A 144,179-nucleotide genomic window follows, 5' to 3' on the forward strand; every position below is an offset into this window, starting at 1 on the left:
AACTCAAACCTGAAAGTAGCACTCTGACAGTCTTCCACATAATCCAACCTTTTGAAGACAAAAGTTCAACTTTGATGAAGAGAGTCTTTTGTTCTTCATGACAATGAGTTGCTGAAAAGAGGAAGCAAAAGAGGACTTAGAGAGCCAATTCACTACTAACTTTAGATAAACAATTGCTATTGCCTATATAAAAAGTTCTAAAAAATAAAATGATCATTGGACTTGGCAGTTAACCAACATTCATATAACCATGAACCTCCACGCTACTTTTTTCCACACCACCATTTTTTTTGGGGGGTGATTGTGATGGAATTTTAAAAGAAGAAAAATTATCCAATATGATACATATTACACCACACTGAAAGAAGTACAAATTAGGAGACAGACACACATCCATTCTCCCTGGTAGCAGCTCATGGGTTAAGAAGAGAACCCCACTGAGATTAAGCATAAAGCAAAATCCTGGAAAATGCCATAATAGTATTACATCATTATCAAGAAAAGTATGTCTGAGTGGTAGTAGCTGGAGACAACAAAGGGGAGTAGCACATTTGGGAAACCACGGACTAAGTATGGATTTGATAACCTATGTTACAATAGTCTTAGCATGGAGGTGTTAAGATCAATAAAGGATGATGCCATTTGTTTCAAGAACCCTTTTAGCTCAGAATATGGAAAACAAAACAAACAAAACTTTCTTCTATATCTTGAACAAAATCAGACGGGATTCTCATACTGTTGTCTTTCCTAGTCGAGGAGTTGAAACTGAATCAAGCTTTCTGCTGATCCCTGCAAATGCTCCAGGGGCCCCACTCAGCCTAGAGGAAGAAAAATTGCTGATTCGGCTGGCATTCCGCAGGCAGCAGTTCAAGAGCCACTAATGAACTGATCAGCACCCCCTATAATTAGCCATTTGCTCTGAATTGCAGGCCACCAATAAGCTTTCCAGCAGCCCTTGGGAAGGCAGAAGGGCCCTTAGAAACATGACCCCGTCAGAGAATTAAAAGTATCTGAATGGATGTGCACACATTACTTGAAGGAAGACATAAATTAGTCATGCCATTTATTGAAGGACAAAAGAATCCCCAATTATCTTCTATAATCAAATATCTGGTTTGGACAATTGGAGGAACTGGATATGACAATGAGTCAGTAATGTTCACACTGCTGAGTGGCCCTCCTGGTGAGTTTGTTGTGTTGAAAGTTTGCAAAAAGCGATTGAGGTGGATGATGTCACCAGTTGTTTCTCCAGAAGAGCTGGGGTCTTTGGCTAAGAGAAGAAAATACTTGACTGTGATTTTGTATGTCACTAGTAGTTTGAAAGCATGTGTGATTTAGTCAACACGTATTTTCCTCTTTCTCAACCCCATGACTTTTCTGATCCTTAGGCAAACAGGTCTATTGTCATTTTAAGTTCGAAATGAAGTGTGTTTGGCCCAAGATCTCTTAATTGGATTTAATTCAAATATTCTCTTCTTCCTCAGCTCCGTCTTCCTCAGGCTGGCAGCTTGCAGGGAGGAAAGGGTGGCTGCTACTCCTTCTTTATTTCCCTTCCTTGAGCTTTTCCTTCTCTCCCTCCTCAGCTTGCTGGCTTCCTACATCTCTAGGGTAGGAGTCAGGGGAAGGAAGAAAAGTGAGGAGTGAGGAAGGTTCTCAAGTGTGATGCTGGTTGTGTAAGCTGGCTTTGCATTCCATGGGTGTGCATTCCAAAGCTTGGACCTTTCTGGGTATTTCCAGAAAGTATTTCCAGGCTCTGCCCTCCTTTCCTCTTCTTCCCGTGCCAGGCTGATGAGTCTAGAGCACAGCTGGGAGGTACAGCTGTGGGCCACATCCAGCATGCGACCTGTTTTTGTTAATAAAGTTCTAGCGGGACAGAGCCCTACAAACTTGTTTACGGCTTATTTATAGCTGTTTTCATGCTACACAGAGTTGAGTAGTCGTGACACACATCATGCAGCCCTAAAAACCTACATCGTTTACTATCTAACCTTTTCCAAAACATATTTGCTGACTGCCTTTTCTAGTTTTGGGTAGTCATTTTCAACTCCTTCTAGAATAGTAGACAACCAACTTTCTCATCCAACTTGTTGCTGTTTTCTTCCAGCACTCTGGAAAGTCCTATTGCTGACCTTACTTTGGCTTTCTCCCATGGTCCACATCTGTTTAAGGGAAACACTCGTCCATCCCTTGCTTTTCACTGTAGAAGAACAAGTGACCTGTTCCCAGACTTTTTCAGGCTTAAGGCAGAGTCTTGTGGGTAGAGGAGGGGCTAGGGACTCATGGGTTATCAATAGCTCTCTAACTTCTGCGTCAGTCTTTTACCTTTGCATATCTTTAACCTAGCCGAGCATCTAAACTTTTTATATACGGATTTATATTTTTTTAATTTGGTTTTAGATACAACTTTAGGGGCACCTGGATGGCTCAGTCAGTAAGCATCTGCCTTTGGCTTGGGTCATGATCTCAGGGTGCTGGGGTCAAGCCCCATGCTGGGTCCCTACTCAGTGGGGAGTCTGCTTCTCCCTCTCCCTCTGCTCCTCACTCTCCCTCTGCTCCTCCCTCCCCACTTGTGCTCTCTCTCTGCACTGTCTCAAATAAATAAATCTTAATAAAAATTTCCTTTATAAATTCTGTACACTTACAGTGTGTCAACATCCTATATCTGTAATATGGGTACTTTAGTGAGACTTTAGTTAACATCCTAAAAAATATAATAATCTGTATAGATTGGCAGGTAGACATTTACCTACATAGTTAGATTAAAAGACTTTAATAAAAGGGATTCACTGTCCCAAATTATTTCCCTATTATGGGTTGGATGCTCTACAACTTGGGAATCATTTCTTTGGGTTCTTATTCCAATACAGCAAGCTTTAAAGAATATATGCTTCATATGACATGAATTTATACAAAAGCAGAATTAGCAAAATGTTTCCAAGTTCCAGACCATTTTCGAATGAATTCAAAACCTTAAACACTTCCTTTAAAAAGTTCTCCATGTAGCATATGATAAAAAAGTAATTTTCTGAAAGAAAATCATCTTAAATATATTTTTGAAGTTAATTTTAAATGTCATAATGCTCAACTATGTAAAGATAAATTTTATTTTTCAAATTTAATAAATAAAAATGATAAAAGCTATTTAACTATTATTTTTAAAGATTTATTTCAGAGAGTGAAAGAGCACGTGCACACAAGTTAGGGATGGGGCAGAGGGAGAGAGACTATCCTCAAGCAGACTCTCTGCTGAGCACAGAGCCCAACTCAGGGCTCATCCTGGGATCCTGAGATCATGACCTGAGCTGAAATCAAGAGTGAGATGGACACTCAGTTAATTGAGCCACCCAGGTGCCCCTAATTTTCTTTAAATAAAAGTATAATATGTTAAAATATATTTTAATGTGACATTTTGTTCGAGGAGCAAACTTTTTAAAATGTAGATTGAAACTTAAAATTATGACATGAAAATAGATGAAAAAAAATTTTTTCAAAACCTGATGCTCACATTCTTAACATTTGAGCCACAAAAATTAACTGGTAAATGTTTAAATGAATTTATTTTCTCACCTTAATTATCTGACAGGACAGAAAGTGTTAGGCTATTATTTTTAAGCACATATCTGCAAATAGAATATTTCAGTGTACAAGTCTCTATTCCCATTAAATTTAAAGTCAAATAGGGGTGTGAAAGTTGTTTTTTTAACATTGATTTTTTTAAAAAAATGCTAAAAACATCTTGATGCAGTATGTAACATTTTGATCAGATGCACATGACCTCTAAACCTGATGAAAAGAACCATGTGATGAATTTGCTGAATGTAATTCAAAGTTATGGCTCCACATTGATTTTAGTTTCAATGCTTTTTTTCTTTAACCAATGGTCCATTATGGATAAGAAATAAGTGACAAAAAAATAAACACACTGTAAAACTGTATAGTGGTCAAATCCACCACTGTGGTGAGGGCTAGTCACCCTACCGTCTGCTGACAAAACAGCTTGAGTGAGCCTTGAGCTCACGTATCTGATCTGAAAAAGCAGATAAATGAAAACTTACTTAATTTGCATTTAGAGGTTTTCAGCTGTTTTATTAAAGATAAAAAAATCAATGAATTATTTTATTGATCTATGTTTTTAGAAGTTTCATGAGCCCCAATTTGAAAGTTCCCATTCTGACAAGGGGGTGATTGTTGGCAGGCTGGGTTGGGGGAGCCTGGGGGAAACTGGTAGAGGAAGAGGATGGAAGTATTGATGGCCTTGATGTGACAGGTGTACATGAGTCCCTGGAGGTGTGGTTGGGAGTCTGGAGAATAAGAAGTCTTATAATGGTAGAGCAAGTATTTCTGAAACATTATTTTTACCTGGAGGAAAAATACCAGATTCTTTATTAAAACAAATACAAATAGGGGCACCTGAGTGGCTGAGTCAGTTAAGCATCTGACTCTAGATTTCAGCTCGGGTCATGATCTCAGGGTTGTGAGATTGAGTCCTGCATCAGGCTCTATGCTGGGCATGGAGCCTGCTTGAGATTCTTTTTCTCCCTCTGTCCCTGCCCCCGACTTGTGCATACTCTCTTTCAAAAACTTGTATTTTGAAATTTGCATTCAAAAACAAATATACAAATATATATTTCAAAATACAAATATATTATGGAACAGAAAGCAACATTTCTATAGAATTTCAAGGTGAAACATATCATCCCAGGTCTCCTAGAAGTTCCTGTTCAGTTCAGAGCCCTTTTAGTGCAAAAGGGAGACTCTCTGAGGATTTTGGAGGAGGAGTAAATCTGGATCCAAATTGCCTTCATGTTACTTACTAGCCAAATTACCTGACCCAAGTAGACCTCATATTCCTCATTCGTGAATGAGGATAACTTAATTTTTCCCCCAGGATATCCTTCCCACGCCACTCCAGCCTAACTTTAGATTTAAAGGGTAGAGTCTATAAGGCCAGGGGGCAGACTAGGAAAGTTTTTCCCTTGACTATGGGATGATGACAGATAGAGCTCTGGGCTGAGAATGAGTGAGGAGACCTTGTCCTAAAGGGTAAGAGAGAAGGAAGTGCATTGAAATGGAGGGATCCAGAGCCAGAGCACTGCTCCAGAACCAGAAGTGCATAAAAACACAAAGCCAGAGCATGGGCTGTAAATATGAAGGGTTGGGCACCACTGCCTAGAACCAGCTCATCCTGCAGCTCTTACTCTAGGTCTCTGGGAAGCAGTAGGTGATGGGGTGGACTGTGCCTGAAGTAGATGATGCAAAATGGTGGCTCCAGCCCATATATATATATATGTTTTGTTCAGCCCACAGAGCTTTGTCTGTTTTTTTTTTTTTTTAACCGAATCACTTGGCTATATTAAAAAATTTCAAGTATTGGCATGAAAATCAGACTTTGTCATAGTCACTGCCATTGCCCTCTGTCTCTTCTCTCCCAAGAAGTCACCGGTTTTAGTTGTGTTTCTACTCTTTCACCTTGTTCATTTCGTCTATTTACCTTACTTACTTGTCTGGCCTCCAAGGCATTTGATTCGACCCTCAGTTTAAAAGGACAGGGAAAGAATGGACCGGGCAAATACTCCCCTCGGTCTGCTGTAGAGACTGCTTAGGAGAACATACAACATGCCTGAGCAGAGCCTGGCAAGTGTGAAGTGGTCAGTAAACAAGGGACACCACCTTGCCTCAGGTGTATTTGGGGGCTGTCAGGAAGTCACAGGCCTGGGGGGAGAGGAGAGATTTCTGTCTGAAGCATACACCACTTGGCATTTTACAGGCGAGATAGGCGATGTCCTTGGCTGCCAGCACGAGCTGCTGGATTCACAAGGATTCAATGCTTGCTGGTGGCGGGTCAGGGTCCCCATGACTGGGGGTGTAATGCCCAGTGGGGTGTGTTTATGCCAGATAAGCTGTTCAAGCGAAACTGTATGGAGTCCCGCAGTCACCTTGAGGTTGTCCATGTTCAGGGGCAATAGAAGGACAAATGTTAAGGGGAAGCTCAAACTGTTCAGTGCCACAATGTTCTTTCTGGTTCTGTCATTGGATCTCGCACTTCGCCTGAACCAGAGGAATGAGGGAGAGATCACCCTGGGCTCTGTGTTTACTCTCAGATGTGAAATGGGCCTGTCGCTGGATCTGTCAGAGGCGTTCCCTTTGAAGAAACAAAGAACCTGCCATACCAGTCCCCCACCAAGGCACTCCAGGGACAAAGGAGCCCAGGGATGAGTCTCAACAGGTGGGGGACTTTCAGCCTTTCAGTTTGAACTGTGGTGAAGGGGAGTTTATAAAATCAAGTAGAAAAAGTGCCCATCTATTGAATATTTTCAATATTTTCTGGGAATATTTTTATTCCTCTAGATATTTTTTTCCTCCTCCGGATTATGGTCTCGTCTCTTAGTAATCAAGTTGTATTGGTCAGCATGATGACTGAGCATTTCCTGCCTCAATTTACAAAGTCTGAAAGAGCAAAAACTCCCTCTAACTTATTCTGATCCCTAGATAATTCCTGCCTACTTTAAGGACAAGACGCAGGACTTCCTTTTGCATGCCAAGTTTTGTTGTGATTTGTAAGAACTATCTAAAAACCTGGTAAAAATAAAATAAATAAAATAATAATAAAATAAAATAAAATAATAAAATAAAATAAAATAAAATAAAATAAAATAAAATAAAATAAAATAAAATAAAATAAAATCCTGGTAAAGCTAGCGTTGAAAGCCTCAATGTAATTTGGACACACGCTACCCGGTGGCCCTAGCACGTATTTGCAGTACACTGGTTCTCACACTGTGCTGTGCAAAAGGATCCCCTGGAGGCAGCGACCTGAGGTTAAGTGTTCAACCCTCAATGGTCTGGGAGAGAGAGAGGGGAGGGGGGGGGGGGGAAGCCCGGAATTACAGCATTTGCAGGTTTTCCTGGTGAAAATACTTTTCCCAAGGCAAATTTCAATCTGTCAAGGTGGCATCAATTGCCTCACAAATTCTTAAAATTCCTGAGATTTAACACTGTGCTATTGGAAGTTGGTACTTACCAGCCCCAGTATATCACTGCGTGGAGGACTTGGGAAAACTGATATTTTTGGACTCCATCTCCAAAGATTCAGATTCAGCAAATCTGAGGTGGGACACCTGGGGGGGCTCAGCAGTTGAGCGCCTGCCTTTGGCTCAGGTCGTGATCCCAGGGTCCCGGGATCCAGTCCCACGTTGGGCTCCCTGCATGGAGCCTGCTTCTCCCTCTGCCTGTGTCTCTGCCTCTCTCTCTGGGTCTCTCATGAATAAATAAGTAAAATCTTAAAAAAAAAAAAAAAAGAATTTTCCTTTTGAAGGAAGGCAAATTCTTCCAAGTGGAAGTGGAATTCTTCTACTGCATCTACCAAGTGGAAGGTGATGCTGAGAGCAGCATTTCCTCCAGAGGTTTCGTGGAGCCCTGGTTTGGAAAATGATACTAAATGTGTCAGAGGGACAAAAATAGACTTCGGTGCTTAAATGCTGAGAAATACCAAGGTAAGCAAAGGTTTTCTCCGGTGCAGGGCGTGCAAGGTGCTACATCAACAAGAGGGTACTGAGTACAGTACTAATGTATTTGATCCTAGAACCGTTTTCCCAGGCATGCTGTTCTGGGTGATAATAGTAGTATAGATGCTTCCATTTATGGAACTAGCCTGAGCTCTCAGAGTCACGGGATGCTGTAAATAATTTTGTTTTCACAATACCCGGCCTGAGGTTGCGCTGCAGACTTTTCAGAGGGAAGCTGAGACTCAGTGGGTAGCAGGTGGGAAGTCCTTCATCTAAACAGAACCTTTGCCACCTGGTTCAGCGCCAGATTGAGGCGAGGGAGCAGAGCCAGAGCGCTTTAGCCTTCCTGATGCTCGTGGCCGAGAGGAATTTGAATTATTCAGTCCCCCAATTTCAGAGCTAGAAGAGGCCTCCGAGAGCACAGGCGGAGCAGGTCAGAGCTGGAGGGGCCTGGAGAGCTCACCTGCTCAAATCCTCATTTTCTGGCCTACGAGGAGGTAAAAGCCCCCCAGGGGCACTAGGCACCTCTGCCTGGGTGGAGGCTGGGCCTGTCTGACGCCAGCTGCTGCTCTTTTATATTGAAATCTCTTCTCTTAATGGGGAAAATTAACAAGGCAGGAAACAACAAATGTTGGAGAGGATGCAGAGAAAAGGGAACCCTCTTACACTGTTGGTGGGAATGTGAACTGGTGCAGCCACTCTGGAAAACTGTGTGGAGGTTCCTCAAAGAGTTAAAAATAGACCTGCCCTACGACCCAACAATTGCACTGCTGGGGAATTACCCCAAAGATACAGATGCAATGAAACGCCGGGACACCTGCACCCCGATGTTTATAGCAGCAATGTCCACAATAGCCAAACTGTGGAAGGAGCCTCGGTGTCCAACGAAAGATGAATGGATAAAGAAGATGTGGTTCATGTATACAATGGAATATTACTCAGCTATTAGAAATGAGAAATACCCACCATTTGCTTCAACGTGGATGGAACTGGAGGGTATTATGCTGAGTGAAGTAAGTCAGTCGGAGAAGGACAAACATTATATGTTCTCATTCATTTGGGGAATATAAATAATAGTGAAAGGGAAAATAAGGGAAGGGAGAAGAAATGTGTGGGAAATATCAGAAAGGGAGACAGAACGTAAAGACTGCTAACTCTGGGAAACGAACTAGGGGTGGTGGAAGGGGAGGAGGGCGGGGGGTGGGAGTGAACGGGTGACGGGCACTGGGTGTTATTCTGTATGTTAGTAAATTGAACACCAATAAAAAAAAAAAAAAAGAAAAAAGAAATCTCTTCTCTTTCCTGGAGAAAGTTCGAGATCCCAGCCGCCTCTGATGCTTATTTGGGAGGAACAGTTAGGGGGCCCAGCGTCCACACGTCCTGAGCTGTTTTGGAATAATCCCCTTGAATTAAACTGGTTAGCTGCAGCCTTTGAAACCCTGATGAGGGCAGCCTGGGGGACTCAGCGGTTTAGTGCCACATTCGGCCCAGAGTGTGATCCTGGGGACCCGGGATCGAGTCCCACATCGGGCTCCCTGCATGGAGCCTGCTTCTCCCTCTGCCTGTGTCTCTGCCTCTCTCTCCCTCTCTCTATGTATTTCATGAATAAATAAATAATCTAAAAAAAATAAAGAAAGAAACCCTGATGAGTCAGGGGTGTTCGATTCCAATAACCTATGAGGGAGGAAGGTGCCAGAAGTCAAGCCATCAGGGTCACAGCAGCTCCCGAGGCACAGGCCCCACTGGCCAGGCCAGCCCCCAAGGGCAAGGGTGTTTTCTGATGTTTTCTGATCTTACTCAGAGGGACATATGGATATCGAACAACACACCTGCGATGTGTGGCCGTGGAATGTTCCAGATCTGAGTTACCCAAGACAGTACGTCCCTCTGTACCCATCAAAACAACACGGTCCGCTCTGCATTTTGTGGTCCTCGTGCTATCGAAACCCAACGACAGGGATGCGGCGGGGGTCACAACACAGAATTATTAGTCCCTTGTCCCCTGTCGATACCCCCCTGCCCCTTGCCTGTCCTCGCACAGTAGCCGTCAGCGACTCAGGAGGCACAGGGGTCGGGAAGCAGGGGATACACCTAAGATCCCCGCGCCCCGCTCTTGGGCCTTAGTGGTGGGACCCGTCGGGGGAGCTCACGTGCCAGGTGTGTGAGCCGGGACATGGGGGCAAGACACCCGCCCTCGTGAAGCGAGCTGTCCGTGCAGGACACGGTGTCGGACAGAACAGAATCATCTACGTAAAATTACCATTTGTGATAAAGGCTTTGAGAGGAAGGAGCTTGGTACCGCGAGTGTGTGGGGAAAAGCATCATGGTCTAGACCAGCCTTCTTGATCCCTGCAGGCCGGAGGGCGGCTCCCCTCTATCCCGTCATGGACCCAAAGCGGTGGCACTTGGTGTCATAAGCGACTCACCACACGACTTAGGGAACGCTTGGCCTGGTCTTTATCCTCTTCAGCGGGATCAGTCCAGCGATCGCGTGCTTGGACCCCACAGTAACAGGAAAATTCTAGAGAAGCTTCTAGGTGCTTCTCAAGTTGTGCATTTATTTCATTGCAGAGAGCTCGTGGACTGGCACTGCACTGTGGCCTGCGCTTGGACTAGCCCTGACCTAGACTCTCAAACCAAGGAAGGCTTCCCGGAGGAGAGGAGTCTTGCACGGGGATCTGGAGAAGGGGGGGAGGGGGCAACGAGGATGAGCAAGCTGGAAAATGCCATGCCAGGCCTGTGCCATCTTCCTGGCTTCTTCCTGGCAAAGGGCGGCTCTGGAAAGATTTTAAACAGGGTGCTGCACTGCGGGTGGCACAGGAGGGGGCAAAGGGTCAGAGTAGGGACACTGGTTAATAGACCAGTCAGCTGGAGTCAGGGTGGGGGCAGAGGATGCAGGGGGTGTGGGACGTTGAGAAGGAGAGTAGGGTTCGGTGGTGGAGTGGGTGGTGCTGAAGGACAGGGACGCTGGGAGATGGCTCTCCCAGGAGCTCACCCATCGTCCCAATTCCTCACTCCGATGCAGACCAGGACCACCGCGTCCTTTCTGTTCAGGACCCAAGGAGCCCCTGCATCCCCATGGCGGCTTCCCGGCAGGGAATGGAAGCCAGTTCCCCCGTGCTGAGGCCCGGTGTCAATATTTTTAGATGCGCTTCACAGCTGCCATTCCGTCTCCTTTTGACTTTCCAGGTATGGCACGAGTTGGGTTCTTCCTCCCTGTATATGTTCTCCGCTGTATGTTCCCTTGGGTTTTCCCTTGAAGCATTAGTTCTAGAAAATATTAATGGGTACTGGATGTAAAAGGAATCCCACCAAAGAATCCATCTGGAAAACCCTGCTAGGCAGAGTCAGAAGATTTTTTTTTTTCAATGCAGGACTTCTCAGAGCATTTAATACACTAATATACATCTTCAGTTTCTAGGAGGAGAAACAAAAATATAGCATTTCCAGCTACAGTGTCCCAAAGATAGTGTTTCCTTATTTAGTGATGGGGTCCTTTGCGCCAGGAGCATCCGTTAGGCTAGTGTGCTTTGGTATATTCTTTGGGAAAGAAGGCTTCACAGGGACTAGAGAAGCCTTATCCTCGGTCCTGGAAGATCAGTTCTGCTTCACACGTTTTGAGGCAAGAGGAGGTTTTTGTTCTGTTTTGTGTCACCATCGAGGCCCATTTCATAAGGTGCTTTTACTGAAATGCTAAGTGAGTCTTTGGGACGGGGACCAGCCCTGCCCCGGATCCGACTAAGCTTGTAGTTGCCGCTCCGTGGCGAGGACTGCCCTGCCACCTCTAAGTGTCCATCGGGGGTGATACATCTGGATCAGGGCCTCTCAGACTTGAAGGTGCAAGGGACCTCCGGGGATTGCATTAGGGACACGGGTCCAGGTGCAGCCAGTCTTCGTGAGGTCTGAGATGCCAGGTGAGGCCGGGGCTGCAGTGAGCGGAGCGCCCCTGGGGCAGCAGCGCTAGGTTTCCTCGGTTCTCAAAGGTCAGTGCGGCCGAAAAGGCCCCGGCCCACTTTCTACAAATGCCTGTGTCTGGGCTTCACTTTTGGGATTCCCATTTTGTAGGTCTGGATTTTTTTTTACCTTGTCCCTTCACTCCCATACACTTCAGTGGGCGTTTCTGAAAAATAAGATTACCCTCTTCCTAATCACAGTACAAGGACCCAAACCGGCCTGTTGACCTTGTTGTAATAGTGTCATTTAATCGACAAATGGCAGTCACAGCTTTCGGCTTGTCCCAGTAATTTTATTACCGTGTACGCTACCACCGCCTTCTGCACCCCCACCCCTGCAAGAGAAAGCTCTGGCCCAAGCTGACAGGGCCTGGTGCTTAACATCAAAGTAGCCGAGGCCTAAGACCACAGGAGGCAACAGGCTATGGTGGGAATGGGGGGGTCTCCAGGGCGATTGCCGGGCCTGAGGCATTTTAATTAGAATGTCTTCGAACCACAGTGGTGGACTAAGTCACCCGTGGCCCCAGGTCCACACCAGCTACCGAGTCCTTGGAGCATCAGACACCCACCCCCACCCCAAGCATGTGGTTTCCCATACGTGTCCTGTCGCAGCCACTGGGCTTTGCCACAAAACACATCCACGGTCCCCGATGATGCCCAAAGGGGAACCCGTCATCCGTCCAGGTGAGCAGGTAAGTGCTGGTTATAAAGGGCAGGTGACCTTGTGAGCGTTTAGGCTTGTACAACGCGAGACAAAACAGTGCTTTTATAAGTACCTGGTTGGCGCTGCGGCGTGGCAAGGATCACGCCCGGAACACTAGGCCGCGGCCCGTCTGCTGCTGGGGACGAGCGAGGCCAGCCTGGGACCCAGGGGACCCTAGGAAAGGAAACATGAGCTGATGTCAACAGACGTCTGCCCGGTCTGGTCAGAGGGGTCTGGGCCATCCCAGGCACTGTGTGCGCAAACAAGGACCTTTGTGGGTCCTGGCCCGACACCTGGGCACGAGGCGCCTGCCTCTCGGTGCAGCCAGGTGGCAGGCCCATGGCTCTTACCTGAAACCCTGGTGGCCGGATGCGGAATCCAGATGTTTCCAGATTTCAGAAAAGCAATACGGACCACATACCACGCGTGATGCGCTACCAGCAGAGTCGGGGGCGTGCCTCGTTTCGCCAAATACGTGAACAAGTCTGCAGCAAAACTGTGAGTAGTCACAGTCAAGTGCAATAAATAAAGGCTGCATCAGTTTCCTCACGAGTCCCTGTGAGGGTGCCCAGCGCGTGATTTAGGTCAGCTCAGATTTCACTTCCAAAGAACCTGTGAAGAGTTTCCAAATTTTGAAGACTTTCTGTGTCTTGGAATTGCAGGGAAGGCCTTATGGAGCCGCTCAAGGATCTGTTACTATAGATTTTGGTCTGTGGAGCTCCATGACCCAGATTTTTTTTTTTTTTAAAGAGTGGCAATTATGAAAATCAGGAAAACCAGATGAAAGCCGGGGAGCACGATAAGATACAGAACACTGGCTTTCTGTGCGTTACGACAAGTAGCACCAGGCGGGTGCCTTGTCAGGAATCATGTTGGGTGCTTTCCGTTGATTATATCGTGTATTACACTTAAGAACTTTCCGAGGATAGTACTATTTTTTTTTTGAATCAATGAGAAAACTGAGGATCAGAGAGGTTAAGTAACTTGCCCAAGGTCAGCGGGCCAATAAACAATAGAGCTGAGAGTAGAACCCGTGCCGCCCTGACTTCAGCGAACCGTAGGCACTGCACCCAGGCCAAGGCGGAGGGCAGGGCTTTTTGTTTAATTGTACTTGAGTGGGTAGTGGAAATGTCATCAGCTGTGCTGAAAAATAATCAGATAATTTCTGCGCTCCTACTTCAATTTTCAACATTTCGGTCGATTCATTGATCCAAGGCCTATCATCCCCATTACATATTATTACCACATCGAAACAACATGTGTTGAGCTTATGGAAGTGATTCACTGTGTGTGTGTGTGTGTGTGTGTGTGTGTGTTTTAACATTTATTTGTTTACTTTGAGAGAGGGAAAGAAAGAGAAAGGGCATGAATGGGGAGGAGAGGAAGACAAGGAAGAGGACGAGAATCCCAAGCAGACACCGCACCCAGCATAGAGCCTGACAAGGGGCTCGATCCCATGACCCTGAGATCACCACCTGAGCCAAAATCAAGAGTCAGACGCTTAAACAATTGAGCCACCCAGGCGCCCCTACTGTGTTATTTACACTTAAGAGTAGATGTGGATTTAAAAATTTTTTAAAAATCGATATACTGAGGGCTCCTGAAGAAGCAAGCAGCTGCTGCCCAAATATAACCCAAGTTCAATTTAAATGAGGTCGTTATCGAGCTCCCATTTTGTGCCCTGTGGTTCGCTCACACTGGAGTCACAAAAATGAGTGAGGCTCTTGGCCTAAAGTCATTCATAATTGAGGGGAAGACAGACCAGTAGACAGATAGTCACATAATTATGTGCGAAGAGCCACCCGGGGGACATGAAGCAAGGAGCCGCGTGGGGAAGAGCCGTAGTTGTGTCAGCAGGCGGGCGCGACGTAGGCCAGCACACAGCCGTGCCCTCGGTGGGCTGCTGCGGGTTTGGGTTGTTCCGTTAAAAAGTAGTAACTGCACACTTTCTGAATGCATGTGCGTGCGTGTGCGTGTGGCAAAACCCAGCCTTGATGGTGAAATGAGGAAAATTATCAGCGCATTTTAAATTTTATGTATTTATTCATGAGAAAGAGAGAGAGAGAGAGAGGCAGAGACACAGGCAGAGGGAGAAGCAGGCTTCACGTAGGGAGGCCGATGTAGGATTCGAACCCGGGACTCGAGTCACACCCTGGGCCAAAGGCAGCGCTAAACCGCTGAGCCACCCGGGGATCCCCTATCAGCGCATTTTAAATTCTGGGTTATGTTTACATTTCCCAACGCCCAGCTTGATCAAATTCCTCCTCCCACCCTTAGGTCTGCGACATAACCTTCTCCCCTCCCCACCCCCACTCCTGACCAGCCACATGGGTGTTCCTCACACACTCTCGCCCCGGGCCCTTTGCACTTGCTGTACTTGGCTGCAGTAGGCTTCTCCGGCGGCCTTCTTCAAGGTCTACCTCAGGGAGCCTCACCCCCATCACTTTCGCCACCTGCCATTCTGGTGTTTCTTCCTTGTGGGGTTTTTATTTTATTTATTATTTTTGCGCTGTGCTCATCACAGTGGGGACGCATTCTGTACTTCAGTTCTGTGCCTATTTCCTGGTTCTGTTTATGCGACCATAAAGAACAGCTCCCCCAGGGCGAAAGTTTTGGTTTAATTCAGTGCGCACCCCTGGCTTGGGGACAGCATCCGGCGGCAGCAGGTGCATACGGGCTATTTGCTGAATGAGGGACTACATTCCCACGGTCAGCCGGGCCGTGGCTACTCAACTTGGTGTCGGCCGGGGGTTCACTGGAGCTGTCATCCTGTGTCAATAAGAAAGAAGGCCCAGAGGATGCGAGCCTTCCCCAATCCTTTAGCCTCTGCCCCTAGGAAAGCGCCGCCGTCGGTACCGTCGCGGAGGGCGTTGTCTCAGTGCATGGCCTTTATGGACGCTGGAGAACAGCTGGCTTCACCACGAGGTAAGACTCAGGACCATGTGAACTGGACACCGAATAAGGAAGCCATGCGTTCCAGGAGCTAGCTCACAGCCTCACGGAGAGGTCTTCCCAGGTGGAAGTACTGGGGAAGACACCTCGACCCAGCACATGACCCCCTCTCTGCCTTACGGGGTGGGAACCTCAGTCTTGTGACTGTCCTAGAGCTCAGGAGGCTGGCACAGGCCAGTGCACGTTCCCAAACTCGGAAGGCATTGAAGAATATGCCAGATGCAGGGTTCAGAATGAGAAATGCATGTCACATGGAGCAGAACTCTCCCCCGTGGGCCTTCAGCAGCTCCTTCTCTCCCTGTGGGCAGACGCAGGAGCTCACAGGACCTTGGAGGTCCTGTTGGTCAGGATGGACTCTGATGACGTGACTGCCCAGGCGCTTCAGGGTTCAATAGGCGAGGGTCCAGTCCCTCACTGGGGCTTGCTCTGCTGCAGACCCAGGCCCAGGGGCCCCCTTTCTCTGCTACATTACCCTAGCAAGCCTCTGGCACTCTCTCCAGCTCTCCCTGGATGCCCAGCTGCCAGCAAACGCTGTTTTTCTTTTGATGCATCAGCCCCTTCCAACAACACAGAACCAAGTCTTGCTCTGGCCTGTGAGCGGCTTTGGTGTGTTAAGGTAACTGCGAATCCCTAAGGCCTCTGTGGAGTTGACAATTAAAAGAAATGTTTTTAAAGGTTTTATTTATTTATCCATGAGGGACAGAATGAGAGAGAGAGGCAGAGACCCAGGCAGAGGGAGAAGCAGGCTCCATGCAGGGACCCCGACATGGGACTCGATCCCGGTTCTCCAGGATCCCACCCTGGGCGGAAGGCGGTGCTAAACCACTAAGCCACCTGGGCTGCCCGGAGTTGACAATTTAGCTCTGAGACAGCAACCTTGTTCTTAATTTCTTGGAGAGGACTTCCCCTCTGGCTTCCAAGTACCCTCTGTGATTTCCAAATTAACCCCAAATTAAATTAATCGTCACTGTCCTCTTTGCTTCCCTCATGTCTTAATACCAGAAAATGCTTCTGGAAAACAAACGCCTTCTATCAGGATCACATGTGTGGCAGCACAAAGGTGGCTTCTAGGATGTATCCACATGAAGGCAAGTTGGTAATTTAAAGCTGGGACCAAAAAAATAAAAATAAATAAAAATAAAAATAAAAATAAAAATAATAAAAATAAAAAAAATAAAAATAAATAAAGCTGAGACCTTTCCGTGTGAAGGTTTCTGGGGAAACCCACTTGGTGCCAGGGCGCTGAGGGTTCCAGAACTTTGTTGAAGAGACATCTAGTGGGGCCGAAGGAGAAAACTGTCACTGAATTCTCAGTCCCGAGGCCTGGAAGATTCAGTGCCAACAGGGACCTCTAGTGTTCTGCAAAAAAGGCCAACTCCATCATGCTGAAGGTTCTTTAGATGCGGGTTCCTAGTGTGCAGCTGTCAAACAGGAGTGTGTTTACTCACACTTTGCTGTTCTATCCATGACATACAGAGGCAAAGCCTATCCGGGATTTCTAGCTCGGTATTTTTAAGTGGATGAATTTAAATAGCTTCTCTGTTCTGGAAATGTTTTCCATGGAGCGCCAGGATACACCGTCCCCACCACCCTGTAATGCCGCGGATTCACCGAGGACTCAGTGTGGGCCCTGCGCGGGCCTGGCTCAGCACCACTGGGGCATGGCTGCTTTTAAGCCTTAACTGCACTATTATTTTTCTTCCTGTTTTTCACATGAAGAATCAGAGACCTCGGGAGGTTAGGTAACCAAGCTTAGGTAACAATTAAGTGGCAGGGCCTGACCTTGACCTCTCATCTGAGTCCGAAGCCTGTGCTCGCTCTTTTTTTCTTTCTTAATCAAAATATTTTTTTCAAAAATATTTTTTCTTAAGCAGCCTATTTTTTATAAATAGGTTTTATTTATTGATTTTTATTTTAAAGATTTTATTTATTTATTCATGAGAGACAGAGAGAGAGAGAGAGAGAGAGAGGCAGAGATACAGGCAGAGAGAGAAGCAGGCTCCTTGCAGGGAGCCGGACGTGGGACTTGATCCCGGGTCTCCAGGATCAGGCCCTGGGCTGAAGGCGGGGCCTAAACCGCTGAGCCACCCGGGCTGCCCTCTTAAACAGCCTGATTGAGATTTATTTACTTTTTATTTTTTTATTTTATTTTATTTTATTTATTAACTTATTATTTATTTATTTATATTATTTTTTTGATTGAGATTTAAGCCACATATAATTCATCTATTTAAAGTGTCCAATTCAGTGATTTATTATATTTATGGAGTTGTGCAACCATCACTGTGATCTCTTTTATAACCTTTTTATCACCCCAAAAAGGAACCCTGAGCCCCTGAGCTATCACTAAGGTGATCAGTTTTTTTAAAAACCACTTGGTTGAGGTATGATTGATATATATATAAAAAAAAAATCAAAAACCAAACTGTACATACTGAATGTGTACCAGGTGATGAGTTGGAGGGTAAGTACACAAACGTGAGACCATCCCCACCATCGGGGCCACAGACATTCTCCGTCGCCTCCCCAACTTTCTCCCTGCCCCCTTTATTACTATCACCGTCGCCGTCATCATTACTATTACTGTGGTAAAACCCCCTCACATAAGACGTACCCACCTAGCAAATTCTAAGTACTGTTGGCTCTGAGGCACTATGCTGGGTAGGCAGCCCGTAGCCAGAATTTATTCACTGTGCAAAACAAAAAATGTATACCCTTGACCATCCCCTCTCCACTTCCCGCTGACCCCCCAGCCCCTCTGCTTCTATGAGTTTGACTATTATTTTGACTATTTCATTATTTGGCTATTTTATTACTTGACTATTTTAATATTTGACTATTTTATTATTTGACTATTTTATTACTTGACTATTTTATTATTTGACCACTTTATTATTATGTGAGTGAGATCGTCATAGTATTTGTCTTCCTGTTTCTGGTCAAAGTCTGTATTCTTGAGCATTCCACTTTCACGTACATCTGGAGTAGATAAAAGGTCACTTTTCTCCCACTGTCTCTCTCCTTCTTCATTCATTCGTCCCCTGCTACCCCCACTTCTTTCACTCTTTCCAGCCAAATGCATCCATTTCCCATCAAAAGCTTGGTGACATTTGCAATGGGAGTGGATTTGTTTTTTTCAGGGTTGTGCTTCTAATGGCATTTTTTTTTTTGACAGCCCATGGGAGTTGGCATGTTTTGTCTTGACACTGCTAAATACCCTCCTGCATGAAATCAAAGCAGATCTTTCATGTGTCACTGCTGGATAATGGCTTTTCTTGGGTGGTGTCCAATCCAGAGAATTGATGCTATTTTATTCCCCTGATGAAAACTGTTATTTGGCTTCTTCCAGCTTTTAAATTATCCTGTCTTAGCATCTCCATCTCGGCCGAAGAGGTAAATCTGTTGTAAGGAACAGGTACTTTTTTACTGAAGCCGAGGCATCAAGGTTGAGCAAGTACTTGTTAGAAGCTGAGCATTCGAAGCCTTCCATCCTAGTATGGTGCCTGGAAAGTCATGGCTTTTCCAACCTCAAATAGTTTTTGTCTTGTTTTGTTTTGCTTTGCTTTGTTTTGCACGAGACCTAGGAGGAAATTTTTCAGGCCTTTCAGGAAAAAAAAAAAAAAGATTAGGTCATATGTGGGGAGGTTGTGGACAGGATGGCAGAGGAGATGCTCCACACAGATCTTACTCTTAGTATGTAGGCAACTCTTCTTTCTGTTGGGAAATTCCCCTTCTAGAGACTTTTGTTGGTCTGTCCGTCACACAGAGATTTTCCTGAGGGTTGGGCATCTGAGCCAGACCAGACAAGCATACCCCATCTCTCGAACTCACTAATGTGTCTTGAGGTGGACATCTCATCCAGCAGAGCCATTCAGAGCCGTGGTAGGGCCTAACAGAAGTTCGCTCCCTCTAGAGATGGCAAAAGCAAAGAGCCGTTTAAGTCTGTAGCTACTGAATAATCTGTGCTGCCAAGTAGCGAAAACCTGCTTAAGGAGGAATGGAGCAGAGCTTAAAGGCGGAGATGCAGCAACTGCATCTTCAGGACACAATGTGATGTCCTGGATCCAGCCATGCCTGAACTCCAACCTGGTCCTCCTCATCGTTTCAACTGTGAGAATGAATAAATGGACATTAGGGCCAAACGGATTTGAATTGGATACGTGTCATTTGAAATTGACCAGTGTGCTAATACAACATATGCAGGAATTTCTGGTCAAATAGAAAGTGAACAAATAGGATTCACTTACCCTCCATACCAGTCCTCTTCCAGGGAGGATCTCATGAGGGCCGGTGAATTGTCTCTTGGCACCAACCAGGAACAAATGAAGCCTCTGCTTTGTTCCTGCTTTTCTCCATCCACATGGAGCAGCTGAATGTTTTACTCAGTCTCCCGATTCTTCTTCTACCTCGTGTAGGCCACACCCGCATAACTGAGGACGCCGTTGTTCTGACCACAGTTTTTGCTAAAAGTAAATACTAGTGACGTCTCATTCTTCACAACTGAGTTGCACTACGCTGGCTCTCGAAGCACTGGGCACCGAGAACATCTCTTCTTTTTCTTCTTGCATGTGACCAATTCTGCTTACCAAAGCATCATCCTAAATAATGACGGGTTTGTTTTCGCTGTACGGAATAAATATATGAAAAGCCACGAATCAGAACAACTTGTCGTTGGCTAAAAGCAGCACTTCTACACCAGACTGATACAACCCCTGCTGGGGCAGCAGCTTGGGGGGTAATGGGATAGCTCAGGATTTTTGCAATGCTGCGTATATCGTAAATCTAGCATAAGCACCGCGTGAAAAATGTCAGCATGTACACCCGCAAATCTTTATTTAATTTTTTTTTATCTGCAAATCTTTAACTTTGGAGACTCCTCCCTAAGAACACCGGTGTCCTAAGTGCTGGCCCTGGGTGAGCCCTCGGGAGCTCCCGGCTCCATTTCCTTCCTCCTTCCCTCCACCAACGTTCAGCGACTGCTTATCAACCAGGATTCCTGGAGATGTGAAGCTGAAGGAGACATGTCCCTGCTCACAAGGACTTTGCAGCTTGCTTGACAAGCGATGCAACTACTGTGACTCTGGGGCCACCAAATGCTGCAGTAGATTCGCGTGTGTCTGACATGTCCGATCACCTAGGATTCCGCGAGAATGTGGCCGTAGCCTCCGGCACCTGCAGTTCTCAGTTCCTTGAGGTCTGGCGACAGTGGAGACAACAGTGCATGGTGGCCACCGTGCAGGTGCCCGGGGCCTGCGCAGCCGATAGCAGGGTGATGATGGTGAGCCTGGGGCACCTGGAGGCTCGGGGAGGCGTGGCTCCATATGGGCTGGGTGCCAAGCCACCGAAGGTAATCACGTTGGACTTTGGGGACGGTGCCCCACTCGGATGCCCGCAGCCCGCCACCAAGCTGGGTGGGCCTTCCTGAGTTGCAGGGGACACTGAGAATCCCTGTCCACCGGCCACGTCCTGTCCTCCTTTTTGCAGCGTGGCCCTGTGGGGAGGAAGGCCTGGGACAGGCAGCGCAGGAGGCCACCCCGCTTCACCCTGGGCAGGGTCAGGGAGGCCTTCCCGGAGGAGGTGGTGGCTACGCTGACTTTCGGAGAGCATTTAGAAAGGCAGAGGGAGGGGAAGGGGTGGTCCCGGTGGGGGAAGCCTCAGGCTCAGGAGGGCGGGCTCCTGGAGCCAGGAGAATAGCGAAAAAGACTTGGAGAATGCGACACAAGGTTGTATGTAGGTGTGCATGGGGAGAGGCCGATGGAGCGATGCCAAGGGAGTAAGGCCAGAGCCGTGCTTAGGTTACTGTGACATCGGTGGGGAGGAAGGACGGGGTGTGAGTGTACGTGAGTGGAGAGATCTGGGAAGCAGCAGTGAGAGCATTAGGAGGCCAGAGACAACAGCAGTCCCGTGGGCACACAGGAGCCCACGGTGCGGCCCAAGGGACCAGCAGTGGGGACGGAGGAGAGGTTTGGAGGCAGCCTCAGAGAGCGGATCTGGGGTTCAGGGCCCTGGGGGAGTGAGGAGGATCGCAAGGGCGGCTTTTCCAGAAGAGCACTGTGGAACCAGCCTCTCGGATGGCGTGAAAGAGAAAGCATTCAGCTACTTGTTAAAGACCAAAGGGGGGCCCCTGGAGGGTCAGCGGTTGAGCACCTGCCTTCAGCCCAGGGTGTGATCCTGGGACCTCAGGATCGAGTCCCATCGGGCTCCCTGCAGGGAGCCTGCTTCTCCCTCTGCCCGTGTCTCTGCCTCTCTCTCTGTGTCTCATGAATAAATAAATGCATCTTAAAAAAAAAAAAAAAAAAAAAAGAAGACCAAAAGGAAGACTCTATCCAGAGAAACTACTGCAACAGGTGCCTCCCAGTGGGGTGGATGGGGATTGAGCAGGATTTCAGATACCACAAGGAAAAGTGGAAATGCACAGCCACGGAGCAGAGAGAAACCATCCAGCCTGGGGCCCTGGCTAAGGCTGTGTCCCAGGACTCGACGGGAGGCAGGCCGGTGCAGGGAGCACACATGGGGGGGATTGGCTCAGATGTCGGGGGTCGCTCAGATACCAAGGGTGAGGGATTCTTGCTGAACTGACACAGCAGGTTCTTGTCCAAACCCGACTAAGTGAGCTCAGGACCGAGGGGGGCACTTAGAAGAGCCCCCCAAGTTCGGGCAAAGGAGAGCCTCATCAACGACGGTTCCTGAGCGGGAGCAGAAGAGATCCCCGGAGCCCTTGGGGTTCCCGAGGCTGAAGTACCTCACCTGCTGGTCAGTTCAGCCCTGGGCAGCCTTACGTCACCGCTCACCTGAGAGGGTACCAGAGGCCGGAAGGACGCAGGGAGGCCACTCCGGTCTCCCTTAGCTGGTCACCATTGGCCTTGGGAAGAGCCGCTGGGGGAGCGTGGGGAGCAAGGGTGCAAGGTAGGGGTGAGGACCCCTGGAGGCACCCGAGGGAAGAGGCCAGGTGCATATTCTTTACACCCCTCTGCAGGGACCAGGATGCAACAGTTCGACGCACCATCACTGTCAGGACTTTCTAATCACTGTCACTTAGCATAATACCCTCTAGTTCTTTTTTTTTTTTTTTAAAGTTCTTAAAAAAAAATCACCATCAGGGTCATAGAAAACTTAGGAGAACTAATACCCCACTGGGCACTGTGCGATGCGTAGCCAGGTTCCCTGACTAGTGCCTCTCAGATCTTGAAAATACACCGAGTGCAGAGGACATCACCTCCGGAGGAGAAGGGTGGACACGAGGAAGAGCTCGACTCCCACCCCCCAAAGTCATGTCTTGGTCCAAGTCACGCAGACTTCCAGGCCCATAGGTTCACTCCTTCCATTGCCACCCCAAAAGCTCACGGGAACGTTTGCTCCGTACATAAAGGGATCGTGCTCTGGCAGCTGCATCCCGAACAATCACCTTAGAGCCAGAGCCACTCACCCAGCTGTAACGGCTGGACTTGCGTGTCACCAGCGGCCTCCCTAATGATTAGAACAGTTTGGCAATGGCACCAGCTGCGGGCTACGTAGTGGTGCTGCACTGTCTTCCTTTAGCAAGGGAGATTTCTGCATCCCAAGCGAGATGACACTTACTTAATCCAGATACGGTCTCTCGGGATGTTCCCCAATTCCAACTCCTGGATCACCCCAACCATCGGTATTCAAAGAAAGATGGCTTGGGGCCCCATCACATGCACATACAGGGAAAGCCAGCATGCATTTCTAGACACTGTGCAAATCCTCAGGGGCTGGGCTGATTCTTCTAGGCTTTCTGCTCCTACTAAATTCTCAATCTTACTTCTCTCTTGCTTCATGGGGTTCTTTTCATCCCAATCGTGAGCACAGTTGCTTTTTCCTTTGATGTCATTCGTGTGTAGCCCATTTTTACAGAGTTCGAGACAGTGGGGATTGTATTGCCTCGGAGCACGGCCAGTTCTTTAAAACTAAATGTGAGAGATCTCTTGATTTCTAGACTGACACATTCCCAGCTTTTTCTACCAGTGTGAGAATTTCTCTTGAGCTCTCTTCTCCTGGACCCTCCAGATTTCATTTTCCTGGACTCTCTCCCTCCTCCCTTGTGTCTCCACCTACCTCTCTATCAGCTTATTCTGTCCCCGCCATTTCAATCTGCCCTTGGAAACCTATTTTTTCTTCTATTATTAGGCAGAGAAATAGATCTTTCTTTGGCTTAATGGTCTTCCTTTGAACAATATTTCCAGAGCCTACTTTTCCACAACCAAGTGGCTCAAGACATTTTGCTAAGCAAAAGATGCTTTCTCCTTAAGAGAAATTTCATCAACAGCTTTAAAAATAAAACTTTATTTCCTTGCTATATTAAAATATGTCATACCCAGATTTTAGTAACTAGCTTATCAGCATTACTTTTATAGTATTGCCAAAATAAAGCTATAATTTGAAAATCACTGAGTAAGGAGAGAGAAGACTTCAGGATGGCCGGATTTTATGTTCCTGTTTTTCCATCTTCTTTGCTCATTTCTACATATTGCCTCCTAAGGCTGAGATCCTTTCCCATAAACAGCCTTGTCATCATTTTCTTCAGATTTTTTTTTTGTAAGATAAGCCTTTATTTCCAGGACACAGTTAGTTGGTGGTGGATATTAAAATTAAAACAATAGACCTGAGGTTCCATCTGATATGTGCAAAAAAGAGTTGGAAAGAGGTAGAGTGCTTGCTTACTTATTATTTTTGTTACAGCCAGAAATTCACACCCAGAACCAAAATCCAGGAACACAGTCCAAGATGAAGTGGTTTCTGGGTTTGTATCGTAAAGGTTCTTTCTTGGTCTCCCATTTATCCCTTGAGACGTAAACGCTCTTCCTTCAGATCCTCTTTGAGACGTGAATTGGTCAATATCCACAGCTTCACTGTTGACAGCAATTCCATAAATTACTTGAAAGCAGTTTGCATTTTCTACTTGATCATGTAGTCCTGCCTCACATCGCATCTTGGAGAGAGGTTGTTTTTTTTTTTTTTTTTCCTTGTTTGCACAGTTTGCTAAGAAGTTCCCAAGTCAGTATTGGAACATCTTATCATCATGGAGGCCTCCCACTGGCTATACTTCTAGTCTTTCAAAATAGGCATGATCTGAAAATGATTTTATGGGGTTGATGAGCCAGACAAGTCAGCTCCATCACTAGGCATCCCCCGGATCACGTGTGACTTCACATAGTGACATCATCAGACAGCAGGGGTACCTGGGGAGGGGGGGCGCACCCTGGACCAAGCCAGCAGTGAACTTCCCCAACCTGACTCCCCAGCCCTCAGCTGTGGGGCCATGCCTGAGGTGTACATCTATCTGCTTAGCATCACATTTCCTATCCAGATGTCTCCTGGTTTCACCAGCTCAAGTCTTATAAATATCGTAAAATCTCCGGATTCCTCTATCTGCATAAGTACGGACTCAGTATCCTTGAAATTGTTCCTAGTCACCCTGCAAGTTTCCCATGGGGGTTTTACAGGTGCCACAGAGCAGTCACCTGGTGGCCTCCCATGCTCATCCTCTCTCATATGCCCTTATTCCAGCCCCCATCATCATTGACCTGTCGGTTGTGTTAGCATAATAAAACCAGTAAACATAGCAGAGTCACTTCCACGTGGCAGGAATGTTCCCAAAGCCATATGCATATTATGCCGTGTAATCTTACAGCCCTACTATGAGGTAGGCCCCGTTGTCCCCATTTTACAGAGGAGGAAACTGAAGTTCACACAAGGATCAGCGAGGAAGAACCCAGAGTCTTTGCCTTTAACCACTTAGTTCTTTGCCTGTTGTAGTCAGGTTAGGTGTTGACTTTAAACTCTGTGGATGAGAACACAAGCCACGCAAGACATGAGTCAGACCTGGGTTTGAATCCCAGCTCAGCCACTAACTTATTGTGTCATCTGTAAGTTATGTGACTTCTTTGGTCCACAGCATCCTTATCTCTCAATGCGGATACTACTACTACTTTCCTCACGAGGTGTCGATGGACATTGACTAGAATAGTGCATTATAGCAACATGAAGTGGAATCCTTGGTGTGTTGTAAGCACGCGATGAATATGAGCTTTGAATGTAGTAACATTAATCCCCCTTTGTGCTAATATTCTTTTTATAGATGAGCAAACTGAGACTTGGGAAAGTAGAAAACTTGTCCAAGATTAAAGAGCTTTAAAGAGGCTATCATGGGGCACCTGGGGGGGCTCACCTGATTAAGCATCTGTCCTCAGCTCAGATCATGATCTCGGGGTTCTGGGATTGAGCCCTACATTGGACTCCCTGCTCAGTGGGGAGCCTGCCTCTCCCCTCCCCTCCCTGCTTGTGTGCTCTGCTCTCTCACATAAATAAATAAAATCTTAAAAAAAAAAAAAAAAAAAAAAGAAACCATTGAGGCTTGAAACACAGCTCCAGGACACCAAAGTCTGTGTGCTTTCCACCCATACCTTATCTAGCTACATGGGATTGCTGCCCATCAGCTCCATAGGTGCTAAAGCCCATGTGGAAAATGCTCTGCAGGATGTGGTCTTGATCAAGAAGCAGGCTCTGCCCTGATCTTACGTACCATTACCTGCGATAAGAGCCATATGTGAGAAGTTCCAAATGAGTAGAACAAATGACGTGTGACTAGAGTGTTGAGTGGAGTGGGGCCATGTGACTGTGAGCTCAGTCGTTCCTGGGTAGTCTCAAACCTTTGGCCGAGCGCCTGGCTCTTCGTTTCACCTCTTGCTGCTGAACTCGTGTTTTTCTTTAAACCCAAGGGTCCAGCTCCACGTGTAACATAATATCATGTAAATGAGGGTAATCTTGGAAGGCAGGCTGCTTGTCATACTATAGTTGCTTTGTTGCTCTAACGAAAACCACATGCTTCATGGTATTTTTAGACTAGTTAATATCAGCAGGTCAGCAGCATTTTTATTTAGATACTGCTGTTCCAGCTGTGCTTCTTCTAGACGCTTCAAGAAAATTCAGAATTTCTACTAGACCATAAGCTTTCAGGAGAGTAGAAAATCGAGAGAAAGTGACCAGCACTTTCCTCTGGGCTCTCCTGGTTTCCATGTGGAATTTGTATTGGCTTCCCTGAGTGTGAAAGGAAGATATGGCTGACCAAGGGGCTCGCTTTCAAAGAATGGTGGAACCAATAATAAGGTGGGATATGTGATGAGAAATGACTTAAGTCTGTCCTGAAGGAAAGAGAGTAGAAAAGGGGGAAGGGGAAGGAAGGGGGATGTCCAATGCCTGGCTGAGTTCTTGATGTTTACTGGCATTACTGGCATGGTGTGGGCTTTTGGTTGTGGTTTGTTTGCTTTTGTTTTATTGTTTTGAGAAAAGGAAGATCATTCCAGTCCATTCGTGAGCCCTCTTGGAAGTCATTTGGAGTTTCTAAATTTGCTTCTTTCAGAGAAAGTTTTCATGTCTTGGGAAAGGTCCTTAAATTACTTTTCTCCCCAACTAAATCATACCTCTCTTTCCCCATCCCAAATTAAATACCCAATATCTTTGTAGCCAGAAAAATAAACATGCTGCATCTCTTTCCCTAGAGAGAAATTGAGACAGGGCTTTGATTTCGAATCTAATGATGTCAGTAGGATCAGTGCTTTCTGTCCTTGGGGTAGGTGTTTGTGGATTCAAGGAGTGGTTGAAGGGCATACTGTCCTCTGCCCAGCAGGTTAGAGGAAAAAAGGGTAAAAGAAAGGAAGGATCTAGGTCCTTCATAACAATCTTAAGGAGAAAGACCTTTTTGCCAAGGATCAGGTCAATTTATGACAAGCCCAGGCGAGCAATAGCTCAGAACCGTCTGGTGGGAGAAGGCATGACTGATGAGATTTTTGCTTGACATATGTTTTGTTTTGTCCTATTTTAACTGATGTCTTGTGAATGCACTGGGTCCAACACCTACACACAGGAAACTGCCAAATTTCCCCCACTATGACCACCTTGAAAATGTACGCTGCTGCATTTTCTTCTCTTGTCCCCTTCTGTAGCCTGGTCATTTTTATATGAAAGAACAAAAAACAAACCCCAAGTCTTACTTTGATAATTGTGACTCTTTGAGTATTAAAAGACTCAGTGGAGTCTAAATCAAATCTTTGATCTCAGATCCAATTTAAAACTTCTCTCATTTCCATAGCATGGAGCTGACCCTTGGCTGGGGGTCCTGAAATGGGGAAGGAGGGTTGATCTTGGGCTCTGCTTGGGCAATGTTCTTTCTGACTCACTCTTCCTCCTCAATTTGCTTTGCTGCCTAGGGCTTCTCCAGGGTTAGGGAGTGGGGCAAAAGGGAAAGAAGGGCAAATAGTCTTTTCATGTAGTTGGTGCTCTTTTGGATTCTCTCTTGGCTGGCACTGCCACGGTATTAGGCCCTTTGATACCCCTTTGCACAATGTGCATCTGTGGCTCCTCCATTTTGGGACTTTGTACTGGTTCCTGATATGGCTGATGCCTTCTTCAGCTGACCTCTTGTGACCCACTTTCCTCCGTCCATCTCAAATCCCATCCCAGTGGTCCTATCTCTAGCCTCTTACTATGGGGGTTTCATTGCTCTTGCAGACCACTCTGTAAGGTGGGGTCCTTTTACAATGTTTCAATACATCTTCTATGGTGTCCACAAGGCTCACAAGGACTCATGCAGTCATGCTCCACCATGCTGAAAGCATACTCCCTTGCTGCTTCTGTCTTCAACTGCCCTATTGGGCAGCTTGAGGCAGGCTCCTGCCTTCAGAAATGGTCTGTCCATGAGGCAGGCTTTGGTCTCTGTTCAACTACGTTCAACTACTATGTCCTCAAGCCTTCGAGGGCATGTGTCACACTCTCCTGTGATGAGAATAACTGAATGATCTTTAGTCTTGGGGATTCCCTTCAGTGAGCTCCCTTTGGGAATTTCAAGATTTAAGCACCCAGATCAAGAAGCAGAATATTATCAGAACTCAAAGCACCTCTCATCTTCCTTTCTAGTCTCTCTAGACTAGATTAGTCTCCATTTATATAGTCTATATATATAGTCTAGTTGGGCTACCTTTTAGTGAGTTTTGGTATCCAACAGGTCCCTATAGGATTGAGGAGTTGAGGAGGGAGGTGCATGCTACTTATTACCTTCCCTTTAGGGGCTTCAGCCAAAATGCAGACAGCAGGAAAAGTTCCATTTGCACCTAATGGGCATCTGTAAGTTGAAAGTTCATAAGGAGTGAACTTTCTGTACTGGATCCATTTTGAGACTTCCTCACGAGTCATTCAGAAAAATATTTCCAGATTGCACTATCTCTGGGAATTAGTGTTTGTTCTCAGAAAATGCTTATGAGTATATTTATGTCTGCTTCAACAATTACTTGCTAGACAAACAGAAAAGGTAATAGACATGTCTATATCAGTGGGGAACTATATATATATATGGCTGTAGATAAAATGTATTGAGTACATCTTCCTTGCTGAGCTCTGTTCTGTAAGTGTTTTCACTCTTTAAAGCCTCAGTCCTTGTATAGCCTCACTGTTATTACCACCATATCACAAATAATTGGCTGAGGCACAGAGAGGTTAAGAAACATGACCAAGGTCACACAGCTGGGAAAATTAGAGCTGTATTCAAGCCTTTGTCACCTGGATCTAGAGATCCAGCTTGTAGTCGCATAGCTCTTTTACTTTGGGGTCCAGACTTCACTGAGATCAGGGTGTTCCCCCATTGCCAAGGAGTGCTCCTGAGTTTCCTTAGGCTGAATAACCCAGACTTAGAGAAATGTAGCACTGGGAAGGTGATGGCTTCTGGGTCAGGAGCAGGTCTTTTGGGTAGTGAGTTAGATTTTCACTTTGATGTCATTTTTCTGCCGAGTGGGAAGGATAAGGTATTTGAGAAGTGAGAGCCTCTTTGGGAATGGGTTTGTACCCTGATGGAAACTGCACGAGAAAAGTCTACTTTTTTGATATTCTTCCTTAGGCCATAGGAAGATTCATGGGCAGTGTGCAGATTTAAGTTAAGAGGAAAATATGTTGTTTGTTTCTTGAATTACCCTAGTTGTTTAGACAAGACCGAAACATCTCTACCCCTTTGTGTTGACACAATGTAGAATGAAAGGTCCAGGCACTTGACAGGGATGTGGTCAGCCCCGCATCAACCTCTTGTCTGAATCCATGAGAGGGGAGAAGAACTGATTAATGGGGGTTGACTGGGAGTTCCCAGTGATGACCAGTGAGGAAGAGTGGGAGCCTATGGCAGAATGGGAAGGAGAATAGGGCACTAAGAAGCGAGTTCCAAGGAGAAAAGTGATGTGAGGTAGATTTCCCCCTTCTAGTATGTTCTTAGAAAATCTGACCTATGGGAGAGGAAGAAAGGACAATACTTGGGTTAGATCTTTCTTCATTAAAGATCAATAGGACTGTTACTTGGTCACATAGTTTCAAAGATAGCAAGTCAGAGCGAATCTTGTGTAACCCTTCGCATGGGACTGGGCAGAAATGGGATCGAAGGACATGCTAGATCAGCAAGGGCAGGAGATTGGGCCTCAAGCTTTGTTGAAGGTCCTGGCTGGAGTGCCATAGGTGGGCGGCACTCACAGGAAATAGAAGGTGTGCACAAGGAAAGCCAGCAGTCTCAGCTTCAAAGGAAGGTGGAGTCTGAGCTCAAGGGGGTGGTCTGGCCCTGGGGACTACTGCAAATATTAGGCGCTGCAACATGGAAAAATACCCCGGAGTATGCTCTAAGAGTGTGACTTCTCACGCACTAACTTTCATCTCAGGATCATACAAAGAGCAACACAATAATATTTGCCAGTCTTCGTTCACTTATTTTTTTCATTCACTTTGCAAATATATATATTGGATGCTTCATGTGTGTCTTGTCTTGCACTAAGCCCTGGAGATACTGCTCCATTAGAAGGACAGGATTTCTGCTTGCACAGAGCTCACAGTCCATGGGGATGATCTGATAAAATCAACAGGGTAGCATTTTAGGTGCTTTGATGGGATAAGCACAAGTGCTCTGGGCTCATAGGACACACAAACTAAACTTTAACTGGGGTGGGGGTGGGGTGTTAAAGATGACGACGTCCTGGAGGAAGTGGCATCCATAGGGACGTCTGGAGGATGAATGGCTATCAGCCTGGAAAATTGGGGTGGGGGAGATTGTTTCAAGCAGATGAATCTTGACTCGAATAAGAATGAGAGACAAGGGCACCTGGGTGGCTCAGTGGTTGAGCATCTGCCTTCAGCTCAGGTCATGATCCCGGAGTCCCGGGATCAAGTCCCACATTGGGCTCCCCTGTAGGGAGCCTGCTTCTCCTTCTGCCTGTGTCTCTGCCTCTCTCTCTGTGTCTCTCGTGAATGAATAAATAAAATCTTTTTTTTTTTTAATAACAAGAGACAAAAAGGGAGCCCTGAGAGGCCCGATATGCCTAACGAGGGCTGTGCTGGCAGGAAATGGCTAGAAGGCAGAGGCAGGAGTCAGGGACAGAGTTTGATGGGCTTTATAATCCACCTATAAGGCAGGTCCCACTGCTGTCTTACAGGTGAGGCCAGTGAGCTCAGGGGGTTAAGTGATGTGCCCGGGATCACACAGAGTGGGTAGCAGAGTGGGAATTGGATCTAATATCTGCCTCACCCCAAAGAACTCTCTCTACATTATACTCCTAGGCATCTTTTTTTTTTTTAATATGGGAAAAAGTCTAATTAAAATCTGTACCCAGATAAACAATGTCTCCGTCTCCAATAGACCCTTCTGCTTCATTTTCACCCAAAGTCATTGCATCCTCTCAGGGTTAAACAGATTGAAATGCATTAAGGAATATTCTTCTCTGATCCTGATGGAGGCAGCAAATCACTGAGAACTCAGCTCAGGCTTAAAGTCCTTTCAGCAAAGAGCCAGGCCACATTTGTATTCCAAGTGAGAGAGTCCAGGGTCCAGAGAGAAAAACGCACAGCAGTTTCTTTCATAGAATTTTTAAAAGGACTAGTCTGTTCATGACCTTGGTTGATTAGGGTCAGAAACTTGACATGATAATGCTGAATATGTCAGAAAAATCTATGTTTGTTCACTGGCCCATGTTCCTAACTGGGCTTCTAACTTTTCTGGATTTAACCCTTGGGAAATGCATGTTGGTTTGAAGGTTGTGTGTGTGTGTGTGTGTGTGTGTGTGTGTGTGTGTGTGTGTGTTTGCTTTCTGCTTCTCTTCCTACTTTGGGACAAAATCCAGCATAATTGTAGCATTTAACTACCATTAAGTGAAAAGTAAAGTTCACTGAAAACAATAAGTGTTGTCATATCTCAGAAGCACCCACAGAACTTCCATCCAGGTGCCTCCTTCTCAGGCAAACATCTGACGATGACAGTCTTCCCATTTCATCACCGGACTTTGGACTTCAGTTATTCTCCATCTCACTCCTGAGGCCCTGCAGCCACCAGCCTGTCTTGGACAAAATTGAGAGATGGGCAAAGCATACCCTGAAGACTGTCAACCTTCTTTTCCTCCTCTCTACATGGGGCTTTGCACTCAGTGGCTTATTTGCCCAGCACCACACTGTATGTCCATCCTCTTCCACCAAAACGATGACCAAGAAAGAATCTCAAATTTAATTACTGGAAGAATGGTGGAGTAATTATGATGTTGATAACAGCTTACACTTAGATAGTGCATACTATGTGCAAGGCACATGGTGCTCAGAGTTTTGTGAACGTTAACTCAATGAGTTGACTCCAATAATTCGCTGCACTAGAGAATAGAGTTATCCCTCTGGGTTACAGAGAAGTTAGTTTACTTATCCAAGGTCATGTCATTAGAATGTGGTAGATCACGGTTTAGATCCAGGAAGTCTGGTTTTGTTCATGCTCTTGATTGTTATATTAGGAGAATGGGACAGATTCGTTGACCAGGACGTTGAAGGCACTGTGCTAGACACCATAGGCAGTATTTTACTTAATGCTCCTAATTAGCTTTTGAACTCAGATTCTATAACCCCGATTTGCAAAAAGGAAGACCAGAGGATAAGTGACTTGCCGAGATTTCATCACAAGCAAGTGGTGGACCAGGAATTAGAGCCATGGTCTGAGTGATTACAAATGCCATGTTTGTAGTTGCTCCATCACATTCTGGGATTCAGGCCATCTATCATCGATGGCCAGTCTCTTCAGATTTTTCACTTTAAATATATATTCAATATCAGAGTATTAAGTTAGATTATTGCAGCTGTGGTCATTTGGGGTGGGACTTTGGGTAGCAACGGGGAGGCAGGAGAATCATTGTATTTGGGTGTTGGGGGAGTGGGCACTGAGCCACTCTTGGATGTTGAAGTTACATTTTGCAGGATGGTGACCACTTGGCCATCCTAGCACACCAGCCTCATCTCTAGAAGCCTTTTCTTTAAAGTTCTAGCCCACAGTATTTGCCTATCTTCATCCCAGTAGTTCACAGCCCCCTGCCTAAGTGGCCTAAATTCACCTTCTTTACATTGTCACTCTGGTTTAATAATGTCACCTGAGCTAGAAATGTCCCTTCTCCTTCACCTGTCACATGTCGTCAGTCCCCGAGTTCTATGCATCTTGCCTTTTGCAGACCTTTCTGATCTATTCTCTCATTTTTTTAAAAATCTATTCTCTTACACCTCATTACTCATCCTGCCTTCGCTGGGTCATTCATCATCAATCGCCTACAGGATCATAGTTATCTCCGAAGTGAACTCCTCATTCCTGGTTTCTCTTTCCTCTCGTGTGCCATCATTGCTGCCCCTGGTGTATAATTGCCCTGATAGGGAAATCCGATTACCTCACTTTCTTGTTCAAAATCTGTCAGCAGCGGGCCCCAAGCACTTATGTAATATCTCCTCAAATATCAGGCTATGGTCTTTGGCCTTGTCCTCTTGCGGCTGATGGGGTCTCTTAGACGTTTGTAAAAATCCTTTTTTAATTTTAAGAACATTTAAAATTTAAATAGATGCATCTTCTGGGTCATTTGATGGACTCTTGTGACCAGGAGCCAAGCAGCCTTATTTTTATTGTCCTGGGCTATTGAGAAAATAAATGAAAGGGACACCTAGGTAAGGGATGTGATGGCTATGTGACATCACCACAGTCTCTTTGGATGGCAGTTTCATGCTAGTTTGATTTGAAAGAAGGATTGGATGAGTTGAGTCATTACTTAGCGCATGGTCATTTAGGCATATTGAATTTAAAATAATGTACGTACACGCTTTCTGTGAGTGCACAGTCACATGCCAGGAGCCATTTGGTTTCAGTTAAACAGTAACATCCATTGCATTAAGTGAATTTTGTTAATTTGCATTAGATTGGGTTTTACCTTATATAAATTTGTTTTGGTTTTATTATTGTACAAGGATTGTAAATGTTGGGATTATATTACCTGGTTTATGTTGTAATAAAAACAAGTTGTCAATACTAACGATATTTAATAAATTCTTTCTAATAAAATTGACCCAGACAGTTTTCCACCCCAAGTTCAGGAAATACTGACCTGTGGGATCACATGCAAACTCCTTAGAACAGCACACAAGGTCCTTTGTGTCTTGTCTCTACCACACTTCAGCCTCATTCCTGCACCTTCCCACTTGACTAGAGCTCCTTGACAGTAGAGATGATCTCTTATTCATATTTGTACCCATCTGTGGAACAATGAATGAATGTTTATAGGACCATCAATGAAGAAATGAGTGAATGAACATGTGATGGAAGACAAAAGGAAAAGGAAGGCCATTCCCCAGAACTGGTGGCCAACTTCTAACATTATTCTAAATAATAAGGTTCCTTGTTTGACTCCAGGCTAGGACACATTCCAGCCTCTCTTATCTCGTCAGCCCCAAGTTTCTTACTGAGTAAGTCATTTACAGGCTGGGCGAGGGCGAGGGAAGGAGTGAGGGAGGGGAAGGGGGAGGGGCAAGGGGAGGGGTAGAGAGAAAAAGAGATAGAGAGAGAGTCAAAACTAACACTCACAGGACAAGGTCAGATGCAGCCCATATCCCAAGGGAAGGAATCATCTCACATGGTGTTTTCAACTTGGAAATTCTCAGAGGATCAAAGCTGTTCATAGCTGCTAGTCCCAGAGCATATCAACTGTTCCTTTCCCTCCCCTTTTTAGCTTCCAAAAGAAGAATGATTCATTTAAACAGACTTTTATGTGTACTTTATTTTTAGTCCAGGAAGTATTTGCTTTAAATGTTGGTGTACGGAATGTGAGTTCAGATCAGCTGATTGTCAGGAACAGACAAGCAGCTGCAGAGGAGCCTAAGTAACCAGCAACAAAGCTTCGTGGCTCTTCATGACCTCTAGGGTCTCTGTTACTTCCAAAATTCTATTTAGTCAGTTCCTATATACTGAGTTGCAGGCAGCTGTACTGGGCTTCTGCCCTAATGCTATTCTCATAAGGAGGGTTTTGGTGTACCGGGTAGCCAATCTCATTCCCTAAAACAGAAGAACTCTCTTCTTTCCACCGTTCAAGAATTACCTTGTGCACCAGGCACCATGCTAAGCCTGTCTGACACAACAAAATTATAAATTATAAAATAGGTTCTTCTTGTATCTGCATAAAATTTTATACAGAGAGAATCTGGTTGGGACAAAAGAGACTGTCAGTCTTGTTTCATTCCCTAGAAATTTGCCTTTGGATACTGCATGTGGGGATGAGGAGACTGAGTCCTCCATGACCTAGAGCAAGTCATTCACCTCTTTTGAACTCAGATTTTTCCTCTGTAAAATGATGATGGAAAAATACCTGCTCTTTTTTTTACATGAAGGGCACTGATGAGGACTAAAAGGAACACAAGATGGTCTATGTGAAAGCGATCAACTGTATCAAATACCAACATATGGGGGGGTTATTGTTCTCAGCATACCCTTCCCCCACTCCTCTCATTAGGACATCTTCTATAAATGAAGTGATTAATAAAGAAGGCATTAGCTCCATACTGTTCAATAGTGAATGTCCTCCCTCATTCTACCAGAAAAAGGTCCTTAGAGAGAATGAGGCTGGAGCACGGCCCCCTCTGGGCAGGGCCAGGCTACCACCACTCCTGGAAGCCCAGATCCGAGGTACACACAGTGGGCAGAGGGGACATGATGGGAAGGCCTGTTTCTCTTTCGTCTTCTGAGCGGTGTGGATAGATGGAAAACAACCAAATGAGAGCTGTCTAAGCTTGCTGGTGTCCCTTCCCTGAGCACCTGCCCATGGGCAGCAGCTGTTCAAGAGAATGAAACAAGTTCCTGGGGATTTTTTAAATTATATTTTGTCACTGTACCCAAATAGTAAGACAAAGCCATCCTCTGCCTTCTGGGAGCTGTATGTAAACAATCTCCTCTACATCACAGTGATAACTTGGTTAGTTTGTTAGTTCTGTCCTGCCTACTGGCCCCGGCCCACCCCAGCTTCACAGCTGCCTTCTGGTGTGTCCACCCACATGCACACATGCATATTGGGGAGGAAATGTTAGTGCTTCAGTATGGAAATAAAGGCTTTCCCTGTGATGTAAACACCACTTTGTACTCTGGTCCTTACCTTCAGGAAATGCACATTTCCTTTTCAAGGGAAGAGACCTATCCTGTTGGTAATGGAAAGTACTTTCCCATTGCTATCTTGAACCTCATATGCAGGCTATTCCATTCATTCATTCACTTATTCATTTATAAATCGAGGGCCTACTAGGTACCACTGTTCTAAGTGCTTGAAATAAAGTAGTGAACAAAAGAGAGAGTCCCTTCCTTCATGGAGCTTATATAGGCAGTGAGAGGACACAGTAAATAGAACAAACAAGAATGTGTACAGAACAGCTTCAGACAGCGAATGACATAGGGTGACTTGGCAGAGAATGGCCACAAAGTGAGGGGAGAGATATCTAGGAAGGCCTCTCTGAGGAAGTGCATTTGAGCTGAGACCCGAAGACAAGGGGATCTGGGACAGAGCATTCCGTGTGAGGGGAAGCATCAAGTGTGAGGGTGGAGAAGGCCCATCTCGCTTGCTGAGGAGCCAATGTTTGCTTTGCTGACACTCAGAACAGCTGGGTGTCCAGATTCCCAGGCCAGTTTTCTGCTCCCTAAACCATGTCACTAGTGGGTGCCCACAGGCTTAAGAATATAGGCTATCTGCTTCTCTGCTGATTTTCCCCCTTATTGCTGGCTCTTTCTAGCAAAGAGTGCTAGTTCAGATTACTCCCTTTCCTCAATTACCCCTATTTCTAGGTAGGCCCCCTAAACCTTGGCAGAGATCTCCTTCTATAATGCTGACTGAAGCCAGAATTGGTACACAATTATTCCTAACTCCTCCTCCACCTTCTCCTCTGCTAGAAATTCTGATCCTTAATCTTCAGACACAGTCGTCAGTCTGCGAACTTATAATGGGTTGTAAGAATCCCCATTTAGGGCACCTATGTGGCTCAGTCAGTTGAGTGTCTGACTCTTGGTTCTGGCTCAGGTTATGGTCTCAAAGTCATGAGATCGAGCCCTCCGTAGGGCTGCATGCTCAGTGCAGAGTCTGATTGTCCCTCTCTCCCTGCTCCTCCCCGTGCTCATGCTCACTCTCAAATAAATAAATAAATGCTTAAAAAATAAAAAGAATGCCCATTTAAGAAAGGGCACCTGTGAATAGACCAGTCTCCTGGTTTGTACCACTAAGAAGAATGGGGAGTGGAACAACTCCCTTTATAAATCAATGATGTAGGAGAAAGAGAAGCAGCCCTCAGAGAGGAAAAGCACTTACTAGATGTTAAGGACTATTTTACGTGCAAGGTAACACCCCATGAGAGCATTTTACACAAGTCTCCCCAGATGCCTAGAAGAAATTGCCTGGTGACGTGGCTCCTCTCCACCCTTTTTCTGTTTATGTGCCCATCAGTCCTGGGAGTATTTGAAATGCATAGCAACCACTTTTCCCCACATAATTAAATTAAAAGGTATAAGGAACCAAAGAAAATATTCTACAACTCATATCAAAGTGGGTATAGCAAGCATACAAGATTTCTAGGCCATTTCAACTCCAGAGTCTCATTCTTCTCATCAACAAGGAATGTCAGAGTTCTTCCTGCCTCCTTGTTTAAAACTTGTCCCTGAATGGATATGATGTAGTGTGTGTGTGTGTGTGTGTGTGTGTGTGTGTGTGTGTATGCACACACACACAGAATATTAGCCATCAAAAAGGATGAGATCTTACCATTTAAATTGACATGGGCGGAACTGGAGGGTATTATGCTGAGTGAAATAAGTCAGAGAAAGACAGTGATATGGTTTCACTCATACGGGGAATATAAGAAACAACACAGAGGATCATAGGGGAAGGAAGGGAAAACTGGGAAGAAATCTGAGAGAGAGACAAACCATGAGACTCTTAATTACAGGAAACAAACTGAGGGTTGGAAGAGGGGAGGAGGTGGTGAGTGGGGTAACTAGGTGATGGGCATTAAGGAGGGCACATGATGTATTAGACACTGGGTGTTATATGCAACTGGTGAATAGCAGACCTCTACATCTGCAGCTAATGATGTGCTATATGTTGGCTAATTGAATTTAAATCAATAGAAACAACGTGTCCCTGAAGTCCACCCAAGGGGCTGACTTCAATCTCCAAGTTCTGTGTTGTGCTCCTCTTCGTGAGGATGTGTTGGTCACCCCTGCCTCAGGACAGGGCTTTTGGCACACGTCATTCACTGATTTGTACTTATTAAGCATTTACTATGAGCCTGCGGTGTGGAGGGCTTGGAGGCTACCAGCCTCTTCCCCATTGTGGATAAGTAAACATGGCTTCTGCCCACAGGAAGCTTGAAGTTCACTAAGGAGCATAGACAAATAGGCAAGAGTGACATGGGGCGACGAGTACTCTGGAGGAATAAAACAGGAGGTATGGGGACCACAGAGGAGAGAAGGGAAGGATGCTAGTGTTTTGAAGAGGGGCAGAAAAATCTCTCTCTGCTTTTGCCAGTCTCTTCTTCTAGGTACTTCCATTGCCTTTTCTTCTTCCTACCTGGCTCTGTAGAGCGACAGGCTGCAAGTCATCACTGCCCAACTGGTTGACTCTCAGCCACACAGCTAGCCTGAAGACATCATCTTTTTACCTTTCCTGTCTGGCAAGTCCCTTCTCTGCATCATTTTTGCCAAACCAAGCTTCCCTCCTAGCCTCCTCTGGCCACCCCACAACAAATGACCAGCGGTTTCCTGTTCCTAGGAACACGGGACTACTGTCTCAGTGAGACAAGGATTTAGGGTTGTTTTCCCAGGACTTATGATGCCTCATGCTCCTTCTGACATATCTAGGTTAAGGGCTTAGGAGAAGGGTTTTGTGGCTATGGGGAAAATTCTCTCTCTGAAGCTAACAAGCCTGTATGGGAATAAAATCAGCTCCTGAGGCTTCATTAGACCTGATCTCTAACCAGATGATACAGGGTAGAACTAACAATAATAAATCAGCTGTTAAAATGAGGAGATTTGCATGCATTTGCAAGCCCAGGACCTGGTGTACTTGCTAGAATTTTAATAATATAAGCTGTGACCTTTAGCATTCTTTCTACATATCGACTGACTATACACTAAATAGAAAAAAGTGCATCAATAAAGTCTATTAGATACTTCGAGGAGAGAGATCTTTCAAGATGAACAGTGTAGATTTCTGTGCCAATTACTACAGCTGTTCTCTTATTCCTTGTGATTCTTACCCAGCCCATGTCAAAGGCAATGAACCAGGAGTTCATACCTTTGCTGTATTCCAGGGACCCTCTTCCTTTTATAGAATCATTATGTTGCTAAGTCACCCATTGGTCACCCATTGGCTTGAGACTAAATATTCATTAGGTTTTGGTGTTATTTCTTTCTTCACACAGACTTTAGGGGCAAACTCCCCCTCTCAGGCCTCATCCGATAAGCGAACACAATAGAGGTAGTTGAGCAGCAATCCCAGATGAGGTCCTGAGTCATCTTAGATACTAAGGCTCCAGAGGGGCAGGGGTCTGGTCTGGGTGCCTCTTCTTCCAGAGAAGTACTAAGTGCCCTCGGAGAGCTCCTGGCTTCAAAAGTCTCCCATTGATCTTCTCCAGAGCTCAGAATTGTTTATTTTATATGTAATGATAACTAGGGATTTTTTTTTTGTATTACCCAAATAATATTATGTTCTTTATAGGACAGTAAAAAATAAATCCAAACCAAAAGTATAAAATTAGAGAAATTCTTAATTCCCGCCTTCTCAGATTATAAGCATGCATGTTGACATATATTCTATTGAACTCTTCGGTATGCTTTCTACATGCATTTGTGCACACAATTTCAGTGTCAGTCTATGATACGTGTTGTTTATTTTCCCCCCACTAATTCCTTATTATGGACTCTTTCTAAAATATCATTACATGTTGTTCTGTGTCATTTTAATGGATGCATAATAATTCATTCTGAAGAGAGGCTTAATTAAACCACTCCATGTGGGATAGAGTTTCCAATTTTGCACAAGTCTATAATAAACATTTCTCACAGTAAAAATCTTTGCAAGGAGTCTCTAGATATTTATCTTTAGGAACACTTCTCTGAGTCAAGGCAGTTTGGATGTTTTAGCTCATTTTGGCTGCTGTAACAAATACCACAGTCTGGGTGGCTTATAAACAACAAATTTATTTCTCATAGTTCAAGATCAGAGTACCAGCGTGGCTGAGTTCTGGTGAAAACCCTTTTCCGGGTTGCAGCCTATCTACTTCCCATGGCATACTCACATGGAAGAGGGCAGAGAGCAGTAACTCTTGTGACTCTAACAAGGGCCCTGATCCCATTCATGAGGGCTCTGCTCTCATGACCTCATCTAATTACTTCCCCAAGACCTCTACCTCCTAATATCCTCCCACTGTGGAGTAGGGTTTGAACATATGAATTCTGGGGTGACTCAAACTCCCAGTCCCTACCCTGAGTAATCTATGACAAGAGACAGATTCATAGCATCAGAGATTCTCTTCAAGAAGAAACTTAGTGATGCTTTTTTTTTTTTTCTGAAATGTGAAATGATGATGGTGGTGATGATGATATGACCTAATTCAAATTTTCCTTCCTTTCTCAGCTACGCCTGTCAATTTATTAATGCTTGAACAGCTTCAGGGTTAGGTATTCACTATATTTATAAAGCTCCTTATGACGCACAAAGAGTCTCACCTACAGTATCTTATTTTAGTCTCAGAATAACCTATAGAATAGAACAGATATTTTGATTATCGTTTTTTTTTTCAGATGAGAAGGCTGAGCTTAGAAAGGATGAGTGACTCCTCTAGTTTCTGCCGCTGGTACATGGTGGAGTCTTGGTTTCTGAATCCAGATATGTGGAGGGTGGGGTGGAGGTGGAGGTGGGGGCAGAGGTCTTTTTGCAAAACCCTGCTGCCTGTCAGGTATGTCACGCTGAGTCCAAGTCCTCCATCTTGCATCATTGCTCTCTCCATTGTTCCATTTCTTCCCTGGTGGCTAGATGAAGCAAATCTATCCTTCCATTCATCAGCTGGCCCTCCCTGGATGCCTTTGAGGAGGTGAGTTTTGAACTGGGAGAGAGGGAGTATGAGTGGAGGCCAGGGTAGTTAGAGCAGGAAGAAATGGCCCTGGGGCAGGGGAGGGGGGGCTAGCTTAGTGTGAGGCCAAGGTGTCTTAGTGGGAGGGGGGAAATGCCAATGAGAGTGAAGGGTCTCCTGAAATACCCCCCGCCCTGCCCATTGTCCCTGTTTTGTTGGGGCCATGGCTGTCTCTGACTTTGGGCTAGACACGGGTAACTGTGATAAGCGTACTTTCCTTTTATCATATTCCTACCGTTAGAGCATCAAGAAGTGAACACCCAAAGGCCAATCACTACAGAGAAAAGTTACTCTAGATGTATTTGGGGACTTTTTTCCCTTTTATTTTTAATGTTTTGCTTGATTTCCCCTCCTTTGAAGTTGCTTCTCTGATGTCGCAGAGAGCGCATCTGCCTACTGATCTCAGCCAGAAGGCAGTCAGGACACAGAGCACTGGCTCTCAGGGGCACCCTGCAGGGGGCACAGAGCTGCCACCGCGGGGAATGCAGGCCACTGGGCTCCGAGGCACAGTGGCGAGCGCGCCCTCTCGTGGAACTCTGCTCATCGTCTCATCTGCCTGGCAACAGGCTCTCTGTAGCCCTAAACCAATAGCTACTTTCTCTCCGTGAAATGTGTGGGAGGGTATTCTCAGCATATTCGGAGTACAGCTCCTGGCTGCTTTCAGTGTCCACCAAGACAATAACCACCAAGGACTGATCATCTCAAATCAGTGTGCAATTCAAAAGGTTGTTTTTTGAGAATCAGATGACCTGAATCGTCTCCCCAGCTTGCATATTGGGCAGTTATTTCCATATTTTCATGCAAAGCCTTACAAAATATGGTTTTGCAGTTAGATTTTTTTTTTTTAAACCACCTCTCCCACCTGGGTAGGATTTAAGCAAAGCTCAGGCAGTTTGGGGCTATTTTTAGTCCTGCTTAATTATTAGGCCACGCTAATTCCAAGTTTAGCAGCTTATTTGAAGGAGACATGACAGCTGGCTGTCAGGGCAGCCTCTGGTCAAAGCCAACATCTTTATGACAGAACGGTGCTCTCCCCACTTCCAGGGAGAGCGCAGGGGTGGTGCTTTCTGTGAAAACTAGTGTCAGCTTTGCCAGCCTGGAGCCAGTGAGTGGAGGGGAAACTGCTGATTCAAGGCCCGCAGACATGGCTGATCTCACTGCAGTGAAAATAGGTCACTAATAACACAAGGCAATAAGCCAGAAAACCCCAGCCAGGAGCTTTGAACCGTCCACTGGTGGCAAGATCCATTTTACTGGAACTCCAGAAAGCAAGCAATCTGCTTGAATTTGTTTAGAGCCACCATAAGATTACAAAACTCACATGCTCCGATTGTGACCTCATTCCCTCTTCCTTTATTTTCCGAAGCATTCAAGTTGCTTATTTTATTGTTTCAATTTACCCTGTGTCTATTCCCATGCTCTGAAATAACTCTGAAGCTCCTGGTTGGTCAGTTGGTCGGTTGGTTGGTTGGCTGGTTGGTTGGTTTGAATAGCCAAGCTGATAGTTTCTTTAAAACACATTTTAAAAGTGAAATTTAAATAAATAAAAAAAAATCTTCCCCACCCTCAAGTGGCAGGGAGCGGAATGGAGACAAGGATGACATCACCCCCTCGGATTCCTTGTCTGTCGACACTGAAATGACTCTGGCCCGTCCAGTCCGTGCCACACTGATATTCATGAAGCTCTCCATCCCTGTGATTCTAGCTAGAAGGGTCTGGGGTTGCCATTTCATGATAACTTAGCGTTTACTTCATTTTGGAGGAGTATCCTTCTGGATTGGTGTTTTCTAGGATCAGCAGGAGTTTGCTAAGAAGGGGAGTTGTGGAGAGGAAGGCTGGGAAAGGCTAATGGATCCTCCACCATGGCCTGGTAGGACTCAATCTCATACCAGACTTTCCCAAACAAAAATGAGCTTTGGCATCATCTGCAGGGTCTGCTGACACCCAGATGGCTGGGCCCCATCCCCTGAATTCTGATTCAGTAGATCTGGAAAAGGGGCCCAAGGTTGTGTAGAGGCTGCTTTTAGGCACACAGGCTTGAGTGATGGGATGTAGAAGGGGCCCACAGCGCCCCCCTGGCTGGATACAGACAGGCCTGTCAGGGGACCCACCTCCAAATATCCAGAGGCCCTAACTGACCAATGGGCTTCTTACAACCAGGCACAGTTGCCAAAAAAGGGAAGATTCCATGTGTTCTCATACCTCCTCACCTTCCCCTTGAAATATAGCCTCTACCCACTGGCTCCCTCCAGGTCCTACCAGCAGCTCCCTTGGAGTTTATTCAGTCAACTTCGATCTCCTTTGTTCTGTCTTGAGTAAATTTTTCACCTCCCACACCACTGGCTTCCATCTGATCATTGCCCATATTTGGGGCCCCCCCATCTGATCGGGAGAGACACCACATTTAGACACCACAGGTTGTGCTTTTCTAGGCAGTTCCCAGGTGACATTTCAAGAAGCACCGGCTTCTGTAGGTCAACTATGGCCTCAACACTGCCTGCATGGAGCAACTTCCATATCCTAGAGCTTCTTCCACTAGGCTGTGAGCAGTGTGGGGACCATGCCTCATTCATTTTCGAATCACCAGACTCCAGCTTCGTGTCTGGCACAAAGTACTCATTAAACGGTTGTTGAATTAATTAATGACTGAATCCTATCAGCTGATCCTAAAACAGAAGGTTTTCTAAAGGCCTGGGATTACCTTAAATGGGTTGCATTGACTGTAAATTTTCCTGAAATGTATATTAAAAACACAATCGAGTAAGGAGAAATTAGGGCGTACGCTCTTCCCAGGTCTGCCCAGGTCAAACAAGAAGAGCTGGGTTTTAGGAAGACACTGAGCAAAGATGCATCCATCACACTTGATAAGGTGTTTTACCCATAACTTGCAGTAAGGGGCAGCTCCCCTATGGAGCTCCCCTCCTCCATGTACTGAATCTCATGGGGCAGTATATGAAATGGTTCTTATATCAGAGAAGAGTTTTTAGTATATTTTGTGTCTCAGGGATTCTTGTCTATGCCGGGAACGAATGTGTAACCCCTGGAGATCAGATCCTGGGACTCCTTGAATCTGTGTGCTCATTCATTTAGATGAGAACCAAAGGGAAAATGGAGTTTGAGTCTGGTTTGGTCAGAGCCCCCTATCCCCGCCCCCCATGACCTTACTCTAGCTGCCTCAACTTGTTCTCTCCTCTCACCCTACCTCACATGTTGCTTCCTATCAACACCACTGTGCTGGGAGTTTTCTGGCATAGTCCATGTTGCCCTTCTGCTTCCACCCTCTAATGAGCCCCAGTCTGGGTAATTCAGACTTATCATTTATGGCTTCCCCTAACAGCCACCTCTTCCAGAAAGTCTCTTTTGGTGTATCTCCTCTGCATTCTCATAATACCCTGTGAATTCCTCCATCACGCATTCAATTATCTTTTGAGTTCCTGTTATGTGCTCATCATTAAAGACACAAAAGGGGACATGGCATGGCTCTTGTCCCTAACTTGCTCATTAAGGGTGTACAGATATGTAAACAAGTCCCTATAATACAAAATGCCAAGTCCTAGGATATGAGCGTATGGATGTACATAGAAAAGGTACCAAACCCTGACAAGACGCACTAAGGAGAGTTTTCCAGATGAAGTAATACCTTGTCAAGATCTAAAGAGTTGAATAGAATTGGGCCAAACAAAGATATGGGAGAAGAACATTATCAGGGAGAGAGAAGAAAAGAGTTTGCAAAGGTCATTGTCTGCTGATGTGATTAGCTGTAGACCATAGACTTTGGAGGCGGAGGCTACGTTTTGTTCAATAGTCCAATCCCAACTCAAAGCACAGGACCTGGTACATAATAGACATCTAGGAAAATGTTTCTTGAAGAATGAGTGAGTGAATGAATGACTTAAACCTCTGATGAGATGTCACAGAAAGTGAGGATTCTTAGAAAGCAAACATTTGCTGGCTTGATGGTTCTCTAGTCTAGTCTTGTATGTTCCTGCCTGTGTGCTTATCAATAGGTTAGCAGACATTATTAAAATTGCATGGGCTCTATGTGCAGGTGCAGTTCATGTCCTGAGGATGATTGTTGATATGGTTTCCACATAGCAGCAAAATGCTCCAACCCAGTGCTTTGAAAGCAAATGTGCAATTTCTGTAAAGAAGATTAATGCAAACAAGGTTAGAACTGATTATGTATTTTAACACTGCCTGAAATCTAGAGAAATCAAAATGTGTTTTCAAAGACAGGTCTCTTTAGTTTACCATAACTGGACAGAAACTGATTTTTATTGTGGTTGGCACCGTCAGCTACCTCTCAGGGTGTAATTCTGCTGTTAATGGAATGGTGAGGTGTGTCTCTGGGCCCACACACCTGCTCACTCACTGTTGGTGAGCTCTGGATTTCTGAATCACCTTGGGAAAATGGAAAATGATTAATTCAAAGCAAAAAGGTGATTTACATTTTCTGAATGAATAATAGTGATTGAAGTGCTAACTGCTTCGAAATTTGCAGAGGAGTTCATGAAAGAGGCAGAGAGCACCCTTGTGTTCTCAGAAGTCATTTAAATGACAGAAGCGCCCCTTTGAAGAGTGGGAAAGGCAAAAAAAAAAAAAAAAAAAAAGGCAAAAAGCAGTGAGTGGGAGAATTTGATCAACTTGGAGAGTCCTTGTGCTACTTCTCTGTGCTGTGATTGCACGGGCTGACACCGGGATACAAACAGATGCTCAGCAAAGGCTCGTGGCTAACCATGGCTCCCGGTGGTTCTTCACAACTCTGGGTGCACATTTGCAGGGTTTCAAAAAATACTGATGCTAGTGTTTCATACTAAGAGTTCGATTTAATTGATGTGGGATAGAACCCAGCAGTAGTTTTTTTTTTTTTTAATTCCCCAGGTAATTGTATTTGAAAGCTAGGACTGGGACTAACTGGTCATAGTAGGTTAGGAGAGCCTCATGCCAGCAAGGGAGTGGCTCCTTGATTGCGAGTCATGCCCCTCCACGATCCCTCTGTAGGCACACTGGCATGGAAGACAGAGAAAGCAAAAAGGAGTAATTAAGAGTTTAATAAACCCCAGGCTGGAGAGGCTTTAGAAAAAACAGGTTATGTACCCTTTGGTTGGTATTGCTACCCTTGGAATCAAAAGAAGAATATGGAAAATGAAGAGTTAGCTAACCATTTGTAAATAATGGAACAGTAGGTTTCTGGCAAGATATTTCCAGGAGGTCTTGAAAGAGGTCAGGCAAGAAACTCACTGATCAGGTGAAGGCACCTCTAAAGTGAAAGTTTATGGGAATCAAAGGTAAATGCTGAGGGCAGAGCTAGAGACCAAGAATCAATGGCTCTAACTTTATCTGAAAAGAGAGAGAGAGAGAGAGAGAGAGACCCCTATTGTGACTCCCAGGAGAAAACAGGAAAGAATTCTGGGGATAATACTCATAGCAATAAAATTTTTAAGATTTTGGAGAACTGAATGTAATTTTAAATTTTATTATTTTAAGTATCATCAAAAGTTTCAGGGTAGGACTTCTAAGTGGAACACTCATCAGAGTTCTGCTCCCTCGTTAAAGATTTCCACAGGTGTAAAGCTTTCCAACTTTCAAATATTCCATTCAAAGCTCTGTCAGTCTTTCAGAACCAAACTGCAAGACTCTTGGGGGAAAAAGTGTCTTCACGGGGGACATTCCAGTACTCATTTTAATGATATACTATTAAACAATTGTGATTTCTACTACTCTCAATGCCAAATTCAAATTCACTTATAGAAAACTGGTCTAGGGATCCCTGGGTGGCACAGTGGTTTGGCGCCTGCCTTTGGCCCAGGGCGCTATCCTGGAGACCCGGAATCGAATCCCACGTCGGGCTCCCAGTGCATGGAGCCTGCTTCTCCCTCTGCCTATGTCTCTGCCTGTGTGTGTGTGTGTGTGTGTGTGTGTGTGTGACTATCATAAATAAATAAAAATTTATATAAAATTCATATAAAATCTAGTCCAACAGGACTGGGTCTCTCTTTCCTTGGCCATCAGCTATTCTGAGTTCCCTTGGTCCCTCCCTGATGGAGTAGTTAGATTCAGCAGAGCCCCAGTGGTGAGAATCACCAGTGGGCAGTGACCCCAACTTGGAAAGCCCTAGCCTTTCTGGCATAAAGAATACCGCATCTCTCTAGAGCCTGGGGATCTCCTAGGACTCTGATGCCTTCAAGAGATGTGGCATCTTGTGGGTGAAACTGCAAGAGAACATCAGCCCTAAAAACAGTCAACCAAGACTACCACCCCTATTGCTCTGTCAGATATTGCTTGGCCTTGGCGTGCCCAGAGGTGAGGGGGTTTTGTTGACCATCCCCATACCTCACATGCACACTTCCTAGAACCTGTATCTCACTGCCTAACGTCGAGCCAAAAGTTGTGATTTGCTAACAGGATATTGGATCTCACATGGTCCAAGCTTCTGGAGCAAAATTCAGCCTTGTTCCCAGCCTCTTCCTGCTGTAGCACAGCTCTGATGCCCTCCATAGAGGTGTGTATCTAAGGGATTTAAAACCAGGTTGTGAACAACTAATACGTGTATAAGAACCTGGTTGAAACAGGTCACTAAGGCTTTGAGCATCCTTTTACAGTTTTTCCTTACCAGTTTACAAAAGGTTCGACAAGATAGAGGACCCTGGCTTCTCTTTTTCCATGGATGCCTCTTCTGGCCCGTTTTCTTTTTAGCTCTGGCCTGATATGCCTGGGTCAGGTCAGAGAAAGGGTTTGTCCTAATGGATGGTTATCCTCAAATCTCCTATAATATCCCCTAAGCCTATGGGTCTTTGATTCTCTAAGATTTGTGGGAAATGGTCAATGAAAGCTAGGAAAGATCTATTTTGGATACGCCCCTCCCTTGTTCCGATACTATACATCTAGTGGAACTTGTATTTGAAAATGAAGAACGTCAACCCTGAGCCTTCCAGGCAATTCTGAATTTTGAGGATCAGAATTCCTGTGCCTCTGAGGCCTTGTAAAATACAGTTTTATTATCTAAAGAAATTAGTACCTCCACATATTTCATATCAACAATCATTCTTTCTATCAGCTACCGGAAAGTACCAGGAGGGCCCAAGATGTCTTGTGCACATTGCTGAAAACTGAGAGAACCCACCATGCAGCAAAATTGTCTTCTCCTTGTCCTTGGTGGCAACTGGGTCTGATACTATTTGCTCCTAAAAACTGGCTCTAAAAAATGTCTCTGGAAAGCAGTGTTGGGCCTTCCGAACCTAGGTTTTGGGTTTGGGTCTCTTTTGGTGTCTATTTAGAAAGCAGTAGTCTATCCAAATCTAAGTTTTATCTGAAAAAAATTTTTTAAAGATTTTATTTATTTATTCATGAGACACACAGAGAGAGAGAGAGAGAGAGAAGCAGGCTCCATGCAGGGAGCCCGACGTGGACTTGATACCCGGTCTCCAGGATCACATCCTGGACTGAAGGCAGCGCTAAACCACTGAGCCACTGGGGCTGCCCTTTATCTGAATTTTTATTCTTCGCAATGCACATGCTATGAGGCTTAAAGATAGTAGCTCCAATCTCTTAAATGGTTATTCACAGGAAGTACAATTCACATAGACTTTCCCTAAATGGTCAGGACTTTCACATGTCTACTCTAGGTTGCTCTCAGCCCATAAACAGAGAACACCGCACTTAGAAGTTCAGTTGACTTGACCTTGAACATCCTTCTTAGACTTATCTGCATCTCCTCAGGTACAAAACTGGAACTTTCCACCTCTGAGGGATCTGTTTGGGACATTCTTGAGAGAGGAAATGGGACAAGCCAGTGCTTGAATATTTTCTGTTCGTGTAGCTTTCTGCACATGGTGCATACTCAAGGCTCGATACCCATACTAACTGCCCAAATATGCTGCATATACGCCTGGACATGCACAGTAAGCATGCCAGAGCTGGCCCTATGCACCCATCTCCCTCTTGCAAACCTCTTGGGTTTGCCCTGTACTTCTTCAACTCCCACCACCCACTCCCACTTCCTCCCTGCCTCTCACACGTACAAGTGCTGGGAGGCTTCCACACTGTGGCCACAGGGAAGCCAGATGATGGTGCAGGTTCTGGCTCTCGAGTATCATTAAAGACTCTCTAACTAGCAACACTGAGCTCCCAATCTCTCCTCTCTTCGCAGCTTCTGCTGGGCCTTTTCAGATCCCGGAGAGGGAGGGCTAGAGGTTTTCTCTAGCAAGAACCTGCTCCTGGAAGGCTGGAAACAATGCAAATCCTTGGCCAATTTACCATTTTCTTTTTATTTAAGATTTTATTTATTTATTCATGAGAGACAGAGAGACACACACACAGGCAGAGAGAGAAGCAGGCTCCATGCAGGGAGCTGTCATGGGACGCGATCCTGGGACTCCAGGATCACGCCCTGAGCTGAAGGCGGTGCTAAACCGTTGAGCCACCATTTTCCAACCTTCTCCAAGAGGCCTAACCCTGGAATACTGAAGAGGGGTTCTCTTTCAACTATAGATTTTTGTTGGTTCCCTTCCTTTCCACAGCAATTGAATGTTAATGGGATGGTCTTTTACTTTCTTCAGGTCCTGTCTTCCTCCCATGCCCACATTTCAATGTTAGCAGTGGGATCCTTAAAGCCTTGCCAGAGCCATTGCACTGCATGCTCCAAAGTGTGTAGATCTGGTGTAGGGGGAGCCATCAGCACCCCCTCCCCCACCTCCAATGGGGCCTTGGAGTTCTTGTATGTTCTGGTCCTTCTTTTCCTAGCTTCATTAATTGAAAGAAATGTGGGGCTATCTCTACCAGCCAGTTTCTGCTGCAGCTTGCTCTTCAGAAATTACTAAAGACCTGCCTTATATATTTTTTGCTGTCTTTCTACTCTTTTTTTAAAAAAAGAATTTTATTTATTTATTCATGAGACACACACACACAGAGGCAGAGATACAGGCAGAGGAAGAAGGAAGAAAACAGGCTCCCTTCTGGGGAGCCCGATGCAGGACTTGATCCCAGGACCCAGGATCATGACCTGAGCCAAAGGTAGACACTCAACCACTGAGCCACCCAGGTGCCCCTTTTCTGCTGCCTTCTAAAACAAAATTTCTACATTCAACTTATGAGCAGAGGATATTCTCTTTCCTCAATATCTGGTTAGGAAACTGACCTGCATGGCCTATAGCTGCTCTCCCAGAGGCTGCCTGGAGAGTTTTCCCCATTCTGCCCCTGAGCAGAGGCAGGGTTTGCCTTGAGGCCATAAGTGACCTCAAACAGGCACTCAAGGCTTTCTACCAGCTGCCTCCTCCCCACCCCACCTGGCTCCTGCCCGTTTTCATTCTTGCATCATGTTAGAGGTGTGTTCCTGCCACCTTTGGAAATTGTCCTCCCAACCCTCTCCAAACCCTCCACTTGACCTTACTCTACCCCTACACCAGGTGCTGGAGCAGTGCTTCCTGAAATAGTTTCAGTTTGTACTAAGTAACAAGTAGCTTTAGCAAATGAGTGACCTGCATCTCTAATTGATGGTTTTCAGGAAATTTTGCATACAGTAAACATGTAAATATGCAGCTTGATGAATTTTCAAAAGCTGAATATTCCTGCATAACCAGCACACAGATCAAAGAGCATAATGCTATCGGAAGCGCAGAGCACCACTCATGTTCTTTTCTAGTCTCTCCAGACTCACTAGCGTAATGGATTAGTTTTACCTGTTAGGTCTACATAGGTGTGGAAATGCTAAGTCACGGGTATGTGTTTACTATATGCTACTCAACAGTTTTTCAACATGTGTGAGAATTCTTTCCTTCCCAATCTTGCCACATTTGGCATTTTCTGTATGCTTATTTTAGCCATAGTGGTGGGGGTGTGATGGTATCTCACTGTGGTTTTAACTTGCATTTCACCTTGCCTGGCTTTGTGGCAGCATCAGGTATGAAGTTCGGGCATTTAATGAAAGAAGCCACCATAGACATGTGCCTGTTCTAACTTTCCAGAGATGCAATCTTTTACCCCCCACTTTAGAAACAATTTGTTTTTAGAGGTGAGCTTGAAAATCCAGAGTCCTTCAGGCAGCTACATCCTGAGGAAATATGTTATTGTTAACAGACACATTCCAAATTATTGTGTAAGTGACACTGGCTGGTACAACACTCCTCTGTTCATTCACCTTCAATCAATCATGGAGTCCTATGTACATCAGGCACTGTTCTAGGTATTGAGAGAAATTAAAGAACAAAAGAACCAAACTTCTTAGGAAGTTCCTATTCTAGGATGGGGAGGTAGACAACAAACAAAAAGTAAAATGTCTCATTGGGATTGCCTCACCAAGTTGACATTTGAGCAAAGGGCTCATACTAACTCCAAAACAAGCAATATAGGTCCTGGGGGGGGGGGGGGAAACCTTTCAGGGAGATCAGCACATGCAAATGCTTCAAAGTGGGAGCAATGTTTAAGGAATAGCAAAGAGGCTGCTGGGAACAAGGTGAACAAGAGATAGTGGGGTGCAGAGAAGGAGAATGTTGTGTTGGGCCTTGGGGATATTTCTCAGGACTTTGGTTTTCCCTCAGCTCTGAATGAAATGTCCTCAACTCTCTTCTGGCCCCACCTCTATGAAGCCTCCCAGTATCACATCTTCCTCTCAACTATGACCATTTGGCTTTCCCCCCACAACCTGAGATGAATCAGGTTATTACCCCTTCCCTCTCACATCTTTCCCAGCTATTTAGAGGTTATGTGGCTGATGTAAAAGGAAGGAGAGAGGCCAGATGGAATTCAAAGACATTAATTTTCCTGCGATACAGTGAACACTAGGGTTCAAACATTCCTGAGGGAATCCACAAGCTATAATCCCATCTAGACCTCAGCAGCATGAGTACTGACAGGCATAGTAACAGTTAAAATCGAAAGCCTGTGGGATCTATATTTCCCACCTGTATTTAAAAATCCAAACCCCATTTTCAAAGTCCTCATCCTGACCAAGTATCTCATGGGATAACTCTAACAGGGAATCCAATATGTATAGGCAAACATGGCTGTGACTCTTCTGAAAGGAAATAGGAAAGTAGGGGTTTTGGTATCAGAACAGATCAAGCAGGAGAGAAAAATCTAGAAAAATAAAGTAATAGTAAATGATAAAGGGAGAAATAATTAATAAGTGGTGTTGGAAAAACTTACCTAACCATTGGGGAAACAGTAGACTCTTTGCTCTATAGCTAATAGCAAAATTAATTTCCATAAAAATACTAGAAGAAAAAAAATTTTTTTTTACAACATGGATAATGGGGAAAGACTTTTTGTATCATCCAAAAAATAACCCATCATAAATATCTGACACTGGGTCAAACACAATTCTAGTGCTTTACCCGTATTAAGTAATTTAATCCCCACAACTTTATAGGTTCTTATATTCAAATACCTCTCCCATTTTCTGGAGATAAAATTCTAAGTAATTTTCCTAGGGTCCCCACAAGCGATGGTGCCAGGATTCAAAGCAAACAAATATGACTTCAGGATTCATATTCTAGATTACTTAACTGCAAAGGAAAATAATGAGAGATTTCAATACATGAACTGAATGCTGTATGGAAAAAAGTAGAGTAAAAGACAAATGGTAATGGGGAAAAATCATGCTACATATGTAACATATAAAGTATTAATATCCTTTATAGAATATTTTCTCAAATGTTATTGCCCAGAACTCTCACATCCTGAATGATGCTAGAGGGTGCTCTTTGTGGGGGGAGGGGGGTGGGGGGGAGAAAGAAAGAAAAGAAACAAAGGAAGAAAAGAAATAAAGCAAAAAAGGTTTGATGGTCAATTAAGCTTAGGAAATGATGTGTTAAATCTGACCATGGAAATCTTTTCCTCCCTTCAACACACCTATTAATATCTCAAAGTGTAATAAAGTTCCCTGAATGACAGTCTAGAAAATGTCACTTAAGTGTAATGAGTTCCTGCAATCAGGAAAGAAACGATTAATACCTCAATAGAAAAATGAGCACAAGAGAACAGACAATGCAAAAAAGAAAAGAAAGTACCAATAGTTATTAGCATATGAATACATAATCAACCTTGTTAAGAATAAACAAAACAAACAGAGCATAGGGAAGATGGCAGTATAGGAGGACCCTAAAATCACCTTGTCCTATGGATGCAATTTATATAATACCCACATCAGTGTAAATAATCCAGAAAACAACCCAAACACTCTCAGAACAGATTCTCCATGGCAAAATGTAGAGAAGAGGCCACATCAAAGAGGGTAGGAAGAATGGAGATTCAGTTGAAAGCTAAACGGATCTGTGGGACTGTCTGCTGGAGAGAGGAATGCTGGGGTGGGGCGGGGGGGCGGGGAGAAGGGAGAGGAGCAGACCCCAGGCACCGGGAACCTGCATGGGGAAAATGAATCCCCCTAACATGTGGCAATCAAAACCAGAGGGTTGCTTAACTTGAGTTCTTATAATTAGTGTGACTTAACACCTGGAACTTTGAAAATGAGCAGGCTTGGCTCTGGGAGACTAGGGAGGGTGAGAGGAAACTGAGTCTCTGCCCTTACAAAGATGGCACAACAAACAGCCCCATGGAGATACTGCTTGGAAGAAGCAGTTTGAAAACACCTGGGGTGTATGGGAGAGAGATTTGCTTACTAGACTAAGAGCTGGTGCTGGAGGAGCAGGGATCCTTGGAAGACCTAAGAACAAAGGAGCTGGAGGGTGCCATTTCCCTCTCAAACCTAGATATACAGACACTTGTGGGAACCAGTTTAGCACAAACCCTCTCCACCTAGAGCATGCCCTGCCCCTGTGTTCTCCTGCAGACTGGCCCCCTCCATCTCAGCCTCAGCAGTTTTCCTGGGTGACTGCAGAACCTCTCTCACAACAGACCAGCATGAATCTTGCTGGCACCACATACCCTGCCCCCAGCTTTTTCCTTCCAAATGCCCTTGGCAGGAATCTATCCAAAGTGGTGCTACAAGCCTGGCAGTGTGTAAGCAGCCTTGACAGGAATCACCACCAACTTGGAGGGGAGAGGGGAAGATAACCACACATACCAGTCCAACTGTGTCCCCAATGATGGCCTGGGGGCAGACATCTGGACTGACCACAGGCCATGCCCACCAATGAAAGCTTCTCAGGCAACAACATGGGGAAAGTGCCTAGCGCTGGCAAATGCCTGGTCTGATTTAACTCAAGCCCGAGACAGCCCCATCCTGGCCCACTGACACAGGGACCAAACTCTGCCCACAATAGGCAAAGAGTCACTGCAGACAATTAGACTGAAGGCAAACACAGCTCAGCTGTATGTATACTACATGCAGTAGAGTACATGCAACACACATAGGAGACACCCCTGAAGTGCCAGGTTCTGGTGAACAGGGGACATTGTGCTGCAAGGCGCTACAGGACCTCTTCTTCATAAGGCCACACACTACTTCCAAGAGCAGGAGATGTAGCTGACTTTCCTAACACATAGAAACAGACATAGAGGGCAGACCGGGTAGCTCAGTGATTTAGTGCCACTTTCAGCCTAGGGTGTGATCCTGGGGGCCTGGGAATCAAGTCCCAAGTTGGGCTCCCTGCATGGAGCCAGCTTCTCCCTCTGCTTGTGTCTCTTCCTCTCTCTCTTTCTCTCTCTCTCTCTCTCTCTCTCTCTGAGTCTCTCATGAATAAATAAAAAATCTTAAAAAAGATAAAAGAAACAGACAGAGTGAGACAAAGTGGAATATGTCCCAAATGAAAGAATAGGATAAAAATCACAAGAGTGTTTAAATGAAGATAAGTAATATGCTCAATAGAGAATTTAGAGTAATAGTCATAAAGACACTGTCACTGGACTTGAAGAAAGAGTGGAGACTGTCAGTGAGATCCTCAACAAAGAGGAGAGAAACATGAAAGAGAAGAAAAAACATAAAAAATGAGCCAATTAGAGATGAAGAACTCAATAATCTAAATTTAAACTACACTAGAGGGAATCAAGACTAGACTAAAGGAGGCAGAAGAATGGATCAGCAACCTGGTAGAAAACAATCAAGCTGAAGAGGAGAGAAAAAAAATAATAAAAAATGAAAATAGACTAAAGTTGCTTAGCACCACCATGAAGAATAACAACATTTGCAGTAGAGGGACCCCAGAAAGAGAAGAGATAGAGAAAGGGCAGAAAATTTATTTGAAGGAGTAGTAGCTGAAATTTTCCTGAATCTGTGGAAGGAAACAGAAACCTGGATCTAGGAAGCACAGACAGCCCTCAATAAAATCAATTCCAGGAAGTCCTCACAAAGACTCACAGTAATTAAAAAGACAAAAAAATAGTGATAAAGAGAGAAATTTAAAAGAAGCAAGAGAAGGGGATCCCTGGGTGGTGCAGCGGTTTAGCGCCTGCCTTTGGCCCAGGGCACGATCCTGGAGACCTGGGATCAAATCCCACATCGGGCTCCCAAGTGCATGGAGCCTGCTTCTCCCTCTGCCTATGTCTCTGCCTCTCTCTCTGTCATAAATAAATAAAAAAAAATTTAAAAAAAGATTAAAAAAAAAAAAAAAGAAGCAAGAGAAGAGGAAATGGTCACATACAAGGGGAATTCCATAAGGCTATCAGATGATTTTTCAGCAGAAACTTTGCAGGCCAGAAGAGAGTGGCATGATACATTCAAAGTGCTGAAACAAACAACAACAACAACAACAACAACAACAAAACCTGCAACCAATACTCTATCCATTGAGGCTATCATTCAGAGTAAAAGAAGAGATAGTTTTCCAAACAAAACTTAAAGAGAATTCATGACCACTAGCCAGTCTTACAAACAATGTTAAAGGGGACTCTGAGTGGAAAGGAAAGACCATAAGCAGGAGTAAGAAAAGTAGGGTGCATAAAAGCAGTCAAATTAAGTATATTTAACTACATTTACAAAAATCAGTCAAGGGATTCACAAAATAAAAGAATGCAAAGTATGGTACATAAAACCTGGGAGGTGAGAGGAATAACTACCTGGTGACCATCAACTTAATATAGACTGATACATGCAGAAGGTGTTATATATAAACTTAATAGTAATCACAAATAAAAACCTGGTAACAGATATGCAAAAAATAAAGAGAAAGGAATCCAAATATATCACTAAAGAAAGCCAGCAAACCATGAGAGAAGAGAGCACAAGAAGGAACAGAGAGCAACTACAAAAACAACCATAGAACAAGTAACAAAATGGCAGTAAGTACATACCTATCAGTCATTACTGAATGTGAATGGACTAAGTGCTTCAATCAAAAGACATAGGGTGACAGAATGGATAAACAAGACCCATCTATATGCTGTCTACAAGAGACTCATTGCACACCTAAAAACACACGCAGATTGTAAGTGAACAGACCAAAAAAGCATTTATTATGCAAATGTAAGTAAAAAGCTAGAGTAGCAATACTTACATAAACAAAATAGACTTTAAAGCAGACTGTAACAAGAGTTAAAGACAGTACATAATAATAAAGGAAACAATCCGACAAAATATAATTGTAAATATTTATGCACCCAGTATTGGAGCACCTGAATACATCAAGCAGCTAATAAAATTGATATCGATAGTAATACAAAAATATAGTAGGAGACTTTAATTCCCCACTTACATTAATGGATAGATCATTCAAACAGAAAGTCAACAAGGAAATAGTGAATTTGAATGACACATTGGACCAGATGGATGTAACCAATATATTCAGAACATTCCCTTCTAGAACAGCAGAATACACATTCTTTTCAAGTGCACATTAAACGTTTTCCAGAACAGACCAGATGTTAGGCCACAAATAAGTCTCAACAAATGAAAAATAAAATAGAAGTCATGCCACGCAACTTTTCTGACCACAATGCCATGAAATTAGAAATCAACTACAAGAAAAAAAAATATAGAAAGAACACAAATACATGGAAGTTAAATAACATGATTAGTTGTTTAGTAACAATGAATGGATCAATCAAGAAATCAAAAATTTAAAAATTCATGGAAACAAATGAAAACACAATAGTCAAAAATCTTTGGAATGCAGCAAAAGCTGTTCTGAAAGGGAAGTTTATAGCAATACAGATCTACCTCAAGAAACAAGAAAAATCTCAAATAAACAACCTAACCTTACTCTAAAAGGAGCTCAGAAAAGAAAAACAAACAAAACCCCAAGTGAGCAGAAGGAAGGAAATAATAAAGATTAGAGCAGAAATAAATGACACAGAAACTAAAAAAACAAAACAAAACAAAAAACTCCCCAAAAACCAAAAAAAAAAAAAAAAAAAATCACTGAAACTAGGGGCTGTTATTTGAAAAGATCAGAAAAACTGATAAAACTTTAGCCAGACTCATAAAAAAAAGACATACCCACACAGAGAGCTCAAATAAACAAAATCAGAAATGAAAGAGAAGTAACAAGTAGCACCACAGAAATACAAAGAATTGTTAGAGAATATTATGAAAAACCATATGCTAAGAACCTAGAAGAAATAGATATTCTTAGAAACATATAATCTCCCAAAACTGAATCAGAAAGAAATAGAAAATTTGATCAGACTGATTACCAGCAATGAAATTGAATCAGTAATAAGAAAATTCCCCAAAAATAAAAGTCCAGAACCAGATGGCTTCACAGGTGAATTCTACCAAACATTTAAAGAAGAATATGTATTCTTCTCAAATTAGTCTCAAAAATAGAAGTGGAAGGAAAGCTTCCAGATTCATTCTGTGAGGCTAGCATTACTTTGATACCAAAGACAGATAAAGACATTACAAAAAAAAAAATAGAACTACAGACCAATATCTCTGATGAACATAGACACAAAAATCCTCAACAAAATAGTAGCAAACCAAGCTCAATTAATACCTAAAAAAATTATTTGCCACAGTCTAGTGGGATTTATTTTTGGGATGCAAGTGGGTTTGATATGTGCAAATCAATCAATGTGATACATCACATCACCAAGAGAAAGGATAAAAACCATATGATCATTTCTTTTTTTTAAATTTAAAACTATATGATCATTTCAATAGATGCAGAAAACCATTTGACAGAATACTACATCCATTCATGATAAAAACCCTCAACAAAGTAGGTTTAGAGGGAAGATGCCTCAACATAGTATCTTATTTTTTCGCTCTCACCACTTTAATTCAGTATAGTTCTAGAAGTCCTAGCCACAGAAATCAGACAGGAAAAAAAGCCATCCTTACCAAATTGGTAAGGAAGAAATAAAACCTTTACTATTTGCAGATGACATGTTACTATACCTAAAAACCCTAAATAGTCCACCAAAAAAACTACCAAAACTGATAAATGAATTCAATAAAGTTGCGAGATACAAAATATACAGAAATCCATTGCATTTCTATACATTATTAAGGAAATAGCAGAAAGAGAATTTAAGAAAAAAGTCCCATTTACAATTGCACCAAAAATAATACCTAGGAATCAACCAAGAAAGTGAAAGACCTGTATTCTGAGAACTACAAAACATTGATGAAAGAAATGGAAGATGAAAAAACCAATGGAAAGATAGTCCATGTTCATGGATTGGGAGAATATTGTTAAAATGTCTACACAACATAAAGCAATCTATAGATTTAAGGTAATCCCTGTCAAAACACCAATAGCATTTTTCGTAGAACTAGAACAAATAACCTTAAATTTGCATGGAACTGCAAAAGACCCTGGATAGCCAAAGCAATCTCAGAAAAAAAGGGGTGGGGCAAAAAACTGGAGGTATCACAATCACCGACTTCATGATATACTATACTATATACTATATACTATAAAACTGTAGTAATCCAAACAGTATGGCACTAGCCAAAAATAGATACATATATCAATGGAACAGAAGAGAGCCGAGAAATCAATTCATGATTGTACGGTCAATTAATCTTTGATAGGGACACCTGGGGCCCCAGTGGTTGGGCATCTGCCTTTGGCTCAGGTCGTGATCCCGGGACCCTGGGATTGAGTTCCACTTCGGGCTCCCTTCAGGGAGCCTGCTTCTCCCTCTGCCTGTGTCTCTGCCTCTGTGTGTCTCTCATGATTAAATAAAATCTTTTAAAAAATTAATCTTTTATAAAGGAGTCATAAATGAGAAGGGGGGAAAGACCATCTCTTCAACAAATGGTGTTGGGAAAACTGGACAGCCAGATGCAGAAGAATGAAACTGGACCACTTTCTTACATCACACACAAAAATAAACTTGCAATGGATTAAGGGCCTAATTGTGAGACCTGAAAAGTCCTGATAAAAATCCTGAAGAGGGCACAGGCAGTAATCTCTTTGACATTGGCTGGAGCAGCATTTTTCTAGATATGTCTCCTGAGGCAAGGGAAACAAAAGCAAACATAAACTATTCAGACTATGTCAAAATAAAAAGCTTCTGCATAGCAAAGGAAAAAAAATCAATAAAACTAAAAGACAACCTATACTGAATGGGAGAAGATATTTGCAAATGACATATCAGATAAAGGGTTAGTATAAAAAGTATATAAAGAACTTCTAGAACTCAACACATATATACACACAAATCCAATTTTAAAATGGGCAGAAGACATGAACAGACATTTCTCCAACGGAGACATACTGATGGCCAACAGACGCATGAAGAGAGGCACAACATCACTGATCAGGGAAATGCAAATCAAAACTGCCATGAGATATTACCTCACACCTGTCAGAGTGGCTAAAATCAAAATGACACAAAGCAACAAGTGTTGGCAAGGACGTGGAGGAAAAGGAATCCTCCCACGCTGTTGGTGGGAATGCAAAGTGGTGCAGCAACTGTAGAAAACAGTATGGGGGTTCCTCAAAAAATTAAAGGTAAAATTACCACATGATCCAGTAATTCCACTGCTGAGTATTTACCCAAAGAATATGAGGACACTAAGTCAAAAAGATACATGCCCCTCTATATTTATTGCAGCATTGTTAACAATAGCCAGATTATGAAAGTAGCCTAAGGATCCGTCCATAGATGAACTGATAAATAAGATGTGGTGCACATACAATGGATATTTGCTCAGTCATAACAGATGAAATCTTGCCATTTGCAACAACATGGGCAGATCTAGAGGGATAATGCTAAATGAAGAAGTCAGAGAAAGACAATATATGATTTCACTCATGTAGAATTTAAGAAACAAAACAAAGAAAAAAGGGACAAACCAAAAAACAGACTTTTAACCATAGAGAGGAAACTGATGGTTACCACTGGGGAGGTGGGTGGGGGGATGAATGAAATAGGTGGAGGAGAATAAAAGTGTACTTTCATGATGAGCAGTAATTAATGTATAGAATTGTTGAAACGCTGTATTATACACCTGCAACTAATGCAACACTGTTCATTATACTGGAATTAAAGTTTTGTTGTTTTTTTTAAAGAATAAAAAAACTAATTTGGAGGTACCATTTTTTCTCAAACGAGCAAAGATCTTAAAAGGGCTTGCCATATTTAGTATTTGTGAGTGTTTGATTTAAAAATGCACTCTAATGAAGGTAGTGAGGTTGAAAATGAGGACAAGCTTTCTGAGAGGAGAGGCAATTTGGCATATGTATCAGAAAAAAAGAGTATTATTTGGTCTAGCAAAGTTTGTTCATAGGAATTTATTGTAAGGAATAATTAGCCTAGTGAGCAAGGATGGATGTACAAGGAGTTCACTGCAGCCGTATTTATGAGCAAAGAATATCTATTTCTATAGATAAGTTAAAGCACATTCATAGTCTGCAGTATACTGCCCCTTTTAAAAATAGTGACCTTGGTCTATTCGGTTTTCATCTAACAACATCCAAAATGCAGAAAAATGTCAAATTAAATTTGTCATTTCGTTTGTGAAAGGAAAAAAATGGATATAAAATCATATACATTAAAAGGCTAATAATTGTGGTTAGTTATCTCCAGTGGTGGGATTTAGAATGATTTTTAATTTTTTTCTCTTTCCCCCTTCCGGCATTGCCTACATTTTGTACATTGATTACTTGTTGCTCTGAAAATAAAAATGGTTATTGCCATTCTGAAACATGAAATTTTTATTACTCTGCAACGGTGAGGCACAGATTAGGAAAATAAGAGGATTTCCTTCTCTGACAAATAACTGAGTTCTTTATTACTCTAGTAAACGTGGCCCCCGTCTAAAAAGCTAAATTCAAAGTGAGGGGGAGTGGGATTCATGAGGAAGAAAAAGCAGCTTAAAAAAAAAAATCTGGAATCTGCAGAAATAGTAGATCTTTATAAAAGGGATTTGGAGAAAAGGGGGAATTAACCTTCGCTGGGTTTAATCGCTGCCCCGAATCACTGAGTCATCGGAGGACAAACCTGGACGGCTAAACGGTTCTCCCTGCAGCAGGTAGAGAAACAAGGGGACCTGCAGAGCCACCCTCCAGCAATTTCTGAAGGGAATTGCGAATCCTTGTTCCTGAATCTGTGGAACAGGATCTCGGCCAACTCCTTCCCTTTTTTGACGAACCAAAAATGAACTCCTTATGTGAAAGCTGGAGCATGGCCAACACACCCAGGGCTCGAGGCTGTCAGCCAGCTGTTGGCAGCTCACACTAATTTTCTTTTCTCTTAAATGGTGCAGAAATATGTTGCTTTACATACACCGGCAAAAATGATTTGAAGGACCTCATTTGCAAATAACCCCAAACCTCCTGAAATGAGCTTTAAGATTGGATGGGTGTTTACCCACTTGTTCTGTTGTGCTAAGCTGTATGGGGAAGGGAAGTGGGAGGTGGAAGGGGGTTCCCCCTCAGATTCCCCTGGAAGGGACAGGATGGGAACACTAGCAGGGAACCCATCTCCTCTGGTACTCTCTCACCATTGGCCAAACTCTCCAAAGGCTTACCGCCTCTCAGGGTGCTTGAAGGGGGTGCCTGCGGCCCGGTGACACCACCAGTTTGTTGCAGGGGGCAAGCTAGTGGGCCCTCCACGCCCTGAAGGGGAGGTCACCCTCCCATCCGAGGCCCTTAAAGAATTGCTTTTGATGCCTACACCCTCCTGTGAGTGGCCGAGGAGACCCTTCCTTGTACAAATTTGGATTAAATTAATGTATTAGCTCACTTCGGGGCTGAGTCTTAAACCATCCAGTAGGCCAAATTTTAGTTTACTCAGTGGGGGAACTTCCAGGTACCAATGAAAAGGGTAGTTTCCTGTACTTAGAATATATCATAAAAATATATTTTAGGAAGTAGAATATTCGGGGGGAGGGAAGTATTACCTTTATTCTCTATCTTCTAGTTTCATTAGGAGGTGGTACAGTCCACTGGTTAAGGGCAGAGGCCCTGGGGGACACCTGGGTGGCTCAGCGGTTGAGCTTCTGCCTTTGCCCTAGGTCGTGCCCCTGGGGTACGAGTCCCACATCAGGAGTCCCACATCAGGCTCCCTGCATGGAGCCTACTTCTCCCTCTGCCTGGGTCTCTGCCTCTGTCTCTCATGAACAAATAAGTAAAATCTTAAAAAAAAAAAAAAAGGGCCAGAAGTCTTGGAGTCTGTTTCTTCATCCATAAAAGAATATTTACTCCCCTGGCTGGTCATAAAAAAAATGAAATAAAATAATGTTTTGCGAGTACACACTGCTGGCTTGGCACAGGCCAATTAACGGAGGCCAGCAAGAAATACCACCATCACCCCTGCAGGGTCACAATCCCCTTAGCAAGCATCTCTGCAGAACTCTTAGGTATTTGGGAGAGGCTGGCCTCAGAAACCTTTTTTTGTACATTGTTTCAAAATATTCTTCCATTAGCACCACTGCTTGCTGGGGTGCAGGGGTCAATTTGTCTGCCCCACCCCTGGGTCCACTGACACACCCAGCTGGGCCTTTCCCTTCTGGAACCAGTGCCCTGGGTCACTCTGAGAGTCCAGCCCCAAGCACTGTTGGACACAGCACTGTCCACGCGGCCCATGGCTCGGGTCAGGGGAGGATCACAGGGGTGACTGAGGTGTGTGGACCTGTCAGGGTAGGGCAGAGACCAGTGGGAGGCCGGGGGGTGGTACAGGGCACAGGTGGCCTGCAGGGATTCTCAACCCCCCCCCCCCCGCAAATCTGTGTGGTTGCACCAATGCCCTGATCTGCCCTTGGGTGGAAATGCAACCTCGGAAAGCTGACCCTTCCTTTCCCTCAGTCGTCTAGTCACAGCAACACGAATTATTCTGCAAAGTAGGTGCTTCTGCCCACTAAGGGAAAGGTCAGGAAGTGCCGGAAAAAAAGAAAACACGATGATTAATATTTCAAGATCTTATCTTCCACACTGCAGTGAAAGCCTTTTCTTACTTCTGTGTAGCTGCTGGGAAGGCAAGAGGAAAAAAAAAATCGAGATAATTGGGGGTGTGGGGCCTCCCTGGGGATTTCTCTGGATGATGGTATTTTATTTACCTCTGCACTTTTTTTTTTTAGTTTTTTGTTTGTTTGTTTGTTGTTTTTAAGGAACCTCTATTTCCAACATGGGGCTCGAACTTACAACCCGGACATCAGAGGTCGGAGGCTCTCCTGAGGAAACCAGCCAGGCCTCCTGAAGGATGTTAACTTAGGAAACCAAAGAATGGCAGCGAGGCTCTAGGGGTGGGGATGGTGGGGATAGGGGTGGCCACTGTGGCACTCCTCCCTGCTCTTCCTGTTCAGGGCTCCCAGAAAACTTAAGGCTCAGCACTCTGGTTCTCTTCCTCCCTGAAGCCTCCCCCCCCCCCCCCCCGGCCTGGCAGGACCAGGAGAGCACAGGGGCAGAGCAGGAACCCTTTTGAGCAAGACCATGTCTGTTAGCAGAGGCAGGGCCGGCATACAGAGCCGGGGCTAAGAACCGTTCTGCTTGAGGACTGGGCTTGCCTCCAGTTTTTCTCTGATTCTCAGATTAAAGTGAAATTTTCCAGGAAGCCTTGATCAGGGAGGAATCCTTCCCCTGGATCTACAAGTTCTCTGTATGCAGCAGGAAAATCCCACCCCATGACCATCTGTGGGCAGCGTCTGCTCCACTCACCCGCCTTCTCCTGGATAAAGGAGAGCAAGAGCGTCCTCAGCAGAAAGGACCCCTGAATATATATAGTGTGGTTTTCACAGGCTTATTGATAAAGTGTATACAGGGATGTGGGATATCTAAGTGTATTAAACTCTTATTAAATGACATAAAAGGAATTTGGGACTATACAGTTACCCTGAGCAAGTAACTTAGCCTCTTCATGTCTGTTTTCTTATCTAAGCAATGAAGGGTCATGCAATTTTTTTATATCCATTCTGGCATGAATGCTATTCTTTTAAGAAATATCTGAAGTAGTTAAATACTTTATATTGGGTGTTATGAACAAATTTTTTCCATTAAAAAAAAAAAAAGCTCCATCTGACAAAATTGAGCCGTTAGGGTATTTATGTCTTGTTCGTTTTCTAGGTGGTGGTGAATGTATCTGGTAAAGGTTAGACCTACCTGACTCACTGTTTGGGTGCCTGGAAATATTATTTACAATTAAATTTCAGAACGTTGAATCCCTACAATGTGGTCACTGGGATGAAATATTAAGTGAGGCTTGAGGGTCAGACCTCAGGAATGATGCGATGGTAGCAGAGAGAAGGACACTCTTCTTTACTGAGGGATGGAGTACCAACGAGGTCTCTAAAGAGAACACTGAGCAGCAATATAATCCACAAGACTGGTCAGAAACTTTTGCACAACCAAGACTTTCCAAAGCGTGGGGACTGAATGAGCACCACTCACCCACAATGGCAGCCATCATACTCCCTTCCCAACCCCTCCTTCAGGGTTATTTCTGTAGACAGGCAACCACTGTGGTTGGAACAGGAATGGGAGGGAGCCAGGGAAGGATGCTTTGGTGCCTTTGAAGTGAATACTTAAAAAAAAAAAAAGTTACTGAAAGAGAAGTCATTATTTGGTTTGACTTATTTTTCTTATTCAGCAAGATGTGCCAAGAGGATCTACTACCCACTTTCCTAAGTCACTCGGAGCTGAAAGACCGATTGGTGGTAAAGAGCTAGAGCTCGGCTTGCCTCCTCTGTGTGCCAGACACCGGTGTGCCTTTGCTGGCCCGATCTGAAGATACCCGTCAGAGGGCAGCCCCATCCTATTTAGAAAACATGCAGGCATAGGCCTCACGAGCTCGGACGTCAGGAGGCCTTGGCAGTAGTGACATCTGTGTTCATGGGTTCTATGCTGTTGATGGGGCTTTACTGGTCCAGTTAATCTCTCTAGGCTTCTGGGTGCCAGGGAACCAGCAGCATTCTTCCTTCTGCATCTACACACAAACATTTCTTTCCTTATCCCAGAGTACCCTGAAGAACAATACCACCTCATGCCCATGCTCATTTCAGACACAGAAAGAATTTTTATATCCATCTTGGAGTCTAACCTCATTGCAAAATTCCACTCAGGCTTTCTTCATCCCCATCTTTGGCCTTGTGTGTCACTGGGCCTATAGGAATCACTTTACATCATCCCCATGACATAGCTTCCTGTCTTGACTGCTGAATCCAGGGCTCTTTCCATTTTCTGGCTTTGAGGATTTTTCTACTAACCTTGTCAAAATTTTTAAGAAGTCCCATCTCAAAATTTAAAACCCTATCCTGGCAACTGTTTTAAAGCTTTTGATGGGAGTCACTAATAAAATGTTGAAGACATTCCAACCATCATCGTCACCAAAGATAATAAATACCTCCAGATTGTATATGAATTGTATTTTACCTGCAGGGGGCTTATCACATAGCATACAACTATCGACAACAATTTATTTAGCCTAACAAATTAGTGCCAAACAATCGGGATTAAACACTCTCACTGTGGCCCTGAGTAGAGGAAGAGTAGGAGAGCATCCTACCTCTACTTACAGTCCATACATGTGAATGTCAATGGCAGAGTTTCTTAGGCTAAGATTACCAAGCGGAAGCAGTAAAAGCTTAATCCCTTGAAATAAAAATAATGTCCATTGCCAACTTAGAGAAATGGCATAGCCCCTCTTTTATTAAAACTCAAGTTTCAGGATATAAAGTCTGGTGTAATAGTTATGTCTCTTGTGAATCTCATTCTTCCCTTCAAGATAGATGGGAGCCCATTAAAAGCAGATTACAACGAACTGGTATTTTTCTTTTTTTATATCGCATCCCTTCCCATAGGAACAATGTGTCTTTGCGGCCATCTGCGTAACTCAGGGCAAGTTATCCTTCCAACAAACCCACAGCTCCCTCCTCTGAGAGGGTAAGAGCCACAGGAACCCATCTTTGGAGATCTGGTGAGCATTATATATTTATTTGTGTTTTCACTTGAATAGAATGTATGATTTAAGCACAACTAAGCACACTGTAAATTAATTTAAATAGGCCAGTTGTAGAATAGGATTTTCTCAGATTATCAAATTTGTGTTTACTTCCTGCTGGTGCCTAGAATTATTAACTAGCTCTAAGGCTCACACATAGGCATTTATTCCAAGGCTTCTGTTCACTTTAACAAAGTATACACAGTTCTGTATTCTCTCTCCTCTTGCAGGCTTTTCATCACTTGGTATGGAAATCCTGTGGAAGAGAAATTCACAGACCAAAAAAGCATAGAAAAGTTTTTTTTTTTTTCCTTTTTAAATATCAGGAAGGAGAGGGGGAAATTCCTGAACCTAAATGGCAGGGTCTAAAAGTCAGAGTGGAGTTTCCAAGGTCTATTTATAGTGGTTTAATCCAATCATGGGAATTCGAGATGGTGTACTTGTCATGAGTGGCTGAAAAATGAAAGAAAATCTTTTTCCCACATGGAAGACTGGAAGGTAAATCTAATGTGAGAAATATACCTTCATTTTTCCCTGACTCAAATTAATCACCTCTCTCTTCCATTCTGACCGTCCTTTATCAATTTAATAATATGGGGGAACCAGGAGCTACTCTTCTCGATTTATCTCTAAATGCACTCTTAATTTTTACTTCAGAATCTATTTTTCATTCATGAATTTTCATGAACTTTTTTTTTGGTAGCAATGAGATCATCAGGTGGTTGCTGTCAATAAGTAGAATAAGATATCCAGAAAGCGTCTGAAGGGGTGTCCCCAAGTAGCCAGAGGTATCTACAAAGGGGCAGGTGACTGTCACAGAACTATTTTATTTGTACTTCTCCCCCTTCAGGCTAACAAGCTCTATCTACTTTCTCCCCACTATGAAGAAGGATTTCTGCCCCCCTTTGGGCTACCTGCTTGCATAAGACAGTGTGGGTTGGCACTTGAGACCAAAGAGAACCACGGCTGATGGAAAGCAAGTCTAGTTTTTTTTGGGGGGGGGGCAGGGAATGAATGTTTTTTGTCACCTATGAAATTCCTCTTCTGTGTCCTCTTTACCTCCTTGCACTTGTGGGTGCCCTGAAAGGTGATGCCATCGTCTGTCACCTGCCCAAAGTTAGGCAAGACTCTAAAAGGGTCTTTAAGGTTCAAAGGACTTTTTCTGTAGAGGTAGCAGCCATTTTAATCAGGGAGGGGGAAGTTTTTGAAATGGGTCTGTTTCTTAAGAACTTTTATTGGCAGTTTGCCTAGAAGCTGGTCTTTCCTGCCCCCACACCATGGGGTAGCCCCTCCTGGGAAGCAGAACTGAAACAATAACACACAGAGCATTACTGATGGCCCGAGGCTGTGGTTATTGGAGCCTGGGTCCATTACTCCATAGTCGGTGAGGTCATTCGTTTGGTAGTCGTTTGGGCAAGCTTGTGGTCTTAAAGGACCCGAAGACCTTAGACTTAGTTTAGGGGAGCAGGTGCCAAAGAAAAATCGCTACCTTGGGAAATAGATGCAAAAAAGGAACACGGTTAGGGGCACGGATTAGTGAGCACACCTTATAAGGTTAGGGTTGCCCAGGATAAAGGGAGCCCCCTGAGCCTAAGTGAAAGCTCTCAAGGACCAAGTGCAGATTAAAACAAAGAGAGTCACTGATTTCCATAACTAGCCGGAGGTGTTTCTCCAGCCCAGCAGTACAATTCAGGTGGGATTTGCAAATACAAAGGCTGAGAGATGGAAAATTTATAGAAGCAGAAACACCCAAGCCAGGTAGCATAGAAACTCCGCTGCGTGCAGGGCTGGTGTGAGAAAGGCCATACCTTTCTGGAAGGTGGGGTGAGGGTGTTTGAAGGAACCACTGATCCCTGAAGACCAACATGCTGCAGAGGATAGCAACGTGTGGGTGATGCTGATTTCTTTTTTTTTTTTTTAAAGACTTTATTTATTCATGAGAGACACACAGAGAGAGGCAGAGACACAGGCAGAGGGAGAAGCAGGCTCCATGCAGGGAGCCCAATGGGGGATTCAATCCCGGGTCTCCGGGATCACGCCCTAGGCCAAAGGTGGCACTAAACCACGAAGCCACCCGGGCTGCCCTGTATGGGAGATGCTAATGCTAGTGTTACATGCAGGGGACTGGTTTGCATGTCTAGACTGGTCTGTACAGTCTACAGCTGTAGCCCGGAGATGGCAAATACATCTCACAGCACCCCCCCACCACGTTCGGAGCCCTCGGTGAGCAGAGGCTCACAATCATACCACTTGCAGCCAGGAGAATGGTCTCAGAGCCATGCTCTACACAGGAATCAGACTGATCAGGGTTGGGGTGAGCGGGGAGATCTATCTGCAGGCTCTGCAAGTGGTTTTTGGTCTTCTCAATGTGTTTGTTTGCAAGTGATAAAATAAGAAAGCTCTATTCAGAGTTAAAATAGAAACTCCTTAACCGGGCATCAGGTTACTTCATTCCTGGACAAAGTTTGGCAGCAGCCCCAGGCTGCATTGCCATGGTATCTGCACTCACGCAAATGGCACCGAAATGGGACTATCCTGGCAAGAGTGAGTTGGGATCACCTGGTGTGCAGAGACAGAAGGAGGCAGAGAGACACTTGAAGCCTGGGGAATGGGTGAGATACACAGGGTTTTGGGTTTATTTCCCCCAGTCACTGCAATTCTGACTGCTGCCTCCTTGCTTTCTGTGATTTCACCCCAGAACTAGCTTCTCTTTTCTTTGGAGGATATACTAGAATCTAGCGCCAGCCATCCACGGCTGATGCTGACTCCGGGACCCGTGAGCTCCTTTTGGATCCTGAATGACAGCAGGAATGTACTTAACTTCGTCATATGACTTGTGTTGTCGTGGAACTTGTCTCAAGTTACTCCAGTGAGAAAAGGGACAAGATATCCTTATGTGAGCACCTGAGAGCAAATGTGGGACATGGCTGTACCCTGAGGTCCTAAGATGGCATCCTGAGTGATGGAAGACTACACCCTCTCTAGCTCATCTGCTTCCTCCTCTTTTCTCTTTTGACAGACCGTAATATGGCTCTGAAAGCTACCTTATATATGGAAACAATTTAGTGTCTTTTTCCCTTTACTTGATTTAGAAGTTGAAGGTTACAGTTTATCAGTTGGGAGGCCTAGCGACTTTCCCTCACCTCACCTTTGAGTCGGTAAAGATCCCAACACTGGCTAAATTGATAGAAAATTTACCAAGCTGTCCCAGGAAGCTTCATTAATTGCTTTGGTTTGCACCCTTCCCCTATCTTTTTTCCCTTTTTTTTTTTTTTTAAGTTTCTTGGTACCTTTTCTGTTTTCAGTCTAAGAAACTGAAATACTAATCTTCATATAAATGTGTGCAAGGTGTTCACAGTCTATGAATTATTTACCTTCACGCCCCAGACATCAGCCTCATGGGCCACAGTCTTGCATGCTCGTAACAATAACAGGGGTCAAGATTCAATTCTTGAGTGGGAAAGAATACTAGCCAGTTAGGGAGGAAAGAAGTACCCTGCACATATGTTTTTTGGGTTAACCCAACAGCCATTGCTGCCATTTAGAAAGCATCTGCTCTGTGCTCCCATCCCACTTAGGGGAAGAGGGTATACTTTGAACTCTTATAACAGCTTGATACAAATTGACATTGTTTTCCTAATAATATAGGGAAGAACAGTTAGCCTGTAAGAATTTAATTAGCTTGTTCAAGTTCACACTGCTAGAAAATGGCAAAGAATGCATGCTCCCAGAATCCCCGACTTACAGCTACACGAATAAATTTGGCTTTGATCAACGGATCTTATTAATGACTGTTACTTCCCCTGCTCCCCCCAACCCCCTAGTTTACAAAGCTCTATCACATACATTGTTTCCTCTCATTCAAGCCTCATAACAATTCTGTGAGTAGGTCGTTGTAATGCCCCGCACAGATGAAAAAACTAAGGCCCAAAGTCATGAAACGATGAAAGCCAAGTCAATGGGGCATTTGTGAATATAGTCTGGCTGAGGACTGACATTCCATTTCAGAAGGCGAAGCTAATTGGGCAGGCTCCTCTCCAGAGAGTTTTGACTTATCAGATATGAACAAAGTAAGTTTAATAACCTTCCTGACCGGGAGAAGATTCAGTGAGGACAGAGGAAATCCCGGGCCAAAGGAGGGCAAGGATTGCTGCTGTTACTGGTCTGGGTCACTACCCCCTGTAGCCTGTAGGCTGGCATGTGTGTGTGCGGATGTCACTGCGGCTGCCTATGAGGGTCTGAAAGGTGCTGAGGTCCTTCTTATCCCATCAAGGCAAGCAAAGGCAATTTTCTCAGTGGGTTATTGCCAGGACCAGAGTGTACATCTTGTGGTCTCAAATTCTGTGCTGGAGAGAGGCCCATAATCCTTTCCTGGAGCCAAATTGGACTTTGCCAAGAGCTTCCAGACATTTAAGCTAGAGCCTTCACCTACACATGACCCAGCACATCTTTCCAGTTGTCTTCCCCCAGGCCTCACAGTCTCTGAATTCACGCATGGCACTCTGCTTACCTCCAGATTCTGCACTGTGACAGAAGTAAAGCCTCTAATGACTCAGGGCCTGCAGGCTGCAATCACCCTGCAGACCTGCCTGTGGGCCAATGAGAAAAATGTTAGAGGTGGCTTTTAATAGATCTAAAGAAACAGGCCACACCTGAGCTAGCCCATGGCACATGTGCCCACTGTGCTTTTTCCTTTTGGGTATTACTGATTCTGGGCAAGCTCTTCAGATCTCTGGGCCATACTTGTTCCTCTCTATAATATCACAAGAACGGACCCACATCACAGAAAATATCCACAAATCTGCATTTATGTCAAGGGCCCAAGGAGTCGAAGTAGTGTTGCTCTTGGGCTGTGCTAAAATAGACAAGTGTAGTACTCCTTTCCCTGCCTCTGGCCCTTCACTGCTACGCTGTATGGTTGTTTAAGAAATTGGCTCTTGGGGCACCTGGGTGGCTCCGTGGTTGAGCATCTGCCTTTGACTCAGGTTGTGATCCCAGTGTCCTGGGATCGAGTCCTGCTTTGGGCTCCCCGTGGGGAGCCTGCTTCTCCCTCAGCCTGTGTCTCTGCCTCTCTCTGGCCTCATGAATAAATAAGGAAAATAAAGGAAAGGAAAAAGAAAAAAGGGAAGAGGAGAAAAGAAGAGAAAAGAAAAGAAAATTGGCTTCTGGTGATGTCCTTAAAGCCAGAGGTATTGTCTGTGCTGCCTCTCAGAGGCATTTTTCCACTTGATAGGCCTGTGGTCGGAGGGAGAGGACAGGCTGGGTGTGTCAGCTCGGGTGTTATTGTTAGTACAGTCTGTGTCAGCACGGCTGCAAGTCAGCTTGTTTGTCACATGTCCCTGAGCCTCACTGCGAAACCACTGGGATAATAGCCCTAATCCAGCCCCACAGAGAAAGCTGGAACCCTCGGGGGGTTGAGCGCCTTTTCTCTGTCTCTCTCTCACTGCAACTAGGCATTTACATCCCAAGTCAGCCTTTACCAAAACACATTCTATTTTTTTAGAAAGGAAAAAGGCACACGTGAAGGGTTAAACACCAGTGAACCATTGGGAACTTGTTGAGAGACTTTTTTTTCCTTCCGTGCCCCTAACATATTTTAGAGTTTTGGAAAACCTAGAAATGAAATAGCCTAAAAAAAGCCAGTTTCTATGCTCCCAAATCATCTTTGAATCTTCAAAAAAAAAAAAAAATGTGTGTGTGTGTGTGTAATCTTCAAGGGAGAAGGAGAATATATATACCACTGCTGACTTCCTATTTCTAAAGATAGTATCCTAATATCTATAAATCAAACTCACTACTTTGACTTTATATAGCAAAAGAGTTTTGAAACACTGCAGTTCTGAGCCTCTCTGCAACCCCCTTTTCTCATCATTTTTAGCTCTCCTAACATGTGGAGACCTTCGGAATCCTCAGCTGGGACCTTTTTTTTTTTTCCTCTTTTCCTCGAGGCCGGATTCAGTTTACTTCTAGCCTATCTGTATGGTAGAAGTAGAATTTACCAAATAAAGGGATCAAAAGACCTCTTTCGGGAGGATTGCTTCATTTATTGAAGAAAGAGCTTCTTCATCACATTTTAAACCATTTCAATATCATTTGTTCGAAGGCAAAAGATTAGTGAATGCGTTGCAAAGGAGAACTTCAGATATGAAGTTTTTGTTTTTTTGAGCTTACTTGAGAATGCCAAAACTTCTTTTAAAATTCTATAATTTCCCCCTAATTCACACGAGGCTTCCCTCCATTTATTCCAAATGGGTGAGATTTTGTGGAGCATGGAAAATGGGACACTCGTGGTAGGAGCATTCCCAGCTAGGGTGCAGTGTTGGCTAGCTCTGTGGGGTAGCCAGATGGCATAGAAGATGAAGACCCCGCATCCCTGAGCTCATTCATTCGGTCCATAAATATTTCTAGCACCATGAGGCACTGTGCTATGTGGAGAGAATAGAATACCTACCGTACACATTGCCTGGACTTGGCCTCACAGCACTTATAGTCAAATAGAGAAGAGAGACATTGTCTTCCAATACATGTTTGAGGAGTGTTAGCAACTGAATCGTGTCCCACCAATTTTCATGTGGAAGTCTTAAAGCCCAATTGACTGTTTTTTGAGCTAAGTCCTTTAAGGAGGTGATTGAAGCTGAATGAAGACATAAGAGTAGGGTCCTAACCCTGCAGGACTGATGTCCTCCTAAGAAGGGGGGCAGCAGAGCATCCTCCACACTCACACACAGAGGAAAGGCCATGCAAGGACATGGTGAGAAGGCAGCCAGCCACCTGTAAGCCAAGGAGAGAGTCCTAACTGGAAACCAGCAGTGATAGCACCTTGATATCGGATGGGTAGCCTCCAGAACTGGGAGAAAATAAACTTCTGTTGCTTCAGCCTCCTCATCTGTAGTATTGTTAAGGCAGCCCAAGCAGACTAACTCAACAGGGGAAGCGTGGAGCTCTTTGGAAGCATCTTGCAGGAGACCTGAGGCCAGATCCAGAGCAGTGGCATCTGAGCGGAGACCCAGAAGAGCAGCAGGAGTTGGAGAGGAGAGGTAAAGAGGGGACATGTTTTATGTGGAGGTTTAGTCACAGGTGAAGCCACAGAGGTAAGGAGAGCATGGCTGGGAGATGGGAGACAAAAGAAAAGGAAGTCCAGTAACTTGGAGCATAGAGGGCAAGGGTGTGGGTTCTAGAAGAGATGAAATTCTGTAGATGCAGAAAGACTTTAGAGCAGGACTTATCACAAGGGTTCAACATAATCCAAGTCCTTTTTACTCAAGATCCTTTCTTTCCCCTTGAGCTTCTGTATCAACCATTCTGGATCTCCTCCTACCTCCTTGGTTACTGAGTCTCTTTGCCCCCTACTCAAACTCTAAATGTTAGAGTTCCCCAAGACTCAGTTCTGAGCTATTTTCTCTGCTCTTTTTCCATTCCTTCCAATGGAATTTCATCTAGTCACATGGCTCTAAATGACATCTACGTGCCTAGGACCTCCAAATTTCTATCTCCTACCCTTATGTCTATTTTCAAATATAGATTCACACGTGCATTTGTTTCCTTGATATCTCCCTTCAGCTGTTCAACAGGCAATTCCAACACAATATCCAATTAGATAGGATATTATTAAGGGCATCTGGATAGCTCAGTGGTTGAGTGTCTGCCTTTGGCTCTGGTTGTGATCCCAGGATTGTGAATCCTGGGATTGAGTCCTGCATCAGGCTTCTCACAGGAAGCCCGCTTCTCCCCTCAGCCTGTGTCTTTGCCTTTCTACGTGTGTTTCTCATGAATAAATAAAATCTTCCAAAAAAAAAAAAGGATATTATTAGCTATGAACAACAGAAGACTCCAATTTAAGCAGTTTAAATAGCAAGGAATTTTTAGGGTATGGTTCCTGACCTGGGTGGGTCATAGAATTGGTACTGTATGGGAGAGGAAAACTTTTCTTGTACCTGCTTATGTTGAGTGCCTGAGTCCTACAAATTAAATTGACCAAAGGCAGATTAACAGAGGAAAACATTTATTTACACATCTAATACACATCTATTATTTACACATCTAGATACATATATGCAGGAGTGCTCAATGATGAGTTACTTAAAGAGGTGGGTAGATTTAGGGCTTATATGCCTAAATTAGTAGGGGAAAGAGAGGGGAGAAAAGGCTTCTACAGGGAAATTTTTTTAAGGAATGAAATGAAATTTTAGGAGAAAAGGAGATACAGAAGTTTGTGATGCTTGTCTATAGTGGTATGTGTGTTTTCATGTGTTTCAAGGCCATAAAATTGCCCTGGAGAGAGGATTTACATTAGGTTTACTCTTGGTCTCTGTCCTGGGAACAGAACCACCCCAACAAGGGAATTTATGGTAGACTGATTTCCCAGGAATTTCTGCTTTTAGTCAGATAAGGAAAGCACCACAAAGCTGCCTTTCTGCCTCTGTTGAATTTAAAATGTCTTCAGTTTAAAATAATACTTACACCAAAATGGTATATTTTGGGGTGGCATGTCCTGATCTCTGTCAGTTGTCAAAGTTATACAAAGAGGTCAATCCAGTATTCTGAATTGGGTCTGAATTAGATCTTAGGTTAATTCTAGAATTGTGAGTCGCCGTAGGGCCAAGGTTAATATAGTTCTTTGCTATATACCTAGCCACTTTTATCATTCTATTAGCATATGATTTGAATTCAAGTCAAGAGATCCATTTGATGTACCAGAGTGCCTACCCTGGCCTTCCCCCTATGGCTTTGCTCTTTCCTTCCATTCCGCTTGAGCTCATCCTAAGACTTGCTTTAGCCCATGGAATGTTAGCAAATGTACCACAACCGGAGGCTTAAAAACTTCTTATATGTGGGAGTTTGCTTTTTTCCTCTTCTCAACCCCTATAATTACCATGAGAATGAACCCAGACTAGCCTGCTGGAGGATGAGGTAGAGAGAGCAGAGGGGAGTGTTCCTAGCTCAGGCCGTCCTAGACCAGCCAGCCCCCTGATTAACCAACCAACCACAGATGCCTGTGTATGCCAAGCTAAGATCAGTTAAGTCAAGCCCCAGGCAGAACTCCCCAACCAATCTGTAGACTCGTCCTATGTGACAAGTACGAGCTATTTTAAGCCACTAGCAGTAGGGGTGGCTTATTACATAACAATCGCTAACTCCTATGTGTGGAAAAGACCTCACCTTTTTTAATAGGGAAGGTGAGGAGACACCTTAAGAGTGAAGATTGTAGGAGGAGGGTTCCCTTAAGCTACATATTCCAAGTCTAGCAATTTTCACCCCCAGATTTCCTGAGATAGGAGATTTCTAAACTGGGCATTCTTCCCATAGAACATGTTGCCATGGCCCTCACAGAGTAGTTCTTTGATATATAAAATTATATCATTGTAAATTTTTTACCTCTGTGTGGGGAAGACCGTGTAGGGCAGTGTGGAAGAAGGCTGGCCACTGGATAGAGAAATATGGAAGCTATTAAAAGAGGCAGCACAAGGCTATCCCATTAGCACCAGGGATGGGATCTTTAAATGGGAGCAATCATGGCAGTGCATGGAATGATTCCTGCAGAGAGGTGTTTCCAGCAAGTTCTTTGGCATTCACTTTTCTCTCCTCTTTAAATCCTGAGGTTATGGGCAAGCCTCCAGCCAGAGCTTCACACAATGGCTGGTCACTCCTCCCAGACCACAGCGGTGTGGTGCTCTTCATTTGCCAAAGAATTTCCACCAACCCCTAATTACCCACTAAGCTTTACCCTCTCTTTCCTCTACTATGTCCTTGAAGATGCTATCAAACTTTAATATCCAACTTGGTGTCCTTGGGTGTTTCTTTGTAGAAGGCCTGATGACATCGTTTATACACCTCTTGACACACATTAATGTCAGACAGAGGCAGAAACCACCGTACATTCCCAATAGGCTTGATGCAGCGCTCATCGGTTGAGTGGCTGCAGCATGGTGGGAAGGTGCTCACTGACCCAAGGATCTGCCAGGCTGGCTCTCAGGGCATGAGGATGAGGCTAGTTCTCAGAGTATGAGAGAAAGCAAATGCTAATGTAATGCAATATAGTAATTTATGAGGCGGCTATTTCCAAGAGTAGTAGCGCAAAGACAAATGTAGCTTACCAGTTAAGCACATAGACTTTGGAATCAGACAGACCTGGATGCAAATTAGGGTTTGTGATGCACTGGTACCATCACTGTGGGCCAACTACTTAACCAGGACACCACTGTGCAATGAATAGAATAATGCCCATCTCCTAGGGATGTTGTAAGGGTTAAGTGAGATATGCCATGTACAATCCCCAACACGGTACTTAGTATCTAGTAAGCATTCAGTGTAGATGATAACAACTGTAATTACTCAGGAAAATATTCCTCAAAATATATTCAGCCCAGTAACAGCGTCCTTGGAAATGTTATTAGGTGTACTGCAGGAGAAAAGTTTCAGAGGTCACAGAAAATATCAGTGTACTCATGACTCTGTGGAGTTGTGCAGCCAAGTCAGTAGAGTTTTGTTTAACCCAGCGTGTCCCAAGTTTATTTGGAGAATCTTTTTTCCCCCTCTTGGAACACCCACTGACCTCCCTAGTGTGCCCCAGGACACTGTTTGAATGATGCCGGTTTGTGAAAACAATTTTCAGTTGTGTGACTAGTTAAAAAAATGCATCACCAGAAAGCAAATAAGAGTTAAATATAAAGCAGCTTAAGTATAAAGCCTGGCCTCAGTGAATATTGGACCAATGTTGCAGTTGGCTCTTGGCCTTGCTGGAGATCATCATCTGAGCCATCTGCTGGGAAGAGGGCAGCATGCAGGGTGGCAGGGCTGGCTTTTAAATTCTGAATCAGAATTTACTGTTCCAACTGCTGGCTTCACTTTTAAACAAAAGTCACCCAGACCTCTCAGTGGCAGCCGAGTCCCCTAAAGAAAAGCCTCGAGTTCTGCATGATACTAAGACCACCCAGGCCAAACCTTGGCTTTTTTTAAAAGCCAGGAATGGCCACACGTATTTTATACTTTTGTTTGTTTGAGTTTGTTTTGTAGGAAACCACATGAAGTGTAAAACGAGTCAGCCTATGCTGGTCTCTGTGTAGGAGAAGCTCCACACAGTGATGCTTTTGAAGAGGAAAATTACCATTTGTCAAAGAATATAGGATTGACTCCTAAAGTAGGATGATTCACAAGGAGACCAGGGTTTGGATGGCCACCCCTCTTGAATAACAGCTGGCTATTCTTACTAGGGATTTTTTTTTTTTTTAAGTTGGGAGGTTTATAGAGAATTCCAGAATGTAGGTGATCCAAAAGACAGCTTAAAAAAAAAAAAAAAAAAAAAAGGTCATGTTTTTGTAAGGGAAATTTACATTAAAAATATTAAATTGATGTTTAATGTAATATTGAATTAATATGTTAATACAGAGTCAACGGAAAGGAATTTGCCAGGTGGGGGGGAACCAAATTACTTTTGTTATGAGATAATCTATGTATCTTGCCACAAGAACACATTTAGTCCTGTGTTTTATGAATGGCTACGTGGCACAGAGAAACATGGAACCCTTACCAACCCACTTTATGAAGAGAGAACAACGAAAACACCAAATTTCAACAAAGATCACCCAAACAGACCCTCCACCTCAAACCATTAAAAATAAAACCATTCAGACAACTGACAAGGACTTGGGAATACAAGTCGAAAATGAACTGAAATACAAAGAAATCGCACTCAGCAGCATCTGAAAAGACTACAGTCTGACCAAGATTTACCATAGGAATGCAAGGAATGGTTTATTAATAGGAAATCTATAAATAAAACATCATTTCAATAAGTCAAAAGAGAAAAATTATATAATCATCTTAGCAGATGGTACCCATTTAGGATTAAAAATATACTAAAGTGGGGTTAGAGAATAGTTTCTTAGTTGTACTTAGTTGAGATAGCAAATGAAGACCTCATATAGCATTCTTGTTAGAACTGGAAATAGGACAAGGATGCCCAGTATTGCTTTTACCGTTTGATATTTTCCTGGAAGTCTTAGCCACTGAAATAAGATAGGAAACAAATAACCACATGATGGCTAATTTTCTATGTCACCTTGGCTAGGCTATGGCACTGAGAGGCTTGGTTAAATAGCAGTTTAGATGTTGCTGTGAGGATTTTTTTGAGATGTGATTAACTTTTAAATCCATAGCCTTTGAATAAAGCAGATTGCCCTCCATACTGTGGATGGACACCTTCCAATCATTGGAAGGCCATAAAAGAAAAAGCCTGAAGTCCCCAAGGGAGGACAAATTCTGCTTCCAGACTGCCTTTGAATTCCAGACTTCATTAATTACTCCCTAGAGATGCCTGGGTGACTCAGTGGTTGAGCATCTGCCTTCGGCTCAGGGCATGATCCTGGGGTCCTAGGATTGAGTCTCATGTGGGGCTCCCTGCAAGGAGCCTGCTCCCTCTAGGTCTCTGCCTCCCTCTGTGTCTTTCATTAATAAATAAAATCTTTAAAAAAATATTACTCCCTAGATCTCCAGCCTGTTGGCCTGCCCTGCAGATCTCAGATTTGTCAGACTCCACAACTGTGTCACTCTCTAAAAATAAACCTCCATACAGAATATACACACCCATCTTATTGGTTCTGTTTCTCTGGAGAACTCTGACACAAATAACAGCTAACACCTACTAAAAACATTAAAAGGTACCAGGCAATGGTTTAAGGGGCACACGGGTATGTACTAACTCACTGCATCCTCACGGGAATCCTAAAAGGTGAGAAATTTTTGTCCCTGTCAGAAACCAATCAGAATGAAATATTCTGATGACTTATAGGAATGTTCTGGGCTAATTCAAGGGCAAGAACCAAAAGCCTCAAGGTCCTGCCCTTTTACTCTGAGGCACCTGACTCCAACCAGCTCTTTCTGGGTAAGATACCAGTGTTCTAAGACCATGCAATGTTGGTGAAATCCATTCTACTATCCTGGCAGTAGCCAACTAAATTGGACAGGGGCTAGGAAGCAACGGTATTCGGAAACCACTGCGGGGCTTGGGCCTGTACTTGACCTGTACTCTGACAATCCTATATTAATTTCCTATTGCTACTGTGACAAATTACTACAAACTTAATGGCCTAAACAACACAGGTTTATTATTTTACAGTTATGAAGGTTCGAAGCCCTAAAACCAAGGTATTGGCATAGCTGCATTCCTTTTGGAAGCTCTAGTGGAGAATCCACTTCCTTGACTTCTCCAGTCCCTAAAAAGTCACCTGCATTTCTTGGCTCTTGGCCCCTTCCTCTATGTTGAAAGTTAGCAGACTCTCTTTCTTTCTCTCCGACCTCTGCTTATATTGTTCATTGCCTTTTCTGATTCTCTTTGTCTCCCTTTTTATTTTTTTTATAATAAATTTATTTTTTATTGGTGTTCAATTTACCAACATACAGAATAACACCCAGTGCTCATCCCGTCAAGTGCCCCCCTCAGTGCCCGTCACCCATTCACCCCCACCCCCCGCCCTCCTCCCCTTCCACAACCCCTAGTTCGTTTCCCAGAGTTAGGAGTCTTTATGTTCTGTCTCCCTTTCTGATATTTCCCACACATTTCTTCTCCCTTCCCTTATATTCCCTTTTACTATTATTTATATTCCCCAAATGAATGGGAACATACAATGTTTGTCCTTCTCCGACTGACTTACTTCACTCAGCATAATACCCTCCAGTTCCATCCACATTGAAGCAAATGGTGGGTATTTGTCGTTTCTAATGGCTGAGTAATATTCCATTTGTCTCCCCTTTTAAAGGACCTTTGTGATTGCTTTGGGCCCTGGGGCGGGGGGAGGGGGATCGATTTCAAGTTCCTCAACTTAATCTCATTTGCAAAGTACTTTTCCATGGAAGGTAACATAGTCACAGGTTTCGGGGATTAGGATATGCATGTTGTGGGAGAGTATTACTCCGTCTACCATATACCAAGCATAGATGAAAGACCCCATCATATCCCTCCTGTGGAGAAGCATGCATGGAACAAAGGGCAGCTGGCCTCTCAACGCCTCTTACTATCCTGAAACATGTCAACTTTCAGTGTTTCCCTGTTCCTGGTTCTCTAATAAGAAACCCATTGCACAACCAATGTTTAAAAAACCATGTCACAGGAGAGGAGAATGTCTTTGCGACACTGTCTTCTAAGCTTCCCAAATACCGATAATATAAGACGCTTTTACAGAACTAGAAACATAGATCTGTATTTTTCCCACCTTGCTGTGGGCAAGGCTATTCCAAATATAAAAATAAACACCAAATTCGCAGTGGACAAGATTAATAGCTAGGATTTACCTAAAAATTCACAAGGTATATAGGCTTTTAAAAAACAGAAACAGATTTCCAGTTCCTGGTCCCACATATAAGTAGCTTGGAAGCTGCCACTCAACCCAAACAAGTACAAATCTGAACTAACTGAAAAGTCAATGACTCTCCTTGGATTCCTAAGAAAGGGGAGGACACAGGGCAAACTGCTGCCCCCAAGATTGGAAAAACAAACAGGCTAAAACAGGGAGCTGTGGCTTACCAGAGTGGAGAATCATGATGGAAACGCCATGGGAAGCAGAGCCAGGGTATGAACACTTAAACTGATAAATTTTTGGAGGCCCAGTGTAGGCAACTCTGAGAATCAAAAACTCTAGGGAGATCCCATCATAGAGGGGGCCCCCACTGTTTTGTGGGATTTACCTCTAGGAGATTGACCAATTCTCACAGTAAATATAAAAAAAAACCTTTGATGTGCTTCCATCAGGCTGAGGAGAAACGAGCCATTTTAAAATACTGCTAGAGCACTCCATTCTTCTTAATAAGGCCTTCCCTCAGCAGAAACAAGTTAGCCAATTCTGAACCTGTTGGAATATTGTTAGAATCTAATTAACCCCAGGAGAAGAGAAACACCACATTCCAGCTGGCCCCAACCTTCCACGTAGGGGAAGGAAAATACCCAACTTCAGCCCAATCTAGCCATCCTGTCGCACCTGACGAAGAGAAAAAACTGAGGAACACTTGTGAAGTTCACAGTCTATAAGCATACACTCACTAAAAGACTGAGATCTAATCATAGGACCATAGAATGCTTCTCTTCCCATCCCACGCCCCCTATTTATAGCAGTTCAATTTACTCAGTCTATCATGTCCAGCTATGAAGAAAAAATTACAAGGCATACCAAAAAGCAAAAAAACACACTTTGAAGAGACAGAGGAGACATCAGAACCAGACATGTCAGGGGTGTTGGAATTATTTAAAATAACTATGATTAATATGCCAGGAGCACTAATGGATAAAGTAGACAGCATGCAAGAACAGATGGGCAATGTAAGCAGCGAGATGGGAATTTTAAGGAAGAACCAAAAAGAAATGCTAGAGATCAAAAACACTCTAACAGAAATAAAGAATTCCTTTGATGGGCTTATTAGTAGATTGCACACAGCTGAGGGAAGAATCTCTATACTTCAGGATATCTCAGTAGAAACCTCCAGAACTGAAAAGCAAAGAGAAGAGCCTGAAAAAAACAAAACAAAAAAAAAACACCAGAATATCCAAGGACTATGGGACAACTACAAAAGATGTAACATATGCATAATGAGAATACCACAAGGGGAAAAAAAGAAAGGAACAGGAGAAATATTTGAAACGATGACTTGAGAATTACTCTTCAATTAAAGTCAGACACCAAACCATAGATCCAAGAAACTCAGAGGACACCAAACAATATAAATGCCAAGAAAAAAAAAAAAAAAAAAACCAAAACGAAGCAAAAATAATCCAACGCCTAGACATATCATTTTCAAAGTACAGAAAATAAAAGATAAAAAAAATCTTGAAGGAATCAAGAAAAAACTAACACCTTACCTATAGAGGAACAAGAGTTATGCTGACTTCTACTTAGAAACCATGAAAACAAAAAGAGAGTGAAGTATTTAAAAGAGTATTTCTTTAAGAGAAAGAAAAACCCCACTAACCTAGAATTCGGTACCCCATGAAATTGTCCTTCAAAATTGAAGGAGAAATAAAGACTTTCTCAGACAAACAAAAATTGAGGGAATTTGTTACTACTTGCAATAAGTGTTAAAAGAAGTTGTTTAGAGAGAAGGAAAATAATATAGGCCAGAAACTCAGATCTACATAAAGAAAGGCAGGACAATAAGAAGAAATAAGTGAAGGTAAATAAAACACTTATTTTTCTAATTTTTAATTGGTCTAACAGATAACAGTTTATTTGAAATAATAGCAACAATGTATTCTATTGTGTATGCTCATATATTCAAGCATACATATGTATATATATATATGCATACTTATACATAAGTAAAATGAATGACAACAAAGATACAAGGGACAGAAGGGAAGAATTAGGATTATTTTGTTATGATAAGGTGTTTATACTATCCATGAAGTGGCATAGTGTTATTTGAAAGTGGACTTGGATTAGTTGTTAAGTATGTATTGTAAGTTCTAAGGCAACCACTAAAAGAGGTAAAAATATAACTGATATTCTAAGAAAAGAGGGAAAATGGAATCTTATGAAATGCTCAGTTAGAACCACAAAGGCAAAAAAAGAATGGAAGACAAAAATAGGAACAAAGAACAGAGAAGCAGAAAACAGTAACAAGTAGGGTGTATGTTAATCTTACTGTATCAATAATCACTTTGTTTTTTTAATAGAGGATTTTTTTTTAGATTTTATTTATTTATTCATGACAGACAGAGAGAGAGAGAGAGAGAGAGAGAGAGAGAGGCAGAAGCAGGCTCCATGCAGGGAGCCCGATGTGGGACTCGATCCTGGGTCTCCAGGATCATGCCCTGGGCTGAAGGCAGGTGCTAAACTGCTGAGCGACCCGGGCTGCCCTCAATAATCACTTTGAACATCAATGACCTAAATACACCAACAGAGATCGTCAGAGTGAATTAAAAAACAAGTCCTGGGTAACATTGACATTTTCACAATATTAATTCTGCCAATCCATGAGCATGGAATATTTTTCCATCTCTTTGTGTCTTCCTCAATTTCTTTCAGAAGTGTTCTATAGTTTTGAGGGTATAGATCCTTTACATCTTTGGTTAGGTTTATTCCTAGGTATCTTATGCTTTTGGGTGCAATTGTAAATGGGATTGACTCCTTAATTTCTCTTTCTTCAGTCTCATTGTTAGTGTATAGAAATGCCACTGATTTCTGGGCATTGATTTTGTATCCTGCCACGCTACCGAATTGCTGTATGAGTTCTAGCAATATTGGGGTGGAGACTTTTGGGTTTTCTATGTAGAGTATCATGTCATCGGCGAAGATGGAGAGTTTGACTTCTTCTTTGCCAATTTGAATGCCTTTAATGTCTTTTTGTTGTCTGATTGCTGAGGCTAGGACTTCCAGTACTATGTTGAACAGCAGTGGTGAGAGGGCCATCCCTGTCTTGTTCCTGATCTTAGGGGAAAGGCTCCCAGTGCTTCCCCATTGAGAATGATATTTGCTGTGGGCATCACAATGCCAGATTTCAGGTTGTACTACAAAGCTGTGGTCATCAAGACAGTGTGGTACTGGCACAAAAACAGACACATAGATCAGTGGAACAGAATAGAGAATCCAGAAGTGGACCCTGAACTTTATGGTCAACTAATATTCAATAAAGGAGGAAAGACTATCCATTGGAAGAAAGACAGTCTCTTCAATAAATGGTGCTGGGAAAATTGGACATCCACATGCAGAAGAATGAAACTAGACCACTCTCTTTCACCATACACAAAGATAAACTCAAAATGGATGAAAGATCTAAATGTGAGACAAGATTCCATCAAAATCCTAGAGAAGAACACAGGCAACACCCTTTTTGAACTTGGCCATAGTAACTTCTTGCAAGATACATCCACGAAGGCAAAAGAAACAAAAGCAAGAATGAACTATTGGGACTTCATCAAGATAAGAAGCTTTTGCACAGCAAAGGATACAGTCAACAAAACTAAAAGACAACCTACAGAATGGGAGAAGATATTTGCAAATGACATATCAGATAAAGGGCTAGTTTCCAAGATCTATAAAGAACTTATTAAACTCAACACCAAAGAAACAAACAATCCAATCATGAAATGGGCAAAAGACATGAACAGAAATCTCACAGAGGAAGACATAGACATGGCCAACATGCATATGAGAAAATGCTCTGCATCACTTGCCATCAGGGAAATACAAATCAAAACCACAACGAGATACCACCTCACACCAGCGAGAATGGGGCAAATTAACAAGGCAGGAAACAACAAATGTTGGAGAGGATGCGGAGAAAAGGGAACCCTCTTACACTGTTGGTGGGAATGTGAACTGGTGCAGCCACTCTGGAAAACTGTGTGGAGGTTCCTCAAACAGTTAAAAATAGACCTGCCCTACGACCCAGCAATTGCACTGTTGGGGATTGACCCCAAAGATACAAATGCAATGAAATGCCGGGACACCTGCACCCCGATGTTTCTAGCAGCAATGGCCACGATAGCCAAACTGTGGAAGGAGCCTCGGTGTCCAACGAAAGATGAATGGATAAAGAAGATGTGGTTCATGTATACAATGGAATATTACTCAGCTATTAGAAATGACAAATACCCACCATTTGCTTCAACGTGGATGGAACTGGAGGGTATTATGCTGAGTGAAGTAAGTCAGTCAGAGAAGGACAAACATTATATGTTCTCATTCATTTGGGGAATATAAATAATAGTGAAAGGGAATATAAGGGAAGGGAGAAGAAATGTGTGGGAAATATCAGAAAGGGAGACAGAACGTAAAGACTGCTAACTCTGGGAAACGAACTAGGGATGGTAGAAGGGGAGAAGGGCGGGGGGTGGGAGTGAATGGGTGACGGGCACTGGGGGTTATTCTGTATGTTAGTAAATTGAACAGCAATAAAAAATAAATTAAAAAAAATAAAAAAAATAAAAAACAAGTCAACCGCATATTTTTATAAGAAACCCACTTTGACTATAAAGGCACCAATATATTAAAAGCAAGTGGTTGGAGAAAACTATATCATGCAATTGCTAATTGAAGGAAAGCAAAAGTAGAAATATTAATTTCATATAGATTTCAAAGCATGGAAAGTTATCATGGACAAAGGAGGGAATTACATATAATGAAGGGGTCAATTATCCAAGAAGTAGGGGCCTAACCAATGAGTGTCAAATAATGTGAGGCGAAACCTGATAGAATGATAGAACTGCAAGGAGAGATATGGGAATCCTTTAACACAGTTGAAGACTTCAACAACCCTCTCTCAGAAATGGACAGATCTAGCCAGCAAAAAATCAGCAAGGACTTAGTTGAACTCAACAGCACCATCAATCAACTGGATATAATGGGCGTTTATAGACTACTTCATCCAACAACAGCAAAATACACATTCTTCCCAAGTTCACATGGAACACTCACCAAGATAGATGACATTCTGGGCCATAAAACACACCTTGACAAGTCTAAAGGAATATAAATCATGCAATGCCTGCTCTAAGACCACAGAATTAAATTAGAAATCAATAACAAAGATAACTGGAAAATCCTAAAATGTGGAGATCAAGCAACATACTTCTAAATAACATGTTTTCTTAAAAAACAGAAACAAAATAAAAAGATAAATAATAAATAGAAAAACATTTACAAAATGTAGAGCAAAGGGTTAATATCTTTAATATATAAAGAACAGTTACAAATTAATAAGGAGAAAAGAGCAATACCTCGGAGCCAAAGTGGGCAAAGGGAAAAGATACCTGACCAAAAGAAAACAGCGAATGGCTTATGCACATGTGAAAATGCTTAACCTCATAGGTATAAGGGGAATTTAAATAACATGACAAATATAAAATAAGTAACAACAAATACTGGAAAAGATGTGGCGAAGCTTTTTGGGCACCCTCCTGATTGCTGGTAGGGGTGTATGTGGTGTAACATTGCCGGGGTTCCACTTGGCAACATGTATTAAAAACTTAAAAATTGCACATACTCAGTGACTCAGAAATTCCACTTAAAAAGAATTTACCTGAAGGAAATCAGGATACTAGGATACTATATATAGTATATCACACACACACACACACACACACACACACACACACTAGTAAAAGAAAGGAAATTATATCTCTGAAAGAGGTTAACTATATTGTGACCAGCTGTAACATAAAATATAATGCAGTCATTTAAAATGAGAATTGTTGGGCAGCCCGGGTAGTTCGGTGGTTTTGTGCCTGCCTTTGGTCCAGGGCCTGATCCTGGAGACCCGGGATCAAGTCCCACATTGGGTTCCCTGCATGGAGCCTGCTTCTCCCGCTGCCTGTGTCTCTGCCCCTCTCTCTCTCTGTGTCTCTCATGAATAAATAAATAAAATTTTTTAAAAAAATGAGAATTGTATCCATTTAATCTTATTTATTATCAGATTGTTTCCCCTCACTATAAAACAAGAGCAGGGACTCTTTCTTCAACTGCTGTACCCTGAGTGCCTAGAAGAGTGCCTGGAGCCCTTCACAATACTTGTGGAGTGGCTTCCTATAAAATATGTTTTCAAATAACCTAACTGCATATTACCCTCACAACTGCAAAAGAAAATAAAATTGAGATTAAAAAATGTAAGGAGGGTATGATGTAAAAACAGAAAAAAAGAGATGAGACGGAAACATCAAAATAAGCTGTATAGCTTATCTCTGGATGACGAGATTGAAGGTGACTCGGGGTTTGTTTTTTTTTTTCTTTGCACATTGCATGGTTTCCAAATTTACCATCACACTGTGTATTAATTCCACTATCAGAAAAATTTCAATAAATAGTGAAAATGTAAAAAGAAGAGTAATAGTGTCATTTGTTGACTTCACAGCTTGTCCTTCTTCATCTTTTAGAACTGACTGCTCAACGTGAGAACCGTGGACCAACAGAAGCTGGAAACCTATTCCAAATACACACTCTCTGCCTCGCCTGACTTCTACGTCAGAATCTGAATTTTATCAGGCTACTCAGCTAACGGACACGTTGATGTCGGAGCAGCACTGTTCTAGGGCATTCTCACCGGATTGTTCCGTTACCGCCCTGGGTTGGCTAATTACTATCAAGCTGTAGCGTTTGGCACGTGTGCAAAGAGGTTAATAAGATTCCACACGTCTCCCTGGCATTGAGATAACTTTCACACATTTTTAGTAGTTGGGACGTGAATGACTCAGAAGTACCTGTGTGACACCTGCCTTTCCTTGGCCTCTGTCCTCGCCCTTGCTGGCAGCTGGCATGCCCCCCTCACCCCCACCCCCATTCAGCAGCTGCTCTAGGCACTCCCTGCTCTTTCCCTCGTGTCAGTGGCTCCGTTCACCCGCCCCTACTACCTACCTAACTGAGCCTTTGCTCACCTGCTCAGTCACACTCGTCTACACGTTCCCGTTCCAAATAGTAAAATACATGGTCACCTGTGAGATGGCCCTAACAAAGACGTTTAAGTGGAGTGATCACACTTGGGGGTGGGTAGACAACAGTTACTTTTGTAGAGAATTTATTTCACTCACTGGCCATTTCACCAGGTAACTGAGATAACCCATGACCTTGAAGACCCCTCGATGCAATGGCAGGATGGCAGGTGTGGGAGAGGCGTCACGTGGAAATCCCATGCAGTGGCCTGATGGGATGATACGTGCCTTTGGAAAGACATGGGAGCAAATAAGCAAGGATGGCCTTGGGAGAGCCAGGAAGGATCTGGGGGAGGAGGTGATATCCTTCTGTGATCCCCCAACCCCATCCAAGTGAAGTTACTCCCCTAACAGATAGAGCCCCCAGAGGTGCACACAACAGTCTTTAACTGTCATCTTTCCTGGGAGGCCGAGTTGAGCGATGGCACAAGAGCGGGTGCTTAACCCCTGTTTGTTGAATGGAAGGGTATGATCTGAATCTTGGAGAGTTGGGAGTTGGCCGTGACCATGGGTGGCCATCCTCCGGGGGCAGAGGAAGCCCAAGGCAAGGCGGAGAGGACGGCACAGCTTGCTCTAACTAATGTTAGCACACCTTTCCCCAGCTGGGTGGATCCAGCCAGTGGATCGCGGACACGTTGCTGTTCTGGAAGCTCCTTCTCAGATCTGCCTTAGGCAGAGGTCACCCAGCTGAAAGCCTGTGGCTCGTAGGCGGTGACACACTGAAAGTTGAACTGCCAGCCACCAGCACGTCTCAGAAGGTGGCTCCCTCTTTTGAGAAAGTGCAGCGAGCGGGGCGAAGCCTGCCCGGGGCTCCCCTGGGCGCTGTACCCACGGCCGGCCTCTTCAAAGCAGGCTGCGACTGTGCTTCCCGGGAGCAGGCCACCAGGACCTAGAACTTCTAGAAGGGAAAGCGGAGCTGGAGGGCTGCCAGGACGAGAAGCTGTCTGCTGCACGACCAGGAAAAGAAAAGCTAGGCTTCTGTCTCCAGCGCCTCCTCACCCGTTTCTCGACATCCTTTGGCGTTCGAGGAGGCTGCTGTTGCTTTGGGGGCAGTGACGTGCACAGTGACATTTGTACTAGTACCTTCCCGATGACGGCCTCCTGTTTACCCCAGCACAGCACGAAGTGGGGAACTGTTCCAGAGAACTTAAGAGCACACGCGTGCGAAGGGCAGAGCACGGCCTGGCCTGGCAGGCGTGTCCTGGGGCTGCCGGCCACAGCCCTGTCGCCTGGCCCCCGGTCCCAGCACCCAGTGGCCCGATCGCTGGGGCCCCGGGCAGGTCTGCTCGGACTGTCCGGGCACACAGGAGGCTCTCCCTGTTGGCGAGTACTTGTGCCATCAGGAGCCACAAGCTGGAGGCCAGCAGGCCCGAGGCAAGCCCTGTAGTTGCAAGATCCCGAATTATAGGTTTCAGGAGTGAGGGTAGTGCCACCCCCGGGCAGTGCCACCCTGCCTCAGGCCTCCTGGGGCTTGGTCGGGCATGAACTTCAAGTCACCAGGGAGGAATCACAGCTGCCGGGCCAGGTCAGTGGGGTCATTGCCTCAACACACCCCTGCAGGAGGATGTGAAAAGAACATTCGAGGTGCAGGACTCTGTGCGCCGAGCCCAGGGACCTCACATAACCGTGTGCCTCAGTCCCAAACCGATTCCATCCAAACTTCTAGTGAAAGTGGTTCCACGCCTGTGGCAAGGTCAACTGCCCGCAGAGTCTGATGGGACCGGTGGGTAGAGGCACCAAGGAGGGGAGCAAGAACTTTCTCGCTTGTTCTTCACCCGGAGCATCAGCTGCATTCTCCTGCTTCTCTTCAGGACGCCTGAGTGGTCATGCCGTTCAGATATTTGGGGGGGGGGGGCATGGCTCCAAAGACCCAGTCCTTGACCCCGGGTTGCTGAGCGTTGAAGAGCTCCCTTTGACAGAAACTGTGTGATGTGCTCCTGGACGTGTTTACACATTCGAGGTCTCCCTGGAAAGACACCAGCCATCCGGGGTGGGGGGGCTGGGTGCCCGGGATCCACGCTGTGCCCCTTGGATGCCTGTGGAGCAGAGAGCGCTACCAAGGCCCTCACCGGTGGACTCGGGACCCCGGGTCCGGTGCCTCCCCCCGCCCCGGGGACACCTGTCCTCACCCCTTCGCCGGAGACCTGGAACGGCGCTGCCTCTGAAGGTGCAGACAGCCCGGGGTGGCAAATTCGCTTCCTTCTACATCTGGGACTCACATCGCCAGCTTTCTGTGGGATCTCGGGTGCAATCTTTCCTGGGTTGGTCTAAATATAATCTTCAGTAGGCAGGAGAGGAATGCTTAGAAAGTACCCAACTTGCTGGTGTCAAGGGGAGGCAGATCTGACTTCTATACCGTCTAATTCAGTTCTATCCCCCTCGTGTTTGTTCACTCAGCCACCATCGTCCTAATTCTCACCTGCAGGCCGCCGAAAATAATTAATCTCTGGGTCTGCGGTAGCGCCCCCCACCCCTTGGTAATCCTGCCAACACATTCCTGGAAGAAGCCTATTTCACTAGCCTCCAGTGGAGGATGGTGAGGCTCGGAACAGACCTCAGTATGAAAGAAAAGTCCGCATTCTAGGGAGGGTTTTCATGAGAGGGGCTGCTTTTCCTCATTTGCACAAAAGCCCCCCGAATGGGATAATAGTGTCTCTGGGAGAGGAACTCTGGCCCGTGCTCTGCAGATATTATTCCTTGCCTCTGAGCATGGGGTTTGGGGAAGAGAAAGCCCAAATCCCAGCCCCTTTTTAATTGTTAAAATATTATAACAAACACACTAAACAGTTTTGAACAAAGGAAGGACACGGTTGTCCTTGCACATTCTGTGCGTCCCGTCCATGTGTAACTTATGTGTTCCCTTGGAATATATTCACAATTTTTATGCTACCTTTTTTTTTTTTTTTACTATTATACTATAAGCACCTCACGTTCCCTGTGGGTTTCTGAGTTTCACAATTATAATTTTAATGCTACATGGTTTTCACTGATGTCAGGAGTGACAATAACTGCTGGAAGTTAGCACTGCTTGTGGTGTTTTGCCTTCTTAGATAACCTCTCCCTAGGCCTCGGTGGGTCTGTAGCTTATTCTTCCTTGGTATTTGAATAAATTCCCATGAGCGGGGCAAAGCTTTAACAATCTCACAGCCCTTGATACGTGTCACCATATTGATTTCTTAAAGGATGCTAAAGGTTTGTATCTTATGGATGAATAATGTGTGAGCCAAGGCAGGGATGATAGTCAAAATTTATCAACTCGTTGGAGCATTGGTACTGACTTAAACTGAGGCCAGCTGGTCAGCCTGCCAAGGTGCTCTGCCCGAATATTGGCCCTACTTGGATGGCAGACTCAGTGCCTTCAGGGCATACTTCTCATCCGTTGTCTTCTCTGTCTGCCTTTCATTCTCTCTTTCTTTTCCTCTAGTCCCTCTTTTTTGAACTATTTTTGAGCAACGTGGTAGTCATAAAGCAATAGCTGATACCTCATCCACTAATGACTCTGTCTTCACAGGTTGGAGCCCAATTGACTCTTGGAACGACCCTATCAGGTAGTTTGGTCCCATTTTGTGGACATGATCACTAAGGCTTGGCTGGTTAAATTTCTTGCCCAGGCACACAGAGGTGAAACAGGACAGAACTGAGATTCAAACCCAGTCTGGCTGGCTGGCTCCACAGCTCTCAACCAGGAGGCTGCCCAACCCGTAGGGTGTTGGGAGGCTGGGTGGGAGAGCCAAAGAGAGAAATTGAAATCCTGGAGGGACTGAAAATGGGTTGTTTCAGTTTCCCTTTTGCTCTTTTTGTTTCCTGCATTATTAAACTATTTGATTAGATTCTCCTGGTGTCATATTTATTTGCAGCTGTTAAACATTAGAAGACTTCAGACGGGGGATTTATTTAAAGCATAGTTATTAAAATGTCTATTTTGATTTAAGGATTTCTTCTGCTTTGTATTACTTACTTGTCTCATATCTCTTTAATCTATAGTCATTTCTAATAAAGAATGTTCAGAACCTACCAGCCAAAGCGCTTTAAGTGATTCTTGCCAACTCTCATTTAAATACTTTATCTCTCGGCCGAATTATCACTCAACCATATCCCTGTCCTTTTATCATTTATAAACTTGGCAGTGTGTCCATTCAGGTCCATTACAAAGTCATTTACATATTTTAAGACTATGTCTTCCTTACAGTATCCCATATTCTCTCAGCTGGAAGACATTCCTGATTATTTTTCCCTATAATGCGCAATTGCTTTCGCATTAAATTTCCACAAGGTGGGCTCTAGATGTTGACCTTTGAAGTGGGGATGGATGATGGGGGTTTTGAAGGAGCTGAGGAAAAGCTCTATTTCTGCTTGCAAACTTCACAGATCCCTGGAAGAAAACTAGAAACTAGACTATGAGGTTGAGGTTCGTATCTCCTGGATGTTCTTCTCTAGAGCCTTGAGCATGGAGAGAGAACTATAGATGTCTGGACTTGTTGGCAAATGAGAGATAGGTAGAGAAGGCAAATTTGCTACCTTAGTTTGAGCTCCCCCAAAGCAGTGACTGCAGCAAGGAATTGAGTGACGGCAGTTTATTTGGGAGGGGATCCTAGGAGGCAGGAGTGAGAAAGCAGGGGGAGCAAGGGAAAAAGGACCAGTTAACATGAAGGTGTGTGTTCGAGGTCACCGATACAGGCGGACCTCTGAGAAGTCTATAGAATGCCTTCTAGAAACTTCTACCTGAAAAACAGCTGGAGCGTTTATATGACTCCAGTTTCCTGTTGGCTGAGGGTTGCCCTGCACCCCCCCCCCCCAGCCTGCCTACAGGTAGAGAGGACCCCTTCAGTACTGGAGAGGTAACACCAGGTGAGAGCAAGCTCCTGGGAACTGTCCACCACAGCCACAGCTGAAATCAGACGTGAGTCAAAGGCAAGTAACAGTCACCAGAGGTTTCCGCCACACAGCCACAAAGTGAGATTGAGGTGTCTAGGTTCAAAGCATGTCTTGAACTTTAGCACTTCTCCCCACCTTCACCATTATCACCCTGGTTCAGGCCACCTTCGTCTCTCTCCTGAGCCTTTACACAGCCTCCCAGCTGGTCTTCCTGCTTCCTTGTCTTACATTCTTTTTTTTGCCTCAAGCGTCCCTGAAAGTACATCACATCACTCTTCTGAGCAAAATGTTTCCATGGCTCCCTATTACTTTAAGAATATAATACAAAATTCTCATCTGATCCATGGCTCCTTCTCCACCTTCCTTCCCAATGACTATTCCACTTGGTCATTGTGCTCTAGCCACACAAGCCTTCTTGTCCTCAGCAATGGCTCTGCCTCCTTCCTTTCCTTCAGCCTGACACGATCTTCACTCTGATTTTCACTCAGCCCAGGATCTCAGTGCTTCCCCCTCTGTGTGGACTCCTCCTTTTCCTAAATTAAAACCCCAGACTCTATTTCTTTTTCATAGCACTTGTTACCACCTGACACAAGCTTATATACTTACAAGAATAAAATTCTGTGAAAATTCACCCCTCTATCTCCAGCATCGAGAGTTCTCCCGGTATATTATAGGTTCGTGGTAAATATCTGTTTAATGAGTGAATAAACAAAGGACTCTGGAAGCATGATGTCTTCTCCAGGTTCTCCTCCAAAATGCTCCCATTGATGTGATCACCCCAGTGACCTAGGAAGCTATGACTTCTGTGCATAATTAATCATTTGTATCAGTGTGATGAAAATGTAATGAGAATCCTTATGATAATGGAGAGCCTGAGGTGAGAAGGAAGTGGGTGGTACTTCCTGCAGGGGAATGTGGGTAGGCAGGGAGGCGTGGGCACAGGGCCAAGCTTCAACCACTTCCCAACCAATGGTCTGTTTGAAACCCACCCTGCTGGGTGGGTTGCGTGAGAGCCAGGGCTGGTACTGGCAAATTCTATACTTCTTGCCTCTTCTCTAACTCTTGCCTCTCTCCCACCCCCTCAGGAAATGACAGGGAAGGAGAAGCTAGACCATCTGGGGCTGTGGGAAGGTCTGGCAGAGAGAAAGTACTTGACAGTGACAGTACTTGGGAGGCCTGACTTCATCTCCTCGTATCCAGGGACTGACTGAAACAACACAGACAAGGGCCATTTATGGAAGTGAGCATAACATTGCAAGAATGTGCTTTTGGGAATTTTGACAAAAATCTGCATTTTGAAGGAGGTATGGCATTTTTGCTAGGAGGCCGAGTCTCTCTCTCTCTCTGTCCCCCCACTCCACTTCTTTGCTCACCTGCACACCATTTGCCCTTCTACCAGCACCAGGGAAAATGGACATTTCCCCAAATAGTACCCCAACATCCACATTTTTCTCTTCAAAACTTACCTGTCTCCCTTAAAGGTCTGCTGTTTTGATGTGAAAAGGCCAGCATCCTATTCTCCTACTCAAGTAACAGTGTAATTGGTGTGTTCTTGAAGCGACACCTCCAACTGCATTCGCTAGGTCAAAAAAGTGATTCTAAATTTGGGCATCCAGGCTAGTGGGAGGAAAGGATAGACGACTGGGGAAGATAATTTGGCACTTTCAAGCCTTTACGGTGTTGGCAATCTTCTTTGAAGACAGGTTCTGAGACCTGATTCCCAAGGTCCAAATCTTACTTTTTGCCATTTGGTCATTTGCGGAAACTTGGAGGTTTGCTAACCTCCTTATGTGTCAATTCCATCTCCTGAGAAATGGAGATGATAGCTGGACATTCCTCATAAAGTTGGTGTGAGTGTTAAATGATCATCACTGGACCTTTCTCATAGGATTGGGGTGAACATCATGTGAGTTAACATGTGTGCAAGTGCGTAGAAAAATGCTAACACACCTTAAGCTTCAGAAATGGAGGCAATGATGATTCCATGGAACTCACACAGGGAGTGCACAAAGAGCCAACAATTCCTGCCACTGGCTTTGCCTCTGTGGAAGTCACTTTCTTGGTTTTCTCATCTGCAACACTGCATCCAACTGTTTTTTGGCATGGAATACAAAATCCATCACTCTTCCAAAACATCCTGTGACTTTTTGTCGACCAGAGAATGAACTCCCATGATGGGGGCACTCAAGGCCCTCTCTGTTTTCAGCTTGGCATTGCATAAAAAAAATGCAAACTGGCTAAACCCATGGGGGAAAGTGTTATCTCCTGTATTGGAAAAGTCAAGGAGCAGATTGTTTTAGATGTGACAAGATCCAAGTGTATAAATGTGATGCCTTTTCTCTATGGCAGTCACTCTCCTCAGAGAGACCATTGGAAATTCTAGTTTTTCATTATTCTTTATGGCTACCAATCTCATGGAAAGAGACTATCTCTTTCTTAAACTTCCAACAAAATTTCTGAGATTTAGTCTTGAGACATTGGATAACTTGAGATGTGTGCCCAGCTTTGAAGTAATTGTTATATTCAGGGAGATGGAAGGTAGTGATTGGTCAAGTGATGATCACTAGACTGTCCTGACTCCAACAGTAGGGTCAACTCCACTCATTAGTTACCAAGAGTAGATGGGTTTCCCCAAAGGAAATATTTACCACTCTGAAGAGAATAGAGAATGGATAGGTTTCCCCAAAGGAAATATTTACCACTGTCAAGAGAATAAAGAATGGATATTGAGTAGGCAAAAGTAACAGATGTCCACCACAACCTACTCTTCCTGCGTTTCCTATCATTCTTTGAACACATGCTGCAATTTTCCATTTCCTGCCCTTGTACGTGATGTTTTCTTTACTCGAAATGCCTGTCTCACACCTCTACCTATCAAAAGTTCAAAGTACATTTTAAATTATACTTCCTTTATGTAGCTGAGTCCTTGAAATCATAATTTATTATCTTTATTATAGCTTTAATCATCATCCAGCTTGTATTATATTACATTGTGGTCACGTCTTTCTTTTATTGCTGGACCGTAAGCTTTTTAGGGGCGAAAATCATGCCTCATACCAGATTGCACACATGCATATTATTTGGAGATCAATGAGCATCCTCCACCATGTAAAAAGCTTGGTGTTAACTATAAAGTACCATAATAAAGATTGGTTGTTGTCATCATCGTTGCAAAAAAAAAAAAAAAAGACATTTTTGCAATGTCTTCTACATTGCAATTTTCTAATAAATATTTGGTTGATTTACTAGCAGACCTAATTGTAACCCGAAGTGATTTTTTTTTAACAGTCTCAAAGTTTTCCACATTCACCTCAAGTCCTCCTAAACCCAAGATTAACATTACTCAGGTGCAGAAATGTGCCTTCTTTCAAGATGCTTCAGGCATCTGGGCCAAGCAGAGTTATGATTTTATTATGTGTCTGCATTTAGATTAAATTCTTTGGCATTGCTTTGGTTTTATTCCTTAGCAGACTTTTACATTTTAATACTCTGTCTTGTATCTTGTGCACCTTAATCAAATGCAAAGCTTTGAGTTTTTAAAGAGCCTTCCTAGGGCCAGCAAGCCCCTGGATGTTCTGATAGCTTATAGTAAGCATGCCTGGCACTACCAGGCACTAGGCCAGTGGTACCAAGGCCTGCAGGCTTGATCCAATCTTGGTGGCATTGGCTTCCCTAAGCCAGCAGCCCATTTACCAACCTAGCAAGTGAGTGTTGGCTGTCAATAGGCACAGGAAGGCTAATCCCTGACAAAACCTGAAGTGGGCTACCACTCTTCCCTTGGATTTCCTTCTTTTCCCTTCTTCCCCATTGTGTATGCTCCTCTCCTTCCCCAAGAGATGCCCACAGTCTGTTATCTTATTGCTGCTCAGGGCCATATTTTGGGTGTGCCATTCAGACCCCCATTTTCTCACTATGCTTGCTCCTCATCTATTAGTAACAATTCCACTTTCTTTAGGGTCACTAATCTTTTATTAAATTACCTATAGTTATTGGTTGTAACCCATGAGTCATGATTGTTTGTGACTTGATAATGTCGATCCTTCCAGATCACAAATTGAATTCACACGTTTGGCCAGACTGGCTAAAAACAATTTTGAATTCAAAGAAAAGACAAAAATGAGATGGATCTCAGACAACGAATCAGCTGTGGAAAAGGCTTGAAGGTGGGCTGGAGTTGGACAGGCCGGGATGGAGCATGCCTTTAGCAACACTTTATGTTAAATGAGGATCCCTGATAAGAAAGAGCAAAAAATAGTAAGAGACCAGAGCAGAATGTACCCACCAATGCTAATGCCAGAACCTCACTGAAAACATGTGTTATTTAGTCCTCCTGGTAAGCTAATGGTACTGCCCCCATTTGTATTTTAAGAAATGAGAGCCTGGGGTCTACTGACAAAATCCAGTGGGGAACAATACTTTGGGCCAGCTTGACTTTCCAGCATCTTATTTGCTAGTCTTAATAGCTGCCACTTAAGCCATGTGTTTGTTGTGGACTTTGCGTCTCTTAATCCACTTAATCTGCATATTACCTCTCCAAGAAGGTTGACAGAAATGATCCTGTTTTGCAGATGAGGAGACTGAGACTCAGAGAACTTGGTTTACATTTCTCAAGGCTTCCTACTTAGATTGCAGTGTTACTATTCAAATCAAGATCTATCTAATTTCTTTTCTTTTTTTAAAAAAGATTTTATTTATTTATTCATGAGAGACACACAGAGAGAGGCAGAGACACAGGCAGAGTGAGAAGCAGGCTCCATGCAGGGAGCCCGATGCGGGACTTGATCCCGGGACCCCAGGGTCACACCCTGAGTCCAAGGCAGACACTCAACTGCTGAGCCACCCAGACGTCCCCAGATCTATCTGATTTCAAAATCTTTTCTATCAGCCACTATACTTCAATCCTGTCAAGACAGGCAATTTAAGCAGTTTCTAACTTCTTATACACAGATCTGTTTTTAACTGACTTATTCATCTATAATGTATAGTCACTGTTCTTTGAGCATTTTTGAGCATCTACAACAGTGCAATCACTGTTGGTTGTTGAGAACACCAAGATACGTAGCAAGTGCCCTGGGAACAGTAAGGATGGAGCAGTGAGCTATGCCTGGGGGTTGGTGCATTTGAGATGAGTGCTAAAGGATGAGTAGGAGTTTGGCAGACACAGAACAGGAGGAAGGATGCTTTAGGAAGAATTACATTATTTCCCTTTTAGACTTTGAGTACATGCCCAGTGTGAGAAGGGGGAGGCTAAGGTATAGCAAGTGGCCCTAACCTGAGGTCCTCCTACTTGATGCCCCTGGAAGTGGAATGTGAGCTCTGGGAAGAGAGGGAGGGAGGATGAGTGTCTCTGGTACATGACAGAGCAAGGAGCGGCATGGGGAGCCAGCAATCTGTAGAGGGAGAATAAGAAACAATAATGGAGATTTAGCTATTGTAACTAGAGTTTGGGGAGCTTGAGGGAGTAAATTATAAGGAAGGTAATTTAGGTCACAATAGTATGGAGGAGGAGTCAACGGAAGCAAAGGCCCTTAGGCAGAAGCTTAAGGGAGATTGTCCTGGTTAATCTGTCTTAATGAGAAAAAATGATAGGTTTGTACAAAGTGATATTAGTCAGTGGCACGTACAGTAACAAAACCAAAAAATTCCGAATGCTTAACTATAAGAAAACTGCTGGGTAAAGTCTGCTGTATCAGTTCAATGGAATCTTATACCACCATTTCGGACAACTATGTAGGAACCCAGAAACTGCTTATATTTAAACAGCACGACACAAAATTATATCTCACTCTAAGTGTCCTGGGAACTTCGAGATGATATGCAGAAATGACGGTTGAGATGATTGGTATCAGTATTTTTACCATCCACAATTTAAAAGGGCCAGATGATCTCAAAGTGATTTTTCTGAGGTTTTATCATCAAGTAAGAATAACCATCATTTACTAAACATAGTCTATGTTCTAGATACTGTTCTGTTTCATGGATTGTCGGGTTTAATCCTCATCACAGCCCTATCAAGCCAGTAAGGTTATTTGGTGAAGGTCACAGAAATCTCTTGCCTGAGGCCTCCCAGGTAGATCCAGGACATAAACCCAGGCAGCTGAACTTGAGGATTCATGCTTTTTACCGCCATGCTATGTTGTTTCACCTTAACAACAAGGTCATTTGGTCACGAACAGTCTCACTAGGTTCAAGGTGGCCCTAATGTCATTCTGAATTCCTATGTAGGGTAAACGATGTTGTAGAAGTCACCCATTAAGAAAGTACACGCATCTGGGGTCAGCGGGTGAGGCACAAGGCTGCATTTAAAAAAGAGCTGGATTCTCTGTTTAGTTTAATGATGAAACAGCCTGGCTAATTTGGGAAATTTCTTCGAATCCCTGCCTCCAAGCAATTATTTAATCTCTCCACATACTGCTGTAGCTCCTTTTATATATAAACTCCATGGATCTAGTAACTTCGCAGAATGGATTTTTCTCCGTTAGCTGAGGTAAAGCAATCAATTACTGAGGATAGATTTAGAACCCAACAGAGCACTTGCTTTAAAGAGTCCCTGGATAAGCTCTGTTAACATTGTTCATCCCAAAACTGTCTAAGCTGTGCCAAGCCAAGTTCTGGCCGTGTGCTGCAACCTCGTAGTTTACTAGGTGCTTTAGGATGTGATCATTTGTGACAAACACAGACTCTTACAGTTTGCAACCCCTTACAAGAATGTTATCGTACTTTCATAGATATTATTTTCATTGGTCTCTGTTAGGGGCTGAGTTGTGTCCCCTGAAAAATTCCTATGTCGAAATCCTAACCCCCAGCATCTCAGAATGTGACCACATTTTAAAAATGGTCATTGTGAATGTAATTAGCTAAGATGAAGTCATGCTGGATGACTAGAGTGCAATATGCATGCAATATGCCTGGTGTCCTTAGAAAAAGGAGAAATCTGGAAAGAGACCTGTGCTCGTGGAGAACACTGTGTGAAGATGAAGGCAGAGAGCAGGGTGGTGCAACGGAAGCCAAGGAACACTGAAGACTGCCAGCAAACCTTCAGAAGCCAGGCAGGAGGCTTGGAACAGATTTCTCCATCCTTAGAAGGAAGGAACCAACCCTGCCCATAGCTTCATCTCGGACTTCTAGCCTCCAGGACTGGGAGACAGTAAGTTTCTAGGGCTTATGCCATTCAGGTGATGGCAGTCCTAGGAAATGAACACTGTCTCCAAAAATAATAATACTGTCTCGTAAGACAGGTAAACTATTATTTTCCCCCTCTCTTATAAGTAAGAGTCAACAGTAAGTTCAAAAAAGCATCTAGTTCATACTTTCAAGTCTTCCTATTAGGAGGGATTTGATTAATCTCCCCATCTTGTGGACAGAGAACAAGGCACAGAAACTAGTGTTCCCCTGTCTCACAGGGCCCAGGATTTCAAGCTGAGTGTTCTTTTCATGGTGCCCTGCTGCCTCCATGAAAGGGAGACAAAAATGTGGGAGAGTGGTATGGAGAAGTGGCTATGAAATGAAAAAGGCACAGGTGTGGAAAAAGAAGTGGAATTATTTGGGGGGCAGACTGAGACATGGGGATAGAGGCAGATGACCAGGAAAGGAAACTTTTGGGGGCACATTTCCCAAAATAGAGTTCATAGAAACTGTTGCCCTGATGTCCTACAAGAAAAAATGGTGCCAGTGCGGTGCCTGGGTGCGTCAGTCAGGTAAGTGTCTGCCTTCAGCTCAGGTCATGATCTCAAGATCCTGGGATCAAGCCTCACGTCAGGCCCCCCACTCAGAGGGGAGTCTGCTTGTCTGTCTACCTCTCCCCCTGTTTTTGCTCTCTCTCTCTCTCAAATGAATAAATAAATAGAAAGAAAGAAAGAAAGAAAGAAAAAAAGAAAGAAAGAAAGAAAGAAAGAGAAGAAAGAAAGAAAGAAAGAAAGAAAGAAAGAAAGAAAGAAAGAAAGAAAGAAAGAAAGGAAGGAAGGAAGGAAGGAAGGAAGGAAGGAAGGAAGGAAGGAGGAAGGAAGGATCACTCTATCTCCCGCTCAGAGACTCATGGCACCCACTAGCATTTTAAATACTCTGGCAAGTTTTGCTGAAAACAACTCTATTTAACTTTATTTAACCCAGCACTTTTAAAAACTTCCTTAAGCATGGAATCTTTTTACTACTGTATTTCTTTAACATTACAGGGCAAGTTCTGTGGGCCAGAGAGAGAAGCTGGGGCAAGGAGACCCAAAGACACATAGAAGTTAAAGCTCTGACATCAGGTGAGTTCTTCTTCTTCCCATCATCTCTTTTTCTCTTTCATGGCAAGACTCTTAGATATCTACTGATTTTTTTAAGTTATATATCAGACACACAAGTAGCATATGGAGAACAATATTTTAAAAGAAACCACTCATGTTAACATCACTCAGCTTAAGAAATGTCACATCATGGGGGCCTCTGAATGGCTCAGTCTGTAGATGATGTGACTCTTGATCGTGGGATCCTGAATTCGAGCCCCATGTCGGCTGTAGAGGTTACTTAAAAATAAAATGTAAAGAAAAAAAGATATATGACATTATCGACACAGTTGAAACCTCCTTGTATCTTTCCCAAGGACATTCTCTTCTTTATAACCTCACCTGCTCCCCAGAGGTAACTACCTACCAGTACTATCCTAATGTCTTATGTATCATTCATACGCCTATCTTCAAACTTTTACTACATATGTATGTATTCCTAAACAGCAAACATGTGGGGTTCAACATGTCTTTAAACTTGATATAACTGTTATATTGTAAACATCTTGCAGGGGCTTGCTTTTTTGTTCAATCTGATGCTTGTGAGCTTTTTCCACGTTAATATATTTCCTCTAGTTCATTTGTTTTTATGGTAGTACCATATTCTACTAGGCGAATAAGTCAACACATAGTGATCCATATTCTTATTTGTAGACATTTAGGATGTTTCCCATTCTCTATTACAAATAATCCTATGATGAATATTTTCATGCATAAGTTGAGTAAAATATGAGAAACTTTCTGGTATATCTATTGTTGGGTCATATATGCATACTCAGTTTTACTAGATATTGCCAAGTTGCTGTCCACAGAGTGATGCTGAGTGCAGTTCCAACCCACTCCACGTAAGACTTCTAGTGGTTTGACATTAACCCTTGGTAGTAGCCTACACCATCCTCACCAAATTAATGGTTGTGAAATGATACTTCATCATTGTTCCAATTTGTCTTTGCCCATTTACCAATGAGGTCAGTCCCTTTATTATATGCTTATTGGCCATTCAGGTCTCTTCTTCTATGAATTACCTCTTTCTTCATTTATTAATTTTCACTCATTTTTTTCCTATTGACTTATGTTTTTCCCATTGATTTTGGAAAGTTCTTTATTAGTTCCCAATACTATAACCTTTTCTCCATTATTTGCTCTATAAATATCTTCCTGAAGACTACGGCTTTTCTCCTCAACTTTTTAGAGGTTTCTTTGCAGAGAAGTTGCAAATTATAATGTAGTCAACTTTATATTTTAACACCTTATTTATTTTTACATGATAGTATAATTAACATACAGTGTTATATTAGTTTCAGGTGGATAGTATAATGATTCGACAATTCTATATATTTCTCGGTGTCCATCAATTTAAGTGTATTCTTAATCCCTTTATCTATTTCACCCCACCTCCCATGCACTTCTGCTCTGGCAATCACCAGTTTGTTTTCTGTATTAAGAGTCTGTTTTTTGCAGACACATAGATCAATGGAACAGAATAGAGAATACAGAAGTGGACCCTCAACTTTATGGTCAACTAATATTCGACAAAGCAGGAAACTATCCACTGGAAAAAAGACAGTCTCTTCAATAAATGGTGCTGGGAAAATTGGACATCCACATGCAGAAGAATGAAACTAAACCATTCTCTTGCACCATACACAAAGATAAACTCAAAATCGATGAAAGATCTAAATGTGAGACAAGATTCCATCAAAATCCTAGAGGAGAACACAAGCAACACCCTTTTTGAACTCGGCCATAGTAAGTGCTTGTAAGATACATCCATGAAGGCAAGAGAAACAAAAGCAAAAATGAATTATTGGGACTTCATCAAGATAAGAAGCTTCTGCACAGCAAAAGAAACAGTCAACAAAACTAAAAGACAACCTACAGAATGGGAGAAGATATTTGCAAATGACCTATCAGATAAAGGGCTAGTATCCAAGATCTATAAAGAACTTATTAAACTCAACAGCAAAGAAACAAACAATCCAATCCTGAAATGGGCAAAAGACATGAACAGAAATCTCACAGAGGAAGACATAGACATGGCCAACATGCACATGAGAAAATGCTCCGCATCACTGGCCAACAGGGAAATACACATCAACCCACAATGAGATCTCACTTAACCCCTGTGAGAATGGGGAAAATTAACAAGACAGGAAACAACAAATTTTGGAGAGGCTGTGGAGAAAGGGGAACCCTCTTGCACTGCTGGTGGGAATGTGTACTGGTGCAGCCACTCTGGAAAACTGTGTGGAGGTTCTTCAAAGAGTTAAAAATAGATCTGCCCTACGACCCAGCAATTACACTGTTGGGGATTGACCCCAAAGATACAGATGCAGTAAAATGCCGAGACACCTGTACCCTGATGTTTATAGCAGCAATGTCCACAAGAGCCAAACTGTGGAAGGAGCCTCGGTGTCCATTGAAAGATGATGGATAAAGAAGATGTGGTCTCTGTATACAATGGAATATTCCTCAGCCATTAGAAACAACGAATACCCACCATTTGCTTTGATGTGGATGGACCTGGAGGGTATTATGCTGAGTGAAGTAAGTCAATCAGAGAAGGACAAACATTATATGGTCTCATTCATTTGGGGAATATAAAAAATAGTGAAAGGGAATAAAGGGGAAAGGAGATAAAATGAGTGGGAAATATCAGAGAGGGAGACAGACCATGAGAGACTCCTAACTCTGGGAAACAAACTGGGGGGGGGGGTGGAAGGGAAGGTAGGTGGGGGGTGGGGGTAACTGGGTGATGGGCACAGAGGGGGGCACTTGATGGGATGAGCACTGGGTGTTATGCTATATGTTGGCAAATTGAACTCCAATAAAAAAAATAAATAATTTTTAAAAAAGAGTCTGTTTTTGGTCTCTTTTTTCTTTGTTCACTTGTTTTATTTCTTAAATTCCACATATGAGTGAAGTCATATCGTATTTGTCTTTTTCTGACTGATTTATTTCACTTAGCATTATACCCTCTACATCCATCCATGTTGTTGCAAATGTCAAGATCTCATTATTTTTTATGGTCGAGTACTATTCCATTGAATATATATACCACATTGTCTTTATCCATCCATCTACGGATGGACACTTGGGTGCTTCCTCATCTTAACTATTGTAAATAGTGCTGCAATAAACATAGGGCTGCATATATCTTTTCAAATTAGTGTTTTCATTTTCTTTGGGTAAATACTCAGTTGCGGAATTACTGGACCATATGGTAAATTTATTTTTGATTCTTTGAGGAAACTCCATACTCCATACAATGTTTTCCACATTGGCTGCACAAATTTGTATTCCCAATAACAGTACACGTTGGTTCGGTTTTCTCCATATCCCTCTCCAACACTTGTTATTTCTTGTGATCTTGATTTTAACCATTCTGACAGGTGTAAAGTGATAACTCATTGTGAAGTTATAAATTAAAATGTAATCAAATTTACCTACATTTTTATTATGGTTCGTACCTTTTGAGTCTTGTTTAAGAAATCCTTCTCAACATTCAAGCCATAGAGATATTTTCCTATATTTTCTTCTAAAAGTGTTAAAGTTTGCTTTTTACGTTTAGATTTTTAATGAACTTGGAACTGATTTTTGTGTATGATGTGAGGTAAAGATCCATTTTTCCCCCTATTGAATAGCCTATTGTCATAGCATCATTTGTTGAAAAGTATATAATTTTCCCCATCGAGAATCTTCAATGCCACCTCTGTCATGATATTATCATATGAGTTTCTTTTGGATCATAATACTATATAATTATTCTGTTTATATACTTCTTCACCAGTATCATGCAGAATTAGTTACTATAGCCTTATAATAAGTTGATTTCTGGTATGGTAGGTTAATTGTAGTAATGGGCATAATCAATAGCCTCTTTGTATTTGTATCCTTAGCAGTATACCTTTGCAGGTCATTGCATCAAGAAGTTGATTCCATTTCTACACTCTTTAAATCGGAACTGGACTTGCTACTTGCTTTGGCCCCTAAAATGTAGTGGAAGTGACAGTGTGCCAAACTTAGGCCTCCAAAGACATTGTGTGCTTCCATTCCTCTTTTGGAATTTTGCCTTCACTATGAGAATAAGCTCAGGCTAGAGTGCTGAAAGATGAGAGACGACGTGGTACAGGGTAGCATCAATCCAAGCTGAGACCAGCTTAGACCAGCCAGTGCTCAGTCAACTCACCAGCTGCCCTTGTGAGTGAGCTTAGCCAAAATAGCCACACAGGGCTTGGACCACCAAAACTGTTCATCGATCCATGAACTTGTGAGCTAAAATGAATGTTTTTTGTGTTAGGCCACTGAGGTTTTGTAGTTGTGGGTTCCACAACATAATTGTGCTAGAAGATAACTGATATCCAGAGCACGTCTCATATTTTGTTTCATTATTTAAAACCATCTTTGTTGATCATAGCTTTATGTGCTTCCCCACAGAGATTTTAAAATCGGTGTCAGATTCCATGACTTGGTTTAACCCTTTTGTACATAACTCAAGTTCTAGGACAGCATCCTTTGCAACATGGAGACCCCTCCAAGCTTTCCTCTGAGATTATCCCCAATGGTGAAGCCAACTAGTTCATTTATTTCTCCATTACTGATAAATTGTTAAATTATTTGTATTTGCTTTATCATATTATAATATCATTATCATAAGATGGTAGTTCTGTTGCCAGGACAACATCCAAATGTGATATGGGAGCTTTTAGCTTTAACTAAAACTTTAATTCTCTTTGGCTACATTCCATATGCTTTCTCAGCTCCCTTCATTCCTAAGGTTGAAAGAATGGAAGATAATTCACAATTCTGCTAGCATCTCATGCTTTATATCTGTTTCCACCTCCACACTTATTAGCATGTATATCATTCTCTAGATTTACTATCTTAACTAATTTTCCTTTCTACTACTTGCCTTTGATAGCTCCTCCCATTCAGTGTAATACTGTACAATTTTCATTCTACAAATATTCAGTGATCACCTACCATGTGCCTGGCACTGGAGTTATAGCAGTGAATGAGACAGGTGTGGTCTGTACCCTTCCAGAATTTATTAGGTTAGGGAGGCAGGAGTATAATAGATTAGCACACACATACTTTACCAGTATGGTACATGCCATGGGTACCACATGTGATGGGGCCTTATGGAAGGTCTTATGGAAGATGAAAAATTTAGAGGGAAGCCAATGTAGCTGAAGATTAGTATGTGAGAGTGAGAGGAGCTTGAGACACATCTGGAGAAGTAGGCAGGAGCAAAAATCACACTGGGCCTCATAGGGTACCTGTACCACCTATTCAGAAGTAGAGTTATAAAGGTCTGAAATGGTGAAGTCACTTAAGAGAATCTCATTTTACCCTAATGGCCACAGCTATGTACAGAACAAGCAGTTTTAGAGATATGCACTGTGTCCATTGTCTTCAAGGTATGTGTCCTAGGCCACTACAAGGCCAGGTTCATGCCCCTTCCCTGCTAAGATGGATGAAAGACTCCCTCCCACCATGAATTTCTCTGGAGCTGTACCTATACCAGCAAGATCAAAAGTCAAGACCAGAGGCTGGGCTTAGCACTGCCCACTCCAGGACACTATTCTGCATACAGTAGATCTCTCATGATCATCTTCACTGAAACTCTAGATAGTGTAATATTACCACTGGGTCAGTGCATGTCCAGGAGATCTGTGATATAAGAGTCTGTGACAGAGTAGATACATCTCTACATAGAGACTACTAGGATCAGGCCTGGGAAAAACTTGGTTTTACTCTTCCCGCCTCCTTTATTTGCTTCTTATCACTTCTTGGTATCTTCATTGTTATTTTTTCTGTCAGGTACCCTATTTTTTCTTGGGTTTTAGGTCCTCTAACAACAGCCATACTCTCAGGAGATGGAGTATGTTAGAGAATTAAATATTTAAATATTGATCATAGGGTTTTCAGAGCTGGGGTCTAGACCAAGGGTCCATGGCTCCCCCACTCACATGATATGCAGATGTCTATGTAGAAGTGTGTTTAGTGGTAGTTTTAGCCTGCCCAGCATCAAGACTCAAATTACTCTTCTCTCTCAGTAGCATCAAGACTCGAATTACCCTTCAGAACCTTGATCCCCTCTGCATAGTGTTCTATCTTGGTGGTACTGCCAGTTAATAAGCTTCACTTCTTTTAGCCATGGGTGAGGGTTGGGGATGTGGAAAAGGCTCTAATGTAGGCCAGTTTTCCTCTTGGGAAATCTTCCTTGTAACAAGGGGGGGAAATCTGATTCATTTCACAGGCAGCACAGAAGAAATCACCCCCACTAGGAATTAGTTCCTGATTTCTAGATCCCAAAGCTTTCTAGATCTATTTCCCCTCCCACTCCATTTCACAAATTGGATGATTCCTTATTACCATATTACCATTCTAACATGAAAGGCTTTCAAAAAGAAAAAAGAAGGAATTGGATGATTCCTTATTACCATTAACATGAAAGGCTTTCAAAAAGAAAAAATAAAGAACAGACAAGTGGAACCACTTTGGGATTCAAACCACTAAAATCAGAGATGGTTCCAAAGGCATCCATCATCCAAAAAAAAAAAAAAAAAAGTTAAGAATCACTAGATTAGATGGCCGTTTCTTTCCCTGAAAATCCAAGGAAGAAATGGAGACAAGCATCCTTGCAAAGTAACAGATGGTTGAGTCACTGAACTAAAACTCAAAATTGTGGATTTTCTGGCATTCTCTTGCAAAGTGGAGTTATTTTTGGCAGAATGGATCTTTCTCAGGAACTCATGCAATAATTGTAGATAACCCTAAAATCAAAAGACCAGCCCTGTCTTTACCCACAGTTGAGGGTTGTATTCCTGATTAAAGCCAACATTCCTTTCCCACCACCCTGGCCCCTACCTGTTCCCACAACAGTTTTCCTTCTGGTCAAAGAGCTCTTTGTATCCACGGAAGAGTTATGAGCAGCTATGGGAATCAGGGTAGCACAGGTTAAGTTTGTCTTTAGGTCAGCGTTCCTCCACGGTCCAAGTAGGGTGCTGGAAGGTGTTCAAGGAGGGCTGGGGCTCCAGAAACTCTGTTGGGCTTAAAGAAAAATTTCTTTCTTTAACTCCCAAAAATTATTAGAAGCCAAGTCCAATGTTGAGTACAAATTGGATGATTCCTTATTACCATTCTAACATGAAAGGCTTTCAAAAAGAAAAAGAAGGAACAGAAAAGTGAAACCACTTTGGGGTCTAAATCACTAAAATCAGAGACGGTTCTAAAATACACCCAATTTTTATTCATATCCCACCCCCACATTCCTCCTTATCACCGGAGAATTATTTTAGCTTTATGCAAGGAACATGGTTTTAAATTTGGGATGGCTGTTTTATTTATTACTGTTTAATCACATGCATACACACACACATACACACTCACCCTACAGAGCTCCCCTTCTGTCTCTGGTTCCTTATCATTTAAAATGAGTAAGTTCAGGAAACAGAGTTTGTTTGTTCTAAGTTTGCTTCCCCCAAGAACCGAACTGCCAGCAGCAGTGGTGCCATCTTCCTCTGGGTTTGGTGCCTTGAAGAAGATGCTACTGGATGTCACAGCAGGCACATGGGAAATCGAGGCTGGCATCAATGAGATCTGTGTTTGAATAAGGACTTAGACCCAGGGTAAAGCAAATGCTCATTTCAACTGAACTCACACTGGCCTCCAGCAGAGTCGAGTCGGACTGTTTAACCACCCTCATTTTACATGACTGGGCCCCAAGGTCCACTGACTTTCAGAAAGAGAGCTTGATGGCAGGAGTCATTTAGGTTCCTTTACCATCTCTCCTAACTCACAAGATTAATCATCAATTGTTTTCAAATTCTATTTCACAGTTCATTGGAATATTATCCTTCATATAACCAACTGAGTACTAACCCGGGCACCCTCTTGGATGCCTTTAGATAATAGTGATGGAAGAGCACACATTCTGGTTAGATGAGCAAAAACTTACCAAAGAAACAATTTTCTTTTATAACTTATAATAATAGTAATAAAACCAGTTATCATTTGCTGGGCATCTGGTATATTCTTGGACCTATGCAAGGTGTTCCACCTATGTGAGATCTAATCGTTGGTGACCACAGGATGCCAGCTAGGTGTTACAGAGCAAAGTTTATGCTTCCGTAGAGGACCACACATTGTTTTAGTGCACACTCTTTCAAATGATCTGATTCAGGTCTCTGAGCCTTTCATTGTCTTTAGGCGATTTTACTGCTCTGTAGGTAATAGGCAATCGAGAGCAATGCAAATGACTCTTGTCTGCAGATATACAAATATATACTGACATCTGCTCAACCCCTCATTGGAAAAGCCAGTTTCTGTCTATTTGTAAACTCACTCCGACATTGCTTTACACCGTATAAGTTTGTGCTTCTTTCATTTCGCCTTTGAGCCAATTTAACATTGATCTGTTAAATAAAATCTTTAGCGTGTGTTCATTTGATCTCTCTAGGGGAGTCATGATTTTCTCTTTTCTTTAAAAATATCCTTCCATGATATTATTAATTCCACCTTACAGATGAGGATATTGAGGCTCAGTGTAAAATGACTTGCTCAGGACCACTAATGACTAAATGACTTAGCCAAGGGCTGAACTCCTGTACTTTCTGATTCTACAGCTAATGTGTTTTCCTCTAATGCTGCACCTGCTCCATGCCAGGCATGTGCTAGGCGTGTGGAAATATTCTTTTAAGCCAGTCAGCTATTAATAGTATCTTCTATGCTGGCACGGTGGGGTTATAAAATATTCATGATATAATCTCTGTTTGCCAGATGATAACCAAGGTCCACACAAAAAAGAGAGAGAGAGAGAGAGAGAGAGAGAAAAGAAAAAGAAAAAAGAAAAGAAGAAAAATGCACAATAGAGGGAGAAAGGAAAGTAAGGGAGTGGTAAGAGTACAACAGAATAAATCTTGAAAGCTTTTAGAAAGTCATAGCCCAAGGGAAAAGAGAGAGACAACATAACCCCAGGTGCGTGTTTATCAAAGCTTAATAGAGATGCCAGTAAGAAAAAGAAAGAAAGAAAGAAAGAAAGAAAGAAAGAAAGAAAGAAAGAAAGCAAGCAAGCTTTTGGCAAGTGATAATTTTCCAATCTGTATTGTCTAAATGGAAGAGGTGTTAAGAAGAAGGCTGCCAGTTAAAGCCAACGACTTATGTCCGGAAGCCTCAAGCACTGCTGCTTTAAGAAGCAAACAAGGAAATGGGATTGTACCCAGGGCTTGCACATCTGTTATCTAACGCTGTTTAAGAAAAAAAAAAAAAAGTAGCAAATGATGAAATCACCTATTCTCATCTCCTAATTGCACAAATAACTCTTTTGGACCAAATTTGATTGAGTTTTGCTTAAAACTGGTAGTACAGTGTTGATTCCTCTATGTTTGTAGGTTAAACTCTGAATTCCTTTATATCATACAGCTCTGATGCACCCACTCTTCATCCCCTCTGGTAGCCAAAAGCATTGTTCTCTAATGGCTTCGGTCTCTCCTCTCTCCCCAGCCCCGCGCCCCCTCACATGCACCACAATCTAGGTTCGGACCCCCTAAAGGGTCAGAATTGCAAGCAATTCCCCACCCCACCAGACTCTTTTGCAGCTCACTTTTTGCCAAGACTTCGCCTGTAACATCACCCTTGTCACCCCACCCCACCTTGGCAAGCACCTCTTCATCACTCAACACTCCATTTCAAGAGTCATCTTCTTTATGAAAAATCGATCTGGTTTGTGAAAATCTCCTTTCCCCTAAACATACGTCACTGCCAGAGTGTACCCTTCCTTGGCTGTGCCTGGTTGTTCACACACTGGCTTCCAGGGACAGTGTCCCCCACCCCACTCCCCGGTTTCCCACACCGCCTGACACGTCATTCATGCTCAGGAATTGAACACAGGATGCATCAGTGAATTCACCACCAGGATAGGCAGGTGATGGGCTCCCTGGGAGGAATGGGAGAGATCGTGTATGCAAATCATCCTCTCTGTAGCGGAGGAAAGAGAAGGAGGCTCGCGGCCAAGTGAACTCTGCGCACACGCCCCCCAGGGAGACCTGCAAGGTCTCTAAGAAACACAGGGTGCCCTCCCCTGAGTGTCACGCCAAGCCACACTGCTTTGCAGGCTGGTGGAGTGTGGCGAAAGGAAACTCAGCTCTTGGAGAGAGGGACGTTTGGTGCTTTATTGTTATTGTGGCACTTTCATAATTTCAGTAAAGATATTTTTAAGCCAGAGGCGCAGGGGGCTGTTCAGTTTTCATGACCCAGCTTGGGATTTTCCTCTTGTGCGCTGAGCTGCTCAGAGCCCTTATCACCCTGTAACCACATCCCCTACTGGGCCTCACGCTCAATCAACACTGTCAGTTGAAAACAAACACTGGCAGGTGTGCTGTGCACGGAGCGTGGGAGGGCATTTATCCTGAGGTGAGGGTTAGTACACTGGAGGGGGCGTAAGCCCTGGCTGGATAGGGCCGCATACACCCCTCCATGCCTCACCAGTCTCGGGTGCCCTGAGGGTTGCCCAAGACTGGGGAGGGCTGCAGCACACATGCCTCCCCGAAAATCAGGCCGATTTGTGAGAGGGTCACAGAAATGGCATCTTGCAGATATGAAAAGCTCCCACCAGGTGCTTCTTAAAGCTCCGGGGGGCCTCTCTTAGGAGGCCCAGACGGGTGTGGCCAATGCTCAGGTCTCCCCAGAATCCCTCTCAGCAGCACCTGGCAGGGCCTGGCGGCCGGCAGAGATCTGTTCAGGACAAGAGCACTCATCCGACCTTGTTTCCGAGAAAAAGCAGGACCTGCCTCGGCCTTGGCCTTCCCTCCGGATCCAACAGAGCAGATCCAAGTTTCCTCTTCCTTTAAAACTTTCTTGTCTTTTTTTGTTTGTTTGTTTTGTTTTTTTTTAAGATTTTATTTACTTGAGAAACAGAGCGAGCATAGGGGGAGAGGGAGCCCGAAATGGGGCTCATCCCAAGCCCTTAAGATCATGACCTGAGCCAAAGACAGACTTAACCCCCTGAGCCACCTGGGTGCCTCTCTCCTCTTCCTTTATTCCTGAAGTTGCCGTCCTGGGTCCCCCTGAGTCATGTGATGACGGGATACTGAGTAGTAACAATCATCACCAGGAGGACCCAGCCTGCGCCAAGCACCCCCCGTATGCTGGGCTAAGTACTTCACAGCCTTATTGCACTGAATCCTTGCCCCGACCTACCAGGCAGGTAGCACTCTCAGCATCTTCTCCACTTTACCAATGAGGAAATGATGGACTAAGGGATATAAATTGCCCAAGGTTATACAGCTAGCAGATTCCCAGTGGAGACATGATTCATTTCAGGCTGTTGGTTTCAGGGTGTGTGTCCTCAGTCCTTTAGGGTCCTGCCTCTGCTTTGGGAGGTTTTGGAATCAGGTGGTTCCCAACTTTGGCTGGACATTGGAATCCCCAATGTCAGGGCCAGCTTCGAAGACACTGACTCCTGTGCTTCGGGGTGGTGGGGTATTTAAAATACAAACAAACAAGTACATAAATACGTGTGTGTGTGTGTGTGTGTGTGTAACCCCATTAGCCTCAGGCGCGTAAAGAGAGCAGCTGGCATAGGCAGGGTTCCCACCATGCCGTCTAAAGCAAGTGCGGAGGAGGAAGGGGTGCAGGACACTGGAAGCCCAGCTGGGGAAGGTCTGGCACAGGCGTGGTGCAGTGACTAATGCCTGGGGAAGGACGCCAGAAAGAAGGCTGAGGTGACCAGGGTCGTGCTAGAGAGGCAGCACCAGCGGGCCTATTGCTCATTTGCCGGGAGTGAGCCAGGGAGACACGCCAGGGGAGGACACGGAGGAGGGGGACCACCTTCACCGCTGCATAGACAGTTCCTGGAACTTACCAGTACGAAAAAGAATGCGAGTTCCCAGAAAGGTGTTTTAAGCGAGAAACTTGCCCTGTAAATCACATCTGTTGAAGCCACCAGGGGAGCATTTAAAGATCTGAAGAGCGTGGTACAGGAATCTCCTGAAACCAGGGGGCGGGGGGCAATGTAAATGCTGGGGAGGAAGGGGCTCCCCCCACCTCCTGCAGCAGCTGACCTGGAATCAGCCTCTACCAGCCGCAAGCCCACCCCCTCCCGCAGGGGCTCTTTGCATTTGAGACACTTGTTTTAAGACTATAAAATTCATCTTTACTAAAGACAAATGAAAAATTTTTAATAGAAAACACTGTCATCCATAGTCTCATCACCTGAACGTAATAATTACTATTTGAGATACTCCATCATGTTGTCCTTCCTGGACAAAATTTTTTCGACACCGTGTCAATCATTAGTATATGTGCCGTGTTACGACCTGCTTTGTCACTTCGCCTGCGTGTCTCACTTAAAATGGCATAAGTCCATTTATTCCTTGCATTTTCTTCATTTCCCTCATAATAATTAGAGTAACGGCGAATGAGATATTACCAGGTTTCAGAAAATTGAGTAATCTGTGAACCTGTTCTATGGGAAAATTTTTGAGTAAATATCCACTCTCGATAAGAACTGATTCTATTTTGACTTAAATATGTGAAGCCTAAAATCAGGTATTAATGTCTTTACTCCTTACAAACAACCCTGAAATCAAAACGACTTTTCATGTTAGAAACAAGCCTACACAACCTTTAATAATCAAAATAATAATATTAATGAAGCCTGACAAACTAGAACTCACTGCTACGGTGTGAATATGTTACCTTGTTCGTGTCTATAGGGCCAGGGCTGGGGTCACTTGGTTCTCCCACCATTTTTCTCTGTTCTGAACCCTTAGAACCTTTATGCACACAACCCGCATGGGATCATGAACCTTTACTTGGTCTGGATGCTTCCCTTACAGCGACTCTCTTTTCTCCTATTCACTCTAGCTCACGGCAGATCAAGTAGTACTACTTGGTGCCCATCTAATCACGAGCACAGATTCCAAACTGAGCTCTAAAGTCTAATCCAGGTGGGTCTTCCAACTCATCTAGAATTTGGCTACAGTAATTTTGAAACTACGATGGAAAGGTAAACATAAATGCAAAAATGCTTCATGGAAAAAAAATAAATTAAAAAAAATAAAAATGCTTCATAGAGAACTTCCAAATATAGGAGATTTGTCATCAGACCCCTACCATTTTGAGACACGTTTATCGGATACCTTTCTTGTACAGGTGACTTATCTAGAACCAATCACTCACCACGACAACATTTTAATTCCCACTTCACAGATGAGTTGACTGAGGTCTGTAGAGGTCATGAAACTTGCCGAAGGATGCGAAGCTGTTGGGTGGAAGGGCTGTAATTCTAATCTTGGTCTTTGCCATTCCCTGGTCGGTTCCCCAATGGCCTCCTAGGGCCTCCCACAATCTTTTACAAAGAGTTCTTTCCCCATCCGGGGTTTAGCATGTTTACCCTGACAGGGACCAGGGCTAGAGATAAATGCTTGGTTGTTTTTTGTTTTTTGTTTTTTTTCCTTTAGAGAAAATGTAGCAGCTGTCATTTGTGGTGTATTTATTTATGTATAAAGCTAACCTGACAAGGATGGACGCTTTAGGATATTTTAGGAGATTTGGCAGTAGCTCAGGTGGTTGGCAGTAGCCTGCCAGCTATTAAATGGTTCTGAATATATGGAGACTTGTAATTTCCTTCTCCAAGAGGCTTTGCCAAAGAGACCAGGCCACGTGGCATAATCCCTGAGCACACATTGGCATAAGCAGGAGCTCTGTTTGTGCAAATGGATTCTTGGAACCAATCAGATGAGCGTGTTGTTTCATCTTTTGGCCCAATACTATAAACTGGCACAAATAACACTCCCCCTGCCATGCACCAAAGTTCAGAATAATAAATCAGCCGCCCTGTAATTATATTGGGAGAGCCAGCTTTATTCTCTGAGTGAGCAGCTTGATGTATCTGTTTAGACGGGATGCCTAGGGCTCTCTGGGAGCCTGGGCCGACTTCCTAGAGTCCAGGCGGGGCGGGCCCTGCCCCAGATCCCCGGGTGTAGAGGTGAGCTCCCGCTGTGTCGGTCTGCTGGGACTAAACTGGTTTGCAAACCTGTCTGGCTCCTCTGAGAGGTCCATAGCTGTCAAAAATAAAGCGAAGCCATGGGCTGGGGATGGCAGGAAGATCCAAGCTCATTCGCCAGAACGCGCAGCAGAAAGGGAGGCTGAAAGCCTTCCTTCCCGAGTGATAGCATTCGAGGACAGTCCTGGACAGGGAAGGTTGGACCAGGTAACCCTTTTATCTGAATTCATGCCATTCCTGAAGGCAGGAAGGACGTGAAGCAGCAGCTAGAGGTGGGCAAAATCAGCCATTTCATCCCAGGAAAGAGCTGGCCTCTCCCTTGTCCTGCCTTGGCTCAAAGCACACATCCAAAAGATGAGGGCAGCCCGGGTGGCTCAGCGGTTTAGTGCCGCCCTCAGCCCAGGGCATGATCCTGGAGACCCGGGATCGAGTCCCATGTCAGGCTCCCTGCATGGAGCCTGCTTCTCCCTCTGCCTGTGCCTCTGTCTCTCTCTCCTCTCTGTTTCTCATGACTAAATAAATAAAATCTTTAAAAAAAAAAAAAGATGATAGGAACATATCAATGAGGGGATGAGCGGGGGGCACAAGGAGGACGCGTACTTCTGAATCCTGTAGAAAGGCGCCGGTGAATCACGTCAGAGCTCTTGCATCGAGCTTGATCAATGCTTCATCAGGACATCCTGAGACTTGCCCATGAGGGTGGAAGTTTCCCCGTGGGTAGGTTTCCTGCCCGTTCCTGAATGGACGGCTTCATCTGGCGCTGCATGTCTGACTCATCTGCCTTCCCCACCTTTAATTAGACGGTGTATTTTCTGAGATCAAGTTGGTTATTTCGTCTTCATGGCTGTATCTCTTTGCTTTTGTGGTTGGGTCTGCTGGGAGTCCTCTCAGCCCTGGCTCCTCTACGTGCCCGGTGCCCGGCAGTGCTCAGGCCTTGGTTCAGATTTCTCCTGCTCAAAGAGGCCTTCCCTCACCTGCCCCTGCTCCTAGCCACTCGCTGCCCGCTGCATGTCTGTGTTTAGCACTTTACACACTCCGTGTTATTTATTTACCATTTATCTATCTCACACCCCCACTCATCTATCTCCTTGCTTATTTTCTGCCCTCCCACCACCACCCATGTATGGATCTTGTATTATCCTCCATCGTCTCCTCAGGGCTGACATTGTGATGTCGGTATCGAGCGCACGGTGGGCATGTGTGAAGTACTTCCTCGCATAAAACCAGCCATCCTGTAGCACTGACCACAAGCCAGACACCGTCCTGAGAGCTTTATAAAATACCAGCTCATGGGATCCTCACAAAAAGCCCATGAGGCAGGTCCAAGGCTTACCTCTATTTTATAGATGCGCAGTTAGGATCTGAACTGGGGGGTCTGAAGCCAGAGCCTGCGCCCCAAGCAAGAGCTTTATGTTGCCTCTCTAGCATTTCTGCCGAATAAGTGAAGGAGCATCTGTCATCACCATCACCTAAAGACTCATAAGCTCATTATAAGCTCAAAGTCCAATAAAAACAAATAGCACGATCCTACAAATAGGTCTTAAATATATGACAGGTACCACACAAGGTTAAGAGTTGCGAGATGTAGGATGTCATTGTCTTTAGGGGAAATGGGGACACAGGCTCATCCTTGGTTCTTAACTCTCCAGAGACAGCTCTGTAGCCTCTGGTAGAGAACTGGAGGTTAAATCCCACAGTGACACTGATCCCATAAACGGCAAATATTTTTCTCTTATTTAAGCTGCTGCAGCCACGGAAAGATTGGTGGGATGGCTGGAGGATGCAGAGAGACTCAACAATGTTTATGAATCTTGGTGGCTTTTATAACTCGTTGCATATATTTTTTTAATGTATTATGACTCCTAGAGCCCCACCTCCCAAACTTTGGTTGATTGATTCATTTGAACTCATGCATTTTAAATCAATAGAATAAGGGTGTGTATACTTATTTTTCAAGTCAATCTGCATAGTTTGCATACATACTTGGGACGCTCTTGAGGATCTTAGAGACATACAGGATTATGACCTTTTTTTTTTTTTTAAAGAGTTTCACATTTGTCCTCTCACTGTAGTTCAAAACACCACCGAAGTAGGCAGAGCTGCAATCATGTGATTCTCTCTGGCTAGTTGACTCCCAGATCAGTGGTCTGGGCTTTCTGCCTGCTTTGGTGGGGCTCTCTCAGATGCCCTTTGCTGGTTCCTCTTCATCTTCCACACCTGGAACGTGAGCATGACCCAGGATCCAGGCTTCGAGCACCTTTCCTCTACACTCCTCTTGGTGGCCTCATTCACTCCCTTGACTTTAAATACTAGGTTTATGCTAATGAGGCTTAAGCGTGTCTTTCTAGCTGTTAGATCCCTTTGGCCCAGTACTATTAGTCTCTTGGACATTTCTACTTGGTCATCTGATGGTTATTTCAAATTTAAATGCCCCAAACTGGGCTCCCAAGGTGGCTCCTCTGTCTCTCTCACCTTAGTTGTTGACTACTCCATGCTTCCAGGTGCCAGGCCAAGGGCGGGGGGCCATCTGCAGCCCCGCCATCTCGGACACTCCCCATCTGATCTCTCACACATCCTGTCGTTCCCACTTTTAAGATACAGCATATCCAGAATCTGGCCTCTTCCCCTACCTTCCAGGGTTGACACCCTGGCCCAGACCGCTGTCACCCTGTGCCTGACGGGTTGCACTAGCCTGGGCACCAGCCTCCCTGCTCTTTTGCTGGCCTGGGGTCTGTTCTCAACACGGCAGCCAAACTGATTCTGTCGTTGTCAGGTCATGACCCTCCCATGCTCAGCATGCTTCGAGGACTTGCCCCGTCGCTGTCATTTCTCAGCGACCTATGTGACCCTCCATACTCGGGCCCTCTTCCGCAGAGACCAACCCCCTACCACTTCCCTCCTGGCTCTAGCCACACATGCCTTCCTGCTGTGCCTTCCGGTCTTGCCACCTCAAGTCCTCTGGGTTGGCAGCGCCCTCCCCCAGGAGCTCTGGGCCTTCCTCTTCACTCTCTTTCAGGCTTTATTCATAGGTCACTTTCTAGTGACATTCTCTTGCCACCCTGTTTAAAAACATGATATAGGGCAGCCCGGGTGGCCCAGTGGTTTAGCGCCGCCTTCAGCCCAGGGCCTGATCCTGGGGTCCCAGGATCGAGTCCCACGTCGGGCTCCCTGCATGGAGCCTGCTGCTCCCTCTGCCTGTGTCTCTGCCTCTCTCTCTCTCTGTGTATTCTCATGAATAAATAAAATCTTAAAAAAAACTTAAATAAAAAATAAAAACATGATATGGGGGAGCTCCTGGGTGGCTCAGTGTTTGAGCATCTGTCTTTGGCTCAATCCTGGGGTCTCGGGATCGAATCCCACATCTGGCTCCCCGCAGGGAGCCTGTTTCTCCCTCTACCCGTGTCTCTGCGGCTCTCATGAATCCATCAATCAATCAATCTTAAAAAAACTAAATAAAAGCGTGATAGAGCCCCAGCCCTTCCCACCTTCCTTCCATGCTGTATTTTCCGTCTTCACACTTAGAATCAGGGGAGAGCGCTCCGGATCCCTTAGCTTAAGCCTTATTTCCCAGCTGCTCTAAAGATAGTGCTGTGGGGTGGGAGCTCCTGCCTCAGGCTCTGCAGGCCCAGGTGCCCAGCCCAGCTCCTGGCTGCAGGCAGAGGCCCGACGCCTTGCTCCTTAGCAAGGAAATGCCTTGATGAGCAGAGTCAGGGTCTGCAGATGGATCTCGTTTCTGGAAGATGCGCGGGAGCTGGGGTGAGGGGGGCAGGCCCAGGCCCCGACCCCCGGCAGGTGGAGCGCTTCACCAGGTCTTGCTGCAGGACCGTGGTCCCAGCCAATCTGGCTTCTGGAAGGTCCCAGAACCTCTCTAGGGTGGGTCTCCCTAAGGGATTGCCGTCCCTCAGGGGTGTGACCTCCAAGGCAGGTTCAGTGGCAATGCCTTGTGGACACGCGTGCAATTAGACGCGTTTGGTGAATCGCGTTTTCCGAGCCAAGCCACTTGGAAGAACACGCTCCCTTCTGCCTCCCTGTCATGTTCTCATCAGCCCTTTCACAAATTAATCTGAATAAAAGCAGCTTCCCCTTGGCGGCGAGTTAAAATAAGCCGCTGTTCACATGGTTATTACTTCATTGTGCTTTTACGCACATTCCTCCGTGCTTTTTAATTATATATAATTACCAGGGAACAGGGAGTAAAATCTGTTTAATCTAAAACGAAACATGCTAAATAGATAATGTTCGCAGTTCCTGGATTTTCTTTCTTTTTTTCTTTTTTTTAAGGTATTACTGTGACTCAGGAAGCCCAGGTTCAAGGGCGTAGACCCCGATCTTGAGCGGCCTCCACGATCACAGGTTATTTATTTCGTGTGCCAGCAACTGCTTTTTAAAAATTGCCAGGCCACGTCGCGACTGGCGTAGTGACATCTGGGGTGCAATTACTTCGGATTCTGTTTTTCTTCCTTCCCCATAAAATAATTGCAGCGCACCGCAAACAAGAGTTAAACTCGATGGTAGCATATGGTGACTTTGATGTGTCGCCGTGTTCTTCCTGCAGGTTTTAACATGTATGTGCTCGACGATGACACGCAGTTTTATCACGTGTTGTCACGGCGATGGTGTGCAAACACATGATACCTGGGCAGGAGGCAGCCCAGCCCCGGGGTCAAGTCTCCGGCCCTGTGTTTTGGTTGTGCCACCCTCACTTCTCCGACTCCTCTGTCCCTCCCCATTTCATCCATGCAGTGAGGATACAATAGGTGTCATCTCAAGCGGGTGCCCTGAGAATGAAGGGACAATGGGTGAAGCGCCCTGACTGGAGCACTCAGGGACACTGTATTACTGGCACCAGCTATGAAAGTCGCAATCATGCTGCAGTGACAATCAAGTGCAAACTCCCAGAGGCTTCAAATGACATGTGCCTTTTTTGCTGCAGACCTGCGTCCCTCCTGGAGCAGCCACCATCTCAAATGTTGCCCGTTGCTGTGGGCACAAGGAAACAGGATTGTGGGAGGCCCGGCACCAGCAGTGAAATGCTCCGGGCTGGAAGTGCCACTGTCACTTCTGTCCCCAACTCCCTGGCCAGAATTTGCAACATGGTCACACACTGGACCCCCTGCCTGGAAGACGTGGGTGAAGACAGTGCCTAGGAGATAGTGCAGGCGCTCTGGGCGGACAGGACTGAGGACGTCCACAGCTCCTGCGGCTGTTCTGCTTCTGCAGTGAAAGCACTTGGCTCTCCCAGATGGAGTGACCTTCACCTTGTTGGTTGCTGGCTGTCACTGTTGGTTAAGGAGAACTGCAGGCTTCTGGGAAGGGCTTCCAGAGTGTCTTAGAGTACGGCAGGCTGAACATAAGGCTCTATTTAGCTATTTCATGGCAATCTGGGCTACTGGACCATCTGCAGTATAAATGACTTATAAATGTGCTCCATTAAAAATTAAAAAAAAAAAACCCACTACCAGTTCTAACACTTTAAACATGTCAGCTCAAAGACAACATGAGAAATACTGTCCATAAGCCCCCTGCATGCCCACCTCTCCTATCCAAAGCTCAGAATAGTTTCCCAAGGCCCAGGAGCTCTTGGGTGTGGTTTTGTGTAGACATCCCAGGCCTACATTTGTTTATTTGCCTTGAATTCCTCTGGGGCCATCCAGATGCCAAAAACAAATGACTTACAGTTAGCTCTTGATTATCTATGCAAATGCTGGTGATCTTGAGCAATGTGTATTTGCCTTTGATTGGGTTTCTTCTCCTATTCTGTGGCCAAGGTCCCTGCCTCTCACCCTTCTCATCCTCCTGGGACTCCTTATAAGTATGAAGGGTCACTCACTTTATTGCTCCCTGGTGTCCATTCTATTCCTCTTTCAGATACACTGGGCTGCAGCTTAGGGATGGCCTTGATGGCTGAGGTTTTTTTTGTTGTTGCTTCCTTTTCAGCCCTAGATGCCTTGATTATTTATTCTGGGCTTTCCCAATGCTGTAGCATCGATGACAAAAAGAACACTGTGGTTCAGATTTCAGAAGTCATGATGGGTTTGAAGAACAGGAAAGCAAGGTGGACTTTTTTTTTAATGAGGTTAATACTGGAAAGCAAAAGTCCCACAGCTATTGTCACTCCAGTGCGCTGTTTTGAAGGCAGAAATACCTGTGCTAAACTGGCTATTATAGAAGACTGATGAATCACTGAGCTCTACCTCTGAAACCAATAATACGTTATATGTTAATTAATAGAATTTAAATTTGAAAAAAAGAAATACCTGTGCTCAGATTATAGGCCTACCATTCATTATAGCTTTATGACTTCGAGGAAGAACCCCGACTACTCTGAACTTCTATTTTTTCCTCTACAAAGTGAGGTTTAAGAAGACGTAACACGAAGGGCTGTTGTGACAGCTAGCAGTACTTGTCGGTTCTCGGGACTGTCGTTGGCACAGCAAGGCTCTAAATCAACTGAGGTTGTAATTAGTTAACACCCAGATTAGGTTTTATCCCTTCTAGGAACTCAAACCCTACTACTTGAAATTCTTCTATTCAGTGGATTGGTCTTCAACTATGTATTAGAGTGGGCTAAACCCTGATGACAAATAGACTCAGAGTATATTAGCTTAAGTGTAGTCAAGGTGTGTTTCTCCTATTAGAGTCCAGGGAAGAAGGTCCAGGCTGGCGGTGGGGGAGATGCGAGAGGGTTGTCTCTGATCTGTAGAAACTCAAGAGTGATGTCACTCTGTTTGTCTCCACACGTGGCCTCTCATGTCACGCTAGTCATCGTCTGTGTCATCGAACCCCAAGGCAAGGGACAAACATGGAGAGACACGTGTAGACTATTGTATGACCCAGGCATCCCAACTCTGTCACAGTCCACGGAGGGAAATGAATCACAGAGTCACAGGTTGCTGAGGGGATGTTGGGAGATGCGCCACAGCTGAGCTTCCAAATGCCCCATGGCCATGAGGTGATCAGTCACCTGCATCGGGCCCATTGAGATGTGTTAGGAGCATTTTTTCAATTAAAGCCGATATTTCAATCAGCTTCTTGAATTAGAGACCTTGTTTTAACCCTAACCTACAAAGTCATGTTCAGTGACAGACATGCAATAGCCACCCCAAGAATGCTTTTTGAATCAATAGTACTCCTCAATGGAGAGGAGTACTATTCTCCGACCAGGTATTTCAGATTCGATCTCCATTGAGTCTGAATGCAACATCTTAGTTACTTTTGAGTAAAATGAAATCAAGTTGTAATAGGTTTGGTTAGGAATGACTTGTGTTGGACAATTCATCCTTTGTAACATTTCTAACAAAGACAGTAATGATAAAAACATGGAGAATTTTCTAGTTATGGGGGGGTTCCATTAGTGATTCTCATTACTATATGTATATGGTTAATAATAACTACATAAAGTCATCCATTATAATTATTTACTGATGCGTTATAGTCCATTAGGGTCATTACCTTTCAATCATTTAAAATTACAGATTCATATATATTCTTTCCTTGAAGATAAATAACATTTACGAAAATAAGCACGGTGGATAAATCATAATTTTGTAGGGCTTCCGGGTGAAAACTCTGGTGTTAGGCTTTAGAAAATCACCCCTTTTTTAAATCTAAGGTTTTAATAAAAACACATGTTTGGATTGGGAGGTCAACTTTCTTTACCTCAATTATGATTTTTTTTTAAAGTATGCAAATAGGAGCCAAGAAAAGTATAGAAGACAGATCACTAGATTGGGTATATAAACAATGATAAAGCAAAGCAAAGTATTTTTAATTTGCTCCTCCCCTGGGCACTTGTACCACTTCAGTTACTACCTCTGAGCCCCAACCCACCTTTTTCTTTACTGTGATGCCAACCAGGGCAGGCTGTCTCCGCAAAGCTCTTCCCGCTTTGCCAGCTGCTGTGTGGTTCACCTCTGCCAATTGCAGGTGCTAGATAGAGACCCAAAGGAGGGAGCAGGGCCTTCCTTCTTGCCATTTGTCTCCTGTTGTTGTGGGATCACCCACGCCAAGCTTCTTGGTCCCACCGGCTCACGTCATTCTGGTAGCAGCGGGGGACTCCAAGCTGGAGGTTCCCCAGGCTCACAATCAGAGGTGTGAGCAGCAGCCCAGGGCTGCCAGGTAGGGGCCCCAGGCCCATGGAGCCATCCTCCATCGGAGCTCAGAGAAACCAGAACCCACCACACAGAGGCCCTTCTGAGATGTCCATACTGGGCCCCATGGCCCCACATCTTCTCCTTGTTCCTCCAAGGCCTAGAAGGGTAGCTCTTCCTGCCCTGCTGCTTCCACGACAGCATCTGTTTGTCTTCTCAGTGTTTCAGTACCTAGATAACAATATTTTTCTATTACCTCCTCTCTGTTAAAATCACCAGAGTAGCTTGTGTCTCCTGACTGCGTTTGGATTGATAAATTAATTGAAGCTGGGTCTTTCAGCAAGCAAGACCACCAGAATGCTATATATTTGAATCACATCGTCTTAATTGTTTGTAGATTTGGATCTTAGAAGGTTCAGTTTAATGATACGCCTTAAAAGGCATGCTTAAAACAGCTAAATGAGAGTTGGTTCTGCGGTTGGTATTTGGACAAGGACTTGAGAATGAATAGATTTTTTTGGATAAGCTAACGCAACTAATTCTGTTATCCTGGAGCCAAACATTTCTCTGTGCCTCATTTCTTTTTAACTGTACCAAGGGAAAGTAGCCAGGTGACCTTTACACACCTGAATACAGGTGAACTATAGATCATATTAACAATGTGATTCATAGATGGGAAGTCTTCTGAAGTGCTGACATTTTATACTCTTAGTTTGATGGACATGTTTCTAAAATACCAAACTTACTTCCTTGAATTTTTAAACAGATATGCTTAACATATTAAGAATTCTTTTTTATTAGCTCAGAATCATAATTTTTACCCTTAATGATCGTACTGCATCAGAATACATTTTTCTCCTTAGGAGTCATTTGGTGGGTGGAAGGATGCTTCCATATAAACAAAAGAGCCCCAGGCTAATTATAAAAACGAGGGAAGTCATGAGACCATAGCAGCAACAACTATAGTTGATAGTTACTGACTTCTTATTAAGTTCCAGGTGCGCTTCTAGGTCCTTTTACACATTGTTTCATTTCATCCTACAGCAGCCCTTTAAGAGAAGTAACCTTGATTATCTCCTCTTTATTGATAAGGAGATGGGAAACAGAATTACTGTCTAAGGTTCTCCGGTAGATATGGACGGAGACAGAATTAAAGTCTTTCTGACTCCGGAGCCCACTGTCTACTTCACTTCTGTTTGCCGTGGTTTTTGCTTGTGTACTTTTACTTTGTATATTTATTGACAAAAGCTAATTTGAGACTGACTGTGTGAAGCAGAACTGTTGGAGTTACTAAAATGAGTAGCACGTAGCCTTGTCTTCAAGGACTGACCAGTCTAGGAAGGCTAGGAGATGAAAAGAAGCATTAAAATACTAATGACGAAACTTAGTAGGCGGAAAAGTATCCTAAGAGTAGTAGGATGTTCCCAGGAGCACCCCAGGGAGAAGCAATGCAGCCTGAGGAGATCAGGGGTCTCTGATGGGGAAGAGGAAGGTGACTGGAGCACTGAAAGGATGGGGGGCTAGGGGGTGGGGAGGAAGGGCAGGAGGGAGGGAGGGGAGGGGTGGGGGAGCTGTGAGCAAAGAGATGGGAAAGGTAGATTGGGGCCAGGTGGCTTAGAAACCAAGCCAGCCCTTCGGAGAGCTTGCCATTTCACATTCTCTGACGTATGTGAAAGCACTGAGGTTGTTTAACTGAAGTTAAGTGGGTGATTCATTACAACCAAAAACTTTTAGGATCTTTCAGAATCTATAAGCAACCCTTTACTACCTGCCAGCCATGGGTCTGAACACATTAATCTTTAAGACAACACTAAGAAACAGGAATCTTATGAGGGCAAAAGGAAGCACAGAGAGGTTCAATAGCTTGCCCAGGGTCACACAGCTAGTAAGTGGCCAAACCGGGGTTTGAAACCAGCCTGTCCAGCTCTGGAGTCTGATTGACTTGGCCACTTTTACATAGTACCTTAAAAAATAATAATTAAGAAAAAAGAGTGAAAAGGAAAACTAAAGTAAACCCCTTCTTTTTGTTTTATTAAAGATTTTTATTTATTTATTCATGAGAGACACAGAGAGAGGCAGAGACACAGGCAGAGAGCAAAAAGCAGGCTTTCCGTGGGGAGCCCAAGGCAGGACTCGATCCTAGGACCCAGGGATCACGACCTGGACCGAAGGCAGACGCTTGACCACTGAGCCACCCGGGTGCCCCTAAAGTAAACCCCCTTCTGATGTTTTCCCTGAAGGCAAATAATGCTCAGGAGGTGTCTCCTCCAATCCTTTCTCTGCTCCATGGCACGTTGTGCTTATGGGAGACAGAGGCTTCCCCGGGTGAACCCCCCTGGGTCCCCAGAGAGGCTGTGTGGCCTCGGACATGGGAGAGCATCTTGGTGAACAGCCTGTCGTCAGTATCCAGTAAGGGACCAGCCTGTGGCCCAGTCTGAGCATCTTTCCTGAGTAACTGTGTTCCCTCCAGGAAGAGAGAAACATTTTAAATGCTGCACTTAACTCTCTATTGTCAAACAAAAACAAGTTTCCTCTAACGTGATTTTGGATTTAAAGGAACTGTTCATTCAAGTTGGGTCAATTCTTTTCAAGATCCAAGGAAATAAAGCTGACTGTGACTCTTTTCTTGGTGTTGCTGGCCTGGCAGGATTCTAATTTCAGTAAAAAAACAAAACCAAAAGCATTATGTCTTTTCTGGATGCCAAGAATAACTGATGGAAATGAGGCAAGTGCAAAATGAAAGGAGATTTACTTACAAGAGGGAAAAAAAATCAATGCAAACCACAGCTTCACTACTGAGGTTTAGAGAAGCTGGTAGATTAATGGAAGATATTTTGTCTCTTCTGAGCTACTCTGATTGGTTTCTCATTTCCTGAGAATTTCCCTCGAAGAGAAATACAACACATTTCATAAAACCAAACTCTTTTCTTTGTGATTCTGAAGCTGACTTATGATATACAACATAGTGACTAACCATTGTTGTGAATATTATTTGGTCTGACTAAAACTATTCTGATTATTTGAATTCCAGGGGTGTTTCGATTTTAGATAAATAAGAGTTTATTAAGGGGGAGAAGTTAAGATGGCGGAGCTTGCCTCATCCCTTGAACACAGATCAACATCGAACTATTTTGAACAACCAGGAAATCCATCTGAGGATTAAGAAATAAGAGTTTACTATGGTTGGATTTTGTGCAAAACTTTCGAAGATAAAATGTCATCCAAATTTTAGGGTAATGAGAGATAATGATGAAATTGGCCATTTAGAAGCCTGATATAGACTTGGAAGGAGATTTAAAGACACTCTGGTCTCCAGAGCCGTTCTTTTCAAGGCTCACCCATGAGCTTATTTCAGTTGGCTTGTCAAAGTGTAGCTTTGGACTTGAGTCTCCCAGCTCTCTGCTCAGTGCTCTCTGTATCTGAATATATCTGACAAAAAGAGCGAGGCCTGGGGCACCTGGGTGGCTCAGTCAGTTAGGTGTCCAACTCTTGATTTTGGCTCAGGTCATGATCTCAGGGTTGTGGGATCAAGCCCCAAAGCACCTGGTCTTTGCCTTCTCCCTCTGCTCTCACTCTCCACCCTCATCTCCCTGCCCTCTGCTGCTCATGCTCTCTCTCAATAAATAAATAAAATCTTTAAAAATAAATAAATAAATAAATAAATAAATAAATAAATAAATAAATAAATAAATAAAATAGCAAGGCCCTGATCTGTTTGACTCTGATATCGGCCCACCCTAAATGAGATGGTTTAGCCATGCATGGTGACTAACAACTTAGCAGAGTCCAAATCTGACTTTATTTCCCTAACACTCCTCTTTCCCCCCAATATCAACCTGAATGAGTGAAAAAGTATGCTGGTGTCAGACGCAAAAGTACTTACATTCAAATCAAGAATTGCAAAATCATTTGCATTTTGCTTTGCCCATATGCTGTGGTAAAAAATGTGAAGGTTTAGAGCTTATTTTGCATCTGCACAGCAACTCTTAAATCTAAATCCAATTTTCCTTCGTTGAACTAAGTAAGCAATATTTTTAAAGTTAATTTAATGCCTCTGGATAGAAAACCAATTAAGAGCACCTTTAGCCATGCTGAAGTAGACACCGGAGGCTCATAACATGCACTCTTGGTTACCCATGCTTGGCACCACCTACAGATGCAAAGGCCTCCGTGTGAAGTCCTTCAGGCGCTTGTACAGGCCTCTCCCTTCTGGTGTCTCTGCCCAATCTGTCTTTCCCATAATCCTGCAGGACTCTGGAAAAGTGGGAAGGTTCTAGGGCACCGCAAGTGCCTCCTTAACACTCCATTTGTTATTTTCTAATTTATAGCCACTGCACTCAGCCTTATCAAATAGAAGGGCCGCCCAAAGTTTGTCCTTGTCTCCCTGAGTCCAAGCAAAGAGGGATTAAGTTTTAAATTGATGATTTTTTTTTTTAATATAACTCCACTTGCAAGCTTAGAGCTCATAATACTCTTCGGAGTGTCGTTTTACCTACCGGCCTGCTGATCTGGTATTACGTGAACTGCAAACTTGACTCAAAAGGGAGGTGATTTAAGGATACTGAACTGACCTAACCTGCAATGTGAGTCAACTAGCTGGTTCTGGTGGGCCCGAGACAGACTGCTAGTGTCTTCTCAGTGTTCAGAGGAACTGAGGCAAGTTGACAGGGAGTTTATTAATTTAACAGGGATTTCACAATCCCATTGGCTTCCTGCCGGTCCACTCATTCCTCCTAAGTACGTAAGTGTGTTTTTTTCTCTTCTAGCCTCTAATTTTTTTCATGATCATCTGAGAAGGTCAATAGTTGGTGAGTCCAAGGAAAATGTGGCCTAAATAGAAAGTACCCCAACTTTCCAATCGTCAGACAAACGCAGAGAAAATAATCAGTGAAGAGAGAACTGCGTTTGGATAAAAGCAACAGGTGTTACATGGAAAGATAAGTTTAAGATCTGGAGTGGGAGAGACTGGGAAAATTGTGTTTATTAACTATGACTCTTTAGTCACAAGAAATGATTAGTTAGGCAAAATATCTTAAAGATTAAATTATATTTTCCAAAAAGTTGAATGGAGATACTGAAGTATCTTACAGCATCCAGGAAAAATTGTTTGAAAGAGTTGCCCCTAATAAAATCTAGCTTCCATGACTCCCTCTCTCTGGATTTCTCATGGTTCCTTTTCTTTCTTTCTTTCTTTCTTTCTTTCTTTCTTTCTTTCTTTCTTTCTTTCTTTCTTCTTCTTTCTTTCGACACATTCAAAATGTCCTACATTAGATCAAGCATCCACTTGGATCCATCAGCCATGGCCAGGGTGCCATAAGATCTCATGTTTTAGGTATGGCTGCTGAGGTCCCACCCCTGGGCTCAGGGGTGATCCCAAAGAATCTTGGACACCATCCTCAAAAGTGTCTAGGACACATCTTTCCTTGTTGGCTTGAACATTGACTATTTGCAACCTTGTTTTGGAAGATCTTGCCAGTTGGGTGGCAGGGGCTAGCTAAAAGGACATGAGAGTTCGTTTCAATGGTAAAGCATTGCCATTTGCCAACTTTGTGACCCAGGTTTTACTGTGCCTCTGTTTCCTAATCTGTAAAATATCGACCCTGCTTGCCTTGTGACAGTGTTGTGAGGACGAAAGGAGTTTAGAGACGGGAAGTGTAATTTGTAGTACACCCAGGCAGGACTAAGCCTTGCTCTGCTGCAGTTCTGTAAGGGTGCTGATTGTCTGGGCTGTCCAGTCTGGGGACTGGAATTCTGACCTCATTTGGTAGTGGGGTCTACCTACTTCAGATACCCATCTAGAGAAAGCCTCATAAGATTATTTACCTTAATAATTTATGAAGAAAGCTATTTTTTATTAATTCAGAATGACTAAGCCTCAGCTAGGGAGTAAGAACCACATTGAGTCTACATCCCCATCAGTAGGACGGTACCAATAACCACTACCCTATCAGGTGTAACATGTTCCTTTGGACCTCTTCTCAGGAAGGAGCTAAATGAGAATATCTTTGATTTGGTCCTGTTTGTACTCTTTTTTTTTTTTTTTTTTGGCTTTCTATAATCTAATTCACTGATGCACTTTTCTTGCACCCAGTGCAGTGTTTGAATGTCCTTTTCTCAAGTAGGGCTTCCTGTAATAGCTGGAGAGAATTCTGTTTCTTCATTTTACTGTTCAAAGTTGTTTTAGTCTGTTGAGGCTGCTATAACAAAATACCAGAGACTGGGTGCCTATAAACAACAACATTCATGGCTCTCAGTTCTGGAGGCTAGGAAGTCTAAGATCAAAGTGCTAGCAGATTCAGTGTCTGCTGAGCACCTGCCTCTTAATCCATAGATGGCTGTGGTCTGTTGTATCCTCACATGGTGGAAGGGGTGAGGGAAATGGTGGTCTCTGGGGTCTCTTTCATAAGGGCACTAATTGCACTCGTGAGGGATCTGCTCTCACGATCTAAGTACCTTCGAAAGGCCCCACCTCCAAATACTAGCACATTTGGAGGGATTAGGTTTCAACATATGAATTTAGAGGACACAGAAATAATCAGTCAACAGAAAAAATGTAGCCTTATGTTAGGATCGTTACCCATTTTTCCCCCTGTTTTTCCAGCTGCTTCTGTTCTTAATTGCCCTGAACTTAGGGATTCCTGTTTCTGTGATGTGCTGTTTGGAATGTACGTTGCTGGTAACTAATTGTTCTGGGTATGACTTCTCTGTTTGGGTGGTGTCCAGTTCTCCATCCTCCTCTACACTGAGCCAACTCTGATTTATACGTCTGCGAATCTCTACGAAGTTGTGGAGGTGGCTGTGGAGGGGGGTTGGAGTAGGAATGCTCTTTGAAACAGTACAGTTTACCCTGACTCCAGGCTCAAAAGAGAGTCACATTTTGGCTGCCATTCAATGTCAAAATTTAGGCAAAGGTGCAGAATTAGGTCTTAACTACATTCAGACGTGATTCTGACTAGAATCCATCAGCTCTTACTGGCTCAGTCTGAGGCTGTGAAGAGGTTTTGAAGTTGGAAAAATGCAAACCTGAACATTCTCCAGAGCCTCAGTGTCATGTCCCCTGAGTTGCTGGTGCAAGGATTTGCACTCAGTCCTTTGGGAGATGGGCAAGTGACTTTGAGATGGAGGGAGAGCATTAAAGAACTCCTGCCCCTGAAAACCCCTCCAGCTTCTGCATCCAACCATTCCAGACCCGATGGTGCTTAAATTACACTGCCACCTTTCAGAAAGTTCCATGCCTTACAGAGTGACTGCCACAGCAACTTCTCTAAACACTCTTGAGTTCGTGAGGAATAAACAGCATCCGTGACTAGAAGAAATGGGATTTTGACCAATTTTTACTGGCTTCCTACCTCCCTTACCTTTCAGCATTTCCCCAGGTAAATTCCATTCTTCACTTTCCCACATCATTTCTGGCAGCCCAATGTTACCATTTCACAATGGAGCTCTGAGTCAGGCCCAAATGGAGGAATTGGCAGAGAGAGAGATGGTCATCTATGAGATGGTGATGCAGACAATCACGTGAGAACCCATTGTGTTGCCAAGGCTCTTGTGATAGTGGAGGAAAGATAATACCTAAACTCCAAAACTAAATGTGTACAAGACAATTTTAATCCAACTCTTTAGCTTTCCCCCCGAGTACTTATCCTCTCCCATGCTGCTTTTGTCCAGGACGTGGGCTGATGGAGCAGTATCTGTCTGGAAACAGTAATGGTATTGTTACAAAGGGGGAAAAACCATGAAGGGCCACTCACTGGCTCTCAAAGTCCCTGTAAATAAGTGACACATGTCAATCCTGCTTATGTTTCACTGACCAACACAAGTTATATGGCTATCCCTGAATTCATATGTCTTCCCTTCCTGTAGGCAGGGCACCATAAGAAGGGGCTCTGAAATATTTGTCAGGATTGTGGTTCTGTGGTACTGCAATCTATCACACCTAAGTATATAAAATATTTAGTGTATGATGAAGATGTATTTCATATTACTGAAGGAATGGACAAAAAAAAAACCAGGTGGTCCTGGAAAAATTAATCAGGTGGAAAAATTAAATTAAATCATTATCTCATGTTATACATAAAAGTAGAACAGATTAGTGCTAAAGAATTAGAATAAATATAGATGAAAAAAAGAATAAATATAGATGAATAATTCAAAATATTGGATGTTGAAGGTTCCTTTATGTTTAACGCCAAAGGTAGAAACTATAGAGGCCAAGATTAGTAGAGCTTACTATAAAAAGAGAAAATCCTTTAGTAAGTGAAAAATACCATAAGCAGAACTAAAAGGTAACAGCAAACAAGATAAAAGTATTTGTAATTTAAATAGCAAAAATCCAGTATTATGACTGGTGGGAGAGTTCTTACTCATCGCAAAGATGAAGAGGTATGTTCCAGATGGTTGTTCTAGAGGCTGGTGTCAGGAGGAGGCACTCTACCCAGAACAGCCTTCTCTTTCTCAAAGCCCCAGACTCAGTGTTCTTTCCCAAGTGTCAAAGAACTAATAATCCATGCCAACAAAATGAAGAAAGAAGCCTCCAATTCCCTTTCCCAGAAAATATTTTAATGAAGCCCTCTGGAAACTTTGTCCCCACCTCTGTAATACGACCCAGATGAGCAATTCTAGCTCAGAAGCAAGGGTGGGACCTTCCCCAGAACCTTCCCTGTTTTCCTCTTCTCTTTACCCAAGTGACTCTTTCACACGTCTGAGCGAGTGGGATGGTTGAGGGAGAAGGGTAATTAGAGCCCCAGAATTCTCAAAGTCCCAACTTTTGTCCTTCTGCTGCAGATCTGTGTTTTTCCCAATACAAAAATTATTGGTAAAAGATCCCTGAGCAAACCTTGCCCTTGGTCTCATGAAGAGGTCTTAAGAGCAGTCGGATTTTAGCCTGGGAGCTTCCCAAGAACATATTTCCCTCCATTCCACGTGTTATTAGATTTGCCATCCACCTCTCCTGGGCAGAATACAAGTCATAAGCAAAATCTTCTTGTATTAACATTAGCATTACCCAGCAGATGGCAAGCGCTTTCAGCCTCAAAGGAGGACAGTGGCCTCAGGCAGAAATACAGCCAGATGCTACCTTTTTCAGTGAAATGTCTGGCATCCTTAGATGTACTGCAAATTCCTCCATTGTGACCTTAGTAATCTTCCCCTTTCTTCTTTTAAATCCCTCTCTCCCTGCCTGCCCCGACCCACATGGATTCTAGATCCTAATTTCTGTTCAGCTAACACATTTCTCTTCTATGTCCCGTGGTTTTCTGGTTAAATATTTACACACATATTTTATGTTGTTAATTCTCTTGTTTTGTGAACGTTAGGCGGGCTACCGGGTTGGTATTCCTACTAACCTGCAACAACCTTGAAGGCAGAGTGGTCTTATTCCCCCATCACCTTGGGTGTCTAGCACCGTGCCCAGCGTTTAGTAGGTCAGTAAATAATCGCTAAATGAATTCGTTGCTAAGCGTCCCCATGAGAATCAACAGTACCTTGGTTAGAGCTGGGCCATGACATCGGGGACCAACAATTTCTGATTGTTGAGACCTCAGCACCCTTTTCTAAGGTCTTCTATTGGGTCTGATAGCCAGGGTCTATTGGCAACACCCTTAGTGGGAAAATTCACTTCCGTGATTGTGGCACCGCAGCTCCAGGTCTTAGAAGATGCCCCTCAGAATGGCCCCGGTGCACTTAAGTGCAGGACAGCTGTGGTTGGCAGGCTGAGGTCCCATGTCCTTGGAGTCATTGGAGCCCCACTCATATTTAGCAGAAGAGACCCATCAAAGTCCGAGTAATCAGGTTTGATATATTACCCTCTGTGTGCCTCAGTTTCCTCATCTATGAAGTAAGGATAATGAGCTTACAGTACAGAATTGCTCCGAGAATTAAATAAGATGAGAGAGGCAAAGCAGCTGGCACCCGCTGCCTAGTGAGCGCTGTATAATTGGTAGCTACTCCTGGCAGCACGTAACTCGCCCGTGCGTCTCCAGGGCTATGCAGCCACACGCCATGCCCAGAAGCAACAGTGGATCCCAAATGCACCCCAAGTCCCAAAATATAGAATTTAATAGGTTTTTTGCTTTTTGAATCTGATCCCCTTTCAATCATGCACAGGCGAGTTGGGACCGTGCCTTTGGCTTCCTTCTCTGTCTTCGGTTAAGATCCTCTGTCTCACCCCAGGTCTACACTGCATCCTACTGACATCTCAGATGACATGTTTTGTGTTCAGGGCCAAGAGACCATTATTTCAGTCTCCATCCTGAGTAGATGATCTTGGGTCCCAAGAGGCTTGTGCAGGAGCAGGCCAATGGCATTTAGAGCCTGGTCACACCTCGCCTCCACCATGGCCACCATTATCTCCCTCTGGACCCTCGCAATCCCAGCCAAATGGCCTCTCCACTTCTACTCTGGCCTCCCACATGCATTTTCCCCATGACTCTAAATCAGCTTCTAACACTACTTGCTTAGAAATCTCTAGTGGCTTCCAAGTACAAAAGTGTGACCTGGCCCCCATCTAACTCTCTGATCCATGAACCCTCTGCCCCCACCCCGCATACCTTCCCGGCTTCAGCCATACAGACCCCCATTCCATGGCTTCAAATGAGGATGCATGTGCCTGCCTTCCAGTGCTGTCCTTCCTCCCCAGGGTTCTTTGTTCCCGGGATGCTCCCCTGCTGCATCTTCACGTGGATGGCTCCATCCATACCTTTCCATGCTCAGAAGCCTTCTCTGGCTCATTACGTAAGCACCCCCAGCTTCCCCCACTCCTCTTGAGCCTCTTGTAATCTTTTATATTCTTCACAGCAGTTACTACTATTCGGTATTGTTTGTTTGTGGTTTATTGTCTTCCCACCAGAGGGAAAATTTCATAACAGGGCCTTGTCTGTCCCCATGTTCGTCACCACGTTTCCAGTTTCTGGGACATAGTGGGCATTCGGTAAATATTTGTGGAACGAATGAATTCCTCAGAGAATGGCATCCACCTAGCAAACCTTTCTCTCGCTATCATTGACAACACAACGTTGATGGCTTATTGTGCTACCAAACCTCTTCCTTAGCAGGAGAGAAAGAGGAGCTCGAACGTGCCAGAAAAGCCTATCTTTGTCACAGCTAGAAGCTGATGTGTCTGCTCATTATCTTATGGCATCAGCCTGCAGAAAAGATGTTTTATAGGGCAGGATGCCGTGTCTCCAACAAGAATGCAAGTTCTATTTCAGAGGTGCCTGAGGTACAATGATGCTCGGTTACTTTTCAAGGGTGTCGTGTTTTCTCTTGACTCCAGCTTATACCCAGAAACCTGGATAGAATTCTACACAGGGCAACCTGGTAGTTGGCAAAACTCCCCAACTTGGAAGCCAGCAGACTGCAACACGTCGAAAGGAGACCTTTAAAAACAAACAAAAACATTTAACAGATAAATTCAGATAACCTAAAATTCCACAATTCCACATCATCTTAAATAAGGGATCTGCTTGGTATAGTGAGAAAAATCTGGAACATGGATCCAAAAAGCCTGGATGTGAATCACAGTTTCACCCCGAAACAAGCTAGGGGAACAGGAAAACTTATTTTAATTCTCTAATCCCTCAGTGTGGCAACTGAGGAAACATCTCTCAGCTCTCTTGCTGCAGGGACATAATTGACAGATGCCCTGTTCCCTCAACCCTTCCCCAGTCACTGGATCCACCCCAGCCAAACTTCCTGAGGCCTCTTCCCCACCAGTGATGCACGGTGGGACGTCAAGGCAGACCCATTCTGGACACGTCCGTGACTCCTCCAATGAGCACCTTTGGCTTGAGGACGCCCTGAGCCTGGCTGTGCCCTTCCTAGATCTGTGCTGCAGCCCTCAAATCTTCCTCCTTGACCCACCCCCTTTCTCCAGGGCTGGGCCTGCATCATGTCTGAGGCTCTCCCTGCCTATTCCTGTTTTTTCCTTCAGAAATCACTTACATGTCTACCCTATTTTGGCACCTCGATGCTTAGTAGATTCACCAACACACTTAGTTCTCTTGTTTGTGAAACATGGTCCACAGTTTGGGAAGGTGTTACCAAACTCCTTGGTTTACTCTCATTTGGATAGAATGGATGGAATTTGTCCCCAGATTGCCATAAAATTGTATTGCTGGGATTAGGAAATGAACTATGCAAAATTGCTGAGTGTAGCATCTGGCAGAGAGCTGGTACTTAATAAGGGATAGATGAATCTGGATAAATGTCTCCTACCGTCAGGCGAGTTCCTCTATGGGGAAAACCTCTACCTTGAACGGCTGTGTTATTCCAAGCCTGTGCGTGGTTTTAGGGCACCAGGATGTCAGAGGCACGGTATTTTTTTCTTTTCAAATTACTTGATATCATGGGGGAAAATAGACTGTATTATATTTATTTTATGGCTTGCATTTTGTATTTAAACATTTACTTTACGAGGAGGAGAGCACTGTATCCTTCTTAATGCTTAGGGCCTCTATAAATCGTAATTAGTCCCTCCTTGGACCTTCTCCTCCTGAGACAGGCCCCTTGACTACAATGGTCAGTTGTCATGCATCTTGCACTGGAAAGACCACCTATTTGCTATTTCCTGGTGCATTCTTATTTGGTACTTTCGATCATGTTGACAGACAAGAGGACAAAGTTAGAAAGTTACTCCATGCTTGGAGCCATGATGGGAAGGTTTCTAAGAGAGGCCCAGATGTGCTCTCTGAGCAGAGACCCTGCTCTTTTTGTATGTATTTTCCCTATTTTCACCCAGGGCCTTCCCAGGTGCAGAAGATAGTAGATGGGGCCTTCTCAGAAAATGGCTCTAAGTAACCCCAGTTCTGATTGTTGGACAGCAGCAGTGCTGACCAATGCTCCTGGGGATTATCTGGAGCTTGACCTTTGTCTCTCCTCTGAACATTGCCCGGGTACACCCTTCCTCAAGGGAATATTCCTTATTTGTCCATATCTAAGAGGGTGCCGCCAACATCCTCTGATTCATTGCTTAAGCAATAGATGTAATTCGTCACCGAATCACTGCAATTCTTAGTGACAAGGACCAGCAACACCTCCTCCAGCAGGTCTCCTAAGACAAGTTAAATTCTCTCTATAGTTTTAGGCATTTCGAGGCTTTTAATTGACTCGTAATGGAATTCGAGGCATTCTGGTTAAGAAGAATCATTTAAGAAGGGAGACTAGAGAGTTGGAAAGCTGGAAAGCTAAAAAGAAGGACGGAGAAGTAGAGGTTTTGCAAGGCAGTTTTGGAAAAGCAAAGGAATCGCAGGAGAAGTCATCCCAAGTCTCACAACTGAGGCTTCCTTGTCGATGGGGCCAAAGCACTACTTCGGTAGAGACTGAGAAGACCCCACAAGAGGAAGCAGAAAAGAAGATGGGGGCAGATAGGGAGAGAGCCAACTTCCCTGGAAAACGTTTTGTTTTGGTTGTGTTTTCTTATAAAATGAGGCTTCCTTTTATTTTATGAAGATCCTCATGTGGACCCGGTGGAAAGCAAGACCAGGAGACATTTAGAGAAGGAAGCTGGAAGTGGCCCTGTTGTGTGGACCCGTTTCCCTACTGGCTGAAGGAGCAGGCTCTGTCTCCAGTCAAACCCCACTCCAGGCTCAAAATCGAGAAGTGGCTCAGCAAGCCTCTGGGTGGGAATAAACAATCTGCAGGTAGGAAATCTGGAAAGCATTGAGCGTTGGGACAGAGAACTGGACTGAGTGACCAGTTAGTGTGCAATCAATGAAGAATGCTTTCAGCTGTGAATAAGCATAGGGGAAAAAGAGACAGGCAAACCAAGAAACAGACTCTTAACTACAGAGAACAGAGAGGAGGTGGTGGGGGGATGGGGGAAATAGGAGATGGGGATTAAAGGGTACTTGTGATGAGCACTGGGTGATGCATGGAAGTGCTGAATCACTAAATTGTACACCTGAAACTAATATTACACTATGTTAACTGACTGGAATTTAAATAAAAAGTGCTAAAAAAAAAGAATGCTTTTAGTTAACTAAATATATTCAGTGGCTATCATGGAAACTGTAGGGGTTTGGTAGCACTGTGGAAAAATCAGGGGGTTTTAGAGCCAAACAGACCTGTTTGTGCACGTCCAGCTGTACTTACGACTGAGAATGACCCATCATTTGGGGACAGGTTCCAGTATCCAATGTGAGTCAGTCAGAAAGTTCTGGCATCACCCTTCAAGGCCACGGACAAATAAGGGCTCACCCTGAAGGTTGTACTGACCTTAAACAAATTACATATGCAATTAACCTTAGTTTCTTCAGCTGGGAAGTGGGGATAAGTAAGATGACTTACACAGAGCACCTGGTATAAAAATCAGATCTCATTGGTGCATTCAACAAATGTTTTTCAATGCCAGTTATGTGCCTAGGGATACATCAATAAAATGTACAAAATCTGTGTCTTTATCGACCTACAATCCAGTAGAGGGAATAAAGCAATAAATAACATAAGAGAATTAAGTGAAGGAGTCCTCTGAAAAAAAATGAGAGGGGACAGGGAATGAGAGGTGGAGTTCTTAAACAATTTGAAAGAGGCTGGTCAGAGAAGGCTTCTCCAAGAAGATGACATTTGAGCAAGGCCTGGAAGGAGAAGAGTGGTGAGCTGTGCAGACATGTAAGGGAAGAGCATTCTGGGCAGGGGGACCAGCAAGTGCTAAGACTTGAGGTGTCCTGCATATTTGAGCGACCCCAATAGAGCCGCACCTGCATGGGTGAGCAGAGTGTGACAGATGACAACGTGGGACAAAGAGGATGCACATATTGCACAGGCTTTGCAGGTCACTCTAAAGATGATTTTTGATCCCTTCGTGTTGCAGGATCACTCTGACTGCTGCATGGAGGGTAGACCAAAGCCAGGCAAGAACAGAAGCCAGGGGTCCAGCTCGGAGGTGGCTGCAAGAATCCAGGAAAGAAACAAGAGTCACTTGGGCCAGTGTGGTGGTAGTGAAGGTGGTGACTGCTGATGAGCCTTGAAGTCCAATAAGGTTTTTAATAGATTGGGTATAAGTTGTGAAAAAGGGGGAGGGGTTGAGGATGACTCGAATAATTTTGGCCTAAGCAATGAAAAGGATGGGGTTGCCATTTATTGAGATGGGGAGAGGAGTAGGATGGTGGAGGCAAGGCGCATGGGAGTGTAAGTTTGAGATCTGGAAATGGGCAGAAGTGTTAACCAGGCAATCGGATAAATGAAAATATATACAATTCATACATAGTTCTAGAGAGATAGCTGGGTTTGAGGTGTACATTTGAGAACCCATAGCATACAGGTGGCATTTAAAGCTATAGGTTGGATTTTGTAGGGAGTGAGTATAGAGAATAAAGGAAGGAGGTCCCCAACCCAAGGAGACTGAGAAGGAGCAGACAATGACATAGAAGGGAAACCAGGAAAGTGAGAGAGAGGAGTGTTTTGGGCATCTGGTGAGGAAATATTTCGCAGTTGAGGGAGAAATGAGGCATGTTGAATAGGCCAAGGAGGATGAAGGAAGACTGGACTTAGCAATGAGTAGGTCCCTGATGACCACAGTGAAAGGGAGTCCAACCCAAATGGAGTGGGTTCAGGAGGCCATGGCAAGGGAGAGGTGGGGGCAGCAAACACAGACAATTCTTTCAAAGAATTTTGCTCTAAAACCGTGGTTCTCAAAGTGTGGGGCCCGGACCAGCAGCATCAGCATCACCCAGGACCTTGGTAGGAGTTCACTTTCATGGGTCCCACCTTGCTGGATTGGCAATTCCAGCAGTAGGACTCCCACAAGGGTTTTACAGGCACGTAACCACCAAGGACAAAAGCACCGCTGCTGCTCTAGTCACCGCCTCTCCTGGAGGAGATGCCCCATAACCTCTAACAAATCTAGAGACCTAGTGGTCCCTGCCCTAAAGCTTATAATTCAGCAAGCTGGCAGCTTGAGAAAATGCCTTTGTAATAAGTGTCCCAAACGGTTCTTGAGTGAAGAGACCTTGGGAAGCTCTGCCCAGAGGACACACGCATGGTGAGACCTAGCCTGAGCTTATGACCCGACCCAAAGGCCAGCAAACCCCCCAAATCTGGAGTCCTTTGATCTAGATTAATTTAGGCATGGAGTTGGCTGTTTAGAGTGGTTTCTTTTTTCGGTTCTACCATAAAACATCTGATGTGACACGAGCCAACGATCTGGGTAAGTTTTGGACGCGGAGTTCAGGAAAAATTAAACAAAAATATGTTCATTAGGACTGTGATATAGGCTCTCCCCAAATCCAGAGCCTGGCCTTAAGGATGCCCCCACGTACAAATAGTCGAAGCTGTGTCCGCCTCTTCCCCTGTCCTCATCTGGGAGCTGCTGACCCCGTGGAGACTGCAGGAGAAGGGCAGTGAAAGGCCAGGACAGCTGAGGACAGTCGTCCCTGGGGAAGCGGGGTAATTAGCACCCGGCCAAACCCTCACATACCTCTGCCCTCTCTGTAGATGGGGCCCTCGCACTGATGCTCCTCTGGAAACATCACTCCCACAACTGTTTAAGGGGCTAGCCATGTTTTCACTTTGGTGAAGTTAATTAGGTTGGATATAGATTTCTTCCTTTTTAGAGAGAGCAGGCAAGTGGGAATTTGAAGGAAGGGTAGGGGAAGAGGGAAACAGGCTCCACGCCCAGCACAAAGCCTAACACCGGGCTCGATCTCACGACCCTGAGTGGTGACCTGAGCCGAAATCAAGAGGCAGACACTGAACCGACTGAGCCGCCCAGGAGGGATTTCTTTTTATGCTGTAGTTGAGGGCAGCAGCAGCAGGGATGAGGAAGGGGCAGTAGGAAGGCTGAAGGTGGTTTTTCCCGGATAGGCCAGGCCAGGTTAGAGGATATGCCTGGAGGCCCCAGGGCAGCCAGAAGATATAGGGCCCTGGGGAATAGCAGAGCTGGGAAAAAAACAAAAAACAAAACAAACAACAACAACAACAACAAACACTTGTGAAGAGTCTGAAGATGGACTTCACATTCCTTACATTTACACTGAGCTTTTGTTCTGTGCGCGGAGCTGGCACCGGTGTGTGGGGGAGACTGGGAAGTCTGGGACACGATCAGGAGACTTGCATTCCAGGAGAGAATTAATAAATACTCAATCCAGGGCAGACTGTGCTAATGCTACGAAGGGATGAACAGACTGCACGACTGAGGGTAGGAGACGGGGCACAGGCGCTTTTGGTAACGGGAAGCCACTGGAGGGATACTTGGGTTAAAATTTGAAGGATAAAAAGGACCCAAGTGAGTTGGCAGTGATTGGTCTTTCTGTTCAAGAGAACAGCAGGTGCAAAGGGCCTGTGGGATCAGGAAGCACGGTTCCTCTGAAGGACCACGAGGGAGAGCCGGTGTGGCTGGCGCGTGAAAGCAAGGGGGAGGCTCTTGCAACACGTGGCTAGCAGGTAAGGTAGGGGCTGGGGGCCACAGGACTTTGTGGGCGAGCTTAAGGATCTTTCTTTTTCCTAAGAGCCGTGGGAAGTTACTGGGGATTGTGACTTGGTTATATTTGGGTTTCGGAAGTTTGCTCTGTGGAATGGAGCATGAGCCAGAAGGGGCAGGAGTGGAAGCAGGGAGCCAGGTAGGATGCTCTCAGAGGGCTCAGGTGATAACTCGGACCAGGGCTCAGCAGCGGAGAAGGGGACAAGGGGACAGATTTGAAGTGTTTGGGCGACACCGTCTACAGACTCAATGACGGACCCGATGTGGAAGACGAGGGTCAAGGAGGTGCCAAGGATGACTCCTGGGCGCTTGGACTGGGTGACTGGAGAGATGACAGCTGCACGCTCTGTTTACCTTAAATCTCTTATTTTAGGTGTGTTCTTCTTTGCTTTGATTGTCCATTGCTTCAGTGTTGCAAGAGGCCTACACCCGTAGCTGAGCAGGTGTGGCTGCAGGAGGCCATGCTTTGACCACGGTACCACGGAGGAGGCACTGAGGCCCGGGGGGTCAGACTTCAAACACCGGCTTCCATCAGGCCTTCAAAAACACAGCTTCATTGAGATATAATTTATGTGACACAGAATTCACCCATTTAGGGAGTACAATTGAATGGTTTTTAGGATGTTCATAGAGATGTAGAACCACCAACATGTCCAATTTGAGACCATTTCCATCGTCCCCAGAGGCAGTCCAGTATTCCTTAGCAACCACCCTCTTCCCCCCCCCCAACCCCCCCACCTACCCTCAGTCCTGGGTGACCATAAATTGAATGTCTAGCTCCTAGATTTCCGGTTGTGCACATTTCACAGGAATGGAATCATGTGGTCCTACAGGGTCCCGCGTGGCTGGCTCCCTTCACCTAGCATAAGGTCTCCGAGAGCCCACCCTATGGCAGGATATATTAGTACTGCCCTCCTGTTTCTAGGCTCCCCTGCCCCATTGTCTGCATATAACATATTTTGTTTACTCATTAATCAGTTGATGGGTATTTGGGTTGTTTCCACCTTCTGGCTATTTTAAGCAACGCTGCTCTGAACATCCCTGTGCAAGTCTTTTTTTGTGCGTGGATGTGTCTTCTGGGCGTTTTTACGACCGCCTGAACTCTGATCCCACCCAGGGAGTGTTGGCTGGGGTGAGGGGGCCCCGTTTGCCCGGGGAAGGAGGAGGGATCTCAGCTTTCTGCAGGGGAACCACAGCCTCCTGTTTGCTTTACTACAGAGAACTGCTTTGTTGCCCTCCCACGCTCTGCGCCCACTCCGCATCCTCTCCCAGCTGATAAGAGGAAGGAGGACTGGGCAAGACGCAAGGCCCCGCCTCCCTTGGCCATTTCTGATCAGGAGCCCAGGCTCTCCTCCGCCCACCGGCCTCTGCGCTCCCCTGGGCATCCTCCACGCCACCTCCACGCGCCCAGTGGCACTGGGTGCTCCCGAGTATTTCGGACGCGGTCCTGGTGATCAGCCTCCCTCCCGGCCTCCCCCCCGCCCCGTGGGGGCTTGGCCCCCCGCCACCACCCAGCGCAGGTTCCCGGGGGTCCCCTGGGTGTTCAGCTCTGCGCAGTATCCGGCCAGAGCGAGGGCGACACAGCTGCCTTCTGGCTTGCTCGCTTTTATTTTTTAAGATTTTTAAATTTATTTCATCTTGAGAGTCATAGAAGCAGAGACAGAAGCAGGCTTCCCGACGCGGGACTCGACCCCAGGACCGAAGGCGGATGCTCAGCCGCGGAGCTGCGCAGGCGCCCTGCCTCCTGGCCTCTTGGGGTGGCGGGAAGGGGTTGGGGGTCGGACTTCAGATTCACCCCCAGGGCAGCAGAGCCTTCGGGAGGGTCCGCATTCCTGCCAGGCCTTCTGTCCCAGCCACCTCCGGGCCCCCCCTGCAAACCCCGTGACCCCCGGGGTGCAGAGAGGTGCAGCACCCCCCTGCAAACCCCGTGACCCCCCGGGGTGCAGAGAGGGGCGGCCCCCTCCCCCCCAAACCTCCGTGACCCCCCCAGGTGCTGGGAGGTGCGCCCCCCCTGCAAAAAGGGGGCCTCCCGAAGGTCTCCCTGCGGCCGGAGTTGGGTCCCTGCCAGCCTCCTACTGAGCGTCCTGCGCTGACCAGGCCCCGCCGGGTGGGGGGAGGCAGCCAGGCCGTGGGTCCCGCGCAGCCTGCCGTGGCCCAGGCCGAGGACCCGCCGCACCGCGCTGCTCAGGTGGGGGCTGCACCTGTGCCCCCGAGACCTTCCCGCCTCCCCCCCGACCCCCGCCGGAGCCGCTTGTCAAATAGCTGCCAACGTGGAAGCCACTCGGGCCCTTGCTGCTGGGGCGCGGGGCGGGGGGCGTCTCCTTGGGGTTGATGGGCACCCTGGAAGCTTAGGTTTAATTTAAAGAAAATGAGCGTAAGATCAAGAGTATGAGACAACAACGACCAAAAAATTTTTAAAATCCTCCCCTCCTTTTCTAGCTTCTTTTTTTTTTTTTCCTCCGTCTCCCTCCTTCCTGGTTTAGGTGCTTGGTGACTAAGCGCAGGTGCTCCTGCCCATGACCAGCTGATGATTAAAAGCAAGACAGCCTCTGCGCCTCCCCCCTCCCCCTTCCTCCCCTCCTCCCCCCTCACTTCCTCCCCCCTCCTCTCCCCCTCCTCCCCTCTCCCTTCTAATCCCCCTTCCTCTCTCTTCCTCCCCCCTCCTCCCCCTTCCTCTCCTTTCACTTCCCCCTTCTCCCCCTTCCTCCCCCCTCCTCCCCCTCCCTTCCTCCCCGTCCCTTCCTCCCCCTCCCTTCCTCCCCCTTCCCCTCCCCATCCCCTCTCCCCTTCTTGCCTCTCCCCCTTCCCCCTCCTTTCCTCCCCCTCCCCTCCTCCTCCTCCCCCTTCCCCCTCCCTTCCTCCCTGTTTTTCCCCCTCCCTTCCTCCCCCTTTCTCCCCCTCCCTTCCTCCCCCTTCCCTCCCCCTCTTCCCCTCCTCCCCCTCCCCCTTCTTCCCCTCTCCCTCCCTTCCTCCCTCCCCCATTACCCTCTCCCCTCCTCTCCTCCTCCCCTTCCCTCCCCTTCCCTTCTTCCCCCTCCCTCCCCCTCCCTTCCACCCCTTCCTTCTTTCCCTCCCCCCAGCAGCCAGGCCGGGTCTCTGGGGCACCTGCCCCTCCCTCCTTAGAGCTCTCTTCTCACGCCCCTGTGTCTCTGTTCATGAGTTTCTACCTCCTGCACCACCAGGCTGGTGGTAACTGGGTCTCGTGGGGTGGGGGGTGGGGGGGGTGGGCTCTTCAGATACTCAGCCCTGGGACCCCTTCCTGGGCCTCTCAGACGGCTCAAGTCAGGCCACCCTGCTGACTTTCTTTGCTCTTCTCTCTGGGGACTGTCATTCGCGGGCGGGGACCGTGTTTTATTCCTGCCTGTTGCCGGGGCGCCGTGGCCAGCATACTTGGGGACAGTGGCCTGCTGGCCTGAGCGGGACACTGCGGCCCGAGGAGGGAGAAGGGTGATCCGCTGGGCCCAGCCCTTCACTGAGGCTCTGCTTCCGCAAACCACGGAGCCGCCCTGCAGGCCCTACGGGGCAGGTGCTGTGCAAGCACAGGGCAGGTGCCCCGGAGCCGAGGGTCCAGGGAAAGCTTCCCCGGGGAAGGGCTCACCCCGGGGGGGCAGGGGGCACCCCAGAGCAGATCCCTTGATGGGCGCTGAAGCTCCGAGGTGGTGATGGCTCAGGGGCCTGGGGAGCTGGAGGGGACCGGGGAGGGTGGCTCAGAGGGTGGGGGACAGGGGAGATGGTCTGGGCCCAGAGCAGAGCCTGCTGACTCTGTGGCTCATCCAAAGGGCCCCCCGCCCCCCCCCGCCAGCCTTGTCTTGGTGGGAAGCTGCAGAACCCAGCCAGGAGGCAGCGCTTCCAGCGTCTTCTGTAATCCTAAGACCCACAGGGTTCTTCCTCCACGATCCGAGTCTCTGCCATCAGAGGGCATCTTCCAGTTGTTGGAATAGTCCCTGCACCTGGACGGGAGGGCCATCTCGGGGGTGGGGGGAGGCCAGCCACGGGGGATGCCCCAGGCTGGGGGTGTTGCTGGGGCAGGGGACGTTGTGAATGCAAAAACTACATGAGCAGCATGCAGGGGAGATTCCCCCCTGGGGGGGATTTGCGTCCCCCCCCCTTTGCAGTGACTCCCCCTCCTTTGGCGTCAGGTGTGTTCATTTCTTGTCTATGCCTGCACCGCAGGTAGAGCTGCTTGCTCTCCCTGCTTCATGGAGGGGCTTCCTGTGGGCCTCCGGATCCGGGGCCGTTTCCCTTCTTGTTGGCGCCTGTATGGCTCAAAGTCAAGCACATCTTAGACTCCATGGGATCCAGCACTT

The 144,179-nt window shown here is 44.6% G+C and overlaps 1 long non-coding RNA gene across 2 annotated transcripts; it reads left to right on the forward strand.

Annotated features, from left to right (window-relative positions):
• The first annotated feature begins 26,005 nt into the window (after positions 1-26,005).
• LOC144323362 (uncharacterized) lies at positions 26,006-91,230 on the forward strand. Of its 2 annotated transcripts, none has more exons than XR_013388771.1 (3): positions 26,006-26,240; positions 65,671-65,786; positions 86,665-91,230. It is a non-coding gene; the product is annotated as an uncharacterized LOC144323362 (long non-coding RNA). The 2 variants fall into 2 exon arrangements; XR_013388772.1 differs by lacking the exon at positions 86,665-91,230 and adding an exon at positions 68,509-69,581.
• The last annotated feature ends 52,949 nt before the right edge of the window (positions 91,231-144,179 follow it).

This window comes from Canis aureus, chromosome 11 (assembly GCF_053574225.1).
Source record: "Canis aureus isolate CA01 chromosome 11, VMU_Caureus_v.1.0, whole genome shotgun sequence".
NCBI classification, from domain to species: Eukaryota; Metazoa; Chordata; class Mammalia; order Carnivora; family Canidae; genus Canis; species Canis aureus.